We start from the raw sequence: 144,179 nt of genomic DNA, 5'->3' as shown, positions 1-144,179 counted from the left end.
CATTTTGAATCAGCTGAAGCTGTTTAATGGTCTTTTTTGGAAGTCCAGCTAAGAGACCATTACAGTAATATACACATATACATACAGACATATAATAATAATCAATGTTTTTCTACAATTATTAATTGATTTAAAGTAAATGTAGTAAATATTAATGCCACAGTATAAATGTAAATAGATGGAGATATTGATAATAACAATAATGATGATATTAATAAAGTAGTCTAGTTGAGTAGTTTGTGACAGAGAATGGTGATGGAGTCTCTTATCTCAGTGGGGTGTAGTTGGGTGGGTGCAGGTGAGGTTCCCTGAGCAGCCACAGCAGCGTAGGTCTTGGGCTGTGGTGTTGGATGATGGCTGAACACTGGCTGGGGCTGAGGATGCCAGTTGTTCTTAGGTTGAGGAGGTTGATGGAGTGGTGTGTGTTGTGGACTGAAGGCAGATGTGGTGAAGGCTCCTCTGGGTGTTCTGCTGTGGGATTCATGTGTCAGTCTCTGTCTGGTGTGGGCCGTAGGTCTTGTGTGTTGTAAAACAGTGTTCTTTAGGCTTTTTGCAAACTGTTTTACTCCTTTTGAGTTGAGATGGGGTCGGCCGTACAGGTGTGTGTGAAGAATTTCTCCGTGAAGCACTACTTGTGTGATGGGTATTTGGGTACAGGTCTGTGAATGTCTGAGTTGATGATGTTGATGGTGTGTTGGGGTGTGTCCAGTCTCGGTAATAAGGTGGAGATGGTGACTGTCGCTGTGGGGAATCTCTTGCTGGTATGCTGACATTGCTGTTTGTTTCAGTTCTTCCGGTATGTTTTCTCTTCTCTGCGTTAGATCGTTGGTTCCTGGGTGAATGATGATCTGTTGAACTCCTTCAAATTCCAGATTTGTGAATTGATCTATGGCTTTGAATATTGTTGGAGTCCAGACCTTTTGTTGAATTTTTCTTAGGGAAAAGGCGTTTCATGTCTAAATACTCCCCATTTGAGTCACACATGAAGATCACGTCTGCTGTCTTCTTCTGAGTGAGTGGCAGTGAGTGTGTGAGTGTGTGTTTATGTGTGCTGTGGGGGTCAGTTGTGGGTGTTTGTGTTTGAATGGTTTTTGATGGATGGTAGTTTTGGGAATTTTAGATGGAGCAAGTGTTTGATGGATGGGTGTAGATTCGGTAGTTTTGGGGACGGTAGGTGGAGGAGGTGTGGGGTGAATGGGTTGTGCAGTGAGTGAGGATGAGGGTGTGTTTGACAGAGAGGAAGTGACATCATCCCTGGTCTGGGCTTGTTCCTCTGGCGGTGCTGAGGGGTCTGAGATGCTGTGGTAGGCATTTTTGTAATTGCGGCCAGCTCCTCTGTCAGTCTCCGTAAAGCCATCCTTAGACACTGATTGTCCTCTTCTAGTTCTCTCACGGCCTGCTGTAGCTCCCGGATCTCATCTCTCTGCTGCAGTATTAAAGTGTGGAGCTCTCCTGCTGGTTGATTGGTGACACTTTTCTGATGGAGGGAGGACAACGTTCTTTTTTTTAAATCTGTAAACACCTGTTCTAGGATGGATTCTTTCAGTGTTCTGACGCTGCCCGCGAGTTTAGGTGTGTGTTCCAGTTGTGGTCGTGGAGTTGTAGAGCTCTGAAGAAAAGTTTTCTGTGGTGTTTTCTCTGAGAATGTAGCTATTCTTTTGGTTAAAGCAGATTTCTTCATCTTTGGAAAACAGTTCTGAGTGTTGTGTAGACTGTTTTCCAATCCCTGTATCACAACTGTTCTGTTGTGATATATGTTAATAGTTAGAATGGGAGATGTGCATTCTGCATCTTAATATGTGGTCAAATGTCTGCCTTTGATTACTCCATTTTTCTTAATGTAAGTAAATGTCTCACAGATCACTGAATGCCAGGCTGTAGGATGATGGGTGAAAAAAAGCAGGCTGCACATTACCTTGCAGTTGTCTTTTGTAGTGAACTCTGCCACTAATGTTTCTACATTTTCAGACAGGACGTTTCTTAGGGGAGAAATAAGCTAGCGAAGACAAGGCATGTTTGCCAATCTGAATATGTTAATGCTAGCAGAGACATAGTAGCTTGAGCTAGCGGAGACAAGGCAGGTTTGCCAGTCTGAATATGCTAACGCTAGCGGAGAAATCGTAGCTTGAGCTAGCAGAGACAAGGCACGTTTGCCAGTCTGAATATGCTAATGCTAATGGAGAAATCGTAGCTTGAGCTAGCAGAGACAAGGCACGTTTGCCAGTCTGAATATGCTAACGCTAATGGAGAAATAGTAGCTTGAGCTAACAAAACCTAGATACATTTAACAGGCTGAAAATGCTAACGCTAGCAGAGAAATAATAGTTTTTCTCCTTACTTCTTTCTCCTACCATATTAGTGTATTTCCCCACTGCTCTAAATCAGTGTGCAACATGTAAATAAAAACAACTCACAGTGATGTGCACATCATTTAAACCCTACATTTAATTTAAAATCAATTAAAAACTGAGAGAGAAAACAAACACAACACAGAGTCAAAGACATTTTAGTTTTTTTTACTTTTTAAACATTTTAATGAAAAAAATATTAGTGTTAGTGTGTGTCTGAAAATGTGATATTTTGTGTGTGTATGTGTGTAGGAGAGAGAGAGTGTGTCTATTCTGTCTCACACAGACGCACTGAGGAGCCATAATTCCAGGCCACAAACCCAGCGTAGAGGGGCTCAGTGAATGTGGAGGTGAGTGTGTGTAAGTGTGTGAGTGTGTGTGTGTGAGGTGAGATGGTGTAGAAGGACAGAGTGCCGGACCCCCAGTCCAGATACACTCCGACTCTGTTAGAGTGAGAGGGGGGGTGTATCTCAGTTTCCTGAATATTGTGTCTGACACAGTAACTGTTCTCAAAGCAGATCAGACTCCAGGAGAATTTATTGGATCCAAACACACTCTCAGCTCCTCCTCCTTTCCTCCTGATTCCTCTGTATGACACTGAGATATAAACCCTCCCCCTCCACTCCACCTCCCAGTAACAGCGTCCAGTTAAACCCTCCACACTCAGAACCTGAGGAACACCATCAAATCTCTTCGGATGATCTGGATACGACTGAGTCTCCTTCACACTCTCCACCTTCCGGTTTCTCTCAGACAGAGAGAGATAAGTGTGTCCTGTGTTTTGATCCAGAGTCAGATCAAAGTGATCTGTACACACACACACATACACAATTACAAACAATTCTATACAAGTGTTTTTACTATATATTTCTATGTTAGTGTTTGTGTGTGTGTTAGTGTATAGTGTGTGTGTGTGTGTTAGTGTATAGTGTGTGTACTTTGTGTGTGTGTGTTTGTACAGGGCGCGTGTGTGTGTACTGTGTATAGTGTGTGTACAACGTGTGTGTGTATGTACAGTGTGTGTGTGTGTGTGTGTGTGTGTACAGTGTGTGTGTATTGTGTGTGTGTGTGTGTGTGTGTGTGTGTATGTGTGTGTGTATCTTACACTTCTTCAGTCCTGATCTCATTCTGCTGATTCCTCCGTGTTGGACTCTAAACATCAAACACACACATTTATAAACTCATTATACTCCACATCAACCTGAAACTAGGGCTGTGACCATAAGAGCATTCCCCCAACACCGGGGGCATCACATGAGCGGGGTTCAGCTCCTCCCCCTCATCACCGCAGTGGGGGGCTGCACTTCTGTGGTTTTACAGCTCAAATTAAAAGGAGTGTGTTCACCCGTCAGCCATAACATTATGAACACCTCCTTGTCCTCTCTCTCAGCTCCACCGTCCACACGCCGGTCGCTTTGTAGTTCTACAGTTACACACCGTGTCCACTCACTGTCCACTCTCTCAGCTCCACTGTCCACACGCCGGTCACTCTGTAGTTCTACAGTTAAACACCGTGTCCACTCACTGTCTGCTTTCTCAGCTCCACCGTCCACACGCCGGTCACTGTATTTTTACAGTCACACACCGTGTCCACTCACTGTGCTCTCTCTCAACTCCACCGTCCACACGCCGGTCACTCTGTAGTTCTACAGTTAAAAACCGTGTCCACTCATTGTCCACACTCTCAGCTCCACCGTCCACACACCTGTCACACTGTAGTTCTACAGTTACACACCATGTCCACTCACTGTCCTCTCTCTCAGCTCCACCATCCACACGCCGGTCACTCTGTAATTCTACAGTTACACACCGTGTCCACTCACTGTCCTCTCTCTCAGCTCCACCGTCCACACACCTGTCACACTGTAGTTCTACAGTTACACACCATGTCCACTCACTGTCCTCTCTCTCAGCTCCACCATCCACACGCCGGTCACTCTGTAATTCTACAGTTACACACCGTGTCCACTCACTGTTCACTCTCTCAGCTCCACCGTCTACACGCCGGTTACTCTGTAGTTCTACAGTTACACACCATGTCCACTCACTGTCCTCTCTCTCAGCTCCACCGTCCACACACCTGTCACACTGTAGTTCTACAGTTACACACCATGTCCACTCACTGTCCTCTCTCTCAGCTCCACCGTCCACACACCTGTCACACTGTAGTTCTACAGTTACACACCGTGTCCACTCACTGTTCACTCTCTCAGCTCCACTGTCCACACACTGGTCACTTTGTAGTTCTACACTTACTTCTGTAATCTAATTCTATATCTCTGCAATACTAACTGTTATTTCTTTCTGTCTTCTGTTGTGCACTATGTACAGTACTGTGACACTACAATTTTCTTCAGGATCAATGAAGTGTTATCTTTTTATCTTAAGAACAGTCATTATAATAAACACATGATTAATCTTGTGTAATTATGTAAGTGGTGTCAGGCTCTGTGTGTGTGTGTGTTTGTAAGAGAGAGTGTGAGAGAGACAGACAGACACTCACTGTAGTTTCTCCAGAGCACAGTGTGGATCCTGCAGTAGATCAGAGAGCAGCTTCACTCCGGACTCTCCTGGGTGATTGTAGCTCAGATCCAGTTCTCTCAGGTGGGAGGGGTTTGATTTCAGAGCTGAAGCCAGAGACGAACAGCCTTCATCTGTGACCATACACCCAGACAATCTGCAGAAAGAAGAGATGGAGCTTACATGAAGAAACAACAGCTTTAGTACAGTACACACACAGACACACACACATCACTAAACTCTGGTTAAAATTCATCAATGTTGTTACAAAACACACACCACCACTAACATGACATAGCATTTTTTGTACTTTTAAGTACTACATGTTTAAATATGTTTTATTCTGAGCAGCAGGAGATAGTTATAAAACATTTAGAATGGACCCAAGACAAAGTAGAAGTCATTCTCATCTGGACAGTGAGTCTGAGTGAAGATATTGTTAAATGAGACATACATGATATTACATAGGCACTATTACACCAATCAGTTACATAAAGTATTATACTAGGGGGTGAAATTTCAAGAACTTTCATGAATTTGTCTTGTCATGTATTGCTAGTATTGTTGCAGGGTAAAAACACACAAACAGATGAGTGCGAGACATGATGAGTCTTGGTGTGACAGGGTTCGACCATTTGAAATCTCATGGCCATAGCTTCAAAAGTGACCGACTTAAGCAGGTTGAAATTTTGGCCAATGCATTCCTATGGGAAAAATTACCACTTTAGAAACTCGTATTTTGAAATTCGTAAGTTGGGTCACTCCAAAAAGCACAAGCACCCCGAGTTGGCATAGGATCTATGACCATGTGAAATGGCTGTAGCATGAAACCCTAGGAGGAGTAGAATTTTACATTTTGTGAATAGAGTAATAATAAGAAAAAGAAAGAAAAGATTTCGATGAAGAGTAATTTGGCTTTGACAAGGTAAATTAATAAGCTGAATCAGAAACACTTCTAAATCATTATGAGTTTAACTTTAATAAAATGAACAACTCCATACCAAACAATACTTTATTTTAAACCCAGCTTTTGAAAGTTTTACCTGAGAGTCTCCAGTTTACAGAGTGAACTCTTCAGTCCAGCAGAGAGCAGCTCCACTCCTGAATCCTGCAGGTCATTGTTACTGAGCTCCAGCTCTTTCAGGGAGGAGTTTACTGACTGTAGAGATGATCCCAGAGTTTCACAGGACTCCTTGGTGAGATTACAGACAGCAAGTCTGTAAAAACCGAGTAAACACAGCATGTGGTGTGATGATGTAGAGTGATGATACTGTTCATATGCTTCTTTTTCATTTAGAATAGGTTCACTGAATTGATATATTGTTTGTAACTTGAGTTAAAGTTTATAATCTACTTTTCATTCAGGATTGACTCTACAGAAAAATTTACCTGAGAGTCTCCAGTTTACAGAGTGAACTCTTCAGTCCAGCAGAGAGCAGCTCCACTCCTGAATCCTGCAGGTCATTGTTACTGAGGTCCAGCTCTTTCAGGGAGGAGTTTACTGACTGTAGAGCTGATCCCAGAGTTTCACTGGAGTCCTTGGTGAGATTACACCCAGCAAGTCTGTAAAAACAGAGTAAACACATACATTATGTGGTGTGATGATATGTCGGTTGATAAGGTCCCTTCTTTTTGAAACTAGAAAATGTTCACTGGATTGTTGTAGCCTGATATTTCCTCCTCACAGTGTTTAAACTCCTGACTGCTAGAGTGCGCTGTTGTACTGTCTTCAGTCATTAGACTCTTCCACCCCATTGTAAACAAGTAACTTCAGAACGTACTGCTAACGTTAGCATTAGTAAACCTATTTGATGGCATTGGCCAAGTATGGCATAAGCTCCAGCAAATTTCAAGAGAACCTCCTGAGCATCAGGTCCGGAGATGTCCCAGAGAAGTACTTTAACACATGGAGCGCACTGAGGGAGATTTTCTGCATCAGGCGTGTTATCACAATGGGAGACGAAGCGTGGAGCAGCACTTGTGTAGGAGAATCTTTTCTCGCTCTGTTCTCACATGTGCTGATTCTGACTTTACCAGTCCGGCTAATGTCCACGATGAATGCTGCGTTTGTTTCTGTGTGAAAGCTAGAGCGGCTCCCATAGATTACAGAGCTGAGGTGTGGGCTTATTGTGGATTTTCAGATTCCACAACAAAGGCAATACATACTACATACATGTTCACTTGTATATGTATTTTTTGTTGTTTTGTTTATTTTTAGGAATCTTGCAATCTCTTTCAATTCTAAAATTTCTGATGACATTTTATTATATATATTGAATATATTGAATTGTAACTCCTGTATCGTGATATGTATGGTATCACCACATTCTCACACAGCTCTACTGGAATATGTTTTATCATTAAAATTAACTTATACTAACAAAGCTAGTGTTGGTAATTAATAAATTGGTGTTTGCATACGTGTGTGTAGTGCACAGTGTGAGCATGGCTGTAACTAGCTACAAGGACACAGAGGTCTGGACATCGGTTGTGTTTTGATGTTTTCCCCATCTCCCATATATCTAGGACATGGGTAATCGACAGACTTTGGTCTGAATATTTTTGCTGGATCTAGCAACCCTACTCTCAGTTTGTTGGTAGAATTGCCAACCTGCTCTCACAAGACCTTTCAATTACTAACCATCTTTAAGTGCTTGTTGAGAGGTATGTTATGCACATATTACAGACTAACATACGACACTGCTGCTATGAAATGAACGTGAGGACTTTGTGAGGACAAATCGAAGGTTTAGTCAGAAATATGTGTGTAGCACCTCTATTCAAAACCTCTTCTCTAATTGCAGCACCATTAGCTGAGTAGACTAATACCTGTCAGGTTATGCTACTTTGTCAGATCGTGCTACCCAGTGTGTATTTACAGGTTTAACTAAGAAATTACAAATGTACGACATCTTAACACAGGATAAAAACGGAGTAATACAACATGCTTTCAACAGTTCGAAGTTTTATAGTAATGTTATATTTATCTTAAATGACTTTATAAAACAAATCCAAAACAATTAAAACTGTAAGTTACACATTTCTGTATCATAATCACTTGCTTCCAGCTTTAAACAGTTATTATTAAAAGTAATGTGATATGATGTAATCTATGCAGTACATTAGTACATTATAAGAACATGAAATGTTTATTACTAATATTATTACAAATATAATGCATGGTGTTTGTGATTATAATAGTATTTTATGTTTTTTTTAGTAATCAGTAAGGAGAAGTGAGAGGAGGATGAACACACAGTGAGAGACAGAAAGAGAGGTAAACGTAAAACAAAATACACAGTCTAATTCGGGTCAAAGCAGTTTATGGGAGTATTGATATTCTTCTAATTTAGAAGTCAGCATTAGAAGTTGTAAACATTTGGCATTGTGAAGTCAAGTGAGTTTTCATTCCCGCAGTATGGACCTCTTTAATACTTTAATTCTTGTTACAGCCCTGAGTGTGAGTGTGTGCACTTGTGGTGTTTTAAGTAGAGCCTGTTTACCCTTTAACACTATTCAATAACATGGATATTGACTACAATTTCATTTGAATTACTAACTATTTTGATGTTGTTTTTTATAAACCCACTGTAACATGGAGGAGGAGGAAGAAGCAGGTGATTTCATGTTACTGTTAACTGTTAATGTTTGAGATGTGAATGTTTAATATCAAAAATAGCAGGTGAAAAACAAAGTTACAGTTGGAAACAAACAGGTCAAAATGTCAGTAAACAGAAAACCAGGCTGACAACATGGTGTCAGGATCTATTCGTTCTGTGCTTTGGTCTTGTGTCTATTTTCACTTGTGTTACCTTTAGTCTCGCCCCACACCTGTGAGTGGGGTCACATTATCCCAGTTATATTCACTATTTAAAGCCTGTCTTGGTGTCTATGTTTTGCAGTTCATTGTCATTGTTAGTCTTAGTGTTCATGGTTTACGTCTTTCAAAGAGTTCAAAGTAAAAAAATAAACATTGCTTGTTTTTACATGATATGGATTTGGAGAATGAAATGAAAGTCAAATAACCACCACTTTTTAATTTTTAACATCTGTTTTTCTAATAAAAAATCACCAAGGTTCATGGACCCACAAAGCTTTTTTAACTTTAATTTTGTACTTGCTGAACACCTGCTGAAGTGAAAGATTAAACTGAAAATTAAGTATTTCACTTTTAATTGTATTAATGAATCTAAACATTTCATTTTGAATTTTATCATGATATTTGTGATACAAGTTTGGAAAAATAAATAGTAAAACGTATTTGTAATTTCATTTTGTTGTCTTCACTTCAGTTTTAATGTTGTCAGGATTTCCCTCCCATATCGGGTGGAGGACAGATGTCCACATTCATGTGATCACCCGTGGAGACATGGGAGTTGTAATGAGGGACATGAGAAAGAGGATGGTGAGAAAGACAAATCAAACAGTGAAAGGATTTCAGACAATGAGAGAAAATTCAACAGTAAATCTAAAAGTATAATAAACATTTATTAATGATGAACTCACACAGCTTTTCTGGACGCTTTGATCACTGGCAGCAGTCTCAGAACACCTTCTTCTGATGGATTATATTTCCTCAGGTCAAACTCATCTAGTTCTTCTTCTGAATTCAGCAACACAAATGCCACAGCTGACCACTGATCAGGAGAGAACCTGACTCCACTGAGAGAACCTCCTCTGTTCAGGTATTCCTGGACTTCCTGCACTAGAGAGTGATCGTTCAGTTCATTCAGACAGTGGAACAGATTGATGGTTTTCTCTGGAGAGGGATTCTCCCTGATCCTTTCCTTGATGTACTGGACTGTTTCCTCTCTGCTGTGAGATCTGATTCCTGTCTGAGTTAGTATTCCTCGTAAGAGAGTCTGATTGCACTCTGTAAGGCCTTGTCCACTGCACACTTCAGGAACTCTGACATTCTGGACTTTGTGAAAAAACTAAGAAATCCAGTGTCTCCCTGTACAAAGACATTCCTGTTTCTAGAGACAATGGGGTGTAATGAGTAAAAAGCAGCCAGAAACTCCTGGACACTCAGGTGGACAAAGCTGAACACCTTCCCCAGGTGGAGCCCAAACTCCTCTCTGAAGATCTGGGTACAGACTCCTGAGTACACTGACACTTCTCTGACATCAATGCCACACTCTCTCAGCTCGTCCTGGTAGAAGATCAGATTGCCTTTCTCCAGCTGTTGGAACGCCAGTTTTCCCAGAGCCAGGACACTCTTTCTAGTTTTCTGAGGATCAACCTCCTGTTTTCCCTGGTACTTTTGTTCCTTGTGTTTGATCTGAAAGATCAGGAAGTGTGTGAACATTTGAGTCAGAGTCTTGGGGGTCTCTCCACCCTCTGGTCCACCCAAAACTCCCTCTAGAACTGTGGCTGAGATCCAGCAGAAGACCGGGATGTGGCACATGATGTAGAGGCTTCTGGAGGACTTGATGTGGGAGATGATTTGATTGGCCAGGCTCTGGTCACTGATCCTCTTCCTGAAGTACTCCTCTTTCTGAGGGTCACTGAAACCTCGTACCTCTGTTACCTGGGCGACATACTCAGGAGGGATCTGATTGGCTGCCGCTGGTCGAGAGGTGATCCAGAGGAGAACAGAGGGAAGCAGATTCCCCTTAATGAGGTTTGTCAGCAGCACATCCACTGAGGCTGACTATGTTATATCCCACAATCCCTCATTGTTCTGGAAATCTAGAGGAAGTCGACACTCGTCCAGACCGTCAAAGATGAACAGGACTCTGTAGAGATCATAGCTTGATGGTTTTAATTCTTTTGTGTCTCTGAAAAACCGACGAAGAAGCTCCATCAGACTGAGCATTTTCTCCTTCATCATGTTCAGCTCTCTGAAGGAAGTGGAAATATGAAGAAGACCTCCTGGTTTTCTTTTCCTTCGGCCCAGTCCAGAATGAACTTCTGCACAGAGACTGTTTTTCCAATTCCAGCCACTCCTTTAGTCAGCACAGTTCTGATGGCTTTATCTTTAAAGAGCTGGCTGCATTTGATGGGTTTCTCCTGTGCTGCTGGTCTCCTGGACACTGTCTCAATCTGTCTGACCTCATGTTCAGTATTGACCTCTCCACTCCCTCCCTCTGTGGTGTACAGATCTGTGTAGATCTCATTCAGAAGAGCTGAGCTTCCAGGATTAGAGACTCCTTCATTAATTTTATGGAACTTTTCCTTCAGGGTTGATTTCAGCTTTCGATGAGAAGAAGGAGCCAGTCCTAATTAAAAAAAATAGGTAACAATCACAGTAACAAAACATGATAAATATTTTAATGTAGTTTTAGACAAACTATAAAGACCATATGAAATATTATGTAGTGATCATGAAGAGTCTTTGATTAAATTAAACCTAAAAGTTCTTCAGCTGTAGTTTATTTATATTTGAGAATATATTTTCACAGAACAAATATTCACACAATGAAAATATATTTGTGATTAATTTTATTAATATTCCATCATGATGATCCTTAGATCTGTTTCTATTAAAGTGTCTAAAGAGTAAAGACAGGACCCTAAAGTCTTACTGCTCTGCAGTGTGTGAGCGAGGTGTGTGTGGTTCATGTTCCTCAGGACGTTCAGTGTGATCTTCATCACTCCGTCTCTAACACCATCCTCCTCCTCCTCTCTCTCAGAGCATGCTGGGTAATCCTCACTCAGCAGCTTCATAAACCTCTTCAGATGATTCTTCACCACAGAGATCACTCTCTGCTCCAGCTCCTGATTAAAATAGAAATATTAACACAGAGTCTGTCAGACAGTGCAGTGTGAGCTGAGAGGTGGAAGTGATAATGATTAATATTTTATTATTCTAAGAAAATCCAGAATCACTGTCCATCACCAAACTCTACATCACTCTCCATCATAACACTGCTACAGTGAATAAACAGTAGCCTTTATTACTGTCCTATAATAACAACACTGGAACACACACACACCTCCAGTGTTTTACACACACACCTTGAACATTGACTCCATATTCTTCCTGGTCCTGTCAGGAGTCTTCCTCTGGACTCTGTGGAGAATCAGAACACAGACTGAATAATGTGGAGAACCTGATCAATACATTACATCATCAGATATTACTAATTATTCAGACTGTTCTGGATCCATATTCAGTAGGAAATCCTAGATATATAATGAATGTTCCACTGCCGTTATAACACACAGAGTTCAGCTGCACAGATCAGCAGGGTCTAATCTTCTCCACAAAGAGGCGCTTTTACTGCAGCTTTTTAAACACAGACTGACCATCTACAAAGCTCTGGACTGTCTTTCTCCACTATGTCCTCTCACGCTCTTAGAGCAAGAGGAGTTCTAACCTTCTTTATCTGTTCATTCATCACTCATCAGTGTTTCACTGAAGGACAGTAACTCACTCTGGATCAGAGGGGACAGCTCCACTGCTGAAACCAATAGGAGGATGATCCATGGACCGATCACTCTTCATAGACACACAGCTGGGTTCTTTTCCTTCTTTACTGAATCCAGAAGGTTCCTCCATGGACCGGTCACTCTTCATAGACACACAGCTGGGTTCTCCTCCCCCAGTGCTGACTTTAGGAGGGTCCTCCATGATCTGGTCACTCTTTACAGACACACAGCTGGACACTGGAGAATCTGCTCTCTGGGTTTCAGTCCTGTGGATATTAAACAGATTGAACAGGACAGTAGACTGAGTAAGAGAACACAGGAAGGGATACTGTAAGTATTCAGACCCAGTGGTGTGTACAGACTCTGGTAGGAGTTCAGAGAGAGAGGGGGATTCTCCTTATTCTCTTTACTGTGTTACACCTGTGTAAAATAGACTGACCATTACTGAGAGCTGTAGGTGTGAGAGAACTGTAGGAATCCCATGGTTACGATGTGTTCTCAGGGAGCACTGAAAGGAGATAAAACCTCCATCTCTGGAGTTAATATCTGACTGGTTTATACAACACACACACACACAAATGAAAGGAATCCTTAACCCAGAGTGAGGTGTGTGTCCACCATGATCTTCCAGAACATCTCCAGTTCTCCTGGGGGTGGAACCCCGTTCTTCCTAAAGACGTTCCCTCCGCTGGGGCCAGCTTTTGAAAAGTTTTAATCCTGATCCAAATTTCACAGAGAATCATGTCTCCTTTTCCCTGTCCAGACTCAAAATGATCTCACAGATTTGTTCAAGTTTTTAAAACATGTTCAGAATGAATAAAGTTAATCCAGATTTCTCAGGATACGTATTTCTAGATCTGGGTTTTCTGTGTCATTAACTCAATGCACATGTGCAAAATCACTACTCAAAATGGTTCAGGAGACAGTGCTGCACAAATTAACTCCTCTGATTGGTCAGAAGGGTTAATCTCCGAACAGTGCCCCTCCCAGTTCTACAGATAGAGATTAGTTCTGCACCACGCTCCCTCTGATATATTTGGTGCAAATGTGAGAGCGCGCAGAAGTAGTCACGTGTGAGCGAAGAAGACAGAATTTGAGACTCGTAGCCGCAGATTGGAGCAGGTGCAGTCACTGACTTGTCTTATGGACCAACTCTAAAAACCACACAGGCCTCCTAAGGACAGCTCCTACATTAGTTTAAAAGGTTTTTTCTTATGGGGAACTGATTATTTGTCCCCATACCGCAAGAGGTCCCCATGACGTGACTGTGTAAACAGTTTTTAGTCCCCACACAGTGGGGTTTACCAGAACACACACACACACACCCCTTACTTAGATCCTTGTTTTATAACATAGTGTATTTCCCCACTGCTCTAAATCAGGGTGAAATATGTAAATGAAAACAATTCACAATGATGTGCAAATAATTTAAACCCTATTTAAAATCAATTAAAAACTGAGAGAGAAAACAGACACAGCACAGAGTAACAGAGACATTTTAGTTTTTTTTACAGTTAGTTATTTTAATAAAAAATTATTAGTGTTTTTTTCTATTTATTTAAATATTTTGAATCTGATGCCAGAAACACTTTGACTAATGCCAGAAAAGCAGTGACAGTGTGGAGTTTCCCTCTGTGTTCCTCCGCTCCTCTTTAACAGCACTGTGTGAGCATTTGGGAACTGAGGAGACCAGTCGTGGTCAGTCTGAAAGTGAACTGTTTTCACCAGTAAAATCTACACAAGAAAAGTTAGAATTACAGATGTACAACATTTTTATCCTAAACATTTCAGACTTTCATTAAAATCATAATCTGAGACACAGTAATCACCTCACAGAGGTCTACCACAGTGTCTGTATGAGGAAGAGGGTGAGACACAGGGGTTGTATGAGGAGAAGGAAGAGGAAGGGACACAGGGGCTGTATGAGGAGGAGGAGTGGACACTGTGTTATTATTATTATTGTGTGTGTGTGTGTGTAGGAGAGAGAGTGTGTCTATTCTGTCTCACACAGATGCACTGAGGTGCCATAACCCCAGACCCAGAACCCAGCATAGAGGGGCTCAGTGATTGTGGAGGTAAATGTGTGTAAGTGTGTGTGAGTGTATGAGTGTGTGTGTGTGTGTGTGTTATTGCGGCCAATAGCATCGGCACACTGCACTGAGAAACATCACACCCGTCGTAACTGCTGTCGAAAACACAGCTGCAGAGTCTTGATGGTAGATTTAAGATTATTTGTTGCAATGTGCCTGATAGCCGCATTAAAGCATGCCTTTAAAGCGGCTTTAAAAAGAGGATACAGAGACGACAGCGGCCTGTCCATGAGTTAAGTTGTTTACATCTGAAACCTGGCGAATCCGAACATGCTCAAATATACTTTACAAACTATGTGCGGACACTTTCTAACCAGGAATAGGAGTGTTTTCAGTCCCTGCAGAGAGAATTTATGTAGCCAGTGCCACTAGTATGTTCACGGAGAAAATAGGTAGCTGTGCCTTTAAGAAACTCGCGGGAAAGGTGGGTAGTCGAGTCTCGTGATATTAGCTGAAGTATCGTTTGGTTCTTAATCAGAAGCATTTGTTAACCAGCTTCGACAGTGTGCGACTGATTCTTTTCCGTTTAGTGGATTGGTGGATGCTCTCCATTTTTAAACATTTTCTTGTAACTAAAGCCAGGGTTACTAAGGTGAGATTTTTGCAGTGTACTGCAGTGATCCCGGTATGCACAGTGGAGGTTGAGTTACAGGTAAATCAAATCAAATCAAATCAAATTTATTTATATAGCGCTTTTCACAACTGATGTTGTCACAAAGCAGCTTCACAGAATTCCAGTAAGACAAGATTTGACATGAAATGTAAAGACAAATGTAAAACCCTCAAGTGAGCAAGCCAGGGGCGACAGTGGCAAGGAAAAACTCCCCCAGCTGAGGAAGAAACCTTGGGAGGAACCAAGGCTCACAAGGGGTGACCCATCCTCCTCTGGTCAATCTACTGGTGATGATAGTTAGTGGTCCATGAGAACTTCAGTGTAGGGACAGCTTCAAGGCACTTGGTGGTTGCTGGAGCGTGGGCAGCTGGTCTGAAGCGTGGAGGAGGATCTCGACAGTCATCCATCAGTGTCCAGACAGACAGGTGGGCAGTCGTTTACTCGGAAAGATGTAAAGGGATGGAATTAGTTTTGAACTGTTTTGTGTTTGTAAAGTAGAAAATATGAAAATTTCCAGAGTGTGGCTAATGACTCCGGCAGATCTGACTATGACAGCATTAACTAAAAGGAGAGAACTAAAGGACACACAGACACGGGAGCATCCTGAAACACTGGCATCCCTCCGCTCCACCGTCAACAAACCTGAGTGATCGCGAGAAGCGGCGGGACGACAGCACCAGCGTCTCAGTATACTATAATTCCCTGTGTCCATGGACCCCCCGGATCTGCCGCCTTTATCTATGGGGGAGCATTAGCTACCAAATGATAAACTAAACAAATGAGTTTTTAGCCTACATTTGAAGATTGCGACTGTGTCTGAGTCCCGAACATTTTTTGGAAGATCATTCCAGAGTTGGGGGGCTTTATAAGAAAAGGCTCTTCCCCCAGCTGAGGCCTTCTGAATTCTTGGAACATTTAAAAATCCAGTATTCTGTGATCTGAGTGAACGTGGAGGCTCATAATAGGAAATTGTATCTTGAAGATATTCAGGAGCAAGCCCATGTAGAGCTTTATATGTTAATAACAAAATTTTGTAGTCAATGCGGAATTTAACAGGCAGCCAATGAAGTGATGATAAAACTGGGCTGATATGTTCAAATTTTCTAGTTTTAGTGAGGACCCTAGCTGCAGCATTTTGAACTAGTTGAAGTTTTCTTAAATTGCTGCTGGTGCATCCTGACAGTAGTGCGTTACAGTAGTCAAGCCTTGAAGTAATAAAGGCATGTACTAATGTTTCTGCGTCCTGGAGGGATAAGGCATTTCTAATCTTAGCAATATTGCGAAGATGTAAAAAAGCTGTCCTAGTGATACTACCTATGTGTTGATCAAATGATAAATCCGGGTCAATTATGACACCAAGATTTTTTGCTGCTGAACCAGGTTTAACTGGAAAGTCAGCTAGATCTAAAATTAAATCTGATAATTTATTTCTTGTCACTTTTGGACCCAAAAGCAGGACCTCTGTTTTGTTGCTGTTTAGAAGGAGGAAGTTACGCAACATCCAGCCTTTCACGTCTTTTACACAGTCCTCTATTTTCTTTAATCTGTGTTTGTCATCGGGCTTGGCTGAAATATACAATTGTGTGTCGTCTGCGTAACAGTGAAAGTTAATGTCATGGTTTCTTATAACTGTGCCTAGCGGTAACATGTATAATGTAAATAATAATGGTCCTAAAATAGAGCCTTGTGGAATTCCAAATCTTACTTTAGAATAATTTGAATTTAGATTGTTTACTTTTACGAATTGATAACGTTCCGTTAAGTAAGATTTGAACCATAATAGGGCTGTCCCTGTGATTCCAACCATGTTTTCTAACCTTTCTATGAGAATATTGTGGTCTATTGTATCGAAGGCTGCGCTTAGGTCAAGAAGCACCAACAGGGATACGTGGCCTTGATCAGAGGCAAGAAGAAGATCATTTGTTATCTTGACTAGAGCTGTCTCTGTACTATGATGTTGCCTGAATCCAGATTGGAATTTTTCATATATATGATTCTTATGTAGATATGAACTAAGTTGTTGGGCCACAGCTCTTTCTAAGATCTTAGACAGAAATGGCAAATTAGAAATAGGCCTGTAATTAGACAGTGTACTAGCATCAAGATTTGGTTTCTTGATCATAGGTTTAATAACTGCTAGTTTAAAAGCTTTGGGTACATGGCCCAGACTAAGCGATGAGTTTACTATAGTTAAAAGAGGATCAATAATAGCTGGTAGTACTTCTTTGAGCAACTTTGTGGGAATTGCGTCAAGTGTGCAAGTTGTACAGTTTGCGGAGGTGATAATCTTCTCTAGTTCTAATTGTGGGAGTGGGTAAAAGGTTTCAAGTCTTTCTTTTACAGTTATATTATGTTTTATTTCATTCACATCAGGTGGCAGCCAGGATGGACTTGATCCTGTGGCTAGAGTTTGTTGTCTAATATTCTCAATTTTATTATTAAAAAAGTCCATAAAATCTTTACTGGTGAGAGTTGCTGGAATTAGTTGTTCAGAACCTGCTTGATTTTTTGTAATTCTAGAAAACACACTAAACAGTGCTCTCGGATTATTTTTATTATTGGAGATCAGCGAGGCCAGATATGCTGAGCGAGCTTTAGTGAGGGCATTTCTATACTCTATAAGGCTGTCCTTCCAGGCAGAATGAAACACTTCAAGCTTGGTTGATCGCCATTTCCGCTCTAGTTTTCGTAATGTTTGTTTTAAAGTACGGGTCTTATCGTTATACCATGGTGCGAGCTTTTTCTGTCTTATACTTTTATGTTTAAGTGGTGCTACCTTTTCTAAAGTAGATCGACAGGTATTTTCTAGGTAGTCAGTTAGTACATCTAGGTCCATTGGGTCTGATGGAGTTGGAACTGGGGTCGATAGTTCTGGTAGGTTTTCTATAAATTGTAGGGCGGTAGATGGTTTTATTATACGCCTTGTAGAATAGCGAGGGTTCTTACATATATTATGGATAAAACGTAGCTCATATGAAATTAAGTAATGATCGGAGATTGCGGTAAGATATTAATTTTGTCAATGTTAAGACCTAGTGTCAGAACTAAGTCTAAAGTGTGGCTGCAGTAGTGTGTAGGCCCTGTTACATTTTGAGTAATACCAATAGAGTCTAAGATTGAGGTAAATGCCTTTTTTAGTGGGTCACTTTCCTTCTCGAAATGGATATTGAAATCTCCTACAATTATAACTTTATGATTGCACACCGCTAGGTTTGTAGCAAAATCGCTGAATTCTTTCAGAAATTCTAAGTAAGGCCCTGGTGGTCTGTAAATGTTGCATAATAAAAATGCGTCCTTTTTTGTGACCGGATTTGTAATAATAGTGGAGAGAACCTCAAAAGAAGAAAAGGTGTCACATTGTTTAAGACTAATTTCTAGGGTATTTTGGTAAATTACACATACTCCACCTCCTTTGCCTGATATTCTTGGGCTATGTGCATAATTATAGCCTAGGGGGGTGGCTTCATTTAGTGCTAAATATTCATTTGGTTTAACCCACGTTTCCGTGAGACAGAAAACATTGAATTTATGATCACTTATAATATCATTTACGATGAGTGCTTTTGAGTTTAGCGATCTTATGTTGAGTAACCCAAATTTTAGTTCTGAGGTGTTGCTGCTAGGTGTTGTGTATGATTTAATATTGATTAGGTTGCTGAAACAGGCTGATTTTGTTTTTCTACTTTTACATTTAGTTCGGGGGAAAGACACAGTCTCAATACAGTTGAACCTGGGTGACGTCTCAAGACAGTTCGCAGACGGTCGGTTTAGCCTGTCTGTCTGCGGCCTGGTCCCGGCTCTGGATTGTCAGCAGCTATCTACACTACTCTGCTGACTAACTAAAAGACTATGTGCTATACTGCAAGAAAGTAAGGCAGCACCCTCCCGCGTGGGGTGGATACCATCCCTACCTATAAGACCAGGCTTGCCCTCAAAACGTAACCAATTTTCTATAAAGCCCACTTGATTTTCGGAACACCACTTGGACATCCAGCAGTTTAACGCCCAAAGTCTGCTGTAAGCTTCGTCGCCACGCCGCATTGGTATGGGACCAGAGCAGATTACGGCATCGGACATCGTCTGGGCCAGTTTAATCACCTCTGTAATATTACCCTTAGTTACCTCAGACTGCCGCAGACGAATATCATTGGCCCCTACATGAATGACTACCCTCGAATATCTCCTATTAGCTAACAGTCTAAGGTTGCCACTAATATCCGGCGCTCTGGCTCCCGATAAACAGCTAACTGTTACTGCCGGCGCCCCTAAAGGAGTAGCTAGTTTCACGTGCCGAACAATAGAGTCTCCTATAACCAGAGCACTCTTAACAGGCTCCTCAGCGGGTGCTTCGCTGAGCGGGGCAAACCTGTTTGACACGCGAATCGGAGGAGCGTGGTGTCCCGGTGGGCTAGCTTTGGCCTCAGCGTTAGCATCAGCCTTAGCTTTCCGGCTATGACGCCGAGACGTCACCCATTCACCCCGCTGTGAGGGCTCTAACGCCGGAGTCGTGGGGGTGCTAACTCTCCCTAAGGCACCCGGAGTTGCTAACACTGAATCTCGCTGTTTATCCCTCAACAATAATAAGCTTTGGATGCGCACTTCTAGCTGGTCCACTTTATCCACCAGAGAGCTAACTAGCTGACACTTACTACAAATACAACCACTATATTTATCGCTAGAGGTGGGAAAGGGCGTTAAACTAAACATGCCACACTCTGAACAGGCAAAACAGCCAGTAGTAGCCATGGAATTGCAGGTACTTACCGCTTTTAGTGAATTTTAGTAACTTACACCAAGAACGTTACTCCAGGGTCCGGTGGCAGTTTTAGTGCCTCTGTAATGAATATTCCTGCGGAGACAATCTAAAAGATAGATCTATGGATGGTTAGTAGGTTATAAAAACAGATATAAATATAGAAATAACAATGCAAACGATTAAACAGGAAAACCCGAGCGATCAAAACAGCTTCCAAACGGGTACAGAAACAGCCAAACGGGTTGCCAGATCTCCACTCTCCACTCTCCCTGTAAAGCCTGTAATGTTTAATAGGTGGGAGTGAATAGGAGGGGGGTCTCTTTGAATATATGGCTAAACGTAGGCTTTTTCATGTTAATTCGCACTGGGCTGTTGAATATACTTACTCTCACCTGTAGAATGGAGACTTCATTCAGCATCTAGCAGTGGCTTCTGTGTTGAGGACTAACATGATTGACGCTCTAGAGCTGTATTGCTGTGTTATACGGTAAATGGACACAGATATGTAGAGTTCTTTGAGCTTTGTGTTCTTTTAAAGGTGCTTTGTATAAATAGTAAAACGTATCTTTTATTTTTACGAGAAGTGTTTGATGAAAAGTGATAATTGTGTACTGTTCTTTCTTTCCCTGGGTTAGGTTTAATTAAAAGATCGAAAGGGACCTTTTAAACGGGCTCGTTCGGGGAGGATAAAGTGCCAAATACCAATACGGTGGGATTTCTGTGAACTGACCAGAGGGTTAGGTTGGATTAGGGGCAGTAATAAATAATTTTGAGAATGCACAGTGGATTGAAGAGGGATAAGGACTTCTCAAGAGTTTTTAGTTTTTTTGTTTTTTTGTTTCACGAAGTGTATTTTGTTTGGTGTATTTTACTGTATGAGTTGTGTTTAATAGGTGTGTAGTGTCTTTTCTTTTGGAACTGGGTTTTTCTTGTATTTTTTTGTGAAGTATATGTGAGCTAAGGGGTCAGCCCATCTGTCCCTATTTCAGCCTGTGTTGGGTTCTAAGTGATATGCTGCCCTTTAGTATTAGGGAATTTGAATTTTAAGCTTAACTCCGGGAATGTTTTATGAGCATTTGCTCCTAACTGAAGCATATGCTTACCCAGCCACCTTGACGTTGAGTTCACTAGAACGCTTGAGCAGGCAAGATATACAGAGGGCTCAGGAAACAGATCCTGTCATTGGTGCCGTGAGGCGTGAGATGATAAATGGTAATGTTTGTGATTCTCCACAAAGTGATAATTCAGATGTTGCACGGTTATGCAGAGAAAGTGCCAAACTGACAATGAAAGATGGCATAGTATACAGAGTAGTGAATAAAACAAGCGGCAGAGATGTTTTGTAGCTTGTCTTGCCAGAGACTTATCGAACCAGTGTTTCAAAGTCATTGCATGATGAGGGTGGACACTTGGGGATTGATCGTATAATTGAACTTGTGAAAGACATATTTTATTGGCCCCGAATGTACCTGAAGATTGAGCAATACATTAAGACATGTGGACGATGTGCAGCTGAAAAAACACTCCCACAAAGAGCTTCTCCATTAAACCGGATCACGAGCACTGGTCCTCTTGACTTAGTTTGCATTGAATTTCTCACTATTGAGCCAGATTCCAAAGGAATCACAAATGTTTTCATAGTGACAGATCATTTCACTCGCTATTCGCAAGTGTTCTGTACAAAGGATCAAAGAGCAGTAACTGTGGCCAAAGTTTTATCTGAGAAGTATTTTGTGCACTATGGATTGCCTGCCAGAATTCACTCGGATCAGGGACGTGACTTTGAGAGTAAGCTCATTAAGGAAGTTCTGACCATGTTGGGGATAAGAAAGTCATGAACATCTCCATATCATCCTCAGGGAGATCCTCAGCCTGAGCGATTTAATCGCACTCTTCTTTCCATGCTCAGAACACTTGATCCTGCAAGGAAACAGCAGTGGAGCCAACAAATAAGTCAGCTTGTCCATGCATATAACTGCATGAAAAACGATGCCACTGGTTATTCACCATATTTTCTAATGTTTGGTAGAGAAGCGCGTTTGCCAGTGGACATTTGCTTTGGCACATCTCCAGATGGAGAAGATGAAGTCCACTATCAGCAGTATATTGCCAAGATGAGACAATCACTAGAACAAGCATATCAGTTGGCATCTACAGCATCTTTAAAAAGCCATCAAAAGAACAAGGCCCATTATGACCAAAGAGTAAGAAGCCAACCCCTAGAAGAAGATGACAGAGTGCTTCTTCGGAATTTTGGTTTAACTGGGAAACATAAACTACAAGATAAATGGAAGTCTTTGCCTCATGTAGTGATTGGAAAAATGCCAAATTTACTGTACTGTACCGGTTAAGAATTTACATAGAGACCATCTTTTCCCCTCTGGATATTTGGTAAGAATGCCAGAATCTTCAGATGTGGAAATTGTGCCACAGAGATCTGTAACAAGAGCACAGAGACAAAGTAAAAGAACAAAGGCTAGAGTTGGTGGAAAGCAGTGAAGAAACCTCAGAGCCTGAGAGTGAAGAAGTGCATCAACCTCCTCAGATAGACCTTGTAAATGTGCGAAGGCACCTAGGAGAGATGTTGGAACCTTCTGAACGAACTGATGATGTTGAAGATGATAGACAAGCAGTGAATAATGGTGAGATGGATCAAAGCCCAGAGGTTGTTGAAATGGCACCAAGGACCTTTCTGGAGAATGCTGAAATGGAGGAAACCACATACTGATACTGTGGTGGACACAGATTTAGAAGTGGGAGAAGTCCCTGATTCTAATACTTCAGTGGAGGATGTTGGACCTATTTGTCCCCGTTCATCCAGGAGAGAAAGGAGACCTGCCATTCGGCTAAGTTATGATGAACTTGGAAAGCCTACAGATTGCCCTGTAACCATCATTCACAAAGGAATGGTTATACAGTTCAGTGAGCACCATGAGGGTTGCCGAGTCCCAAGACTTAGTTCTCAGAAAAATCCTGTAGCAATTTGCTCTATGCTCTATGACTCTAGGCTTAGTCAAAGTAAGTTCAGTGTCAAATAAGACACATGTTAACAAGAAAAAAACAAAAGTTAAAAAAAAGGAAAAAATAATAAATAAATAACAGCAGGCATAATGAGGACATTAGCCATTTAGAAGGGGGAGGGTGTAGCCTTGGTTAAAATTATAGCTCTCTTACTACAATAAAACAAATAAGTAATTTCATTTGGACCAAATCCAAGATAAAAATTTAATAATCTGTATATATAGTTCCAAGATATATATTACATTTTATTGGTTTGTTTGGTAGCTTAAAATATCAAGGGATGTACGCAATGAGTGAAAAAAGTGGAAGGGGAGGGGCTAAGAGAGAGAGGGAGAGAGACAAGAGGTCGGAGATGGCGCGGGAGTAAAACAACGGTAGAAGCAAAGTTAAGAAAAAAACTTAACACCACTATCTTTTGTCAGTTATTACATCAATTGCCCACTCGGTAATTATAGTTAATACTGAAGACTGCTTGTGCCACGTTTGTGAAGAGTTCCAAATGGGAATCTATTGGTTTATAACTTAGCTAGCCTTGCTGAGGAGCTACGGGTGGTTAGCCTGCTGTGCTGTTTTTTTTTGTAGTCGTTATTTGCTCTCTCTCCATTGCTCATAAAGACTGTGGTGTTCGAAAAACGAGCATTGTTACACTCTTTTCGTTGCGCTGGACACAGAAACTCAGTAATTCTGCCCCACATAGCGCTCTGAGTCCCCTCGTGGCTCAGAGTTCCTCTGGCTTCGAGGGAACACGCTCAGCCTCTCCATTACTGCCTGAAGGGGGTGGTCTACTCCTGTCAACCACGACATTGGCGCCGGGATATGGTGCTCTCATTCTCTCCTACCTAGTGAAACCAAGGTACACCGTTCTAATATTTCTTTTTGCTCTGTTGAGTGAAGCGACCACTTAAGTTTTGGGTCTCCACGTTCCCGAGCATCGGCTCAGGCCTGCAACATTTTTATGTTTTCATAATTTTAAGTTTTGAGTATTTAAGACCGTGGGCCCACAAGAGTTAAGATATCGTTTAAAGTTACTTTTCATTTCTGTCATTCAGTGCTCTTTTCAATATGTACTATATCATATAGTGTAACATACACTTAAACAAATGGTTGTGATTATGTAAAACTTGAATTTGTTATTGGTCTGTAAAGTGAAATTATGCACTTATGTTAGGTGGGTTTATTCAACAGCATATTGTGTAAAAATAAGCTGTAAATTTGGTATCTGATAATTTGTGTAATGTAAATTTTCTATCAAAAGATTAGAAAATTCATAACAAGAGCTACACATATAAGCTCAATAATACATTGTTGAAACATTAAGTAAAAGTCTAATTTTTTATACATGCGTATTTGATTATCTCTTTAGTGTGGGTGAGGTGTTTTTAATTTACATTGAGGAAGAGGGGAATTGGAATTCAGGCCCCTTATTCTAGCCATAATTAATGGGGTAGGGGTTACATATACAGTGCCAGGTGTAGGGAGTGGCTGCCATTTTGTTTTGGGAACAAGGGTTTTTTATTCTGTGTTCAGATGTCAGGGAGTTAGGGAAGCATATTTGTCTTTTGCTTTGGTTCACTGCTAGGTAAGGTATTTATTTGTTCAGCTGGGTTTTTGTTTGTTGTTATGGCCTGGGTCACTCTTGAAGTTGTATCAATGTTTGTCTTCACTTGGATTGTCAAACAATTTGAGTATCTTATTCTTTTCATTTCTTCTCATCATACATTTACTGTCAGTAAATCACCACATACACTGCCATGGCCCCTTTCCCCTAGACAAGGTCATAACAAACATGATAACTGAACAAAGAATCATATTAGTATGAAAGTGTAATTAAGCTGGTTAAAGTAAGTGATTTTAGTCGAATCAAATCAAATTTATTTATATAGTGCCTTTTACAACTGATGTCACAAAGCAGCTTCACAGAATTCCAGTAAAGACAAAGTTTTAACATGAAATATAAAAATGTAAAGAATGTAAAAATCCCCAGGAGAGTGAGGCCAAGGGCGACATTCGCAAGGAAACACTCCCTCAACTGAGGAGGAAAATTTGGGAGGAACCAAGGCTCACAAGGGGGACGTATCCTCTCGTCAATCTACTGGTAATAACAGTTAGGAATCTGTGAAAACTTCAGTGTAGGGGGCGGGCAGCTCCAAGGCAAGTGGTGGTGGCTGGAGCATGGGCAGCTGGTCTTAAAATTATTAAAATCTTAAAATTATTTTTAATCTGTTTAGGTGTATGTAAAGCAGAAAACTACCAAAGGCTAAACTAAACAAATGAGATTTTTGCCTAGATTTGAAGATTGTGACTGTGTCTGAGTCCCGAACATTTTCTGGAAGATCATCCCAGAGTTGGGGGGCTTTATAAGAAAAAGCTCTTCCCCCAGCTGAGGCCTTCTGAATTCTGAGAACTATTATAAATCCAGTACTCTGATCTGAGTAATCGTGGAGGATCATAATAGGAAATAGTATCTTGAAGGTATTCAGGAGTGAGCCCATGTAGAGCTTTATAAGTTAATAACAGAATTTTGTAATCGATGCAGAATTTAACAGGCAGCCAGCGAAGTGATGATAGAACTGGACTGATATGTTCAAATTCTCTAGTTTTAGTGAGGACTCTGGCTGCAGCATTTTGATCTAGTTGAAGTTTTCTTAAATTTGTGCTGGTGCATACTGACAGTAGTGCGTTACAGTAGTCAAGCCTTGAAGTAACAAAGGCATGTACTAATGTTTCTGCGTCCTGCAGGGATAAGTCATTTCTAATCTTGGTGATGTTGTGAAGATGTAAAAAAGCTGTCCTAGTGATTACTGCCTATGTACTGATCAAATGATAAATCTGGGTCAATTATGACACCAAGATTTTTTGCTGCTGAACCAGGTTTAACTGGAAAGTCAGCAATATTTAAAGTAAAATCTGATAATTTATTTCTTGCCACCTTTGGACCCAAAAGCAGGACCTCTGTTTTGTTGCTGTTTAGAAGGAGGAAGTTACGCAACATCCAGCCTTTCACGTCTTTTACACAGTCCTCTATTTCCTTTAATCTGTGTTTGTCATTGGGCTTGGCTGAAATATACAGTTGTGTGTCGTCTGCGTAACAGTGAAAGTTAATGTCATGGTTTCTTATAACTTTGCCTAGTGGTAACATACATAATGTAAATAATAATGGTCCTAAAATAAAGCCTTGTGGAGTTCCAAATCTTACTTCAGAAAAATTGAAAGATAGATTGTTTACTTTTACAAACTGATAATGTTCCGTTAAGTAAGATTTGAACCATTGTCATCTAGGTATATATTGAGTAGGTTTTGTGCAATTAAATCATTGTTTTATATCTTTTAAATATGTTTACTCTTACTCACGATTGAGTCTGAGGTGAGTTAAGGTGTCATTTAAGGTAGAATGTAAATTGTGAAGTGAGATTACAGGTACTGATTGTTCGTAGAACATATATTATATGTGTCACACGCCCTCGTCCTGTCAGGTTTGTTGTCCCTGCCATGTGCTTTATCTGCACATGGCTTTGTCTATTATTGTCCTTGTCTCCGCCCTTGTATTTAAGTCCCCTTCCCTCACTTCCTGGTGTCGTTCATTTGTATTGTTTTCGTACTCGTTCTCACTCATTCTTCCCTGCTTCGGTCCCTGTTACCTCTGTTATGTTCTCAAGTCGTTCTGTCTCCGCTGTTTATCGGTCATTGTTTTTCACGTCTTTGTTTCGTTTCGTTTCTAAGTCTAGTCTGTCCCTGCTGTCCCTCATTTGGTTTCCTCAGTCGTTATTTGTTTTTCAGTTATCGTTTTCCTTTCTTTAAGTCTGTTTTGTATGGTTCTGTTTTGTTTAATTAAAGATTCAGTGTTTTAGCGCGTGCGTCCGCCTCAGTCAGTCCGCACCCTGTGATTCGTGACAATATTATATATTTTTTCGAATATAATTATCTTGTTCACATTGTTTAACCATCTTTTGTGCACTTTGTGTAGACAAGGAAAATAAATGGTCCACCTTACTGTGATGAGTGGTGTCTTCAATAAAATGTCAGAGCAAATCTTGAACAACACAACACGCAACTAAAGCTCACTCCCTGTTGTTTTTGTGTATTTACAGAGTAAACCAGGAAAACAGCTGTCTGCATAATCCATCCATTCTCTGTTGTTTCCCTGTATTAATGGTGTAAGAAAGAGAGAACAATAATTACTTTGTGGTTTCTTTATAATTATTGAAAAAATAAAATGTGTATAAAGCTTTGCATGTCTTATTATTGTGTTATATACATATATCATGGCTAAGACATACCTCGTATGAAATTAGGTAATGGTCAGAGATTGCTGAGGTTTGTGTATAATATTAAGTTTGTCTATGTTAAGACCTAGTGTCAAAACTAAGTCTAAAGTGTGACTACAATAGTGTGTAGGCACTGTAACTTTTTGAGTAATGCCAACAGAGTCTAGGATTGAAATAAAAGGCTTTTCAGTGGGTCATCTTCCTTCTCAAAATGGATATTGAAATCTCCTACAATTATAACTTTGTGATTGCACACAGCTATGTTTGCAGCGAAATCACTGAATTCTTTTAGAAATTCTGAGTAGAGCCCTAGAGGTCTGTAAATGTTACATAATAAAAATGTCTTCCTTTTTGTGAGCGGATTTGTCATAATGGTGGAGAGAAACTCAAAAGAAGTGAAGGTGTCACATAGTTTATGACGGATATCTAGAGTATTTTGGTAAATTACACATACTTCACCTCCTTTGCCTGATAATCTTGGGCTATGCTCATGATTACAGTCTAGAGGGGTGGTTCAGTTTAGTGCTGAATATTCATCTGATCTAAATCTAATCTGAGGTGTTGCTGCTATCATCTGAATATAATTTAATATCGATTAGATTGTTGAAACATTAAATTTTCATTTAATTCGGGGCAAATGCATAGTTTCAATCCAGATGAAACTAGGTGACGCCTCAAGGCAGTTTGCAGACGGTCGGTTTAGCCTGTCTGTCTGCGGCCTGGTCCCGGCTCTGGATTGTCAGCAGATGTTTATACTGACTCTGCTGACGTAGCATCAAGCTACTTCTTGAGGAACTAATTAAAATAATTGCTTGTTGAAAGCAATAGCGTGGTGTTTAATACTATAAATGTATATATTCATCATACTACATTTATCTTAAAAATCACATCTAAACTGTTCAGACTAAAGTAAATTATCCTACAGATTATAAAGAGATAAAGCAGCAGGTTAATAAAACACTTATGTTAACTTTGCAACATTATTCAATATGTAAGTAAATACCACCATCTACAGGCAAAATGTTGCAACTTTAGTGAAAAGGTCAAGATGTTGTAGAATAATGTCTGTACAGGTAAATAAAATAAAGTAAACAAACAAAGAACCCAAAATCAAGCAAACAAAAATATAAAACTCTGTAGACCTAAAAATATGCCGTCTGTACATGAAAAAACAACCTCTTTAGATGTAAAAACATGCTGTACACTCAAAACAATAGTTCTGTAGACATAAAAGAAACACCTCTCAATACAACAACAAGCACATACTTTTCGTCTGTACACGTCATATTTTTAGGTGTACAGGCGTTAGGTTTAAGACGATTTTGGCCCCAAATGCATGCCATACACGTTATTTTTCGGCCCACTGTATGGAATAACCACATGACTGAAAACAACCTATTGGAATGATGCTCTGGACTGAGGGCGCCGTCTCTGTGGGGACTGTCCAATAGGAGAGCAGCTGTTATGAATTTCCAGCCAATCGTGTGAGAGGGGGCGGGCGTTGTGGTGTGTGTGTGTGTGTGTGTGTGAGAGAGAGCGAGAGAGAGAGAGAGAGAGAGAAGAAGAAGGAGGAGAGCTGTGTGTTGGAGAGAAGTCAAGTCCTGTTGTTTTCACTTAAGGTAAAGATGTGTTTATACCGTGATTTACTGAAGATTAACGAGTTAAAGATATTTACACCCCGTTTATACCGTGTTTTACTGAAGATAAACGAGTTTAAGATATTTACACCCCGTTTATACCGTGTTTTACTGAAGATAAACGAGTTTAAGATATTTACACCCCGTTTATACCGTGTTTTACTGAATATAAACGCGTTTAAGATATTTACACCCCGTTTATACCGTGTTTTACTGAATATAAACGCGTTTAAGATATTTACACCCCGTTTATACCGTGTTTTACTGAAGATAAACGCGTTTAAGATATTTACACCCCGTTTATACCGTGTTTTACTGAATATAAACGCGTTTAAGATATTTACACCCCGTTTATACCGTGTTTTACTGAAGATAAACGAGTTTAAGATATTTACACCTCGTTTATACCGTGTTTTACTGAAGATAAACGAGTTTAAGATATTTACACCCCGTTTATACCGTGTTTTACTGAAGATAAACGCGTTTAAGATATTTACACCCCGTTTATACCGTGTTTTACTGAATATAAACGCGTTTAAGATATTTACACCCCGTTTATACCGTGTTTTACTGAAGATAAACGAGTTTAAGATATTTACACCTCGTTTATACCGTGTTTTACTGAAGATAAACGAGTTTAAGATATTTACACCCCGTTTATACCGTGTTTTACTGAAGATAAACGAGTTTAAGATATTTACACCCCGTTTATACCGTGTTTTACTGAAGATAAACGCGTTTAAGATATTTAAACCCCGTTTATACCGTGTTTTACTGAAGATAAACGAGTTTAAGATATTTACACCTCGTTTATACCGTGTTTTACTGAAGATAAACGCGTTTAAGATATTTACACCTCGTTTATACCGTGTTTTACTGAAGATAAACGAGTTTAAGATATTTACACCCCGTTTATACCGTGTTTTACTGAAGATAAACGAGTTTAAGATATTTACACCTCGTTTATACCGTGTTTTACTGAAGATAAACGCGTTTAAGATATTTACACCTCGTTTATACCGTGTTTTACTGAAGATAAACGAGTTTAAGATATTTACACCCCGTTTATACAGTGTTTTACTGAATATAAACGCGTTTAAGATATTTACACCCCGTTTATACCGTGTTTTACTGAAGATAAACGCGTTTAAGATATTTACACCCCGTTTATACCGTGTTTTACTGAAGATAACCGAGTTTAAGGTATTTACACCCCGTTTATACCGTGTTTTACTGAAGATAAACGAGTTTAAGATATTTACACCTCGTTTATACCGTGTTTTACTGAAGATAAACGCGTTCAAGATATTTACACACCGTTTATACCGTGTTTTACTGAAGATAAACGAGTTTAAGGTATGTACACACCGTGTAAGAATGATTAAGAAAAGGGGTGGGGTTAGACACTTTTAAGGGGGGGGGGGCGACCTCTGAGAGGGGACTTCCGGGTCGCGATTGCGTTTTGAGAGGCTTCCAGGTTGAGACAGGAGAGAGGAGGAGGTCGGGGCCTGGTGTGTGTGCGCGTCGGACTGGGGACCTGTTGCGGCCGTTGTTGATTGTGGGGAGCGGAGGTGAAAGGGTGAACGGCCCTGGACTGTGATATTTTCCGGTGGGCAGAGGAGCGTCGGGCGTGGAGGAGTTCATCGGGCGCTGCTCGAAGTGGAACCTACGCAGGCTTTGTCTGGGCACCTTCCAGATTGAGCCGGGTCAGTCCGGTCCTGGTCAGACTATTTTTATTGAGTCCATGCTGATGATGATAAACTGTGTGTTGCCCGTTTTGTGGTGTATTTAGGGGACTAATTATTCATACTGACTCTCAGATTTTCACAACTTCTTACGTACTTTTAATTATTACATAAGAGTGTAGTTTTATAGTGTTCTTTAATGTTTGGCGTGGGATTTCCCTTTTTATAACCTGAATACTCGTTATTCCTTATATAACTAGTAGTTTTGGTCCACTTTTGATGACTTCCTGGAGTAGCTGTAGAGGAGGATTAGGTCAAATACAGGGAGGTATTTCATGGTGTTGTGCAAAATAAAAGATTGTTTCATATTAATCGGACCTCGTCTGTTTGTGCGTTATTTTTGGGGTTATAATCGAATTTTGTGTCCAGACCTTCCTGGCTGCGGCTACTCCTAATAAAGAGAGTCCCTACAACCGTTTATACCGTGTTTTACAGAAGATAAACGCATTTAAGGTGTTTACACCACGTTTATACCGTGTATTACGGAAGATAAATGTGTTTAACATATTTACACCCCGTTTATTCTGTGTTTTATTGAAGATAAACGCGTTTAAGATATTTACACCCCATATATAAACCGTGTTTTACTGAAGATACCTGGGCTAACTTGTCTATATCAATTATATTGATTATTTTTATTCTGTTATGTCCCAACTGTGTGTTCATGTACTCCCTCCACACTACCAAGCTGTAGTCACGTGATTCTGCCCCTATCTGCCATATGGACCATATCGGCCAGCTAGTGTCTGGTTTTGGACGTGCTGTGTTTTGAGTATAATTAAGACGACACTGAACATAAGTTAAATGTAAACAATCTCTCAGTGACATAAGAAAAAACTCCCATATTTAATACTGGAGCAAATTTGAGCACTAAACTATGAGGGTCAAAAATACAAAAACAAAGTAATTGTTCATTAATCGTAATCGTGGTAAAATGTACAATTAATCGTGATATTGATTTGCACTTATATTGCCCAGCCCTAGATGTTGCTCTATTCCTGCACCATGAGTTGTCAACACTGACTTATTTTTTGCTGTTTCAGTAGCAGTACTTCAGGTGGAACTGACTATAAATTCAGGAGAATATTGGTCACCAACAGGGAGAGAGAGTTTAATTAATTTATCTTTGTTTCTTTATTGTCTTCCAGGACAGAAGACCATCTCTTTGGATACATTCTCTGGCTCCTGTTGTTCAAGAAAGTTCCACAGGTGCATCAAGAAACATTTCCAAGTGGAATATAACACAATGTTGAGATCAGGAGGGATTAAATGTGAGGATAAGGAGGACAGAAGCTCCAGTTCTCAGGAAGCATCCTTGGGTACTCCCCACACTCGTACATCCAACAGGAAATCTCAGACAAGTGAAAACAAACGGAAAACTTATGACTGTGCAGAGTGTGGGAAGAGTTTTACTCAGCTGGGTAGTCTCAAAACACACCAGCGCATTCACACAGGAGAGAAACCGTATCACTGTTCAGAGTGTGGGAGGAGTTTTACTGTACAGGGTCATCTCAAAACACACCAGCGCATTCACACAGGAGAGAAACCGTATCACTGTTCAGAGTGTGGGAGGAGTTTTACTGAACAGGGTAGTCTCAAAAAACACCAGCGCATTCACACAGGAGAGAAACCGTATCACTGTTCAGAGTGTGGGATGAGTTTTACTGAACAGGGTAGTCTCAAAAAACACCAGCGCATTCACACAGGAGAGAAACCGTATCACTGTTCAGAGTGTGGGAAGAGTTTTACTGAACAGGGTCATCTCCAAAGACACCAGCGCATTCACACAGGAGAGAAACCGTATCACTGTTCAGAGTGTGGGAGGAGTTTTACTGTACAGGGTCATCTCAAAACACACCAGCGCATTCACACAGGAGAGAAACCGTATCACTGTTCAGAGTGTGGGAGGAGTTTTACTCACCAGATCAGTCTCCAAACACACCAACACATTCACACAGGACAGAAACCGTATCACTGTTCAGAGTGTGGGAAGAGTTTTACTGTACAGGGTAGTCTCCAAAGACACCAGCGCATTCACACAGGAGAGAAACCGTATCACTGTTCAGAGTGTGGGAGGAGTTTTACTGTACAGGGTCATCTCAAAACACACCAGCGCATTCACACAGGAGAGAAACCGTATCACTGTTCAGAGTGTGGGAGGAGTTTTACTCAACAAATCAGTCTCAAAATACACCAGCGCGTTCACACAGGAGAGAAACCGTATCACTGTTCAGAGTGTGGGAAGAGTTTTGCTGAACAGAGTAGTCTCCAAAGACACCAGCGCATTCACACAGGAGAGAAACCATATCACTGTTCAGAGTGTGGGAAGAGTTTTAGTCGTCAGAGTTCTGTCCGGAAACATCACTGCGTTCACCCAGAACCAGAAAGGTTAGCACTGAGTGAGGGATTACCTTCAGAGATTGGGATTTAATTATTGTATTGGGTCAAATTCAATGTAAAAAATATCCTTAAAGTTGAATTGTGTAGTGCTTGGGAATTTGGAGACGTCTGATTGAACTGTGTGATATCAGATGCCACAGACTGTTTATGTAACTTTTATTTTTATTTTCAAGATGTGACCTCAGAATGAACTATTACAGCTCCTATTTACCCTCTCATTCACACTGTCATTGTTGTGTTTCACTGTGCTCCAAATAGAGACAATACAACTCCGTACTGAGCTTCTACTGCCCATCTGACCCCCATCACAATTCCTCCCTATTTCTGGGGCTGGACTGTATACCCTTGGAAGGGGAAAGATCAGTGTTGATGGAGCTATTAGTCTCACGGAGCACAGGAGTCATGGGGCTGTGCTACCAGGACCTCAGCACACATCCAGACAGACTGTTTTCCTCTTTCTGATCGCCATGAAGGGCATGCCTGCTTATCACTGCAGCAAGACAAGTGTGCCGTGGAAAAGCATTTATTATAACTAAGTTCAAAACCAGTTGAATTATAATGATTTGGTCTATTTCCATATTGTATCTATGTCTATAGTAGAGTCACTCAGGTGATATTACGGTGTCCTGAGTACAAACATTATAATGTGTATCTAGCTCTGAAGATTACCATCCTATGATCATCTGATGTAGTATGATGTGATGAATGTGTATTAATTCCTAATAAGAAATTGTGACTTTTTGAGAGTTTTAATTTTAAGTACCCAAACTTTAGCTCGTTTCAGAGACATCTCCACACTAGCAGATGTAAGGTGAGATAAACCTCCAGAGCAGGCTCGTAAAACCACCTCCAATGACCCTTTTTTATGACTTAAGGACCCCCAGGGTCAAGAAAAGAATGCAGAGAGACACAGAGACTCAATCTTGATTGAAACACAATGCCCTCTTACATCTTTTTAAAGACTGCTAACTCTAAAAGACTCAAACATCCCAAAGTTCTTTCATGGAAAACAAGTTGTACATGTGCACAACGGTCTGAAATTAATCCCGTTTTGACAATCAAAATGGGTGGAATTAATTTACATGTGTTTAAAGTCATTTTTGTTTATATGAATTTATGTAGAACCAAGGTAGCCACATACTGTGTGTTTAGTTGGTTAATAATTATATAGAACATGGTTGTTTTTTTCTTAATGATATTACTTTGTGTAACATATAATCTTTTATATTGCAAAGTATGATTCAGAATCCTGGGATATTCACTCACCAGGGATGGTCAAGTCTTTGTCTTGTCAAGTGTCATAAATTCTATGTGATGCCACTATCAAGGTACAGGAAACAGCCAATCAGGAGCAAGAAAAGCTCCAATTCTCCCTCATTGAGGATGAGTCTGCCCCCCCCCCCCCCTCATAGGGGAAAGATCAGTGTTGGTGGAGCTATTAGTCTCACAGAGCACAGGAGTCACGGGGCTGTGCTACCAGGACCTCAGCACACATCCAGACAGACTGTTTTCCTCATTCTGATCGCCATGAAGGGCATGCCTGCTTATCACTTATCAAGTTCAAAACCAGTCAAATTATAATGATTTGGTCTATTTCCATATTGTATCTATGTCTATAGTAGAGTCACTCAGGTGATATTACAGTGTCCTGAGTACAAACATTATAAAAATGTGTATCTTGCTCAAAAGATTCCCATCCTATGATCATCTGATGACTCTCTGGACTCTCACTGAAAATGAACAAGAAGGATGGTATTCCCAGAATCCTCAGCAGTATCACATGACCACCTCCACTTATCTGAGATCATTTCACTGTTCCAAATCTCCTGAATATCAATCACCCCTGTTTCTCCTTCATGCTCATTAGACAGAGTATTTAAATACAGTGTTGGTTAAGATTGTTTAAGAGTATTTCCTTATCTGTGCATTCAGTGCTTTATCTATTGTTTCTATTTTTTTCTCTTTGGATTTGCTCCTTGGATCTGTTTGATTGATTGTTCGTATTTTTGGCTTGACTTCAGACTTTTATGTTTATGCTTTTGGTTTGCCCTCTGTAGGATATTAAACTGTTTTTAATCCACAAGCTTCACTCGAGTTATTTTTTGATATCATGACAAATTAATCTTTTTAAAATTAACTTTTTAAAGGTCGTAAGGACACAAAGATGAACAGGACTCTGTAGAGATCATAGTCTCTTGGTTTTAATTCTTTTGTGTCTCTAAAAAACTGATGAAGCTCCATCAGACTGAGCCTTTTCTCCTTCATCAGGTTCAGCTCTCTGAAAGGAAGTGGAAATATGAAGAGGACGTCCTGGTTTTCTTTTCCTTCGGCCAGGTCCAGAATGAACTTCTGCACAGAGACTGTTTTTCCAATTCCAGCCACTCCTTTAGTCAGCACAGTTCTGATGGCTTTATCTTTAAAGAGCTGGCTGCATTTGATGGGTTTCTCCTGTGCTGCTGGTCTCCTGGACACTGTCTCAATCTGTCTGACCTCATGTTCAGTATTGACCTCTCCACTCCCTCCCTCTGTGATGTACAGATCTGTGTAGATCTCATTCAGAAGAGCTGAGCTTCCAGGATTAGAGACTCCTTCATTAATTTTCGGGAACTTTTCCTTCAGGGTTGATTTCAGCTTTCGATGAGAAGGAGCCAGTTCTAATAAAAACAGGAAACAATCACATGTTAAATACTTTAATTTAGGTTTAGTTTAGCCATAAATATAAAATACATAACTATTGTTAGAATAAATAAAATAGGTGTTCATATGGTTTTTCATCAAATTAATGCTTTTAATTAATGCAAATTAGTCTTTCAGTTGTAACACATGTAGTTTGTAATAATGATAAAATCAGTTTAGCTTCAGTTTATTTAGCACTGTTGAAAACATTCATTCATTCACTGTAACTGCAGTTGAAAACACACTGTGACAAATTTCAGACACATCACAGAAGATCATTCACCAAATCTTAACAATAAATATTTACACTCCTCAAAAGAAATAACACTCTGAGCTGAGAGAGAGTTGAATCACAGAATTATGTTCAGTGGCGTCTCCATGGAAAAATAAACAATGCAGCATCATTAGCAGAGGACCAGGACTGTACTAAAGAAACACACGTCCTGCGGTGGGCAGCAGGGGGAATGTCATCAGCTGTTTCTGAGGGTGAGACACTGGAGGGGACTGTGGGAGCACTTTAGGGACTTTGGAGAAACTCCCTCGTCCTGCACTGATGTTAACGGTGCACAGACTCTGGGCGTCCATCACTGAGGAGATGTGGTCAATGCTTAATTCCAGCAGCCTTCCCCCTGAGACCCTCATCCACTTCCAGCAGGGCTTTAGAGCCTTACAGTGCTGAGAAAATAGCTCTAGAGGGGAGGGGTGTAACTTCTCACTCACTCTGACTGCTTCTGTGGCAGACCTGGTGTCTGTCCTAATCCTAGTTAGCTGTCTAACTAGAGAGGATTTTAAATCACAGTGAACGTGCTCCTGACACGTGGGCACTCTCAGTTCTTAGACACCTCACTATGCTCTCTACTGAGATATGTAACTCTGGCCAAATTTTAAGGCAGAACACTTCCTCAGCCGCAAAGTCAGTCCCAGGATGCAACGCCAGAACAACTCCCATCTCTTCTCCCAGACCAAAAGTAACTACAATCAGGATAAAAACAGGAAGATTAGACTTCACTGAAACGCTGAGGCGACGCTAGCCGCTGAGGAAAGTAAACACCGGTTTTGTGTGGTGGGCGGGAACAAGCCGTGACTCCATTACTCTCTAACTACAGCGTCTCAATAATCTGCCTCATGAGGATAGTGTATGTAGTAAGTGCCTATCTAGGGTGCTCACTAGGCTTTGGAACAGAACCCTGGTGTCACATGAGTGGATGTGGATGGGAAAACTCCTTGGGGGTTGTCTGAGAATGGCCAAGGGCACTAAGCATTCATTCTGCACTATTAGTTACAGACTGCAGCAGAAAACCAGTGAGAAACCCAGACTGTAGCATGAGTTTCGAAGGGTTTAAAGAATGAACCAGAACAAATACACCTCCCAGCACTAATTCAACTTTATAACTATGAAGAGCATATGAAACTAGAGGTCTGCATTCCAGGAGGACACGCGAGATGTTGCGCCGCTGAAACCCCTGTCCCCCAATCCGCGTCTTTCCCGCTTAAAGCAAGGTCGGTGTTGACTGCTAAGCTGTTGGTAGTGGGATGTTAAGAGAGCACTCTTCCACAGCAGTTTGCATTGGACTCTATGGAGCTCCGTAGGCCGTGAATGGAAAACGAAACATTTTGAATTCCACCTTTAAAAACAATTCCACCTTAAGAAACCCAGAATTGTATTGAGATGTCCACATTGCAGGCCAAAAGAGTCTTAAAAGCAAAAAAAGATGGCCAATACATTTTAAATACCACCTTAAGAAAAATTCCACCTTAAGAAACCCACAATTGTATTGAAACGTCCACCTTTAAAAATGACCACGTGAAATAAAGCTTAAAATGTTGAAAAGACAAAAAGACAGAAAGAGTATATTGTGAATGAGATATTCTTAAAAAATTCCACCTTAAGAAACCCTGGATAATTAAGACGTCCCCCTTAAAAATTACCTTTAAAGTGTTAGAGACTGCCTATGTCCTTCACACCTCTCCCCCTCAGTTTTTGCCTCTGCATGCTGACCCGCTCTTAAAATACATTGAGCTCTATGGGAGTAAAACCCTTCCAAGTGTCAAACAAAAATTCATAACTCAAGAACTTCATAATTCTGAAACTTACAAGTTTGAGAAAGGGAAACTTTCTCTACCATTTAAAATTTAAATGAAGTCTGTAAGTGAAAGTATAAGGAAGTTATGGTGAAATGTTCAGCAGAAAATTGAAAAAGAAAAAAAATGATTTCAATGCGTTCCTATGGGAGCTTACCCACCCTCCGAACAAATGCTTATAGCTCAGAAACATTTCCCCACATCACTTAACCGTATATACCATTGCGACAAGGAGAGTCTGGGGATCAATATGGTATAAACAATATGCAGATTAAGTGAGAATTGAACGTTATGACGAGTTAAAAACAGGAGAAAAATTTAGAAACCGCACTCTGAGCCGCTCTAAAAATACATTGAACTCTATGGGAGCCGAAACCGTCCCTAGTGCCGAACAAAAATTCATAACTCAAAAAACGTATTTTCAATAATCTTCAAATTTACAGATGCTAGAAAGGACAAGTTTCTCTACCATTTAAAATTAAATGAAGTTTCTAGGTGAAAGTATGAGGACGTTATGGCGAATTGTTCGGCTGAAAAGTGAATAAACGGTTTTCGGTCAGAGAACCTACAGTGTATGACATCACCCCACTCTAAGAGCCTCCCATTGAAATGAATGGAGGGATTTTGAAAGAGGAATAGAAAGAGAAGGATAAGTGCAAGAGGTCCGAAAACTGAGGTGATGGGACCCGGTACGCCCGGGTCCGACTGTCTGAAATTCCGTGTCTGTAGCTTGAAAAATGACAGAGTAAGAGCGCTTTGAAAATTAATTCCATAGAAATGACTGGGGAAAAACGGAGCGAAAAACGAGTGTAGCGGACGAACGAGTGTGGGTATTGGAAAGCTGTATACAAGCCCACATCGTCACTATAGGACGCACGATTTCCAGGTGGAACGGAGTCAATAGCTCGAAAACTGCGAGACTAGTTAAGCGGACAAGGAAACGCGGAATAATAATAAAAAAAAAACAAACCGGATAAAAATAACGGGTCAGTTATCATTCTTTCACTTTATCGTTTGGTTGTGAGGTGACTCTTCTTCATTATAGAGTGGAGATTCAGGGGTTGTGTTTGTAACTCTCACTCATATCTGGGCGTGAGAAAACGCTGTGGAAGACTAACGTTACCCACAGTCAGCTCTCTCTTTCCTGTTGGACCTACCAGTGAATTACCTTTCAGTTAGTTCCACTGTAGTTACATCACTGTTTATATTAAAGTACATTTAAACCATTCTACACTTTAATTTACAGAGATATCATCAGAATCCTAAAGGTAGTCATCATTATCTTTAACAAGTCATTTTTACTCCACTGTAAACACGGTGTGTTTCAGAGTAACTTCATGTTTGAGCAGCAAAAGTCTTAAAGGACCAATATGTAATAGATAGATAGATAGATAGATAGATAATTCTTTGTTGTCAGATCCAAGATCTGAAATTTGTCTTGCATAGAAACAGTAGCTCTATTGAGACACAGTACATTAACTTTACAATAATAATAATAACAATAATAATAATAATTCATTCATTCATTATCTGTAACCCTTATCCATTTCAGGTTCACGGTGGGTCCAGAGCCTACCTGGAATCATTGGGCGCAAGGCGGGAATACACCCTGGAGGGGGCGCCAGTCCTTCACAGGGCAACACAGACACACACATTCACTCACACACTCACACATACGGACACTTTTGAGTCGCCAATCCACCTACCAACGTGTGTTTTTGGACTGTGGGAGGAAACCGGAGCACCCGGAGGAAACCCACGCAGACACAGGGAGAACACACCAACTCCTCACAGACAGTCACCCGGAGCGGGAATCGAACCCACAACCTCCAGGCCCCTGGAGCTGTGTGACTGCGACACTACCTGCTGCACCACCGTGCCGCCCTAATAATAATAATAATAATTTCTCGTATTAAAACAGCTTTCATAGATGTGAATTAAGCTCTTTGTTCAGTTTAAGAATTGACTGATGTACAGAAGAATGTTTCAGTCTAAACTTATTAAAGAGTGGAACACTGTATCATCGTCCAGATGGAAGAAGGACATATTCACTGTTCAAAACATGATTAGTGTCAGAAACTATGTTTTTTTTTGCCAGCCGCATTGTGTTGTTATAATAAGCGGCTTCATCCAGGCTTTCTAGGGACTGACCCACAATCTTTGAACAGATTTTGATCAAGTGTTTCAATCCAGACCTTACAGATGTAGATAAACAGCTGTACCACACAGCATTATCATACTGCAGAACACTCAGAATGTCACATCCTGGCCCAGTCCTGTCTGTTTTCCCCACTCTGTGCTCATGTAGCACATGGCCCTGTTTGTTGTTGTTCCTGTCTCCGCCCTTGTTCCGCCCTAGCCCCACCTTAGTCCTGCCTCTCTCTCATTATTGTCTCCAGGTGTTCCTCCTTTGTCTTGTCCTTATATACCCATGTGGTTTGAGTGCTCCTTCGTCTGGTGTTGTGTGCGTAGATGTGTGTTAACTCTGTTTTTGTGTGTCTCACATGTCTACCCCGGTTCATGGCTGTCTCTCGTCTGTCTTTGGTTAATTCATAGTTTAGTCTTGTCTAGTTTCCATGTATCTACCCGTGTATGTTTTGATTCTGTCTGTGTTAATAAAATTCCTTGCGTTTACGTCCGTCTCCTCATCCTCACTGCGCAGCCGTGACACAGAATAACAGCAGTGTAAAACAGTAGGAGTATCTGCTGAGTAGCTCCAAAAGAGCGGAGACGACAAAGAAAATAAACCTCTTTTTCATTTTTTTACAGATGTAGTCAATATGATGTCTCCATAATAGAGTGGCATTAATCATTACACCAAGATATTTATAAGACTGCACCTGTTTAGTCATTTCATCACTGATAATGGTGGGATTTGTGAGTATTGATTTTGGGCCAAACAGAATGTCTTTAATTTCTTTGTGTTGATGTCTAGAGCATTATTTTTGCTCCACGTGACCACCTTATTAACCCCCTGTTGGTGCAGCTCAGGGCTGTCCGTGTCATTTAATAGTGTTAACAAGACAGTATCATCTGAGTATTTTAAAACATACTGATTATTTGTAGTTGAACGGCCATCTTCTGGTTATAAAGAAAAAAGCAAAGCAGAACTCACGCAGCCCTGAGGTGCACCAACACTGGTGAAAATGGCAGAAGAAAGAGTCCTGTTCACTTTAACCAGCTGGACTCTATTTGTAAGAAAAGAGTCGTACCAGTGAATCAAATAAGGGTTCACTCTCAGACGAGACATTTTAAAAAGTAGAATATTGGGTTGTAGTGTGTTAAAGGCTGATGAATAATCTAGAAAGAGTGCTCTCACAGACGTATGAGGTTTATCTAGATGTTTAGTAATAATATGAACTAATGTAGCAACAGCGTCTTCCGTGATACACTCTGTTTCATATGGAAACTGAAATGGATCTAATTTCTCATTAGTACAAGTAGTTTACAGATGTTTGAGCTAAAGTCTCTCTAGAGTCTTTATGATCACAGACGTTAAAGCTATGGGTCTAACATCTTTGTATTCTTTTGGACATTGAATCTTAGGCAGTGGTTTTATATGTGAAGTTTCCCATGCTGTTGGGACTGTGTGTATCAATTTAGAGTTGAAATACTGGTGGCCAAGCTGGTGTCAGCTCTGTTGTTTAGTTTTTTTAAATAAAAGGACTACACCTCTCTGGACCCCTCTGATTTTTTGGTGTTAGTGGCTTTAACTATTTTTCTAACTTCATCAACAGTGATCTTAATTCTGTCTGAAGGTTCTAGCTGGATGTTTGTAAGAACTTGATTACATTTCTCAGAGCTATCAGACGAATCAAATCTTGTAAAATAAGTGTTTAAATCATTAGCAAACTTAAAATCATTATCTGTTACAGTGGGTTTATTAGAGGACAGCGTACCTGTCACTGAGTTCACGTGTCCCACACCTCTTTAGAGTTATTAGTTTTAAATGTGTTTTCTAAACCTTGTCTGTGCTTCTCTTAATTTAATTCTTAGTTCTTTATCTGTCTGTCGAAGTATTACTGTGTCTTTATTATTAAAGGCCAGGCTCCTTTTGTTTATAGTTCCTTTAATATCCTTGGTTACGTATCATTTATTATTTGGATAGATTTTAATTTCTTTTGTAGGAACTAACAGCTGTACACAGAAGTTAATATAATCATTAGTGACAGTTATCCTTTCATTTAAAGAGCCGTCTTGAAACGCGCTCCAATCAGTCATCAATCAAAACATGCTCCAAGCTGTTCCTTATTCTCATCTGTCCAACTTCTTATGACTTTCTTTTCAGGTTTACTTCTCTTAAATCTTGTCTTATACACTGGAACAATATGAATCACATTATGATCTGAACTGGGTGTAGGAGGTCTGCATTTTGAAATGTAAGCATTCTTAATATTTACAAAACACTTGTCCAGAATGTTGCTTTTCCTGGTTTGATTTTTTTACATATTGTTCAAAGCCAGACAACACACGGAGTCCAGGTGACACTGATTCATGTCTCCAACTACTATTGCTGGAGCATCGGGATGTTTAAGTTGTAGCTCATGAACAAAGTCAGCAATGGTGTTAGCGGCTTTAGCAGCTTTACCGCTGGGAGGAACACACACCACAAAGAGTTAAATACACCCACACTCTCTGGGTGAGTAAAACGGTCTTAAAGTCGTTCCCAGTATTTCCACGTGTGGATCACACTTCTTATATTTCACAGAGTACCGCCCGCACCAAAGATCGTTTGTGTAAACGCATATGCCTCCTCCTCGCGTCTTCCCCGAGTCTGCGTCACTGTTTGATCGTACGAGCGTAAACCCGGAGATTTCAAAACACGAATCAGACATCACCGGCTGTAACCAGCTTTCGGTAAAACGTCAAGACGCTTCGCGGAATTCATTACAGTTCGTGCTATAAGCTCTTATGGTGTCGACTGTGTTGCTCATAGAGCGCAAGATTGTGAGAACAACTGAGGGGAGTGGAACCGGACCTGGATTTAAACGGAAGCCGATGAGACTCGGGCTCGGCGTGGTGTAATCGGCCCGAAACAGCCCGAGTGTTTTTAGACTTCACTGATTTAGACTCACTGTAAACCTCACAGCTTTAATGTTCCCCTGTGTGTGTGTGTGTGTGTGTGTGTGTGTGTGTGTGTGTGTGTGTGTGTGTGTGTGTTGGGGGGGGTGTTAGATAAAGAAGAAAACAATGAAGTTACTCACCGTTAAATCTGCGTTCTTTATCTCTCTCTCTCTCTCTCTCTCTCTCTCTCTCTCTCTCTCTCTCTCTCTCCGTAAAACGGTGAAGGGGTAAATCTACTTTCGCTTTCTCCTCTCTACGTCACCGAGGGGGCGTGTCTCTGTGTGTGTGTGTGTGTGTGTGTGAAGTCTTTAAAGAGACAGGAGCCCATATAAACAGCGCTGATCCGGGGAGAATAACCCAGGCCCAGGTTTGCGGAGCTACGAGAGAGGACCATTCGAGAGCAGCTCTCCATTCACTCCCATTCATTTCGGGGCGTCTCTGAAGCAGTAATAAAGGACTCTCCGAGCCGTTTCCCACTACAACATGTTCTCTTCTACAGAGAATGGACTTTCTGTCTGTGATCCACAAGCTGAACTCTCTCTTCAGAGCTTCAACATTAACGTTTCTCCACAACAGCGCTAAAGAGGACGTGGTGAAGCGGAGAAGATACTGCGCTGTAGAGTTTGAAGAAGAAGCTCAGTATGATCCTAAAGCACGGAGCTGAACTGCCCAGCGCTGCTCATCACGGTCTGACAGACTTGTGTCCACCAACAGTAGCCTCTTGTTAATGGTGGAGGAAATCCACTAGCAGCACTAATAATAACACACGGAGAATGATCCTTTACCACGTCAAACTGGACGATATTGTCCCAGATATTAATGGAACAGGTGAGGAGCAGTGGATGAGGGGGGGCCCTAAAGAGAGTTTCTCAGGCTCCTTATGAGACACACACATAGTTCTCGTATTATTGAAGGGCCTGACTGGAAGAAATGGTTATCTTCCGTTCACAAGCTGAGTTCCCCCTGTGTACATTTTATATGTGGACTATGTTCTCTCTTCTTTATTTATTCTGGAAAAGTGTGTGTGTCATCAACAGATTGAAACGTGTGTGTTGGTGTGTGTTAGCGCTGTACACAGGAGTGTGTTCAGAATGATCTCAGCGGGCCTTGTGCATGGTGGTGTGTACCCTCAGTTTTATTCACAGAGGCTCTACAGCCAGATGTGTGTGTTCCCATCTCTGAACCAGTGGCAGCTGCTGAAAAATACTCTAGGTGGCGCTGTTTGTGCCTCAGTGTCAGTTTCAACACTAATCCCAATCCAACTGAACACACTGCAGGACTCCAGCGCTCTGTAGAATAATCAGTCTTTTGTAATTGATAGAAAACAAATCAGCAGACTAATAGTTATTAAAATGATCATAAAGTGCAGCTCTAATGAGCTCAGACACAAGGTCCGTTACATTATAGAAATCATTCGGTTACAGACCGGTCCAGAAACACACACAGATATTATCACACACATTAATGAGACAATATTAGGGATTAGTGCTGGGTTTATGAGTGATGTAGGAGAACGGTGGGGAACTCTTTACTGTAGGACACTGTTTAGAGGCTACATCACTCCTACATGAGCTCTTCATGACGACTGACTCAAACACACACACATATTTCTAAACATTTCTGGTGACGTTAGTGTGTGTGGGTGTGTGTGTGTGTGTGTGAGGTGGTTTTCTGGTGTGAATATCATTATGAAGAGCACATGGAGCTGAGAGGGAAGAGAGGCCTTCGTGGAGCAGCGCTGTCACAAACCCAGCAGCATCTTCACCTGCAGATCTACAGGGAAAAGACGAGTAGAGCAGAACATCTGTGGAAATATCACAGTACAATATTAGTTTAACAGTTACATAGTGCAGTTTCTGCAGTGCTGAGCCCAGAGGAGGAGCGACAGAGTCTCTATTCGCCCTGTTACAGCTCAGTGGAGCAGCACAGTGATGGTGAAGCTGTAATTTTAAGGTAAAAACACTACCTAGTGCTGCTTTAATAAAGTACATTGCCATAGTAGTCTCTGGGGGCTGTAGTGTAATATGCACCTGCTTTTGCAGCTCTTTTTTTGTAAATTAACAGATTAACCCCAAAATCCAGAGTCAAGGCGCAGGCAGAGATCAATCAGCAGGAAGACACAGTTCAGAGAAGGCTTAGGAAGCAGAAACTACTGGCAATGCTTCACAAAGAGTGTGTGAGTGAGGGGAAGTGGAAGTAGTGGAGCTGATGAGGTTATTGAGAACATTCATTCATTCATTCATTATCTGTAACCCTTATCCAGTTCAGGGTCGCGGTGGGTCCAGAGCCTACCTGGAATCATTGGCGGGAATACACCCAGGAGGGGGTGCCAGTCCTTCACAGGGCAACACACACACACACACCTATGGACACTTTTTGAGTCGCCAATCCACCTATCATCATGTGTTTTTGGACCGTGGGAGGAAACCCACGCGGACACAGAGAGAACACACCACACTCCTCACAGACAGTCACCCGGAGGAAACCCACGCAGACACAGAGAGAACACACCACACTCCTCACAGACAGTCACCCGGAGGAAACCCACGCAGACACAGAGAGAACACACCACACTCCCTTCAGTATACAATACTTCTTTTCAATTCATTTCACATAATTTACCATGTAAAGATATCAGTTCAGCACAATATCTACATGATTTTAGAATATGATTTATCAGCAGAGAGCACAGAGAGACCATTTAATAACACAGTGTCATTTATTTTCTTCTCAGTGGTGCAATGAAGATGAATGAAGAATATTTTCTGCAGACATGTCTTGAGTTGTAAATTCATTTTTATTTCACCAAAGAACAGCATCTTACAAGGTCCTACTGAGACTGGAGAGAGACTCTGAAAATCCTCCTCCCTCTCTCTCAGCTCTATTCTCTGTACTTTACATAAGGTTCATTTTCATCCAAATAAGGTAAGGCATATGGCTCTTAATTACATTATATCAGGCTCTGGGACTTAGAGGGAAAGAGAGAGAGTGGAAGACCCATTTCCTGTGAGTTCTTGACCATTGGACCAGGGGCCCACTCACTTAATTATTTCATGAAGACAGAAATCATATGTAAATTCATATAGAATCCTCAGAAATTAAAATCAAAACAATGTCGGCACATGTCTCAACCTGACACCCATATCCCTCAGACAGAGAAAAAAGAAATAACATCTGAGGTCTCCATATACTTACTCAAAAATAGAACACATCTATGTTGACTGGCTCACCTGAGGCTGAGCCTTGTTCGGCTGTGGTTGTGGTACTGGCTGAGTTAGCAGCTCACTCTGTACAACCAGCGCTAGTTTTTTCTTGTTATCCACTAGTTGTATGTGATTCAGTTTCCTGAGGATCTCTTGGTCATGTGCTTTCTGATCATATTCCTTTTTCCTATATAGCTCCACTTGATGGGTTACAGTATATGATCTGTATAAACACTCTTAGCCATGCTGCCAAGACCCACTGCTTCTGACAGTTTACTCCTCACTGGTAAGGGCAGCCCCTTTCTGTATTGGCTCGCAAAATTGACTGCTCCATTTGATTTAAATCTGTTACATTTAATTCCTGTTACATTTCTCCATTCCTGATGGGCTCCTGACACATAAGCTCTCTGGTTTTCTTCCACTCCTAAAGGCTCAGAACAGTTGTTGGAAGTGTATCTTTCAATGCTCTCCATGTTTGACTTCTATTTGCAGAACAGCTCTGGATCATTAACAGCTGTTCCTACATATCGATTTAGACCTGCTTTCTGTAGAATCTTTTCCACGGCTGCAACCCCCAGGATATGTGCTAAAAGTCTCTTTAGATCTCCTACAGCAGGCCGAGTTCCCACCAGGAGCTCTTCCAACTTTGAAATCCAAGGATATGCTCCATCTTGCAGAATAGGCAACTTCAAGGATATCTGACAGATCTGTATTCTGCCAAGGCTTGTACTCCAGACTCTGTCCTCAGACAACCACTGGACACATCTCCTCTGGTGTCTTCCCTTTTCTTGAGTGCAGTGGTTATGCCTGTTCTGATTTTTGAGAACATTCAATTTTCAATTCTGCATTTTCTGCAACTCCTTTAATAGTTTCTTGAATGCTTTTTGGCTTTCTGAGCTAACAGCATTATCCAAGTACAACAGGCATTGGTCTTGTTTCTACTTCTCTTAAAGCTCTCCATCTGTCATCTTGTGTTTTTGTACTGGATGTTGAAGGGACTCTTGAAGCGAAGGGACCCTTATTCTCAGAAACGACATTGCTGTCTTCATTCTCAGTTTCACCACTTCCTCAGTCTTCTTTCCTCCTGGTTACATCTCCTCTTTTTTCAGCTTTAGCCAGTATCTGTCTGACTGCAGGGTTGTATCCACCCATAATCTCCTCAGACTCACTCAGATCATCATCATCTCTGACTGTCCCCCTGCTCATTCTCAGTTCACATTTAGTCTGCAGACATAGTGTTCTTCTCTTGCTTTTGGAACTCTGATACAGCTTTGTCGTTGTCTCTGCTTGTCCTGACTCTATTATGGTGTCATCCTCATCTCTAATGTGATAGCTACACTCTTGAATGATCACTGGGAGCTGAGGATAGATTTCATTAAACTTCACCTGCTTCTCATAAAGGTGGGGGTCACTTAACTGAGTCCACGTGTGAAAAAGGCACTTTAATTGCTGCCATCTGTTTTTCTATTTCTTTTTCACATTTCCCAATTGCTTCTGCACCTTTTTCACTTTTATCTATTGCAGCTTTTGTCCCTCTTGTTCAATAAATGAAGAACGCCAAGCTCCACTTCCTTTCTACTGATTTTCTTTGTACGTAGACACAAGCACATCTATTGTTTTAATCACATCCGGGTTAAGAGTCTCCTCCACTGGTCATGGTTGGTCAGGCCAACACTTACAACATTTTTCAGGTATTTTTGGAATATCTTTAATTAAAGGATTAGTTTTCTTAACAATAACAGGAGTAATTCCTTTTGAAACGTTAAGAGCCCATTTTTGGCTCAGTCTGTTCCCTTATCATAACGTTATACTCATTACTAAACTTAAGATTGCAAAAACTATTTAGAATACTTCTTCCTCTTTTTCCTTTTGTTTATAGGCTACTGTTTTACCACAGTCAATAGAAATAAATAAAAAATGAATTGGCCAACTTCAGCTGAATTGAAACTTAATCTGCAATATCAATCCACAACACAAAGTCCTCCTTTTCTAATAACTACAGACAAATAATCTTATTTAAATTTAAGATAGATTTCCATAAATACCCTGCAAAATAAAGAAAATCCAATCCCATCTAAGGCACAAAAGCATGCACTCCCACAAGGAGTGTCAACATTAAACCCCTAACACAGCTTAAATCAGAACAGACCGTGCCAAGACGATAACTCACATTTATAAAAATCACATTTATAACTCTTAATGGAAAGATGAACGAAGGAAGCATTTTATCTTAATAAATGAGGCCATTAGTCAACCTGTGGCCAAGCTTTTCTTTTAAAAGAAAATGTCATGTATCTTATACATAGAATTCAATTTAAGGAACCCTAATCTGAGAAATATTCTTATGCTAGCCTATAAGTGAACCCAGACCATTACATCTCAATAATGATAACTATAAATTATTATACATACATGTATTGAAATGCAGGTTTTCATGAAAGAGTGTGGATAAACACACTGGCTTGGTTAGCCTGAATTTAGCTGTACACGCTTCTCGTCAGCCACTCAGTCCACCACATCATAGCCTTCACACACCACAGGAGAAGGAAAACAGACAGGACTTTAGGATCTAATGAACCCCAAAAGGTCTTTATAACACACAATAAGCTATTTCATATGATTTGCACACTTTATCTACCAACAGTTTTTGATCATTCATAACATATCCTTTCAACATTGAAGAATTATTATTTATAAAAAAGGCAAGATTCAGCAAGTAGTTTATTGGCTTGAGGCCAGAAAAACTCCCCCTTTTCTATAGAAACAAAAAGTGATATAGGAACCATATATGTTATAGGAAGAAAATAAGGGCGGGAAACTGAGAGGTAGAGAAAGGGGGAACAACCATGAACAAGCAGTACATTTTTATGGGTATTTCCTGAATACTAACAATTTTATTCAATTTACTTACACACAGAGACCCTTTCACCAGCAGAGAGCACCATATAACAGCAACTCTTTCATGCAGACTCAAAAACCATCCTTTTGGGGCTCATATAATTTAACTACAGCGCGTCCTCGAAAGAGGCTCATAGATTTTTATCAAAGGCTCATAAGGTTTACTAACTTTTATAAAGTTTTCAAAGGCTTATGTTTTAACAGAATCTAAACGTTCCTCTCAAAAGAGGCTCATAAGTGATTAACAAATACAAACATACAGGGGTTAGACAATGAAAGTGAAACACCTGTCATTGTAGTGTGGAAGGTTTCATGGCTAAACTGGAGCAGTCTGGTGGACAATCTTCATTAACTCCACACTGCACCAGTAAGACCATGTGCATCCAATGGTTCAAACACTGTGTCCTGAAGGCGGTGCCGTGTATCAGGACGACAATGCACCAATACACACAGCGAGACTGGTGAAAGACTGGTTTGATGAACATGAAAGTGAAGTTGAACATCTCCCATGGCCTGCACAGTCACCAGATCTAAATATTATTGAGACACTTTGGGGTGTTGTGGAGGAGCGTGTCAGAAAACGTTTTCCTCCACCAGCATCACGTAGTGACCTAGCCACTATCCTGCAAGAAGAATGGCTTCAAATCCCTCTGACCACTGTGCAGGACTTGTGTATGTCATTCCCAAGACCAACTGACGCTGTATTGGTCACAAAAGGAGGCCCTACACCAGACTAATAAATTATTGTGGTCTAAAACCAGGTGTTTCAGTTTTATTGTCCAACCCCTGTACATTGACATATCCCCTATTCAACTCATGCTGCAGCCTTTCTCTCTCACACACACACACACACACACACAAACTAATTCCTCGGCTAGCACAGACACACACAGACCAACTCTGTACAGACAAAGAGGGACACGTAATTCCTCTTGGTTTCCTCTTATTTCCTCTCATCTTCTCCTTTAACCTAACCACTTTTTGCTAAATGTATGCTACCATATGAATTGTACAGGTTCAAAGAAACTCTGCTTCAAACACTGTTCATCAACAAGCGTTTTGAGCGAGAGCCCCTTTCATTCTACACCTGCAGTTAACTTTTAAACTTATATTCACTATTTCCTTTACTTCCTCTTCATTTTTGTCCTTTCTCTTTGTCCTCTTCCAATGTCCCTGAGCCCAGGGCTGTATTAGTTTTTCACTTTTAATCCAATCTCACTATTTACCAAAGCTTATTTTCACACAGTGACTAATGTACACACATCTCACCGTTAAGAAGATATGGGTCCCGTCTTCATTACACTTCCATGATGTCATTTAGCTCGCCTTATCATTACTCATTAAGCTATTCTACACTCATACTTCAACTTTCCCTTTTCTCTTTTTCCTATTTCTCTTTATCCTTATAGTACTCCATTTTACCCCAATTTACAACGGAGAATCTTCCCCAACACCAACAACACGACACTGCAGTCACAAATGAGTCTAATACCGTGCAACTGCAGCAGCGCAAACAGCTCAAAGAAGCAAACCCAACTTTTAATGTGAGAAAATGCTCACCGTTTTATTTGTCGGCTTGAAGTCCTTGCTGGAGCTGTCCGATGCTGAAACCACAAAAGGAGGTCCCATCTGGGGTATCCATTTTTAGGGGTCCAAGCACTGCAAGTGCTGGAGCCCTATTGTTTTTGTTCCATTTTTTTACCATGTGGTGTAGAGACAAAATTCTTTTTTTCCCTGATTCCTCAGGTCAGACCCTACAAAAAAAGCCTCAAGAACCCATAAGCTGTGCATGGAGCTTACTTAGAAATCTACTTAGATTTTGAGCTAATTTGCATAATATGCAATTATTAAAAAAAAGTTGGAATTTCATCTCTGCTCGGCTTCCAGACTCCGCCCAAATACAGGGGTTGAGCTTGCGTTCCAAAAATCACACAAATACAGCTATAACTCACAAACACTTTCTCCGAATGTTACAATACTTCACATGCTTGATCACTATAAGGGTTGGAAGACATGAGTACTTGGTTGTGCAACTGCAAGCCTATGGGTCACTATAACAACAATAAACTTGCTACGCTTCATAGGATTGTCCGATTGACATGCATGTAGTGGGTGATATCCTGAATGAGATTCTATGACGATGATGTCATATTCCAAAAAACATGGCCGCCATTGGCTAATCAAATTTCAGCAGCTGTTTAATGATCTTAACAAGGTCCTATCATCATGAGACTTGCATGGTATGTTCATTGCAGCACTTCCTAAGCCCATAAGTTTCATAACCATAGCCACTAGGGGGCGAATTTAAAATTTTCAACATGAAAATATGGAATATTCATTCATTCATTATCTGTAACTGCTTATCCTATTCAGGGTTGCAGTGGGTCCAGAGCCTACCTGGAATCATTGGGCGCAAGGCGGGAATACACAGGGCAACGCAGACACACACACATTCACTCACACCTACAAACACTTTGGAGTCACCATGTGAAAATGGAGCTTTTCGAACTACTCCCTGGAAATTTGTCTTATGAATTAACAACTGGTATTTTTGAAATCTGTTTAGACTGTAGGTAAATAATTATGTTAAAAAGTTAGAACTTTTGACACGCTGGTGCGGCAGTTATTCAACAAATATGCATGGGCGGGGCTCCATGCACTCTTTGAGCTATGACTCAAGCAATCTTTGCCCAAATCAAACAGAACTTGGTACACATATGTATGTCATTACTCTGAAGTAGTGTGCCAAATGTGACCACATTGCACAGAAAGGGGGCGCTACAATTAGACTGCAACTGGTTGCATAATTTATTAATTAATTACACCGCCATCTAGAGTTGCAGTACCAGCAAGATGAGATAGATATATTCTGAAGACCATGGGAAAGGAGCTTGAGCATTTTCATAACTTATGGCTAAAGCATTTTTTAGTTACAGCTGTTTGTTATGCAATGTTTCGAAGGCAAGCTGCACATCTCTATTTAAGCAGAGACTGCAATCTCACAGTAATAAAAGTTCCACAATTTTTTGATAATTATTAAAATTCAGGTTCTTACGATTCACATGATACCACATATGTCCAGATTGGATGTTTAGCCAGAGACTAGACCATGCTCAAATCTGTCAATTACATCTCATCTATGCATGCAGACTTCTCTCTGTTATGCAGAATCCCCCCTCAGTCTCAGACATTCAGAAACATATGCAAATATGGACAATACAATACACTTCAACAGAAAACCCAGATCTTCACACACACATCATCAGGTCATTAAGTTAAAGTACAGAATTTAAACTGTGTGTTTTCTCTGGTTATGATTTTCACGCACACACACCACTGCTGCACATTCACTTTCTCTTTTGCACTGTATTACACCTGCACAGCAGGAAGAGCTGCAGGTTGTTTACAGGTAAAGGGGGCGGAGTCATGTGTTACTGGACCAATCAATGTGGTTGTGTAACTGGAGATGTGTTCAGAATGAACCAATCACATTCAGACTCATGTTCAATAGCAGTCAGTTCACACCTGCCGTCAGTTAAAGTGACTCTGTTTAACCCCAGGTTTAGTTCAGCTGTTACAGGAGGACTGATATTTACATAGTTACATCTTACAGCAAAAGACATGATCCACAAGGAGCTCACAAAGCATCAAAGTAACCTACACTGTAGAAAAGTGATGAGACACACTCTTCTTCAGTCCACACTCAGCTAGGAACCACTGACCTTTCATTTCTTTACACAGAGAGAGTGAGAAAGAGAAAGAGAGACAGAGAGAGAGAGAGAGACAGAGAGAGAGAGAGAGAGACAGAAAGAGAGAGAGAGGGAGAGAGAGAGAGAGAGAGAGAGAGAGACAGGTCGGGGCACATTCCAGTCACTCAGTGCTGCAGCGGGGGGGTGGTGTGATATAGTACACTGTAGAGAGAGCGAGGAGCTGTGTGTGTACAGTGTAGTTTGTGACTGATGTAGTTCACTGTAGAGGGAGCGAGGAGCTGTGTGTGTGTACAGTGTAGTTTGTGACTGATGTAGTTCACTGTAGAGGGAGCGAGGAGCTGTGTGTGCACAGTGTAGTTTGTGACTGATGTAGTTCACTGTAGAGGGAGTGAGGATCTGTGTGAGTTTCAGACAGAGACAGACGCTGTTTGACATCAGCGTTTCAGAAAAGATCAGTTTTCCTCGTCCACACAAGAACAGAGACAGCGGCGTCTTCACAAACCTTCACCTTGGAGAGCGTTTAGAAAACCTCTGTTTTCAGTTAGTGACGTACAACGCTGTGTTCCTGTGATGGGAGGAAAACACAGACACAAACCTTTGTTTAAAAATAAACAGATCTGTGTGGACGGGCCTGAGGTTTATAGAATATGATTGATGTTAAAATTCTAGGTGAACACATACAATATTGTGCCTCACACAGAAACCTTGTTTATTTGCTGAGGTTGTATTTCCTCTGGCAGTGGAAAGTGTAGAGACACACACAGAGGTTCACACACACCTCTGTGTAAATAGAAGAACAACAGCTGACACGGCATCTACTGCTGAATCACAAACACTGGATCCTGGCTCCCTCAGCGTCCACAGAGGAGGATGAGAAGGGGACACACTGTACCATTCTGCTGATGGACGTAGGACAGTGGTCCAGAACAAGTCTGAGTGAAGGATCAATGTGATCCTCTGGAACAAGACGCAGTCTGCTGGATGCTCTCAGTCTCAGTGTTTTTACTGATTTATTTTATTAACCCCGTGGAGGAGCTCTACTCTGGAGGTGGAAGGTTTCTGATCACAGACACACACTCAGACCACCTGCTGACTGCTGTGGACGCAGCGTGTGAGGACGTCAGCGCAGACGCCTGCAGAGCCTGGTGAAGACGTTCCCACAGAGTCTTTCCTTCAAGGGGTGTGTCTCCGTTCTGATGTGGGTGAGAATGTGGGGCCAGACAGACAGGACCATCAGGAGGAGTAGAAAGACTGAGCTGGATTTCTCCAGACTGCACTGTGTGGATACTTTTCTCTAAGGCCTGCTTTCTATCGGACTGTAATCTGTCTTTGTACATTTCTGATTCCTCATTATTTCCTTGTAGAGAAACAGTCTTGTCTTTCTCTTCTGTGTCACAGTGACACGCTCCACCAACAAACCACAGCACACACAGTAAAAGCAGGACTGTGAATCCTGTTCAGTCTCTCCATCACTCTCCTATGTACAGTAGTGTGTTATTGATACTGTTCACACTGAGGATCCACACTAAACACACTGTACACACACAGCACTGATGTATCCAGCACATTTCTAAGTGTTCTGACCGTCTTCCTAACCAGTGACTTTCTGCTGCCACTGACCTCTTCACCGACATGAACTCTTAATCTGGGACATGAGCGAAGGGTTTAGAGGAAGTTACAGCCATCGTCTGCTGCTGTTTGTACTCACTGTTCTCCAAAAGTCACTCGCTGTAGTGGAGATGTTAAAGATGATTCTAGAGAGGGGGTTGGATCTCTGCGTGACGACTGGCGAGCGGAAGTGGCGAGTTGAATGGCGACAGAGCTCGCCAGTTCCTCGCCAGTTTTATTAGTGGCATACAATTCGCCAGCGGTTCTTCGCCAGTTTTATCAGTGGTCTCAACTGCATCAGCGGCTCTCGCTGGTTTTATTAGTGATCTCTCGCCAGCTTTATTGGTGATTTCAACTGAACCAGCGGTTCTCCGCCAGTTCCTCGCCAGTTTTATCAGCGTTCTCTCGCCAGTTTTATTAGAGATCTCAACTGCATCAGCGGCTCTCCGCCAGTTCCTCGAAAGTTTTATCAGTGTTCTCTCACCAGTTTTATCAGATGTTCTCTCGCCAGTTTTATCAGTGTTCTCTCGCCAGTTTTATCAATGCTCTCTCGCCAGTTTTATCAGTGTTCTCTCACCAGTTTTATCAATGCTCTCTCGCCAGTTTTATCAGTTTTCTCTCGCCATTTTTATCAGTGACATTGTTTTTAGCATATCAGCTACGTTGCTGACTCAGTTAATCAAGGTAAATACAAGAATAAAAACAACAGATAAAAACTCTACAATGTTGCCAATTCAATGAATATAAAATAAAATGACTGGCTATGATGTACTGGTCTGTTGCCGCTCAGAGGGCATTGACAGATTCCCCCCTAACCATAACCTTCCACTCACTGGTATCCACCTATTTACTGTTCTCCGGCCTGTATGTCCTTCCCACTTGGCGGTTAAACCATCCAATCAGAAATTACCTTTGTAATTTGATGAGGCACTTTGTAATGGCTGTAAGTGTGTAGCGAGTGCGCAGGTCAAAGACATCGCGCGCGCAGAAACCTTCTTGCTCCCTCAAAAATATCCGCGCACGTGCAGAATTGTGGCCATAGTCACATTGCTGAACAATAATAAGAAAGCAATTTTAATGTTTCTAAATTATACAGAACTGGCAATTTCAATATAATGGTATTTTAACAGCGGAGAGCCGCTGCTTCAGTTGAGATCACCAATAAAACTGGCGAGAGATCACTGATAAAACTGGCGAGAGAACACTAATAAAACTGGCGAGAGATCACCAATCAAACTGGCGAGAGAACACTAATAAAACTGGCGAGAGATCACCAATAAAACTGGCGAGAGAACACTAATAAAACTGGCGAGACATCACCAATAAAACTGGCAAGAGATCACTAATAAAACTGGCGAGAGATCACTAATAAAACTGGCGAGAGAACACTAATAAAACTGGCGAGAGACCACTGATAAAACTGGCGAGGAACTGGCGGAGAGCTGCTGGCGAATTGTACGCCACTAATAAAACTGGCGAGGAACTGGCGAGCTCTGTCGCCACTCAACTCGCCACTTCCGCTCGCCAGTCGCCACGCAGAGATCCAACTCCTACTGTGATTCTAGAAATGCTCCAAAGACGGAGATAAACTGGAGCTGCTGTGAACGATGGTGGAGTGAGACTCTTAACCTGGAATGAACCGTCCTCTGAAGTGCACACTGCTGTTGTGTACGTCATCACTGAGGTGTCCCCCAGGGTCTTAAAGGGTGAGGGTTTCCTCACAACAGTGGAGAGAACTGAAGATGTGGAGCTCACACTGGAACATGAGCGTCTCAGTCTCAGTCCAAAACGTCCTGTGATCGAGGGCCAAATGGTAGCTGTGAGATTGACCTGAAATGGAAGTGTTACCTTCACAAACAGCTGCGCAGGTGTTGGGGAAAAAGCAGTTTATTATTGTGTGTTTGGGTTTATTTTGTGGTGGAGCTTGTGTGATTTTGGGTGTTTAAATTATTGAGTGTTATTGTGTTAATGTGTGAATGTTATTGGTGGTGGGCTGTATATTTGTTTTTTATTGTTCTTGGTTCTTTTTCATACATTGCTTGCCTCCTGCTGTTACCTCCAATTGCAGACTTGACCAATAGGGAACGACTCCTCGCTCGGTTAAATGAACTGACTTTGGGAGGAGGAGACTTTTGTTTTTAAGCAGTTGGAGTAAACCGTAAGAAAGAGCGGAAAGGAGCGAGGGAAGGCAGGAGAGAACGGAGAGGCAATAACGACGGAACCTTACACAGCGTGAGGAGCTAGTGCTTAGCTGTAGGAAACGGAGGAAAGGGGCTGGACTTGGCGTAGCGGCGGAGTGAGCTGGGGAATTGAACCATTGTGAGCGATGTGAACAACGGAGCAGCTGCCTGACCGAGTGAGAGTGGAACTGCTGACGCTTGGAGACGCGAGGCGGGGAGCGCCCAGACGCCCACATCCAAGGCGAGACGCTGCAGACTGCGGGGCTGGTTATGATCAGCCTCGGAACGGTCCCAGAGAGCAAAAGTATGTTGAATCAACGTTTATTTTTTCATCGTCTTAATGGTTGAATCAGCACTGATCTCCGAGGTCAGAATTAATGTATTTGTGCACATTGATTTTATGTTGATTTCATATTGGTTCCACGTTATGATGAATTTACAACACAAAACCAACATAAAATCAACCATTCCTTATGATTGATTTATGGTTGCTTTTGGTTTAATGAACATTGAATCAGTGCCAAGTGGCTTACATTAATTCAACCATAGGCTGTGGTTATCATCAAGAACTGTGAATTTAATAAGATGCAGTTTTAATGTAATAACATACTTAAAAACATCAGAAACTGTGATTACACTCCCCATAAAAGAGAATGCTACAAACTGTCAGTTTTGTGTGTGATAATGTGCATATATAAGACAAATAAGAACCTCAAAGTGTAAAAAAATAAATACAATTCAGGTAGTGTAAAAAACCTGGACATTTAATTCTTCAGCACACTTAGGCATAAACAATACTTCAAAGTAACGAAAAAGTCCCATATTCACAAATTCATTGTCTGAATTATTGGGTGCAAGGCAGAAACACACCCTGGAGGGGCGTCAATCCTTCACAGCACGACACACATTCACACCTACGGACACTTGAGTCTCCAATCCACCTTCCAACGTGTGTTTTTGGACCGTGGGAGGAAACCGGAGCACCCGGAGAAAAAAGTCCCACATGTAAAAGTAAAATATCTTTTCTGACTCTCCCAAGAAATGTGACGGACTCTCCTTCTCATATGTGTGTTATGTAAATATATGCATAAAAGTATTTATAAACAAATATTTCAATAAAATATTATTTAAAATATCATTAAATATATTATGTATTGCAGTGGCGGATGCTGGTCTTTCAAGGAGGGGAAGCTCAATTTTGGCCTACATCATAAAATGTGTTGGTTTATTTATACGTAAATTCTACCCTCCGTTCCTTTTTAAGAAAATGATCTGTGCCCCTGTCGTACCAACAAGGCGTCTTTTCCAGGGACTTGACTAGTGTCCTCTCAATGTCCAGCAGAGCTAGGCTGCTGAAACGGCCTTGGCCCATGTGAAGTGTGTCCGCCTGTGAGTGCTTTGTGACGGTGGAGGGGCTCAGCAGCACCCGCTGGTCAGAAACTGTGATAGAAGTCAGAAAGAGTGATAGAAGTCAGTCCCCAAACACAAGCAGCTACAAAAAACCACCAGAAATAGAAGCTCGATTTGTCACTAGTCGTTTTTAACAAAGAAAATACCGCTAAGAGGATTAAGAAAGTCTCCGGTTCAACTCAGAACAGAATGAAAATGTAATGCTCCCTCGGATCTCTACACCAAAGGATCGCTGATTCGCTCATTTCGCTGTGAATCAAAAAGGGATTCAGCCTCAGACAGATCATCCAATCATCATGCAGAAGCTGAGCGTCCGGGCCAGCCGAGGCCAGCCCACTGCCCCATAGACCTCCAGAGAGCGTCCGATGGGCGGGACAAAGCCCAGCATTTATCCAATGACTCGTCTCGTTTCGCTGCTTCGCTATTGAACTCACTGTTTAAATCACTGCGGGAATGATTGAGAGGAAAGTCTGTCGTTACCAGTGATGAGAAGCTGATTCTGAACAAAAGTTGAGTTCATATTTATTCAATTACATGTACACACAATAGTATATATTTGATCACTTATTTTTTGACATTTTAGGGGAAGCTGAGCTTCCCTTGCAGTCTTAGAGCAATCGCCTCTGATGTAGTGAACGAAATAAATATATTTGTCACACCCTCGTCCTGTCATGTCTGTTTTCCCCGCCATGTGCTCTCTCAGCACATGGCTCTGTTTGTTGTTGTCCATGTCTCCGCCTCCTTGTCCGCCGTCCTCGTTATCTGTTTCAGGTGTGTCTCGTCTGTTCATGTATTTAAGTTCCCTTGTGTCACTTCCTTTCATCGGTCATTTGTTTTGTGTTGTTCCTATTACAAGTCGTGTTGTTCCATTTCCTAGTCGTGTTCTAAAGTCCTAGTCAGTTGTTCCTTGTTTTGTTTCCTCGTTTCATGTTGTTGTTTCTAGTCCTTTCATTTATCAGTCGTCGTGTTTACCCTCGAGTCAGTTTGTGTTTGTTTTGTTCTTTTCTTGTAAATAAACGTCTGTGTTTTAGCAAGTGCGTCCACCTCCGTCAGTCCGCCCTGCGATCCTGACAGAATGACTTATCAATATAAGGACGCAGCAAACACAGACAGTCCTTTCGTGAGGTATGCTATTCGCCAGAGGCCATTCCGTACAGGCCCCAGAGATCCTGTGGGGTATGTTTTAGAGACAGCTGCGGAATAGAGTAGCCGGCTTCAGCACATTCACGCCACTGTCGCTCAGCGCCTTCAGGAGGAGTCGACTCGTGACCCTGCGAGCAGCACAAGCTCATGCTTCCGAGGACGTTGCTGCAGGATCCCCTGTTCCTGAGGACGTCATTGTAGGACTGCTTACCGCTGCTGCTCCAGTGTGCGCAGCACCTCCAACCGCTCCTGTCCCTGTGAAGGCGGCGAACCTCGCCGCTCCTGTCTCTGTGAAAGCAGTGAACCCAGCCGCTCCTGTCCCCGAGAAGGCGGCTTCCACAGTCGCTCCTGTCCCTGAGAAGGCGGCTTCCACACCTGCTCCTGTCTCAGCAAAGGCGGCGTCCCCCGCCTTCACTGAGACAGTTCCCCGCTTTCACCTCACTGGTGAATTTACTGTGCAATCACAGACCACACTTTCATTATTATTATTATTGAAAATGTTGTGCTCCAACACCCACACTCATTTGTCAGGAGTGTAGAAAAAGCATTTTTCATGCATTTATTTTTGAATATATTGAATAAAATCAATCAGCGTGTGTACTTGGTTTCTTACAGGTCTCTACACTCTGGCACATTGTAAAACTTTTTACAGCAAAGCATCAGCAGACAGAACAGTAGGCATACATATGGAAGTATTTCAGATAGGCAAATTACTTAAAACATCTATTTAATTTCAAATAGCACAAAAATTACATTCTAAAGTTTGAAATGGATAAAGTTTGTTCTTTGAAAAATATTAGGTCATTTTGAATTTGATGCCAACATCAAGTTACAAAATGTTAGGACGGGTTTATCAGTGTGTTGCCTCATCTCTTATTTTAATCACACGCTGTAAGCCTCTGGGAACTGAGGAGACTAGTTGTGGTAGTTCTGAAAGGGAACTGTTTTCTGATTATTGCATGTTATAGGATTTCAGCTGCATATTTTTTCATTTCATAATGCGCCAGTTGTTTTCAGTGGGTATTGGATTTGTTTAGCAGTCATGCTGTTGTAATGCATGCAGAATGTGGATTGGCCTTGTCTTACAAACAAGGCTTTTCCCAGAAATCAATGCCTGAATGGCAGCATGCTGTTTCAAAACTTGTAATTCAGCATTAACGTGTCTTCAGAGAAGTCACCCATGCCATGTGTACTAATGCATCCTCATACCATCATAAGACACTGCCATTTGAACTGTGTTTATAACAAGCCACCCCTCATCTGCCACTCTGAGCTGACCTGTTACCAGTTAACATTTAAATACCACTTGCACCCTCGCAGCCCTCGTTTTGTGTGTGCCCACCTAAATGTGCCTAAAGGTGTCCAAATTCTTTTATTATCCTCAACAAGGGTGTTCGTGAGTGCCCCCTATGTGCAGTTGAGGCGCCTCTCCTGTAAAGTAATCGTTCATTAATTGCAATAGTGGTAAAATGTACAATTAATCGTGATATTGATTTGCACTTATATTGCCCAGCCCTAGATGTTGCTCTATTCCTGCACCATGAGTTGTCAACACTGACTTATTTTTTGCTGTTTCAGTAGCAGTACTTTAGGTGGAACTGACTATAAATTCAGGAGAATATTGGTCACCAACAGGGAGAGAGAGTTTAATTAATTTATCTTTATTTCTTTATTGTCTTCCAGGACAGAAGACCATCTCTTTGGATACATTCTCTGGCTCCTGTTGTTCAAGAAAGTTCCAGAGTTTTTCCACAGGTGCATCAAGAAATATTTCCAAGTGGAATATAACACAATGTTGAGATCAGGAGGGATTGAATGTGAGGATATGGAAGACAGAAACTCCAGTTCTCAGGAAGCATCCTTGGGTACTCCCCACACTCACACATCCCACAGGAAATCTCAGACAAGTGAAAACAAGCGGAAAACTTATGAATGTGCAGAGTGTGGGAACACTTTTACTGAACAAAGTAGTCTCAAAACACACCAGCGCATTCACACAGGAGAGAAACCGTATCACTGTTCAGAGTGTGGGATGAGTTTTACTCAACAGGGTAGTCTCAAAACACACCAGCGCATTCACACAGGAGAGAAACCGTATCAGTGTTCAGAGTGTGGGAAGAGTTTTACACAACAGGGTAGTCTCCAAAAACACCAACGCATTCACACAGGAGAGAAACCGTATCACTGTTCAGAGTGTGGGAAGAGTTTTACTGTACAGAGTAATCTCAAAACACACCAGCGCATTCACACAGGAGAGAAACCATATCACTGTTCAGAGTGTGGGAAGAGTTTTACTGAACAGGGTACTCTCCAAAGGCACCAGCGCATTCACACAGGAGAGAAACCGTATCACTGTTCAGAGTGTGGGAAGAGTTTTAGTCATCAGAAGTCTGTCCGGAAACATCACTGCGTTCACCCTTCGCCTTCCTTCGCCTCTCTATTAATGAGCTTGGACACAGAGCTCTGTGAACAGCCAGCCTCTTTACACAATGATCTTTTGTGTCTTGACCTGTTTGTGTAAGGTGTCAGTGGTCGTCTTTAGGGCAACTATCAAGTCAGCAGTATTCCCCATGATTGTGTACCCTACGGAACTAGACTGAGAAACCATTTAAAGGCCTTTGCAGATGTTTTGAGTTAATTAGCTGATTAGAGTGTGGCACCAGGTGTCTTCAATATTGAAACTTTTCACAATTTTCTAATTTTCTGAGATACTGAATTTGGGGTTTTCATTAGTTGTCAGTTGTAATCATCAAATTAAAAGAAATAAACACTTGAAATATATCAGTCTGTGTGTGAGTATAATATACAAGTTTCACTTTTTGAATGGAATTACTGTAATGAATACACTTTTTCATGATATTCTAATTTTAAGAGTAGCACCTGTATAGCAATGACAGAGGCTCTATTACCGGTCAGTGAAGCTTCACAATAATAAACCTCAGGTGTTTTGTATGTAGTTATGTGCTTTTCCATTGCAGGGGTCTGGCTCTACACGCCTCGCTCGCTTAAAATTTGTTGCTTTTCCACTGGCACAGCTCCCTAGGAAAACGGAGCCAGTGAGGACACAAAACCCCATCTCTAACAATTATGGAAGAACTGACAGCTTTCACTGCTGAGTTTCATGAATTTTTGAGTATAAATGACTGGATGGCATGGATTGATTCATGTTTTGGCAAATGGGGAGCGTTGGTGTTGAAATTAACTATCATGGTAATAATTTCATTATTAGTGCTGGCAGTAATCAGACGCTGCATTATTCCCTGTGTTAGAAGTCTGATCACCAAAACTATTGAGTGTTCTGTCACCTTCACTATGGTTAGTGAAGAAGTGGACATGTAATCCTCTGGACGAGTTGCTCCTTGAAATGCCTCAGCCAATTTATGCCTCCTTGGACCATGATTCTACTGAGGAGGATAAGTAAATCATTTAATCATTTTATACATTTCATCAATATTTCTTTAACACTCACTCATTTAATCACTAAATTGGTTTACCATTTTATTTTACTTTTGCTCATATTATGCTCATTTTTCAATGCATGATACCTAGCTAGTCTGAGGATGATGTTATTGTTTGCATTTTTATTACTTTACGTTGGTTTATGATTACGTTCTTCCATATTACATGTTTAATTAATCACAAAAAGGGAGGAATGTGATGGGAAAATGCAATATAATAATATAATGCAATATACTTGACTCTGTGTCTTTATTCCTCTGATTTCTCCTTGGGCCTGAGAATCGGTCTTCCTTCCTGGTTCCACTTAGACTATTGTTATTGTGTATTTATACAGTTTTTTTTCTGCTTTCTTAAATTATAAACAAATGTAAACTTGCAGCAATTTTCTGTAATTAAACATTGCGTTAGTTATTTAAAGCTTAACGTTCATAACTTTTTTCTTTGTAATTTTACAGAAAATCTTATTAATTTTATATTCATGTGTACTTTTACATTAAAACTTTGCAATATTGGTTACAAATTTGTCAAACTTGTTTTAAGAATACACAGTCTTTTTTCTTTTAAAAGAGTACAAGACAACACCTCTCATGTTGTGTCTCTGCCAGCAATCAATCAGTGATGTCAGTGAGAAAAATCATATCAATAAATCTGTAAAAAGTAAAAGTAATACAGGCAAAGGCAGGAAAACAATTCATTCATTCATTGTCTGTATCCACTTTTCTAATTCAGGGGTGTGTCCGTGGCCTACCTTGAATTACCGGTCGCAAGGCAGGATAACACCCTGGAGGGGGCGCCAATTCTTTACAGGGCAACACACACACTCGCACATACACTTACATACTCACACCTATGGACAATTCTGAGTCGCCAATTCACCTACAAATGTATGTTTTTGGGAGGAAATCCACCCAGACACAGCAAGAACACACACAACTCCTCAGACAGTCACCCGTAGTGGGGCTCGAACCGACAACCCCGGGAGCTGGAGCTGTGTGACAGCGACACTACTTACTGCGTCACTGTGCGGCCCTGGAAAACCATGCATTGCAATAATCTAATGCAGGAAATAGTATAAGTGACATAAATTGTGTATTACGTCCACTAGGGGTTGGACATAATAAAAGTTTATAAATTATTTAAAAAAATGGCCTCAGACCAAAGTAACTCTTAAATAAGGTCACCAAAAGAAAGAAACAGATACTGAAGGTAATAATTTATTGTTTTTAGCATTCAATATTGCCTCATGACAGCTTTAAAAGCTTCTTAGAAAACAGGATAAAGCTTCAGGGGGACCACAGGCCAAAATAACAAACAATGACTATCAATAAACCAACTCCACTAACTAAACTTACAGAAAAGAAAATACAAATAGCTGCCCTGTCTACTCTCACCAAAAAACAGGGCCCAAAAGCATAAACAAAATGGCAGGTCTCCCTTACAAATTCTGCTTAAAATACAACAACCACAGAATACAACATCAAAAGAACTTTGGTCTGACACTGTTGGGCAGCCAGCTGAAGCAAAGCATCGGCTTGGATAGAAGAAGAGGAGCAGCTCCCCAACTCCAGGACAAGGGTCCTTTTTAAATCTCCCGCCATCAGAGCCAGCCAATCAGAAGTGAAGCATGTGGGTGGAGCAACAGGCAGCAAATCAGCCCCAAGAGCATTCACCTAAAATCTCCAACAAAGAGAAAGAAAAACAAACACTCCAAAATAACACGGGACGTAACACCCCCACCACCAAAATTTAACATACCATGTTATTTTAAAATTTTAAACACGAGAAAGAGCATCAGCTAATACATTCTCTGACCCTTTTTAGAACAAATCTCCAGATTGAATTCCTGAACCATAAGTGCCCACCTCATAATTCGTTGATTTGAGTTTTTCATTCGAGAGAGAAAAATCAACGGATTATGATCAGTGTACACAACAAGTGGCCATGAATTAGATCCAACACAGACCTCAAAATTTTGTAATGCCAACAACAATGCCAATGCCTCCTTTTCTATAGTGCTGTAGTTAAGCTGATGTTTTAAAAACTTTTTGGAATAATAGCACACTGGATGGTTGATACCACTTAAATCCTCTTGCAGAAGGACAGCACCAGTTGCACTAGCATCCACATCCAGCTTGAATGGCCGAGTAAAATCTGGAGCAGAGAGCACAGGAGCATTACAGAGCAATGTTTTCACAGATTCAAAAGCATGTTGGCAGTCATTAGACCAAACAAATTCACAAGAGGCATGTAGTAAATTAGTTAGAGGTAAAACAACATCAGAAAAGTTCCTGCAGAACCCACGGTAATATCCTGCCATACCAACAAAAAAGTCTTGACTCCCGTTTTGTACACGGTGCAGGAAAATCAATAATTACCTGCACTTTTGCAGCAACAGGATGAACTTGGCCTTGACCAACCTGCTTCCCTAGGTAAGTAACTGTAGCCTTACCAAACTCACACTTAGCCAGATTTAAAGTCAACGAAGCTTGGTGCAGTCTATCAAACACAGCATAAAGAGTCTTCAAATGATCACTCCACGTAGATGAATGGACAACAATATCATCTAGATAGACCTCACAGTCAAAAATCCCCATCAAAACATGTTTCATAAGCCGCTAAAAAGTACTTGGTGCATTCCGGAGGCCAAAGGCCATAACTGTATATTGCAGAAAATTATCTGGTGTGACAAAGGCAGAAACGTCAGCTGCACGAGGAGTCAGAGGTACCTGCCAATAGCCCTTGAGCAAATCTAGTTTTGAAACATGCAGCAGAACCCACTTTGTCAACACAATCCTCCAAGCGTGGCAAAGGATAGGAATCAGGTTTTGTTATGGCATTGATTTCCTATAATCAGTGCAAAAACGCACTGTGCCGTCTGGCTTTGGCACTAGGAGACAGGGAGAACTCCATGCACTGAAACTTAGAACAGCCAACCCATTTTCAAAAAGGTAGTCAACCTCCTTCTGCATAGACTGGCGTTTACTTGGGTTAACCCGATAAGCTTGTTGTTTTATAGGAGCATGTTCTCTAACATCAGTGTCATGAAACAAACCATTTGTGCGTGAAGGAAGGCCAGAAAATAATGCAGGATACGATTGGATCAATGCAACAACATCTCTCTGAAAATCTTCAGGTAGATGAGACAAAAGTGAACCCAGATTTGTTAAAATCTCTGAATTCTGTAATCGAGCACCAGACACAGGAATGTTACGGATTCCTAAACCATACAGATCAAAATCAGAACCAATTCCATATGGCAGCACAGAAACAGAAGCAGCAGGGGGAGTGGCCGATGTCACCTCAGGGGTGTCTTCATCCCTGCAAACATAGGGCTCCAACATGTTAATATGGCAAACCCTAGATTTACGCTTTCTGTCAGGAGAACAAATAACCATCAGTCTCACTTAATTTAGACTGAACTTCATAAGGGCCAGAAAAACGAGCTTGTAAAGCCGAACCAGGAACAGGTAATAAACAACACTTTATCACCTTGCTGAAAACAACGAGAAACAGCGTTTTTTATCAAAAAGCGTTTTCATTTTCGTCTGAGCAGATGACAAAGAAGCACGAGCTAGATCGCATACATGAAGCAAACGCTCACGAAATGAACTGATATAATCCAGTACATTACCATTTGAAGTGGCACCAACTCCTTCAGCCATCCACTTTTCTTTTAACAGCTTTAAGGGCCCTGGTGCTGTGTGCGCAAACACCAAATCTGCAGCACTAAACTCCAAAGACTCTTGAGGAGTCTCACGAACAGCGAACCAAAGCAATGGAAGTCCCTCATCCCAGTCTTTATTTGACTCCAAGCAGTAAGTACGCAACATTGACTTCAATGTTTGATGAAATCTCTCCAGCGCACCTTGACTCTCGGGGTGATAAGCACTAGAAGTCAGATGTTTTATTTCTAATTGGGACAACACCTGCTTGAACAACCGTGACATAAAGTTTGACCCTTGATCAGTTTGTACTATATGTGGAAGCCCAAAAGTAGAGAAAAACTTTCTAAGAGCCTTTACTATAGGTTTTGCCTTCAAAGAACGTAATGGCACTGCCTCTGGGAAGCGGGTTGCTGCACACATAGTTGTTGACAGAGAAAGAAAAACAAACACTCCAAAATAACACGGGACGTAACATGTGGCATTGTTTATTAAAGGTACTTAATTTTATGCCTACACTGTCATAAGAAAAAAACAAACCCAACACCCTGCTTTACTCACTAGTTTAAATGAAGAGGCTAAAATCTTGTTGCTCACCAAGCTGTGCAGCTCAGTTCTGCGCAGAGAGGAAGCTTTAAAAAGCTGCCAAAAAAGGTTGGTTATTGAGTGAGTTTTCAGCATATGTGCTGTTACTCCAAAAACTAACACGGGACACAGAAGGTTTGGAACTGAATGATGATTTATTGCTTGACTGATGACCCTTTAAGGGGACACAATGTTCTTTATTTTTTTCTTTTCAACAGTAAATAAAAATAAGCTGCACTCCAAGTTCCTCTTCAAAACAACTTTTAGTAAAAAGACAAACAACAAAGGGCATAAAAAACAAAAAAAGCCCATAATCTACACACTTAAAAATGATATTGTTTCAAATGTTCTTTAGTAAAGGAAATGGTTCTATATAGAACCCTAAACACTCAAAGAACCTTCTGCATGATTAGAAGAGTTCTCTGCATCATGAAGGGGTTCCATATTGCACCTTTCAGAAAAGGGTTCTATGCGACACCAACAAACGGTTCCTGTATCCTCTAACAAGCTTGACATTGTAACAAGAGTAGAAGCCTTTTTTGGTGGAATATAGAACCCTTTTCTGAAAGGTGCTAAATAGAACCATCTATAGCACATTCTTTAACAATCTGAAGAATCCCTTCATGATGCAGAGAACCCTTTAATTATGCAGAATGTTCTTTGTGTGCACAGGGTTCTACATAGAACCATTTCCTTTTTAGCACTATGCCATCTCTCTGAATTTCTGTCTGAGTACAGATACCCAAATCTTAAGGATCATTATTCACTGACTGTATGGAAAATATTCACAATAGTGGTGTTTTCTTCAATAGAACACTTAAAATGACATGTACATGTGTTTGTTTGATCATAAGAATGATTCCATATGCCTCCATCTTAGCGCTGAACATCAAAAACACTAGGAAATACTCACTGTGTTTTTGTCTTGAAACAGTATTTTACACTTCAATGCAATCATCAGGCGTCCATTTTGTGGCTCAGACATCTGTATCTGTGTGTGAACATTTACCAGAAAAAAACTGTGTGTTTGACATTATTTATTTTGTAGTTATTCAAGTCTGAATCCAGTGTTGCCCCGGTGTCCTTCTGAACATCTCCAAGTGTCCTTTTGGCCTTCAATCTGTAAAAACAGCTTCTACAATGAATCACTACAAATATACAGTGCTTGGTTTGTTTGTTGGGCGTGACTTAGCTCTATTAGTCTCTGACAGGCCACGCTGGACTCACTGCTCGTCCTAAATGTGTTTTCTTTTGGTGTCATTGGGGTCATAGACCTCTCCAAAGTGCTAAAATACACCACTGGGACACGTGTCTGTTCAAATGCAATGTGAAAGAAAGTCAAGAAGCATGTTCTAGGGTTAGGGTTAGTTATAAACCTTATAAACCCAACTATGTAAAAGAATCAAGCTCAAATAATAAATAAATACAAATAAATAAAATATGAAGCAGACCTCGTCTCCGTAACAAAAGAAGAGGCAGAGCTTGACACCTCGGGCTGAGATGTTGATGGGTGTCAGTGGTTGAGGTGATAGTGCTTTTGGAACCAGAGAGAGAGAGGCCCTTAGTCTCTGAGTTTCTGTGATAGGCTTCCATTCCTCATCACTGCTTGCTTTTGAGTCCAGTTCAGTGTCATTACAAAGATAAGTTAAGTCCAATGAAAGCTTAGGCATTACAGGTTGTTTTATGATCATGTAATGTCCCTTGGCCATTGCGAAGATAATCAGTAAAACAAGCAAAAACCTAGTGAAATTCTAGTATTCAGGTGCATTCCTCCGTCAAACTGCGCTCCTCTGTGCGCTCCCGGCGCTCTCTCTGTAGCTGCGCAGCGGGATTTTCTCGGCTCCTGATTTGTCCGCAGAGTCTCGCGAGGTGTCCAATGAAAGCTTAGGCATTATAGGTTGTTTTATGATCATGTGATGTCCCTTGGCTGGAGGATTTTTTCAAAGTAAGAGCACCCTTTCTGGGGTTCTTATTTTCCCATAGATTACTGTAGGGAAATAGTGGATTATTGTTGATAGGAAGGTCATAGACAGACAAATGAGGGCTTGTTAGTTTCAGGAGAATCTCAGGAATTCAGAGATGCTAAGCTTATACATATAGGTTGTATTACTACGTTTTTATTAAAGTAAAAGTCATGAAAACAGTGATAATGAAATATAATTGTGTCCTGTAATAAAAACAAATCTAAACAATTGACAGAAAAATGGTTTATCATTTCATAATTCTCAGCCCCTGCCCTTTCATTGGATAACAGATGTATGCCTATTGATTGAAATATATTGCTATAAAAATATAAATATATACAGCCCCCTTCAGATCTCTGCATTTTATCTTTTGGACACATGATTTTTCTGAAACAGGTGACTCATTAGCCACCACAAACTTTACTGCTCCATTGGAAAAGCACAGGTCCAGTTTACATTTAAAACCTTCAAATGTCTATATCTTATGAATATTAAAGTTATGAATTGGAGAAAATAAAATGTATAAATATAAAACCACCGGTGGTTTGGAGGTGTATTTTAGCTGGTTGAAGCTTACATTATATACATTTTACTCTGTCCACTCAAAATGGGCAATTTTGGAGATGAGGCTCAGCATCCTCGGGTTGACAGCGCACTTGCGTCCCTTTTCTTTTCATGTGACTTTAGTCCCTTGATCTGGGTTTATTTTGAAGATGCATCTGTTGGGAAAAAAAGTCCAAAGTGCAAGACTTTCAGGGTCATGGATAAAGTCTAATTCTAGACAACAAAACATTCAGCAGAAAATATTCAATCGAAAGGGAAATATAGTCCAGAATTGCTACATCCGTGACTGGAACACCCTCAGAGTGTTAATTAATCCTAGCATTAACAAGTCAGAGAAAGCAAGTGGTGTCTCTCTTTCAGGGCAATCCAAATAAAACTAAATCAAATCAAAGTACAAAAACAAACCAGACACTGCAGTAAAATCACTGATCAGGTCTGTCCTCTAATGAAATTAATATTAATATTAAGTGAATTCTCAGTCATTTCTCACAGCACACTCAGGCAAGTGGAAACTTTCTCCCTGTAAGATTTTACTGTTACATTTAAAATGACTTCCTGCCACACTTTTTAACTAAATACTTCAAACTGAAATTCAGAAGGCTTCAGATTCTTGGGTCAGCTTTAATATTTCAAACCAGTGATTGGATGGCTGAGATACTCGTTACATTTTGAATGAGCAACAAGAAGCTTTAGTATGAGCATTAAAATAAAATAAATCAGGAATTAGGAAATACCTTTGTAAAAGTAAAGAACAAAACACTGTTTAAAACCCCCAAAATAAATTGTATTCAGCTCATGGCCTTCCCTTTGATGATAAGTAAAGAAACAAAACAATGTTTAAATTATATAAATGAAACAATTAACATTGATATCCTTAGACTTTTCTTCACATACCTCTGCAAGAACTCCAGTGTAGCTGCAAACACGCTGTGCCGACAATATGAGCAGAACATCATATGGAAAGCTTTGGTGAAGCTAGGAAGCTGCTCATTTACTACAACCTGGTCCACTGCAATCATGAACATCTTGGCAGAGAGTGGGCTGTCACCTGTGAACAATGCAAAATGAGTCCAATGAGGGCAAGTAATCAAGAATCTGTGTTCTTCACACATTAGTTGACTATGTGTGGTGCACTTCCTGATCAATTACCTGTGCAGATATAATGCTAATAAAGCTAAAATTTCAACTAACATGATTACTTTAGGCACAACCTACCACAGGCCACAATGCAGGGTGTCCATGGTAGCTTTGTAGTGTCAACATCAATTGCAATGGCAGTGTCATCAACATGCAGGAACATCTTGTCTTGCTGCTTTTTGAAATGGGCCAAAAGCATCAGTACAGCTGCACAAGTTTCATCACCTCCTGAGAGGACCTGGCTCAGAATAGTGCCTTCTTTGCTGGATGGTGACTTATGAACAAACTGAAAGTAACACACAGGATTTTTCTGAACTTTGTGGCTGTGGACTCTTCAAAGCCATCATCAATCTGGACACCTGTTAGCTCCCTAAAATGGAGCCTCATTCCAGCTTCCTGGAAGAGATAAGGCCACTCTTTAAGGATCTCTTTTGTCTCCTTCAGTCCTGACAATATGTCTCTCCTCTCCACCATCAGTCTTTCTATTTTTTGCATCCTTTTCTTTGTTTTTGAAAATTGTAATTAGCTCTTCTTGTTTTTGCTTTTGCAAATGTCTTGTTTCACCAACTGGAAGCTCAGGCTCAGGGTTAATGCAGCCATATGCATCTTTATGAACTTTCTTTGTATTGTCTGGGCTGTAACTTTCAGAAAGCGTTTTTTGGGGACGGGCTACTCTGAAGCTACTTAAAACTAAATCTATGTAAAGCAGTCGTATCACTCTGTGGTTTGTTATCTTTTTAAGAATGACCAAAACAGTAGAAACACTTTCAGTCAATTTGCAGAGCTTGTCAAAGAAAGCTATGTGAAAGCTTTATCATGTTTCAGTCAGTATTAGATGAAAATTACTGCATCAAAGCTTTCCTTGCTTTCCTTCAACACCAGCTTCTGCTGGTGACAGGGTTCAGAAATGTAAGCTGGGCGTTGATGGTCAGTGGTTGAAAGGCTGCTAAGTAATAATTGTAGGCTATGTATTACTTAATGTTATGTTTTCCAAAATATATGATGAAGTGAAACTATGCGTTAATGTATATCATGTATACATATCACTTTCCAGTTAAAAACACGTATCTCCATTTTTGTGGATATTTAGTTTACTAAATTAATTTATTTATTATTATATATTTTTTTATTTCACAGCCTAGAGATCAGAGCAGCAGCAGCACAGCCCAGAGACCAGTGATGACCCAGAGACGGCGGTTAATGGCCTTCCACGATCCAACAGAGACGTATCAGAGACGTATTGCAGATGAGCACACGCTCTATTAAATACGCATTCCAGGCGACTTTTGATATGTCCAGCAGACGTCTCTAAGATGTGTTTGTGCTATCAGGGCTTTTAATAGAACTGAGACAAAACTTAATATGAGTAAACAAAACTAAATAACAGAGAAAAGGTTGATTTTACCATAACTGTTAGCACCCAAATTACTAATTATTGGCAGAGGCTTGGCAGTTGTTCAATCACCCAAACAGGGCGAGTATTATTTAGCATATTAGCTTTTGCTAACAGGGTACCACAGCTTCAGCTAGCGGAGAGATAGTAGCTTGAGCTAGCAGAGACAAGGCACATCTAACAAGCCTTACAGTTACATCCATCCATCCATCCATTATCCACCGCTTATCCGGGTCCGGGTCGCGGGGGAAGCAGTCGGAGCAAAAAAACCCAGACCTCCCTCTCCCCAGTCACCGACTCTAGCTCTTCCAGGGGTATACCGAGGCGTTCCCAGGCCAGTTGAGACATATAGTCTCTCCAGCGTGTTCTTGGTCTGCCCCGGGGCCTCCTCCCCGTTGGACATGCCCGGAACACCTCTCCAGGAAGGCGTCCAGGAGGCATCCGAACCAGATGCCCGAACCACCTCAACTGGCTCCTCTCGACGTGGAGGAGCAGCGGCTCCACTCCGAGTCTCTCCCGGATGTCCGAGCTCCTAACCCTGTCTCTAAGGGAGAGTCCAGACAACCTGCGAAGAAAACTCATTTCAGCCGCTTGTACCCGCGATCTTGTTCTTTCGGTCAGTACCCAAAGCTCGTGACCATAGGTGAGGGTTGGGACGTAGATTGAACGGTAAATCGAGAGCTTTGCTTTTTTGCTCAGCTCTCTCTTCACCACAACGGACCGGTACAGAGCCCGCATTACTGCTGACGCTGCACCGATCCGCCTGTCAATCTCACGCTCCATCTTTCCCTCACTCGTGAACAAGACCCCGAGGTATTTAAACTCCTCCACTTGAGGCAGGATCTCACTTCCAACCTGGAGAGAGCACTCCACCCTTTTCCGGCTGAGTACCATGGACTCGGACTTGGAGGTGCTGATCCTCATCCCTACCGCTTCACACTCGGCTGCAAACTGGTCCAGCAAGAGGTCCCGGCTCGATGAAGCCAACAAGACCACATCATCTGCAAAAAGCAGACATGGAATCCTGAGACCACCAAACCGGACACCCTCCGCCACTTGGCTACGGCGAGAAATTCTGTCCATAAAAATTGTGAACAGAACCAGTGACAACGGGCAGCCCTGACGGAGTCCAACTCTGACTGGAAACCAGTCGGACTTACTGCCAGCCATACGAAACAGACTCCTGCTCTGTTTGTACAGGGACTGGATAGCTCATAACAAAGAGCCCAGTACCCCATACTCCCTGAGTACCCCCCACAGAATACCCCGAGGGACACGGTCGAATGCCTTCTCCAGATCCACAAAACACATGTAGACTGGTTGAGCAAACTCCCATGCACCCTCCAGGATCCTAGCGAGGGTAAAGAGCTGGTCCTGTGTTCCACGACCGGGGCGGAATCCGCATTGTTCCTCCTGGATCCGAGGTTCAACTATCAGTCGAACTCTCTTCTCCAGTACCCCCGCATAGACCTTACCGGGAAGCCTAAAGAGTGTGATCCCCCTATAGTTGGAACACACCCTCCGATCCCCCTTTTTGAAAAGGGGAACCACCACCCCAGTCTGCCAGTCCAGAGGCACTGCGCCCGATGTCCACGTGATGTTGCAAAGACGTGTCAACCAGGACAGCCCCACAACATCCAGAGCCTTGAGGAACCCGGGGTGAACCTCATCCACCCCCGGGGCCCTACCGCCAAGGAGTTTCCCTACCACCTTGGCCACTTCAGCCCCAGTGATAGACGAGGCCCCCCCCCCGGGGTCCCCAAGCTCTGCTTCCTCTGCGGAAGACATGCTGGTGGGATTGAGAAGATCCTCGAAGTATTCCTTCCACCGTCTGGTGACGTCCCCAGTCGAGGTCAACAGTTCCCCACCCCCACCATATACAGTGTTGGTGGAAAACTGCTTTCCCCTCCTGAGTCGCCTGACGGTTTGCCAGAAACTTCTCGGAGCCGACCGAAAGTCGTTGTCCATGTTCTCACCGAGCTCCTCCCACACCCGAGTTTTTGCCTCAGCGACTGCCGAGGCCTCGGTACCTGTCGGCTGCCTCCGGAGTCCCCTGAGCCAACCAGGCTTGATAGGACTCTTTCTTCAGCTTGACAGCCCCCCTCACCCAGGGTGTCCACCACCGAGTGCGGGGATTCCCACCCCGACAGGCACCGACAACCTCGCAGCCACAGCTCCGTTCAGCCGCCTCAACAATGGAGGTCCGGAACATGGCCCACTCGGACTCAATTTCACCAGCCTCCCCCGGGATGCAGTCGAAGCTCTGCCAGATGTGGGAGTTGAAGATCTTTCTGACAGGTTCCTCTGCCAAACGTTCCCAGCAAACCCTCAGCACACGTTTGGGCCTGCCAGGTCTGTCCGGCATCCTCCCCCGCCATCTGATCCAACTCACCACAAGGTGGTGATCAGTTGACAGCTCAGCGCCTCTCTTCACCCGAGTGTCCAGAACATATGGCCGCAGGTCAGATGATACGACTATAAAGTCGATCATCGAAATGCGGCCTAGGGTGTCCTGATGCCAGGTGTACTTGTGGACACCCTTATGTTCGAACATGGTGTTCATAATGGACAAACTGTGACGAGCACAGAAATCCAATAACTGAACACCACTCGGGTTCAGATTAGCGGGGCCGTTCCTCCCAATCACCCCCAGGTCTCACTGTCATTACCCGCGTTGAAGTCCCCCAGCAGAACAATGGGGTGTTCTCCAGCACTCCCTCTAGGATCCCCAAGAAGGCATGGTACTCTGAACTGCTGTTCGGTGCATAAGCACAAACAACAGTCAGAGCCCTTTCCCCAACCCGAAGGCGCAGGGAAATTATCCTCTCGTCCACTGGGGTAAACCCCAACGTACAGGTGCTAAGCCGGGGGGCTATGAGTAAGCCCACACCTGCCTTACGCCTCTCACCCTGGGCAACTCCAGAGTGAAAGAGCATCCAGCCCCTCTCAAGGAGATTGGTTCCAGAGCCCATACTGTGTGTCGAGGTGAGCCCAACTATATCTAGCCGGTACCTCTCAACCTCGCACACCAGCTCAGGCTCTTTTCCCACCAGAGAGATTACGTTCCATGTTCCAAAAGCCAGTTTCAGTAACCGAAGATCAGAACGCCAGGGCCCCCGACCCCGACCGCCACCCAATCCACAATGCACCAGACCCGGATTACTACCTCTCCCACAGGTGGTGGGCCCATGGGAGAGTGGACCCATGTATCTCCTTCGGGCTAAGCCCGGCCGGACCCCATAGGTGAAAGTCCGGCCACCAGGCGCTCGCCAAGGAGCCCCTCCCCCAGGCCTGGCTCCAGGGTGAGGCCCCGGTAACCCTGCTCTGGGCAAGGGAGGCTGTGTCCACGTTTTTCTCTTTTTCATCCGTGTCTTTATGGATCACTCTTTGTCTGGCCCATCACCTAGGACCAATTTGCCTTGGGAGACCCTACCAGGGGCTATTGCCCCCGACAACATAGCTCCTAGGCTCACGCAGGCACGCAAACCCCTCAACCACGTTAAGGTGGTGATTCAAGGAGGAGCTTACAGTTACATAAAATATTAAACTAGAGGGTGAAAGTTGGCTTGTGACATATTACTAGCATCGTTGCAGGGTAAAAACACACAAAGCTGTAGAATGAAAACCCTAGGAAGAGTAGCAGTTTACATTTTGCGAATAAAATAATAAGAAAAAGAAAGAAAAGATAGGATTTCGAAGAACAGTAATTTGGCTTTGACAAGCCAAATTAATAATCTGAATCAGAAACACTTCTAAATCAATATGAGTTTAACTTGAATAAAATAAACAACTCTATAACAAATTCTGAAAACAATACTTTATTTTAAACCTATCTTTTGAAGGTTTTACCTGAGAGTCTCAGTTTACAGAGTGAACACTTCAGTCCAGCAGAGAACAGCTCCACTCCTGAAACCTGCAGGTCATTGTTACTGAGGTCCAGCTCTTTCAGGGAGGGGTTTACGGACTGTAGAGCTGATCCCAGAGTTTCACAAGAGTCCTTTGTGAGATTACACACAGCAAGTCTGTAAAAACAGCATAAATACGTATTTTTTGTTGTTTTGTTTATTTTTAGGAATCTTGCAATCCCTTTCATTTCTAAGATAAAAATTTCTTATTACATTTTATATATACTGAATCGTAACCCGGTGTGTTCTCCCCGTGTCCGCGTGGGTTTCCTCCGGGTGCTCCGGTTTCCTCCCACAGTCCAAAAACACACGTTGCAGGTGGATTGGCGACTCAAAAGTGTCCGTAGGTGTGTGTGTGAGTGAATGTGTGTGTGTCTGTGTTGCCCTGTGAAGGACTGGCGCCCCCTCCAGGGTGTATTCCCGCCTTGCGCCCAATGATTCCAGGTAGGCTCTGGACCCCCCGCGACCCTAAATTGGATAAGTGGTTACAGATAATGGGTTGGATGGTGATGCTGACATTTATCAGTCAAACTGATTCGCGGGGAAGAAGTGAATGGAGTTTGGGGTGGTCATTTCAAACCATGTTTTGTCCATTTTGTGGGAGTCATTTTAGCCGGTTGGCACGCTTTTGTTTTTCATGTGGGAAGTCTTTAGACTTTTTAAAAGAGCAAAATGAAGGAGATGCACAGGCGAGGTCTAAACCACCTGTAAATGTTACCGAAAGTAAGAGGACTCTAAACACTAGCTAACTTATCTTAGGTAGAGATGTTAATTGTTTTTCGAAATTTAATGCACAAGTTAATTGTTTGTTTACCATTGGAAAAAGGCTGCTAACTTTTGAGGCCAGCTTCGCAGAACAATGGGGAGGGGGTAATGTTTAATCTCTACGGGAAACATGCTAGCTTTGAGGGAGTTGTGCCGAGTTTGGCGCCCCTGCCAAGAGAACACCCTCTTGGAAGCGTGCTTACAACGTCTATAGGAACGTCCAATGATCACTTTCATTTTAGTCATCAGTGAAGGAAATCGTGCTTATCAGTAGCTCACTGCGGTTAAGCCAGCCGCCATTTGAGAAAACACGGTTAAACTAGCCACACGTTAGATTTATGTGCGCACATACTAGTGACTGAACTGTAATACTCAATGTGCGTGAAGACCTGAAAGCAAACCCTTCATCAAAGTAACCCATTTAAAAACATGGTAGCACACAATATTAAATGGTTGTTTGATTTATGTGACTTACTTTTAAAGGATGTTAGAATATTACAACTGAAGGTCAACACCAGACATAACACTGAAAACTGATATATTGTTTTAAACTTTGAAAACAAACACAATATATCTCATTGTGGATTTTAGATCCTTTTAGATCCACTACATTATCTATGTTCTTTGTGTGGTTTGACCAGCTTACCATTAAAAGGAGAAGACAAATACAATGATTGTTGATAGTTGATCAGAATATTTTTTTAGATGTTGTACAGACACGATGTGACATCTGTAAACAGTGGAATGCCTCCACACTTAAAAATAATGGTTCTACAAGGGTTCTTTATTTAAAGGATATTACTACTAATGTATTTTTGTCTAAGGATTTAAGGAGTACCCACCTTTTTTTTATTTTAATGCACTTGGACATTGAATTATACTACTGAATAAAATCTGTACTTACCCACTGTATTTTGTCTTCTCCTTTTGGTAAGAGCATAGATAACGTAGTGGATGTAGAAGAGTACAAGGAGATATATTAAGTTTTCGAAGTTTAAAACAACACATCAATTTTCAGTGTTATGGCTGATGTTGACCTTTCAGTTGTAATATTCTAACATCCTTTAAAAGTAAGAGTTACATAAATCAAAGAACCATTAAATGATGTGTGCTATCATGTTTTTACAATGCTGAAGACAAACAAACAAATGTTACTTTAATTTTTATATTATATATTTTATAATCGCACCTGCTGAATGTAGAAGAACTGCTCTGTCCTACTTTAATGTTATCCGGGAGGGCAGTGAATTGTTTGATGATGTCTGAATCAATTTGATATTAACAAATTATATAGCTATACTCTTCTGGAAAAAAAAAATTATTGATTTTATGCTCTTCTTTAAAATGTCTTCTATCATTTACAAAAGTGAGAATGGTGATGCTCGTGAATATCCACACAATAAATAAAGAAATAAAGTAACAAACAAGCAAGATGTGTCCTTGCGACCTTTAAAAAGTAAATCTAAAAAATATATTTTTTTTTCGATCAAAATATGACTCAAGTGACGCTTGTGGATTAAAAACAGTTTAATATCCTACAGAGGGCAAACCAAAAGCATAAACATGAAAGTCTGAAGTCAAGCCAAAAATACAAACAAACAATCAAACACATCCAAAGGGCAAATCCAAAAAGAAAAATAGAAACAATAGAAAAGCTCTGAATGCACAGATAAGGCAATACTCTTAAACAATCTTAACCAACACTGTATTTAAATACTCTGTCTAATGAGCATGAAGGAGAAACAGGGGTGATTGATATTCAGGAGATTTGGAACAGTGAAAAGATCTCAGATAAGTGGAGGTGGTCATGTGATACTGCTGAGGATTCTGGGAATACCATCCTTCATGTTCATTTTTAGTGAGAGTCCAGAGAGTCATCAGATGATCATAGGATGGGAATCATTAGAGCTAGATACACATTATTATAATGTTTGTACTCAGGACACTGTAATATCACCTGAGTGACTCTACTATAGACATAGATACAATATGGAAATAGACCAAATCATTATAATTCAACGGTTTTGAACTTAGTTATAATAAATGCTTTTCCACGGCACACTTGTCTTGCTGCAGTGATAAGCAGGCATGCCCTTCATGGCGATCAGAATGAGGAAAACAGTCTGTCTGGATGTGTGCTGAGGCCCTGGTAGCACAGCCCCGTGACTCCTGTGCTCCGTGAGACTAATAGCTTCATCAACACTGATCTTTCCCCTTCCAAGGGTATACAGTCCAGCCCCAGAAATAGGGAGGAATGGTGATGTTCAATAGGGTGTTGTATAGCTCAATAGGGTGTTGTATTGTCTCTATTTGGAGCACAGTGAAACACAACAATGACAGTGTGAACGAGAGGGTAAATAGGACCTGTAATAATTAATTCTGGGGTCACATCTTGAAAATAAAAATAAAAGTTCCATAAACAGTCCATGGAATCTGGTATCACACAGTTCAATCAGACATCTCCAAATTCCCAGGCACTACACATTTCAGCTTTAAGGATATTTTTACATTAAATGTGACCCAATACAGTAATTAAATCCAAATCTCTGAAGGTAGTTCCTCACTCAGTGCTACCGCTTCTATTCTGGGTGAATGCAGTGATGTTTCTGGACAGAACTCTGACGACTAAAACTCATCCCACACTCTGAACAGTGATACGGTTTCTCTCCTGTGTGAATGCGCTGGTGTTTTTGGAGATTACCCTGTTCAGTAAAACTCTTCCCACACTCTCCACAGTCATAAGTTTTCCGTTTGTTTTCACTTGTCTGAGATTTCCTGTTGGATGTGTGAGTGTGGGGAGTATCCAAGGATGTTTTCTGAGAACTGGAGCTTCTGTCCTCCATATCCTCACATTTAATCCCTCCTGATCTCAACATTGTGTTATATTCCACTTGGAAATGTTTCTTGATGCACCTGTGGAAAAACTCTGGAACTTTCTTGAACAACAGGAGCCAGAGAATGTATCCAAAGAGATGGTCTTCTGTCCTGGAAGACAATAAACAAAGATAAATTAGTTAAACTCTCTCTCCCTGTTGGTGACCAATATTCTCCTGAATTTATAGTCAGTTCCACCTGAAGTACTGCTACTGAAACAGCAAAAAATAAGTCAGTGTTGACAACTCATGGTGCAGGAATAGAGCAACATCTAGGGCTGGGCAATATAAGTGCAAATCAATATCACGATTAATTGTACATTTTACCACGATTGCAATTAATGAACGATTACTTTACAGGAGAAGCGCCTCAACTGCACACAGGGGGCACTCACGAACACCCTTGTTGAGGATAATAAAAGAATTTGGACACCTTTAGGCACATTTAGGTGGGCACGCACAAAACGAGGGCTGCGAGGGTGCAAGTGGTATTTAAATGTTAACTGGTAACAGGTCAGCTCAGAGTGGCAGATGAGGAGTGGCTTGTTATAAACACAGTTCAAATGGCAGTGTCTTATGATGGTATGAGGATGCATTAGTGCACATGGCATGGGTGACTTGCACATCTCTGAAGACACGTTAATGCTGAATTACAAGTTTTGAAACAGCATGCTGCCATTCAGGCATTGATTTCTGGGAAAAGCCTTGTTTATAAGACAAGGACAATCCACATTCTGCATGCATTACAACAGCATGACTGCTAAACAAATCCAATACCCACTGAAAACAACTGGCGCATTATGAAATGAAAAAATATGCAGCTGAAATCCTATAACATGCAAGAATCGGAAAACAGTTCCCTTTCAGAACTACCACAACTAGTCTCCTCAGTTCCCAGAGGCTTACAGCGTGTGATTAAAATAAGAGATGAGGCAACACACTAATAAACCCGTCCTAACATTTTGTAACTTGATGTTGGCATCAAATTCAAAATGACCTAATATTTTTCAAAGAACAAACTTTATCCATTTCAAACTTTAGAATGTAATTTTTGTGCTATTTGAAATTAAATAGATGTTTTAAGTAATTTGCCTATCTGAAATACTTCCATATGTATGCCTACTGTTCTGTCTGCTGATGCTTTGCTGTAAAAAGTTTTACAATGTGCCAGAGTGTAGAGACCTGTAAGAAACAAAGTACACACGCTGATTGATTTTATTCAATATATTCAAAATAAATGCATGAAAAATGCTTTTTCTACACTCCTGACAAATGAGTGTGGGTGTTGGAGCACAACATTTTCAATAATAATAATAATAATAATAATGAAAGTGTGGTCTGTGATTGCACAGTAAATTCACCAGTGAGGTGAAAGCGGGGAACTGTCTCAGCGAAGGCGGGGGACGCCGCCTTTGCTGAGACAGGAGCAGGTGTGGAAGCCGCCTTCCCAGGGACAGGAGCGACTGTGGAAGCCGCCTTCACGGGGACAGGAGCGGCCGTGGAAGCCGCTTTCTCGGGGACAGGAGCGGCTGGGTTCACCGCTTTCACAGAGACAGGAGCGGCAAGGTTCGCCGCCTTCACAGGGGCAGGAGCGGTTGGAGGTGCTGCGCACACTGGAGCAGCAGCGGTAAGCAGTCCTGCAATGACGTCCTCAGGGACAGGGGATCCTGCAGCAACGTCCTCGGAAGTATGAGCTTGTGCTGCTCGCAGGGTCACGAGTCGACTCCTCCTGAAGGCGCTGAGCGACAGTGGCGTGAATGTGCTGAAGCCGGCTACTCTATTCCGCAGCTGCCTCTAAAACATACCGCACAGGATCTCTGGGGCCTGTATGGAATGGCCTCCGGCGAATAGCATACCTCACGAAAGGACTGTCTGTGTTTGCTGCGTCCTTATATTGATAAGTCATTCTGTCAGGATCGCGGGGCGGACTGACGGAGGTGGACGCACTTGCTAAAACACAGACGTTTATTTACAAGAAAAGAACAAATCAAACACAAACTGACTTGAGGGTAAACATGACGACTGATAAATGAAAGGACTAGAAACAACAACATGAAACGAGGAAACAAAACAAGGAACAACTGACTAGGACTTTAGAACACGACTAGGAAATGGAACAACACGACTTGTAATAGGAACAACACAAAACAAATGACCGATGAAAGGAAGTGACACAAGGGAACTTAAATACATGAACAGACGAGACACACCTGAAACAGATAACGAGGACAGCGGACAAGGAGGCGGAACAAAGGCAGAGACATGGACAACAACAAACAGAGCCATGTGCTGAGAGAGCACATGGCGGGGAAAACAGACATGACAGGACGAGGGTGTGACAAATATATTTATTTTGTTCACTACATCAGAGGTGATTGCTCTAAGACTGCAAGGGAAGCTCAGCTTCCCCTAAAATGTAAAAAAATAAGTGATCAAATATATACTATTATGTGTACATGTAATTGAATAAATATGAACTCAACTTTAGTTCAGAATCAGCTTCTTATCACTGGTAACGACAGACTTTCCTCTCAATCATTCCCGCAGTGATTTAAACAGTGAGTTCAATAGCAAAGCAGCGAACCGAGACGAGTCATTGAATAAATGCTGGGCTTTGTCCCGCCCATCGGACGCTCAGCGTCTCTGGAGGTCTATGGGGCAGTGGGCTGGCCTCGGCTGGCCCGGACGCTCAGCTTCTGCATGATGATTGGATGATCTGTCTGAGGCTGAATCCCTTTTTGATTCACAGCGAAATGAGCGAATCAGCGATCCTTTGGTGTAGAGATCCGAGGGAGCATTACATTTTCATTCTGTTCTGAGTTGAACCGGAGACTTTCTTAAACCTCTTAGCGGTATTTCTTTGTTAAAAACGACTAGTGACAAATTGAGCTTCTATTTCTGGTGGGGGTTTTTTTTGTAGCTGCTTGTGTTTGGGGACTGACTTCTATCACTCTTTCTGACTTCTATCGCAGTTTCTGACCAGCGGGTGCTGAGCCCCTCCACCGTCACAAAGCACTCACAGGCGGACACACTTCACATGGGCCAAGGCCGTTTAAGCAGCCTAGCTCTGCTGGCCATTGAGAGGACACTAGTCAAGTCCCTGGAAAGACGCCTTGTTGGTACGACAGGGGTACAGATCATTTTCTTAAAAAGGAACGGAGGGTAGAATTTACGTATAAATAAACCGACACATTTTATGATGTAGGCCAAAATTGAGCTTCCCCTCCTTGAAAGACCAGCATCCGCCACTGCAATACATAATATATTTAATGATATTTTAAATAATATTTTATTGAAATATTTGTTTATAAATACTTTTATGCATATATTTACATAACACACATATGAGAAGGAGAGTCCGTCACATTTCTTGGGAGAGTCAGAAAAGATATTTTACTTTTACATGTGGGACTTTTTTCTCCGGGTGCTCCGGTTTCCTCCCACGGTCCAAAAACACACGTTGGAAGGTGGATTGGAGACTCAAGTGTCCGTAGGTGTGAATGTGTGTCGTGCTGTGAAGGATTGACGCCCCTCCAGGGTGTGTTTCTGCCTTGCACCCAATAATTCAGACAATGAATTTGTGAATATGGGACTTTTTCGTTACTTTGAAGTATTGTTTATGCCTAAGTGTGCTGAAGAATTAAATGTCCAGGTTTTTTACACTACCTGAATTGTATTTATTTTTTTACACTTTGAGGTTCTTATTTGTCTTATATATGCACATTATCACACACAAAACTGACAGTTTGTAGCATTCTCTTTTATGGGGAGTGTAATCACAGTTTCTGATGTTTTTAAGTATGTTATTACATTAAAACTGCATCTTATTAAATTCACAGTTCTTGATGATAACCACAGCCTATGGTTGAATTAATGTAAGCCACTTGGCACTGATTCAATGTTCATTAAACCAAAAGCAACCATAAATCAATCATAAGGAATGGTTGATTTTATGTTGGTTTTGTGTTGTAAATTCATCATAACGTGGAACCAATATGAAATCAACATAAAATCAATGTGCACAAATACATTAATTCTGACCTCGGAGATCAGTGCTGATTCAACCATTAAGACGATGAAAAAATAAACGTTGATTCAACATACTTTTGCTCTCTGGGACCGTTCCGAGGCTGATCATAACCAGCCCCGCAGTCTGCAGCGTCTCGCCTTGGATGTGGGCGTCTGGGCGCTCCCCGCCTCGCGTCTCCAAGCGTCAGCAGTTCCACTCTCACTCGGTCAGGCAGCTGCTCCGTTGTTCACATCGCTCACAATGGTTCAATTCCCCAGCTCACTCCGCCGCTACGCCAAGTCCAGCCCCTTTCCTCCGTTTCCTACAGCTAAGCACTAGCTCCTCACGCTCTGTAAGGTTCCGTCGTTATTGCCTCTCCGTTCTCTCCTGCCTTCCCTCGCTCCTTTCCGCTCTTTCTTACGGTTTACTCCAACTGCTTAAAAACAAAAGTCTCCTCCTCCCAAAGTCAGTTCATTTAACCGAGCGAGGAGTCGTTCCCTATTGGTCAAGTCTGCAATTGGAGGTAACAGCAGGAGGCAAGCAATGTATGAAAAAGAACCAAGAACAATAAAAAATAAATATACAGCCCACCACCAATAACATTCACACATTAACACAATAACACTCAATAATTTAAACACCCAAAACCACACAAGCTCCACCACAAAATAAACCCAAACACACAATAATAAACTGCTTTTTCCCCAACACCTGCGCAGCTGTTTGTGAAGGTAACACTTCCATTTCAGGTCAATCTCACAGCTACCATTTGGCCCTCGATCACAGGACGTTTTGGACTGAGACTGAGACGCTCATGTTCCAGTGTGAGCTCCACATCTTCAGTTCTCTCCACTGTTGTGAGGAAACCCTCACCCTTTAAGACCCTGGGGGACACCTCAGTGATGACGTACACAACAGCAGTGTGCACTTCAGAGGACGGTTCATTCCAGGTTTGGAGTCTCACTCCACCATCGTTCACAGCAGCTCCAGTTTATCTCCGTCTTTGGAGCATTTCTAGAATCACAGTAGGAGTTGGATCTCTGCGTGGCGACTGGCGAGCGGAAGTGGCGAGTTGAGTGGCGACAGAGCTCGCCAGTTCTTCACCAGTTTTATCAGTGGTCTCTCACCAGTTTTATTGGTGATCTCAACTGAAGCAGCGGCTCTCCGCTGTTTAAATACCATTATATTGAAATTGCCAGTTCTGTAAAATTTAGAAACATTAAAAATTGCTTTCTTATTATTGTTCAGCAATGTGACTATGGCCACAATTCTGCACGCGCGCGGATATTTTTGAGGGAGCAAGAAGGTTTCTGCACGCGTGATGTCTTTGACCAGCGCGCTCGCTACACACTTACAGCCATTACAAAGTGCCTCATCAAATTACAAAGGTAATTTCTGATTGGATGGTTTGACCGCCAAGTGGGAAGGACATACAGGCCGGAGAACAGTAAATAGGTGGATACCAGTGAGTGGAAGGTTATGGTTAGGGGGAAATCTGTCAATGCCCTCTGAACGGCAACAGACCAGTACATCATAGCCAGTCATTTTATTTTATAATCATTGAATTGGCAACATTGTAGAGTTTTTATCTGTTTTTATTCTTGTATTTACCTTGATTAACTGAGTCAGCAACGTAGCTGATATGCCAAAAACAATGTCACTGATAAAAATGGCGAGAGAAAACTGATAAAACTGGCGAGAGAACATCTGATAAAACTGGTGAGAGATCACTGATAAAACTGGTGAGAGAACACTGATAAAACTAGCGAGAGAACATCTGATAAAACTAGCGAGAGAACACTGATAAAACTGGCGAGAGAACATCTGATAAAACTAGCGAGAGATCACTGATAAAACTGGCGAGAGAACACTGATAAAACTAGCGAGAGAACACTGATAAAACTTTCGAGGAACTGGCGGAGAGCCGCTGATGCAGTTGAGATCTCTAATAAAACTGGCGAGAAATCACTAATAAAACTGGCGAGGAACTGGCGGAGAACCACTGGTTCAGTTGAAATCACCAATAAAGCTGGCGAGAGATCACTAATAAAACCGGCGAGAGTCGCTGATGCAGTTGAGACCACTGATAAAACTGGCTAAGAACCGCTGGCGAATTGTACGCCACTAATAAAACTGGCGAGGAACTGGCGAGCTCTGTCGCCATTCAACTCGCCACTTCCGCTCGCCAGTCGTCACGCAGAGATCCAACCCCCTCTCTAGAATCATCTTTAACATCTCCACTACAGCGAGTGACTTTTGGAGAACAGTGAGTACAAACAGCAGCAGACGATGGCCGTAACTTCCTCTAAACCCTTCGCTCATGTCCCAGATTAAGAGTTCATGTCGGTGAAGAGGTCAGTGGCAGCAGAAAGTCACTGGTTAGGAAGACGGTCAGAACACTTAGAAATGTGCTGGATACATCAGTGCTGTGTGTGTGCAGTGTGTTTAGTGTGGACCCTCAGTGTGAACAGTATCAATAACACACTACTGTATGTAGGAGTGTGAACAGGATTCACAGTCCTGCTTTTACTGTGTGTGCTGTGGTTTGTTGGTGGAGCGTGTCACTGTGACACAGAAGAGAAAGACAAGACTGTTTCTCTACAAGGAAATAATGAGGAATCAGAAATGTACAAAGACAGATTACAGTCCGATAGAAAGCAGGCCTTAGAGAAAAGTATCCACACAGTGCAGTCTGGAGAATTCCAGCTCAGTCTTTCTACTCCTCCTGATGTTCCTGTCTGTCTGGCCCCACATTCTCACCCACATCAGAACGGAGACACTCCCCTTGAAGGAAAGACTCTGTGGGAACGTCTTCACCAGGCTCTGCAGGCGTCTGCGCTGACGTCCTCACACGCTGCGTCCACAGCAGTCAGCAGGTGGTCTGAGTGTGTGTCTGTGATCAGAAACCTTCCACCCCCAGAGTAGAGCTCCTCCACAGTATTAATAAAATAAATCAGTAAAAACACTGAGACTGAGAGCATCCAGCAGACTGCGTCTTGTTCCAGAGGATCACATTGATCCTTCACTCAGACTTGTTCTGGACCACTGTCCTACGTCCATCAGCAGAATGGTACAGTGTGTCCCCTTCTCGTCCTCCTCTGTGGATGCTGAGGGAGCCAGGATTCAGTGTTTGTGATTCAGCAGTAGATGCCGTGTCAGCTGTTGTTCTTCTATTTACACAGAGGTGTGTGTGAACCTCTGTGTGTGTCTCTACACTTTCCACTGCCAGAGGAAATACAACCTCAGCAAATAAACAAGGTTTCTGTGTGAGAGGCACAATATTGTATGTGTTCACCTAGAATTTTAACATCAATCATATTCTATAAACCTCAGGCCCGTCCACACAGATCTGTTTATTTTTAAACAAAGGTTTGTGTCTGTGTTTTCCTCCCATCACAGGAACACAGCGTTGTACGTCACTAACTGAAAACAGAGGTTTTCTAAACGCTCTCCAAGGTGAAGGTTTGTGAAGACGCTGCTGTCTCTGTTCTTGTGTGGACGAGGAAAACTCATCTTTTCTGAAACGCTGATGTCAAACAGCGTCTGTCTTTGTCTGAAACTCACACAGATCCTCACTCCCTCTACAGTGAACTACATCAGTCACAAACTACACTATACACACACAGCTCCTCGCTCCCTCTACAGTGAACTACATCAGTCACAAACTACACTGTGCACACACAGCTCCTCGCTCCCTCTACAGTGAACTACATCAGTCACAAAATACACTGTACACACACAGCTCCTCTCTCCCTCTACAGTGAACTACATCAGTCACAAACTACACTGTACACACACAGCTCCTCGCTCCCTCTACAGTGAACTACATCAGTCACAAACTACACTGTACACACACAGCTCCTCGCTCCCTCTACAGTGAACTACATCAGTCACAAACTACACTGTACACACACAGCTCCTCGCTCCCTCTACAGTGAACTACATCAGTCACAAACTACACTGTACACACACAGCTCCTCGCTCCCTCTACAGTGAACTACATCAGTCACAAACTACACTGTACACACACAGCTCCTCGCTCCCTCTACAGTGAACTACATCAGTCACAAACTACACTGTACACACACAGCTCCTCGCTCCCTCTACAGTGAACTACATCAGTCACAAACTACACTGTACACACACAGCTCCTCTCTCTCTGTACAGTGTACTACATCACACCACCCCCCGCTGCAGCACTGAGTGACTGGAATGTGCCCCGACCTGTCTCTCTCTCTCTCTCTCTCTGTCTCTCTTTCTCTTTCTCACTCTCTCTGTGTAAAGAAATGAAAGGTCAGTGGTTCCTAGCTGAGTGTGGACTGAAGAAGAGTGTGTTGGTTCAGTGATGATGTCTCATCACTTTTCTACAGTGTAGGTTACTTTGATGCTTTGTGAGCTCCTTGTGGATCATGTCTTTTGCTGTAAGATGTAACTATGTAAATATCAGTCCTCCTGTAACAGCTGAACTAAACCTGGGGTTAAACAGAGTCACTTTAACTGACGGCAGGTGTGAACTGACTGCTATTGAACATGAGTCTGAATGTGATTGGTTCATTCTGAACACATCTCCAGTTACACAACCACATTGATTGGTCCAGTAACACGTGACTCCGCCCCCTTTACCTGTAAACAACCTGCAGCTCTTCCTGCTGTGCAGGTGTAATACAGTCCAAACCAGATTTTAAAGAGAATGTGAATGTGCAGCAGTGGTGTGTGTGTGTGAAAATCATAACCAGAGAAAACACACAGTTTAAATTCTGTACTTTAACTTAATGACCTGATGATGTGTGTGTGAAGATCTGGGTTTTCTGTTGAAGTGTATTGTATTGTCCATATTTGCATATGTTTCTGAATGTCTGAGACTGAGGGGGGATTCTGCAAAACAGAGAGAAGTCTGCATGCATAGATGAGATGTAATTGACAGATTTGAGCATGATCTAGTCTCTGGCTAAACATCCAATCTGGACATATGTGGTATCATGTGAATCGTAAGAACCTGAAGTTTAACAATTATCAAAAAATTGTGGAACTTTTATTACTGTGTGATTGCAGCCTCTGCTTAAATAGAGATGTGCAGCTTGCCTTCGAAACATTGCATAACAAACAGCTGTAACTAAAAAATGCTTTAGCCATAAGTTATGAAAATGCTCAAGCTCCTTTCCCATGGTCTTCAGAATATATCTATCTCATCTTGCTGGTACTGCAACTCTAGATGGCGGTGTAATTAATTAATAAATTATGCAACCAGTTGCAGTCTAATTGTAGCGCCCGCTTTCTGTGCAATGTGGTCACATTTGGCACACTACTTCAGAGTAATGACATACATATGTGTACCAAGTTCTGTTTGATTTGGGCAAAGATTGTTTGAGTCATAGCTCAAAGAGGTAATTTATAGTTATCATTATTGAGATGTAATGGTCTGGGTTCACTTATAGGCTGCATAAGAATATTTCTCAGATTAGGGTTCCTTTAATTGAATTCTATGTATAAGATACATTACATTTTTCTTTTAAAAGAAAAGCTTGGCCACAGGTTGACTAATGGCCTCATTTATTAAGATAAAATACTTCCTTCGTTCATCTTTCCATGAAGAATTATAAATGTGATTTTTATAAATGTGAGTTATCGTCTTGGCACGGTCTGTTCTGATTTAAGCTGTATTAGGGGTGTGTTCTCTCTGTGGCTGCATGGGTTTCCTCCGGGTGACTGTCTGTGAGGAGTGTGGTGTGTTCTCCCTGTGTCTGAGTGGGTTTCCTCTGGGTGACTGTCTGTGAGGAGTGTGGTGTGTTCTCCCTGTGTCTGAGTGGGTTTCCTCCAGGTGCCCCGGTTTCCTCCCACGGTCCAAAAACACATGGTGATAGGTGATGGATTGGCGACTCAAAAAGTGTCCATAGGTGTGTGTGTGTATGTGTTGCCCTGTGAAGGACTGGCGCCCCCTCCAGGGTGTATTCCCGCCTTGTGACCAATGATTCCAGGTAGGCTCTGGACCCACCGCGACCCTGAACTGGATAAGGGTTACAGATAATGAATGAATGAATGAATGTTCTCATTAGCCTCATCAGCTCCACTACTTCCACTTCCCCTCACTCACACACTCTTTGTGAAGCATTGCCAGTAGTTTCTGCTTCCTAAGCCTTCTCTGAACTGTGTCTTCCTGCTGATTGATCTCTGCCTGCGCCTTGACTCTGGATTTTGGGGTTAATCTGTTAATTTACAAAAAAAGAGCTGCAAAAGCAGGTGCATATTACACTACAGCCCCCAGAGACTACGATGGCAATGTACTTTATTAAAGCAGCACTAGGTAGTGTTTTTAACTTAAAATTACAGCTTCGCCATCACTGTGCTGCTCCACTGAGCTGTAACAGGGAGAATAGAGACTCTGTCGCTGCTCCTCTGGGCTCAGCACTGCAGAAACTGCACTATGTAACTGTTAAACTAATATTGTACTGTGATATTTCCACAGATGTTCTGCTCTACTCGTCTTTTCCCTGTAGATCTGCAGGTGAAGATGCTGCTGGGTTTGTGACAGCGCTGCTCCACGAAGGCCTCTCTTCCCTCTCAGCTCCATGTGCTCTTCATAACGATATTCACACCAGAAAACCTCCTCACACACACACACACACACACACACACACACACACACACACACTAACGTCACCAGAAATGTTTAGAAATGTGTGTGTGTGTGAGTCAGTCGTCATGAAGAGCTCATGTAGGAGTGATGTAGCCTCTAAACAGTGTCCTACAGTAAAGAGTTCCCCACCGTTCTCCTACATCACTCATAAACCCAACACTAATCCCTAATATTGTCTCATTAATGTGTGTGATAATATCTGTGTGTGTTTCTGGACCGGTCTGTAACCGAATGATTTCTATAATGTAACGGACCTTGTGTCTGAGCTCATTAGAGCTGCACTTTATGATCATTTTAATAACTATTAGTCTGCTGATTTGTTTTCTATCAATTACAAAAGACTGATTATTCTACAGAGCGCTGGAGTCCTGCAGTGTGTTCAGTTGGATTGGGATTAGTGTTGAAACTGACACTGAGGCACAAACAGCGCCACCTAGAGTATTTTTCAGCAGCTGCCACTGGTTCAGATGAAGGTGAAAGTAATAGAAATCCTTCTGTAAATATAGTTTCTACCAAACACTGTCTGGAATCAGAAAAATAATCCTAAATCCATGTGTAGAAGGATGTTGTAGATATTCTCTCTGACGCTGTAGAAGTTGCTCACTCTGAGAGTCTTCTGCTTGAATGTAGAGTCTGATCTCACTGGGATCAGCTTTGGGAGATGGGAACACACACATCTGGCTGTAGAGCCTCTGTGAATAAAACTGAGGGTCCACACCACCATGCACAAGGCCCACTGAGATCATTCTGAACACACTCCTGTGTACAGCGCTAACACACACCAACACACACGTTCCAATCTGTTGATGACACACACACTTTTCCAGAATAAATAAAGAAGAGAGAACATAGTCCATATATAAAATGTACACAGGGGGAACTCAGCTTGTGAACGGAAGATAACCATTTCTTCCAGTCAGGCCCTTCAATAATACGAGAACTATGTGTGTGTCTCATAAGGAGCCTGAGAAACTCTCTTTAGGGCCCCCCCTCATCCACTGCTCCTCACCTGTTCCATTAATATCTGGGACAATATCGTCCAGTTTGACGTGGTAAAGGATCATTCTCCGTGTGTTATTATTAGTGCTGCTAGTGGATTTCCTCCACCATTAACAAGAGGCTACTGTTGGTGGACACAAGTCTGTCAGACCGTGATGAGCAGCGCTGGGCAGTTCAGCTCCGTGCTTTAGGATCATACTGAGCTTCTTCTTCAAACTCTACAGCGCAGTATCTTCTCCGCTTCACCACGTCCTCTTTAGCGCTGTTGTGGAGAAACGTTAATGTTGAAGCTCTGAAGAGAGAGTTCAGCTTGTGGATCACAGACAGAAAGTCCATTCTCTGTAGAAGAGAACATGTTGTAGTGGGAAACGGCTCGGAGAGTCCTTTATTACTGCTTCAGAGACGCCCCGAAATGAATGGGAGTGAATGGAGAGCTGCTCTCGAATGGTCCTCTCTCGTAGCTCCGCAAACCTGGGCCTGGGTTATTCTCCCCGGATCAGCGCTGTTTATATGGGCTCCTGTCTCTTTAAAGACTTCACTCACACACACACACACACACACACACACACAGAGACACGCCCCCTCGGTGACGTAGAGAGGAGAAAGCGAAAGTAGATTTACCCCTTCACCGTTTTACGGAGAGAGAGAGAGAGAGAGAGAGAGAGAGAGAGAGATAAAGAATGCAGATTTAACGGTGAGTAACTTCATTGTTTTCTTCTTTATCTAACACCCCCCCCCAACACACACACACACACACACACACACACACACACACAGGGGAACATTAAAGCTGTGAGGTTTACAGTGAGTCTAAATCAGTGAAGTCTAAAAACACTCGGGCTGTTTCGGGCCGATTACACCACGCCGAGCCCGAGTCTCATCGGCTTCCGTTTAAATCCAGGTCCGGTTCCACTCCCCTCAGTTGTTCTCACAATCTTGCGCTCTATGAGCAACACAGTCGACACCATAAGAGCTTATAGCACGAACTGTAATGAATTCCGCGAAGCGTCTTGACGTTTTACCGAAAGCTGGTTACAGCCGGTGATGTCTGATTCGTGTTTTGAAATCTCCGGGTTTACGCTCGTACGATCAAACAGTGACGCAGACTCGGGGAAGACGCGAGGAGGAGGCATATGCGTTTACACAAACGATCTTTGGTGCGGGCGGTACTCTGTGAAATATAAGAAGTGTGATCCACACGTGGAAATACTGGGAACGACTTTAAGACCGTTTTACTCACCCAGAGAGTGTGGGTGTATTTAACTCTTTGTGGTGTGTGTTCCTCCCAGCGGTAAAGCTGCTAAAGCCGCTAACACCATTGCTGACTTTGTTCATGAGCTACAACTTAAACATCCCGATGCTCCAGCAATAGTAGTTGGAGACATGAATCAGTGTCACCTGGACTCCGTGTGTTGTCTGGCTTTGAACGATATGTAAAAAATCAAACCAGGAAAAACAACATTCTGGACAAGTGTTTTGTAAATATTAAGAATGCTTACATTTCAAAAAGCAGACCTCCTACACCCAGTTCAGATCATAATGTGATTCATATTATTCCAGTGTATAAGACAAGATTTAAGAGAAGTAAACCTGAAAAGAAAGTCATAAGAAGTTGGACAGATGAGAATAAGGAACAGCTTGGAGCATGTTTTGATTGATGACTGATTGGAGCGCGTTTCAAGACGGCTCTTTAAATGAAAGGATAACTGTCACTAATGATTATATTAACTTCTGTGTACAGCTGTTAGTTCCTACAAAAGAAATTAAAATCTGTCCAAATAATAAATGATACGTAACCAAGGATATTAAAGGAACTATAAACAAAAGGAGCCTGGCCTTTAATAATAAAGACATAGTAATACTTCGACAGACAGATAAAGAACTAAGAATTAAATTAAGAGAAGCACAGACAAGGTTTAGAAAACACATTTAAAACTAATAACTCTAAAGAGGTGTGGGACACGTGAACTCAGTGACAGGTACGCTGTCCTCTAATAAACCCACTGTAACAGATAATGATTTTAAGTTTGCTAATGATTTAAACACTTATTTTACAAGATTCGATTTGTCTGATAGCTCTGAGAAATGTAATCAAGTTCTTACAAACATTCAGCTAGAACCTTCAGACAGAAGTAAGATCACTGTTGATGAAGTTAGAAAAATAGTTAAAGCCACTAACACCAAAAAATCAGAGGGGTCCAGAGAGGTGTAGTCCTTTTATTAAACAAAAACTAAACAACAGAGCTGACACCAGCTTGGCCACCAGTATTTAAACTCTCAACTGATACACACACAGTCCCAACAGCATGGGAAACTTCACATATAAAACCACTGCCTAAGATTCAATGTCCAAAAGAATACAAAGATGTTAGACCCATAGCTTTAACGTCTGTGATCATAAAGACTCTAGAGAGACTTTAGCTCAAACATCTGTAAACTACTTGTACTAATGAGAAATTAGATCCATTTCAGTTTCCATATGAAACAGAGTGTATCACGGAAGACGCTGTTGCTACATTAGTTCATATTATTACCAAACATCTAGATAAACCTCATACGTCTGTGAGAGCACTCTTTCTGGATTATTCATCAGCCTTTAACACACTACAACCCAATATTCTACTTTTTAAAATGTCTCGTCTGAGAGTGAACCCTTATTTGATTCACTGGTACGACTCTTTTCTTACAAATAGAGTCCAGCTGGTTAAAGTGAACAGGACTCTTTCTTCTGCCATTTTCACCAGTGCTGGTGCACCTCAGGGCTGCGTGAGTTCTGCTTTGCTTTTTTCTTTATACACAGATGATGGCCGTTCAACTACAAATAATCAGTATGTTTTAAAATACTCAGATGATACTGTCTTGTTAACACTATTAAATGACACGGACAGCCCTGACCTGCACCAACAGGGGGTTAATAAGGTGGTCACGTGGAGCAAAACTAATGATCTAGACATCAACACAAAGAAAATAAAAGACATTCTGTTTGGCCCAAAATCAATACTCGCAAATCCCACCATTATCAGTGATGAAATGACTAAACAGGTGCAGTCTTATAAATATCTTGGTGTAATGATTAATGCCACTCTATTATGGAGACATCATATTGACTACATCTGTAAAAAAATGAAAAAGAGGTTTATTTTCTTTGTCGTCTCCGCTCTTTTGGAGCTGCTCAGCAGATACTCCTACTGTTTTACACTGCTGTTATTCTGTGTCACGGCTGCGCAGGGAGGATGAGGAGACGGACGTAAACGCAAGGAATTTTATTAACACAGACAGAATCAAAACAAACATGGGTAGATACATGGAAACTAGACAAGACTAAACTATGAATTAACCAAAGACAGACGAGAGACAGCCATGAACCGGGGTAGACATGTGAGACACACAAAAACAGAGTTAACACACATCTACGCACACAACATCAGACGAAAGAGCACTCAAACCACATGGGTATATAAGGACAAGACAAAGGAGGAACACCTGGAGACAATAATGAGAGAGAGGCAGGACTAAGGTGGGGCTAGGGCGGAACAAGGGCGGAGACAGGAACAACAACAAACACGGCCATGTGCTACATGAGCACAGGGTGGGGAAAACAGACAGGACTGGGCCAGGATGTGACATTCTGAGTGTTCTGCAGTATTGTAACGCTGTGTGGTACAGCTGTTTATCTACATCTGTAAGGTCTGGATTGAAACACTTGATCAAAATCTGTTCAAAGATTGTGGGTCAGTCCCTAGAAAGCCTGGATGAAGCCGCTTATTATAACAACACAATGCGGCTGGCAAAAAAAAACATAGTTTCTGACACTAATCATGTTTTGAACAGTGAATATGTCCTTCTTCCATCTGGACGATGATACAGTGTTCCACTCTTTAATAAGTTTAGACTGAAACATTCTTCTGTACATCAGTCAATTCTTAAACTGAACAAAGAGCTTAATTCACATCTATGAAAGCTGTTTTAATACGAGAAATTATTATTATTATTATTATTATTATTATTATTATTATTATTATTATTATTAGGGCGGCACGGTGGTGCAGCAGGTAGTGTCGCAGTCACACAGCTCCAGGGGCCTGGAGGTTGTGGGTTCGATTCCCGCTCCGGGTGACTGTCTGTGAGGAGTTGGTGTGTTCTCCCTGTGTCTGCGTGGGTTTCCTCCCACAGTCCAAAAACACACGTTGGTAGGTGGATTGGCGACTCAAAAGTGTCCGTATGTGTGAATGTGTGTGTCTGTGTTGCCCTGTGAAGGACTGGCGCCCCCTCCAGGGTGTATTCCCGCCTTGCGCCCAATGATTCCAGGTAGGCTCTGGACCCACCGTGAACCTGAAATGGATAAGGGTTACAGATAATGAATGAATGAATTATTATTATTATTATTGTTATTATAATTATTGTAAGGTTAATGTACTGTGTCTCAATAGAGCTACTGTTTCTATGCAAGAAAAATTTCAGATCTTGGATCTGACAACAAAGAATTATCTATCTATCTATTACATATTGGTCCTTTAAGACTTTTGCTGCTCAAACATGAAGTTACTCTGAAACACACCGTGTTTACAGTGGAGTAAAAATGACTTGTTAAAGATAATGATGACTACCTTTAGGATTCTGATGATATCTCTGTAAATTAAAGTGTAGAATGGTTTAAATGTACTTTAATATAAACAGTGATGTAACTACAGTGGAACTAACTGAAAGGTAATTCACTGGTAGGTCCAACAGGAAAGAGAGAGCTGACTGTGGGTAACGTTAGTCTTCCACAGCGTTTTCTCACGCCCAGATATGAGTGAGAGTTACAAACACAATCCCTGAATCTCCACTCTATAATGAAGAAGAGTCACCTCACAACCAAACGATAAAATGAAAGACTGATAACTGACCCGTTATTTTTATCCGGTTTGTTTTTTTTTTATTATTATTCCGCGTTTCCTTGTCCGCTTAACTAGTCTCGCAGTTTTCGAGCTATTGACTCCGTTCCACCTGGAAATCGTGCGTCCTATAGCGACGATGTGGGCTTGTATACAGCTTTCCAATACCCACACTCGTTCGTCCGCTACACTCGTTTTTCGCTCCGTTTTTCCCCAGTCATTTCTATGGAATTAATTTTCAAAGCGCTCTTACTCTGTCATTTTTCAAGCTACAGACACGGAATTTCAGACAGTCGGACCCGGGCGTACCGGGTCCCATCACCTCAGTTTTCGGACCTCTTGCACTTATCCTTCTCTTTCTATTCCTCTTTCAAAATCCCTCCATTCATTTCAATGGGAGGCTCTTAGAGTGGGGTGATGTCATACACTGTAGGTTCTCTGACCGAAAACCGTTTATTCACTTTTCAGCCGAACAATTCGCCATAACGTCCTCATACTTTCACCTAGAAACTTCATTTAATTTTAAATGGTAGAGAAACTTGTCCTTTCTAGCATCTGTAAATTTGAAGATTATTGAAAATACGTTTTTTGAGTTATGAATTTTTGTTCGGCACTAGGGACGGTTTCGGCTCCCATAGAGTTCAATGTATTTTTAGAGCGGCTCAGAGTGCGGTTTCTAAATTTTTCTCCTGTTTTTAACTCGTCATAACGTTCAATTCTCCTTTAATCTGCATATTGTTTATACCATATTGATCCCCAGACTCTCCTTGTCGCAATGGTATATACGGTTAAGTGATGTGGGGAAATGTTTCTGAGCTATAAGCATTTGTTCGGAGGGTGGGTAAGCTCCCATAGGAACGCATTGAAATCATTTTTTTTCTTTTTCAATTTTCTGCTGAACATTTCACCATAACTTCCTTATACTTTCACCTACAGACTTCATTTAAATTTTAAATGGTAGAGAAAGTTTCCCTTTCTCAAACTTGTAAGTTTCAGAGTTATGAAGTTCTTGAGTTATGAATTTTTGTTTGACACTTGGAAGGGTTTTACTCCCATAGAGCTCAATGTATTTTAAGAGCGGGTCAGCATGCAGAGGCAAAAACTGAGGGGGAGAGGTGTGAAGGACATAGGCAGTCTCTAACACTTTAAAGGTAATTTTTAAGGGGGACGTCTTAATTATCCAGGGTTTCTTAAGGTGGAATTTTTTAAGAATATCTCATTCACAATATACTCTTTCTGTCTTTTTGTCTTTTCAACATTTTAAGCTTTATTTCACGTGGTCATTTTTAAAGGTGGACGTTTCAATACAATTGTGGGTTTCTTAAGGTGGAATTTTTCTTAAGGTGGTATTTAAAATGTATTGGCCATCTTTTTTTGCTTTTAAGACTCTTTTGGCCTGCGATGTGGACATCTCAATACAATTCTGGGTTTCTTAAGGTGGAATTGTTTTTAAAGGTGGAATTCAAAATGTTTCGTTTTCCATTCACGGCCTACGGAGCTCCATAGAGTCCAATGCAAACTGCTGTGGAAGAGTGCTCTCTTAACATCCCACTACCAACAGCTTAGCAGTCAACACCGACCTTGCTTTAAGCGGGAAAGACGCGGATTCGGGGACAGGGGTTTCAGCGGCGCAACATCTTGCGTTTCCTCCTGGAAATGCAGACCTCTAGTTTCATATGCTCTTCATAGTTATAAAGTTAAATTAGTGCTGGGAGGTGTATTTGTTCTGGTTCATTCTTTAAACCCTTCGAAACTCATGCTACAGTCTGGGTTTCCCACTGGTTTTCTGCTGCAGTCTGTAACTAATAGTGCAGAATGAATGCTTAGTGCCCTTGGCCATTCTCAGACAACTCCCAAGGTGTTTTCCCATCCACATCCACTCATGTGACACCAGGGTTCTGTTCCAAAGCCTAGTGAGCTCCCTAGATAGGCTGACTACATACACTATCCTCATGAGGCAGATTATTGAGACGCTGTAGTTAGAGAGTGATGGAGTCACAGCTTGTTCCCGCCCACCACACAAAACCGGTGTTTACTTTCCTCAGCGGCTAGCGTCGCCTCAGCGTTTCAGTGAAGTCTAATCTTCCTGTTTTTATCCTGATTGTAGTTACTTTTGGTCTGGGAGAAGAGATGGGAGTTGTTCTGGCGTTGCATCCTGGGACTGACTTTGCGGCTGAGGAAGTGTTCTGCCTTAAAATTTGGCCAGTGTTAGATATCTCAGTAGAGAGCACAGTGAGGTGTCTAAGAACTGAGAGTGCCCACGTGTCAGGAGCACGTTCACTGTGATTTAAAATCCTCTCTAGTTAGACAGCTAACTAGGATTAGGACAGACCCCAGGTCTGCCACAGAAGCAGTCAGAGTGAGTGAGAAGTTACACCCCTCCCCTCTAGAGCTATTTTCTCAGCACTGTAAGGCTCTAAAGCCCTGCTGGAAGTGGATGAGGGTCTCAGGGGGACGGCTGCTGGAATTAAGCATTGACCACACCTTCTCAGTGATGGACGCCCAGAGTCTGTGCACCGTTAACATCAGTGCAGGACGAGGGAGTTTCTCCAAAGTCCCTAAAGTGCTCCCACACTCCCTTCCAGTGTCTCACTGGTATTCTCACACTCAGAAACAGCTGATGACACTCCCCCTGCTGCCCACCGCAGGACGTGGGTTTCTTCAGTACAGTCCTGGTCCTCTGCTAATGATGCTGCATTGTTTATTTTTCCATGGAGACGCCACTGAACATAATTCTGTGATTCAACTCTCTCTCAGCTCAGTGTTATTTCTTTTGAGGAGTGTAAATATTTATTGTTAAGATTTGGTGAATGATCTGTGATGTGTCTGAAATTTGTCACAGTGTGTTTTCAACTGCAGTTACAGTGAATGAATGAATGTTTTCAACAGTGCTAAATAAACTGAAGCTAAACTATGACTTTATCATTATTACAAACTACATGTGTTACAACTGAAAGACTAATTTGCATTAATTAAAAGCATTTATTTGATGAAAAACCATATGAACACCTATTTTATTTATTCTAACAATAGTTATGTATTTTATATTTATGGCTAAACTAAACCTAAATTAAAGTATTTAACATGTAATTGTTTCCTGTTTTTATTAGAACTGGCTCCTTCTTCTCATCGAAAGCTGAAATCAACCCTGAAGGAAAAGTTCCAGAAAATTAATGAAGGAGTGTCTAATCCTGGAAGCTCAGCTCTTCTGAATGAGATCTACACAGATCTGTACATCACAGAGGGAGGGAGTGGAGAGGTCAATACTGAACATGAGGTCAGACAGATTGAGACAGTGTCCAGGAGACCAGCAGCACAGGAGAAACCCATCAAATGCAGCCAGCTCGTTAAAGATAAAGCCATCAGAGCTGTGCTGACTAAAGGAGTGGCTGGAATTGGAAAAACAGTCTCTGTGCAGAAGTTCATTCTGGACTGGGCCGAAGGAAAAGAAAACCAGGACGTCCTCTTCATATTTCCACTTCCTTTCAGAGAGCTGAACCTGATGAAGGAGAAAAGGCTCAGTCTGATGGAGCTTCATCAGTTTTTTAGAGACACAAAAGAATTAAAACCAAGAGACTATGATCTCTACAGAGTCCTGTTCATATTTGTGTCCTTACGACCTTTAAAAAGTACATTTTAAAAAGATTAATTTGTCATGATATCAAAAAATAACTCGAGTGACGCTTGTGGATTAAAAACAGTTTAATATCCTACAGAGGGCAAACCAAAAGCATAAACATAAAAGTCTGAAGTCAAGCCAAAAATACAAACAATCAATCAAACAGATCCAAGGAGCAAATCCAAAGAGAAAAAATAGAAACAATAGAAAAGCTCTGAATGCACAGATAAGGAAATACTCTTAAACAATCTTAACCAACACTGTATTTAAATACTCTGTCTAATGAGCATGAAGGAGAAACAGGGGTGATTGATATTCAGGAGATTTGGAACAGTGAAAAGATCTCAGATAAGTGGAGGTGGTCATGTGATACTGCTGAGGATTCTGGGAATACCATCCTTCATGTTCATTTTCAGTGAGAGTCCAGAGAGTCATCAGATGATCATAGGATGGGAATCTTTTGAGCAAGATACACATTATTGTTTGTACTCAGGACACTGTAATATCACCTGAGTGACTCTACTATAGACATAGATACAATATGAAAATAGACCAAATCATTATAATTCGACTGGTTTTGAACTTGATAAGTGATAAGCAGGCATGCACTTCATGGCGATCAGAATGAGGAAAACAGTCTGTCTGGATGTGTGCTGAGGTCCTGGTAGCACAGCCCCGTGACTCCTGTGCTCTGTGAGACTAATAGCTCTACCAACACTCCCCTAAGGGGGGGGGGGGGGCAGACTCGTCCTCAATGAGGGACAATTGGAGCTTTTCTTGCTCCTGATTGGCTGTTTCCTGTACCTTGATAGTGGCATCACATAGAATTTATGACACTTGACAAGACAAAGACTTGACCATCCCTGGTGAGTGAATATCCCAGGATTCTGAATCATACTTTGCAATATAAAAGATTATATGTTACACAAAGTAATATCATTAAGAAAAAAACAACCATGTTCTATATAATTATTAACCAACTAAACACATAGTATGTGGCTACCTTGGTTCTACATAAATTCATAAACAAAAATGACTTTAAACACATGTAAATTAATTCCACCCATTTTGATTGTCAAAACGGGATTAATTTCAGACTGTTGTGCACATGTACAACTTGTTTTCCATGAAAGAACTTTGGGATGTTTGAGTCTTTTAGAGTTAGCAGTCTTTAAAAAGGTGTAAGAGGGCATTGTGTTTCAATCAAGATTGAGTCTCTGTGTCTCTTTGCATTCTTTTCTTGACCCTGGGGGTCCTTAAGTCATAAAAAAGGGTCATTGGAGGTGGTTTTACGAGCCTGCTCTGGAGGTTTATCTCACCTTACATCTGCTAGTGTGGAGATGTCTCTGAAACGAGCTAAAGTTTGGGTACTTAAAATTAAAACTCTCAAAAAGTCACAATTTCTTATTAGGAATTAATACACATTCATCATATCATACTACATCAGATGATCATAGGATGGTAATCTTTAGAGCTAGATACACATTATAATGTTTGTACTCAGGACACTGTAATATCACCTGAGTGACTCTACTATAGACATAGATACAATATGGAAATGGACCAAATCATTATAATTCAACTGGTTTTGAACTTAGTTATAATAAATACTTTTCCACGGCACACTTGTCTTGCTGCAGTGATAAGCAGGCATGCCCTTCATGGCGATCAGAATGAGGAAAACAGTCTGTCTGGATGTGTGCTGAGGTCCTGGTAGCACAGCCCCGTAACTCCTGTGCTTCGTGAGACTAATAGCTCCACCAACACTGATCTTTCCCCTTCCAAGGGTATACAGTCCAGCCCCAGAAATAGGGAGGAATGGTGATGATGGAGGGCAGAGGGGCAGTAGAAGCTCTATACGGAGTTGTATTGTCTCTATTTGGAGCACAGCGAAACACAACAATGTCAGTGTGAATGAGAGGGTAAATAGGAGCTGTAATAGTTCATTCTGAGGTCACATCTTGAAAATAAAAATAAAAGTTCCATAAACAGTCCATGGCATCTGGTATCACACAGTTCAATCAGACGTCTCCAAATTCCCAGGCACTACACATTTCAGCTTTAAGGATATTTTTTACATTGAATTTGACCCAATACAATAATTAAATCCCAATCTCTGAAGGTAATCCCTCACTCAGTGCTAACCTTTCTGGTTCTGGGTGAACGCAGAGATGTTTCTGGACAGAACTCTGATGACTAAAACTCCTCCCACACTCTGAACAGTGATACGGTTTCTCTCCTGTGTGAATGCGCTGGTGTTTTTTAAGACTACCCTGTTCAGTAAAACTCTTCCCACACTCTGAACAGTGATACGGTTTCTCTCCTGTGTGAATGCGCTGGTGTGTTTTGAGACTATCCTGTACAGTAAAACTCTTCCCACACTCTGAACAGTGATACGGTTTCTCTCCTGTGTGAATGCGCTGGTGTTTTTTAAGACTACCCTGTTCAGTAAAACTCTTCCCACACTCTGAACAGTGATACGGTTTCTCTCCTGTGTGAATGCGCTGGTGTCTTTGGAGATTAATCTGTACAGTAAAACTCATCCCACACTCTGAACAGTGATACGGTTTCTGTCCTGTGTGAATGCGCTGGTGTGTTTGGAGACTCCACTGTACAGTAAAACTCATCCCACACTCTGAACAGTGATACGGTTTCTCTCCTGTGTGAATGCGCTGGTGTTTTTTGAGACTACCCTGTACAGTAAAACTCTTCCCACAGTCTGAACAGTGATACGGTTTCTCTCCTGTGTGAATGCGCTGATGTTTTTTGAGACTACCCTGTACAGTAAAACTCTTCCCACACTCTGAACAGTGATACGGTTTCTCTCCTGTGTGAATGCGCTGGTGTGTTTTGAGACTACTCCGTTCAGTAAAACTCATCCCACACTCTGAACAGTGATACGGTTTCTCTCCTGTGTGAATGCGCTGGTGTTTTTGGAGACTCCACTGTACAGTAAAACTCATCCCACACTCTGAACAGTGATACGGTTTCTCTCCTGTGTGAATGCGCTGGTGTTTTTTTAGACTACCCTGTTCAGTAAAACTCTTCCCACAGTCTGAACAGTGATACGGTTTCTCTCCTGTGTGAATGCGCTGGTGTGTTTTGAGATTACCCTGTACAGTAAAACTCATCCCACACTCTGAACAGTGATACGGTTTCTCTCCTGTGTGAATGCGCTGGTGTCTTTGGAGACTACCCTGTTCAGTAAAACTCATCCCACACTCTGAACAGTGATACGGTTTCTCTCCTGTGTGAATGCGCTGGTGTATTTGGAGACTACTCTGTACAGTAAAACTCTTCCCACACTCTGAACAGTGATACGGTTTTTCTCCTGTGTGAATGCGCTGGTGTCTTTGGAGACTACCCTGTTCAGTAAAACTCATCCCACACTCTGAACATTCATACGGTTTCTCTCCTGTGTGAATGCGCTGGTGTCTTTGGAGATGACCCTGTACAGTAAAACTCTTCCCACACTCTGAACAGTGATACGGTTTCTCTCCTGTGTGAATGCGCTGGTGTCTTTGGAGATGACCCTGTACAGTAAAACTCTTCCCACACTCTGAACAGTGATACGGTTTCTCTCCTGTGTGAATGCGCTGGTGTCTTTGGAGACTACCCTGTTCAGTAAAACTCATCCCACACTCTGAACATTGATACGGTTTCTCTCCTGTGTGAATGCGCTGGTGTCTTTGGAGACTACCCTGTTCAGTAAATCTCATCCCACACTCTGAACATTGATACGGTTTCTCTCCTGTGTGAATGCGCTGGTGTCTTTGGAGATGACCCTGTACAGTAAAACTCTTCCCACACTCTGAACAGTGATACGGTTTCTCTCCTGTGTGAATGTGCTGGTGTCTTTGGAGACTACTCCGTTTAGTAAAACTCCTCCCACACTCTCCACAATCATAAGTTTTCCATTTGTTTTCACTTGTCTGAGATTTCCTGTTGGATGTGTGAGTGTGGGGAGTATCCAAGGATGTTTCCTGAGAACTGGAGCTTCTGTCTTCCATATCCTCACATTTAATCCCTCCTGATCTCAACATTGTGTTATATTCCACTTGGAAATGTTTCTTGATGCACCTGTGGAAAAACTTGAACAACAGGAGCCAGAGAATGTATCCAAAGAGATGGTCTTCTGTCCTGGAAGACAATAAAGAAACAAAGATAAATTAGTTAAATTTTCTCTCCCCTGGCTCTCTGTTGGTGACCAATATTCTCCTGAATGTATTAAAACTTATAAAAATAAGTCAGTGTTGACAACTCATGGTGCAGGAATAGAGCAACATCTAGGGCTGGGCAACATAAGTGCAAATCAATATCACAATTAATTGTACATTTTACCACGATTACGATTAATGAACAATTACTTTGTTTTTGTATTTTTGACCTTCATAGTTTAGTGCTCAAATTTGCTCCAGTATTAAATATGGGAGTTTTTCTTATGTCACTGAGAGATTGTTTACATTTAACTTATGTTCAGTGTCGTCTTAATTATACTCAAAACACAGCACGTCCAAAACCAGACACTAGCTGGCCGAGTCACTTGGTCTGATTTGGCATTTAGGTTGGGTCCATATGGCAGATAGGGGCAGAATCACGTGACTACAGCTGGGTAGTGTGGAGGGAGTACATGAACACACAGTTGGGACATAACAGAATAAAAATAATCAATATAATTGATATAGACAAGTTAGCCCAGGTATCTTCAGTAAAACACGGTTTATATATGGGGTGTAAATATCTTAAACGCGTTTATCTTCAATAAAACACAGAATAAACGGGGTGTAAATATGTTAAACACATTTATCTTCCGTAATACACGGTACAAACGTGGTGTAAACACCTTAAATGCGTTTATCTTCTGTAAAACACGGTATAAACGGTTGTAGGGACTCTCTTTATTAGGAGTAGCCGCAGCCAGGAAGGTCTGGACACAAAATTCGATTATAACCCCAAAAATAACGCACAAACAGACGAGGTCCGATTAATATGAAACAATCTTTTATTTTGCACAACACCATGAAATACCTCCCTGTATTTGACCTAATCCTCCTCTACAGCTACTCCAGGAAGTCATCAAAAGTGGACCAAAACTACTAGTTATATAAGGAATAACGAGTATTCAGGTTATAAAAAGGGAAATCCCACGCCAAACATTAAAGAACACTATAAAACTACACTCTTATGTAATAATTAAAAGTACGTAAGAAGTTGTGAAAATCTGAGAGTCAGTATGAATAATTAGTCCCCTAAATACACCACAAGACGGGCAACACACAGTTTATCATCATCAGCATGGACTCAATAAAAATAGTCTGACCAGGACCGGACTGACCCGGCTCAATCTGGAAGGTCCCCAGACAAAGCCTGCGTAGGTTCCACTTCGAGCAGCGCCCGATGAACTCCTCCACGCCCGACGCTCCTCTGCCCACCGGAAAATATCACAGTCCAGGGCCGTTCACCCTTTCACCTCCGCTCCCCACAATCAACAACGGCCGCAACAGGTCCCCAGTCCGACGCGCACACACACCAGGCCCCGACCTCCTCCTCTCTCCTGTCTCAACCTGGAAGCCTCTCAAAACGCAATCGCGACCCGGAAGTCCCCTCTCAGAGGTCGCCCCCCCCCCCTTAAAAGTGTCTAACCCCACCCCTTTTCTTAATCATTCTTACACGGTGTGTACATACCTTAAACTCGTTTATCTTCAGTAAAACACGGTATAAACGGTGTGTAAATATCTTAAACGCGTTTATCTTCAGTAAAACACGGTATAAACGAGGTGTAAATATCTTGAACGCGTTTATCTTCAGTAAAACACGGTATAAACGAGGTGTAAATATCTTAAACTCGTTTATCTTCAGTAAAACACGGTATAAACGGTGTGTAAATATCTTGAACGCGTTTATCTTCAGTAAAACACGGTATAAACGAGGTGTAAATATCTTAAACTCGTTTATCTTCAGTAAAACACGGTATAAACGAGGTGTAAATATCTTAAACTCGTTTATCTTCAGTAAAACACGGTATAAACGAGGTGTAAATATCTTAAACGCGTTTATCTTCAGTAAAACACGGTATAAACGAGGTGTAAATATCTTAAACGCGTTTATCTTCAGTAAAACACGGTATAAACGAGGTGTAAATATCTTGAACGCGTTTATCTTCAGTAAAACACGGTATAAACGGGATGTAAATATCTTAAACACATCTTTATCTTCAGTAAAACACGGTATAAACGGGGTGTAAATATCTTAAACACGTTTATCTTCAGTAAAACACGGTATAAACGAGGTGTAAATATCTTAAACACATCTTTATCTTCAGTAAAACACGGTATAAACGGGGTGTAAATATCTTAAACGCGTTTATCTTCAGTAAAACACGGTATAAACGGGATGTAAATATCTTAAACACATCTTTATCTTCAGTAAAACACTGTATAAACGGGGTGTAAATATCTTAAACACGTTTATCTTCAGTAAAACACGGTATAAACGAGGTGTAAACATCTTAAACACGTTTATCTTCAGTAAAACACGGTATAAACGAGGTGTAAATATCTTAAACACGTTTATCTTCAGTAAAACACGGTATAAACGAGGTGTAAATATCTTAAACTCGTTTATCTTCAGTAAAACACGGTATAAACGAGGTGTAAACGTCTTAAACTCGTTTATCTTCAGTAAAACACGGTATAAACGGGGTGTAAACGTCTTAAACTCGTTTATCTTCAGTAAAACACGGTATAAACGAGGTGTAAATATCTTAAACACGTTTATCTTCAGTAAAACACGGTATAAACGAGGTGTAAACATCTTAAACACGTTTATCTTCAGTAAAACACGGTATAAACGAGGTGTAAATATCTTAAACACGTTTATCTTCAGTAAAACACGGTATAAACGAGGTGTAAATATCTTAAACACGTTTATCTTCAGTAAAACACGGTATAAACGAGGTGTAAATATCTTAAACACGTTTATCTTCAGTAAAACACGGTATAAACGAGGTGTAAATATCTTAAACTCGTTTATCTTCAGTAAAACACGGTATAAACGGGGTGTAAACGTCTTAAACTCGTTTATCTTCAGTAAAACACGGTATAAACGGGGTGTAAACGTCTTAAACTCGTTTATCTTCAGTAAAATACGGTATAAACGAGGTGTAAATATCTTAAACTCGTTTATCTTCAGTAAAACACGGTATAAACGAGGTGTAAATATCTTAAACTCGTTTATCTTCAGTAAAACACGGTATAAACGAGGTGTAAATATCTTAAACTCGTTTATCTTCAGTAAAACACGGTATAAACGGGGTGTAAACGTCTTAAACTCGTTTATCTTCAGTAAAACACGGTATAAACGGGGTGTAAACGTCTTAAACTCGTTTATCTTCAGTAAAATACGGTATAAACGAGGTGTAAATATCTTAAACTCGTTTATCTTCAGTAAAACACGGTATAAACGGGGTGTAAACGTCTTAAACTCGTTTATCTTCAGTAAAATACGGTATAAACGAGGTGTAAATATCTTAAACACGTTTATCTTCAGTAAAACACGGTATAAACGAGGTGTAAATATCTTAAACACGTTTATCTTCAGTAAAACACGGTATAAACGAGGTGTAAATATCTTAAACTCGTTTATCTTCAGTAAAACACGGTATAAACGGGGTGTAAACGTCTTAAACTCGTTTATCTTCAGTAAAACACGGTATAAACGGGGTGTAAACGTCTTAAACTCGTTTATCTTCAGTAAAATACGGTATAAACGAGGTGTAAATATCTTAAACTCGTTTATCTTCAGTAAAACACGGTATAAACGAGGTGTAAATATCTTAAACTCGTTTATCTTCAGTAAAACACGGTATAAACGGGGTGTAAACGTCTTAAACTCGTTTATCTTCAGTAAAATACGGTATAAACGAGGTGTAAATATCTTAAACTCGTTTATCTTCAGTAAAACACGGTATAAACGAGGTGTAAATATCTTAAACTCGTTTATCTTCAGTAAAATACGGTATAAACGAGGTGTAAATATCGTAAACTCGTTTATCTTCAGTAAAACACGGTATAAACGGGGTGTAAATATCTTAAACTCGTTTATCTTCAGTAAAACACGGTATAAACGAGGTGTAAATATCTTAAACTCGTTTATCTTCAGTAAAACACGGTATAAACGGGGTGTAAATATCTTAAACACGTTTATCTTCAGTAAAACACGGTATAAACGAGGTGTAAACATCTTAAACACGTTTATCTTCAGTAAAACACGGTATAAACGGGGTGTAAACATCTTAAACACGTTTATCGTCAATAAAACACGGTATAAACGGGGTGTAAATATCTTAAACACGTTAATCTTCAGTAAAACACGGTATAAACGAGGTGTAAATATCTTAAACTCGTTTATCTTCAGTAAAACACGGTATAAACGGGGTGTAAATATCTTAAACACGTTTATCTTCAGTAAAACACGGTATAAACGAGGTGTAAATATCTTAAACACGTTTATCTTCAGTAAAACACGGTATAAACGGGGTGTAAATATCTTAAACACGTTTATCTTCAGTAAAACACGGTATAAACGAGGTGTAAATATCTTAAACTCGTTTATCTTCAGTAAAACACGGTATAAACGGGGTGTAAATATCTTAAACACGTTTATCTTCAGTAAAACACGGTATAAACGGGGTGTAAATATCTTAAACACGTTTATCTTCAGTAAAACACGGTATAAACGGGGTGTAAATATCTTAAACACGTTTATCTTCAGTAAAACACGGTATAAACGGGGTGTAAATATCTTAAACACGTTTATCTTCAGTAAAACACGGTATAAACGAGGTGTAAATATCTTAAACACGTTTATCTTCAGTAAAACACGGTATAAACGGGGTGTAAATATCTTAAACACGTTTATCTTCAGTAAAACACGGTATAAACGGGGTGTAAATATCTTAAACACGTTTATCTTCAGTAAAACACGGTATAAACGAGGTGTAAATATCTTAAACTCGTTTATCTTCAGTAAAACACGGTATAAACGGGGTGTAAATATCTTAAACACGTTTATCTTCAGTAAAACACGGTATAAACGAGGTGTAAACATCTTAAACACGTTTATCTTCAGTAAAACACGGTATAAACGGGGTGTAAACATCTTAAACACGTTTATCTTCAGTAAAACACGGTATAAACGAGGTGTAAATATCTTAAACACGTTTATCTTCAGTAAAACACGGTATAAACGAGGTGTAAATATCTTGAACGCGTTTATCTTCAGTAAAACACGGTATAAACGGGGTGTAACACATCTTTACCTTCAGTAAAAACAGGACTTGATTTCTCTCCAACACACAGCTCTCCTCCTGCTTCTCTCTCTCTCTCTCGCTCGTTCTCTCTCACACACACACACACACACCACAACGCCCGCCCCCTCTCACACGATTGGCTGGAAAAATCATAACAGCTGCTCTCCTATTGGACAGTCCCCAGAGAGACAGTCCTCAGTCCAGAGCATCATTCCAATAGGTTGTTTTCAGTCACGTGGTTATTCCATACAGTGGGCCGGAAAATAACGTGCATGGCATGCATTTGGGGCCAAAATCGTCTTAGACCTAACGCCTGTACACCTAAAAATATGACGCGTACAGACGAAAAGTATGTGCGTGTTGTTGTATTGAGAGGTGTTTCTTTTATGTCTACAGAATGTTTTTACATCTAAAGAGGTTGTTTTCTCATGTACAGACAGCATATTTTTAGGTCTACGGAGTTTTATTTTTTTGTTTGCTTGATTTGGGGTTCTTTCCCAGACAGCACATGTATGTCCATGAGACGTCGAATTTATATCAGTATATCGCCAAAACATCGCGTTCCAATTTCGAACGTCGTGTGTGTATCACCTGTACATCGGTGGTGTGATATAAAACAGGAGCGTGATATTCATCGCCGTTGCATCGCGGCGACGCCAGAAAAGCAACAGTGAGCTCTGAATATGACCACCAAACCCAGCGCTCAATACCAAGTCCATACTGACACGAGCGATAAAGATAGGAGAAAATCCGAAGTGTTCAAACAAAGGATTTTCACCTTGACAAGTTTCGACTCTACATACAGTAGTTTTTAAAGTGGAGTGGTGGACATTCCAGTGTTTCAAGAGGGACAAATTACTTTCTATATATTTGGAAAACCTGCATTACAGAGATTAATAAAATGAACCTGGACAGATGAATAACATCAAGCAACTTTTTTTTAAAGGTATATTTGTGTTATTATTTGCTCCATCCACAGCTTGTCAGTTTATAAACTCAGAAAAACTGTCACTAGGGGTACCCTCAAGGATTTCTTTAGGGAACATAATTGTGCTTTATTCTATTATAATGGTAGATTTTAAAATTGTGTTGAATATTCATATTATATATTTTATTATATAATCCCTACACCCCATTTTATCTCCAGGACATTTTCTTTACACGGGTTTATATTTAAATATTGTAATGAAAGAATTTAATGTACCTTTGGTGAACAATACTGGACTTTAAATCCATTGCTGTAACGTTTAAAGGCACATTTACACTGTACCTTTAGTGACAATAATGTACCTCTACCATTTTTATTATTTTTACTGTGTGTAATTTGTGAGCAGGATGGAACTATTCTATTAAACATACCAAATTGCTGCTACTAAATATCTATGAATCAGCTCTTGGCTAAGAGCAGAAATAGTTATGAGTCACCAGCACAATTTCTCATGTTTTGGTACTTAACCACACATCACTTACAATTTTTGACCAGGTCTCATGAACATATTCTTCTTCTACAAGGTGTATACACATGTTTGAAGGTCTATACTGTGTTGGCCACTTTTCATCCTGTTCTTAAATGATTAGGACACCTACAGAGCAGATATAATTTTATACTCCAGCAGCACAGCTGCATCTTATCAACTTATACCACACTAACACACCACCATATCAGTGTCACAACAATGCTGAGAACGATGCACACCCAAATCATACCTGCTCTGTGGGGGTGCTGTGAAGGTATGAAGGTATACAAACAATATAGTCATTAAATACAGTACTTGTGTACAATGAGTTTGAGGTGTGGTAGAATCAAGGATGCAAGGCAAGATTAGTCATTAATCACAACCAAAATAGTCAAAGCCAAAATACTTCTTTGAAATATGTCTTCATTTGCTTGATTTGTATATTTCCTGTTATGAGGCAATGGTACATATGAACACATGAACAAATTCCATAAGAATGAATTATTATTTTTTTAATCATGGAGATACTAGTCATGAAAAATAACTATTCCCAATTATTAAAATAAAGTTCATTGTTCCTCCTTTTTAGTTTCGTGCACACAGAAAATACTGCTGGTATGAGGCAACCGACTATTGTCTTGTTAGACAGCAAATCTTATATTGTTCGATGTGAAGTTTCATATTTGTTTGGAGGTTCACTTCACTCGAAATGTCCAAGCATAAAAGGAGTCTTCAAATGGTTCTACAAAGAAGAAAGAAAGAGATTGATTTTTTTAACTTTAACTTTTCTAAATAACATTTGAATACTTGACTAAACTGACCTTAAGAATAGACAAAGTTGTGGGACTCTTTGTAAAAGCCAGCGATAAAAAGCTTGATAAATATCAATAAAAAATAAGGAGCTGGCTGCCATAAGTGAAGAATTAATGTAAATATAAGTGTCTTCATTCTATCTAATGCTTACAGGCAGTGATGAAATCCACTAAACAAAAAGGAAATATAATATATATATATATATAAAAACAAAATGTTAAAACTTTTATAATTACCAAATGTAAATACAAGTGTATGGACTAGGGTCAATAGTGCAGCAGAATCTGTCAACACCAAGTGGCAAATAGGACTGTCACAATCATGAAAATTTAGATGATGGTTATAGAAATAATTGTGAATAACTTTTCTTGCCGTGTGGTCCATGTTCATGAAGTTCATCAGAGTAGGAGTGTTGACTTAAGATCAGATCCATCTCTTATTTACTTTGACTTGCATCAAGAAATCCTGAAACTCACTTATATTAAGAAGCTTGACGAATACTGACCAATGTTGCCAGCATTAAAATACCAGCCCAGTTTGGCTCACTATTATCATCATCATCATTAAGTTATACTGTTAAAAAAATTAATAAATAAAATGTGTGTGTGTGTATATATATATATATATATCCATCCATTATCTGTAACCGCTTATCCAATTTAGGGTCGCGGGGGGTCCAGAGCCTACCTGGAATCATTGGGCGCAAGGCGGGAATACACCCTGGAGGGGGCGCCAGTCCTTCACAGGGCAACACAGACACACACACATTCACTCACACACTCACACCTATGGACACTTTTGAGTCGCCAATCCACCTACCAACGTGTGTTTTTGGACTGTGGGAGGAAACCGGAGCACCCGGAGGAAACCTACGTGGACACGGGGAGAACACACCAACTCCTCACAGACAGTCACCCGGAGCGGGAATCGAACCCACAACCTCCAGGTCCCCGGAGCTGTGTGCACTCTTAATTTGGGGCAATTGGTTCCACCTGGGCTACTCCTACTTAAGGGAAGCCAACACACACCTCAGTGCTCAGTCTTGGGTTTCTCTTTTCAGAGTGCTGTGCAAGTCTGGCTGGTATTTTGGTAAAGGCTCCTGAGTTTTCTCCTGGGTCACTCTATCTTCTTCTTCTCCACCAGAGCTTTCCCTCTGGTTTTTCTCTTGGGAAAAACCTGTAAAAATTTTTTTTAAAAGTTAAAAAGTTATCAGAGGAACAGTGTCAGGATCACGAATTACTGTTTCTGCATGAAAATTGCAACGGGTGGAGCTGGGGAATTAATGGAAAATTAAATCAATTTCCACATTCAGAATCTAATTAATGTAAATCTTGCAAATATTTATTATTTTGATGTTTCTTTTAATTCTGGTCATTCTATTTTAATTTTGTTAATGTCCTGGTGTGTGTGGGTGTAGTGTCCCTTTTTAAACTAACGATACTGAGCTGTAGTCATGTGATTCTGACCCATCCAATCTGCCACATGGAGGCAACAGAACCTAAACACCGAGAAAACTGCTGCGTCAAAAATATAGCACGTCCTGTGTCTGTCAGTTAGTTCACAATTCCAATGTAAACACTGACAAAAACAGTTTAACACAGACGTATTTCATTAAACACTCAATTCACCTGAGATGAATGTAGACTAAACACACACAAATGTTAGTGGAGTGCTACAGTGACTTGAGTGCAGCATGATTTGGTGGAATTATTGGTCATTGTACGTGTTACGAAATGTGCCTTCCACATTTAACTCATCCGTGACAGTGAACAGAAACACACGCACACACTAGGGTCAATGAACACACCTGGAGCAGTTATGTGCCTTGCTCATGGGCACTGCACATGTGGATGGTGATGTAGGAGGGCAGTGCGGTTCCTACACTCTCCCCATCCGCAATTTTCCTATTGGTCATGGGAATTGAACCAGCAACCTTCTAGTCCCAAGTCTGCTGCTTTTTCTGTAAACACAACCATTCACAGTAGAAAAAATCTTCTCTGGTTACTGTTCTACTGACTGTGTCTAGCAAAACTAAAATGGGTAAAAAGTGGCTATGATCATGGAACCATAGTTTGAACAGCATCCTGACATCAAATATAACCACAGAGGGCTGCATGGTTTTCATTCCAAGCAGGGGCACAGGCGATTCCAGTTCTTTTAATAAACTGGTCTCCAACAACTGATTAGGTGATGCTTCTACCTTAACATAATAAAAACCTGCAAGACCTTTGCAATAAGGACTAAACACCTCTGATCTATAATATGCTGAGAGTAAAAAATATAACTTAACTGTCTTTCTTTAACACATTTGACCTGTAAAATCAGTACATTCACCACGACATTCTAGAATGTTGACTGAGCCAATGGACTGAGAGTAGACTATAAGAAAGGACCAATAAGCATCCAACAGAAGTATTATAAGACCTGGATGAGTAACTGAAGGATTTAGTGATGGGAATTTCGGCTCTTATTGGGGAGCCGGCTCTTTTGGCTCCTAAATGGCTCTTTGTTTTACTTTTTGTTTTCCACTGGTACAGAACAATATTACCTACATTGTACATGACTATATGGACAAAATATTATTATTCAATATTAAAAATAATGTGTTGCAATGGCCAATAGTTTTAATGGCTGTCTTGTAATAACTCACTGATTGCACTCACACATTCAATTGTATAAATGACTGGATTTTTGTTTAAACACCTTAATAAAAAATCACTTGTAAACTCTGAAATATAGCCAATGGAACCCAAAAGGTCTGTATTACAAAATAGCTTATTAAATTAAATAATCATCCATTTCTGATTAATAAAATAAACAAATACAGTGGAACCTCTACTAACGAACGCCTATACTAACGAACTTTCCAAGATACGAACCAGGAATTTGAATATTTTTTGCCTCCACCAACGAACCATGAAACAAACCCGAGCCTCTGCCGAGCCGGAGGCTGGAAATGGCCACTGACCCCAATCGGCGAGTCTCCCAGCGCGCCCAGACTTGAGTGAGCTTTTAAGATTAGCAAATTGTAGCTTTAGAAATTTAGCATTAGTGTAAATAGCAGACATCGAAATTCGTGCTAAGTTAAGCCGTATCTGCGCTTCGTCTCCCCACATTCACCGCCTGCTCTCCCTTATTCCACCCACCTCCCGTCATACAGCCAGTTACTCCTCCAGACAGTCGTTTATTATTGTTTCCACTGTATTTCTTTTTTATTTTTAGTAATGCTACATGTATTTTTTTTTTTTACTAATTTGAGAGTTTTGTTAACATATATCAGTGCAAAAACGGTGACTTTCGGGGTGGGGGCTGGAACGCATTAATTGCTTTTCCATTATTTTAAATGGGGAAAAATGACTCGAGAAACGAACTTTTCCACTTACGAACCGGGTCACGGAACGGATCAAGTTCGTAAGTAGAGGTTCCAATGTACTCTGCAAAGTGCAAAACATTTAACTGATTTAACATTTTCTTCAACTATCTTTTGGAAGGCAGTTTGGCATTCAGGAAAACCACGTGTCTTGTTGTTCTCTGATTGGTTGAATGACAAGCCTTAGAAAAAATGGCTCGGTCGTAGACGGGAACCGGCTCTCATCGTTCACTTACAAGAGCCGGCTCTTTGAACCGGCTCGTTCGCGACCGACACATCACTAGAAGGATTTCTTCAGAGGAATGCATGTAAGTAGCAGCACAGCGGTAAAAATAAATAAATAAATAAATTAACAGGCTGTTAGATAATCAGAACTCCTGGTAACCTGCAATTTATACCAACCCCAAAGCGCCCCCCACCCCACCCCGGTTTTCATTTCAACAGCGAAACTGAACAGTTTATTACCATTAACAATCAATATATTCTTTAACAAATTTTTATTTAACAATTTTACTGAGTACTCGATTGCGTTAGGTATAATTTTCTAATTGTCATTTTACTGTAACTGGAAAAAGTGCCGTTAAACGGCTCTGACAGGACACTCGCGCGAGACCACAGCGCGAATACTGCTGGCCCGTTAGCTTCTTGGCTAACATTAGAATTTTCCGTTCCACCTTAAATGGAGCAGTAGTTCCTATTTGCCGTTTAAGGTGGAACAGAAAATTCACCTTAAGAAATTTTCCAAGTTCACTTCCGAAGTGCTTGTTTCACAGTACAACCACATCTGTGCCATATATGGCTAAAATAAGCCAATAGATGGCAATATAACAACACAACCTCCATACAGTGGAAAAACTACACGTTTAGCTTCATTCCGCGAAAATTATCTCTTTATTTTCAAAGTGTCTCAAAAATATGGAAGGCTCACTGAAGACAGACTATTAATATCCTGAATATGATGAAGTTTTACTGTGGAATATTTATATAGCCAACTTCAGCATCGTATGTTGCACTCGATGAATTTCCCGTTCAAATTCACATTCATTTCAGAAAAGTCTGATTTTTTTAAACAATTTTTATTATTTCTAAAATAATACATTCAATAGTATCATTTCACACTTATCTCTGTCGTGAAATATAGATCCTATATAGATCTGTTTCTCAGGCCAATTACAACCAAGAGAAATGCACCTTACATTAAATATTAATCATAATAATCAAAGATCTTCTAGCATTTGTTAATAAGCATGAAGGTCAATAAAGACAATATTTATAGACAGTTAAAAAGCCCTGTCCAAATCTGTTCCTCCATAATCGGACACAATAAATGTGGATAAAAGTTCTAGCTAGGAATACAAATACTACATTGTAATTATAATTTAGGCACTACGGGGGATCAGTGTTTAAGTTCGAGGAATATTTATAGACTTGGTTCCTTAAAGCATCAAGTAGGAAAAGATTTCAACTATACAGCGCTTTTAACCCAAGTGGTGCACCTGTGTTACTAGCATACTTTGTGGCAACTTACCAAAATTTGTGAGTTTATTACCTCAAGTAACATTTATATCTGCAATAGGGGAGGCAACTAAGGCCTCACTTTATTTTGCACTTGTTTGGTGGTCCGCTCCCACCCTAGCAGTGACAGTTTGTGTAAAAAAAAAAAACTCCAGCAACACTGATGTGTCTGAGACACTCATAATAGCACCACCCACAATACACTGAGTGTCACCTCTGAGCTGAGAATGATCCACCACCCAGACATCTGGACAACAGCAATCCTGTGGTCAGAAACTGAACAATGGTCAATGTGACAGAGGGTACAGTGGCAGAGAAAGCCCAAAAAGCACTGCAAAAATACAAGCTTCAAAACACATCCATCAAAACAACAACACCTGGGCTTCATTTCACAAAAATGATCCATATTCAGAAAACAAATGCAAGTTCTTAAACATGATCCAGGTTCAGAAAAGCTGCAAATCCAGTTACAACACAACCAAAGTTTTCTGGAGGACCCTGAAAGGTGTTGCACCTACAAAGATATGTGATGTGTGTACACAAAACAACAAAGCCCCAACAGAATCTGACTCACACACACGTCACCAAGCAGCACTGGCACAAGAGTTTGCACTCTACATTCTTGTTGTTTCTGTATGAAAGGTACTATACAAATAAATATATTACATTCAATTGTATTTAATTGGTTAGTAGCATAATTTTTGTATTGTATAAAATCTAGTGTTAAAACAAAAAGCAAAAGGTTTCCCTTTAACCAACATTCAATGGTCATTTCAGCCAACATTCCTAGATGTTTCAGGTGCTGTTCTAGTGTTTGATGTAAAGGAAAAACAAGGCTTATACTTGTTTTAAACAGAAATGGGAATCGTGAGTGTAATCTGTTGTGCCCGTGCTGATTTGTGACACGCGTGCACACAAATGGAGTTGGATTCTGGTCTTTGGTTTGCAGCACCTTTCTGGGTCCTCCAGAAAACTTCAGTTGTGTTGTGACTGGATTTGCAGCTTTTCTGAAATTGCATTGCACTTCTTAACATTGTTTTAAAGGATGTGTTTTTATGCTTTTTTGCATTTTTTCCTGCAGTCTATAAAAATCTATACAAAATCTACAAATTATTTCCATACCCTCTACCCCATTAATCACTGGACAGTATATACACTAAACAATTACTGCATTAGGAACACCTACTTTGCACTCACTGCCCTGAGAATGATCCACCACTCAAATCATACTTGCTCTGTGAGGATTCTGACCATTAAAGAACAGAGTGAAATGATGATAAAGAATGCAGAGAAACAGGTAGATGACAGTCTGTAATTGTAGAACTACAAATTGCTTCTATGTGGTCAGTGGAGCTGATAAAATGGGCAGTGAGTGTAGAAACAAGGTAAGGGTTCCTAATCGTGACCGTTCTGTGTATGTTCTGTTGGTCTATATTGTGTTTGCTAAAATAAGTCTGCTGATAATATTTTGTCCCCCCACCCCCACCCCCCCAGGTTGCAACTGAAAGTATGTATGGTGGAAAGGGTTTTTTTTTTTTTTATACCGTTGACTGAAACAATTGTTTGTGTTAATTTTTTTTTGTTCGTGTATCTGTCTTTCTCTCTCTGAACAGTATGGCCAACTCAGAATATATGCCATCATACTGGACATTAAGGCGAAAAAGTAAAGCCAAATTTAAAAGACAATTGGAGTTAATACAGAAAGAGGATACGAGAGTCTGTTCAAATGACTGTGTTACTCTAAAGGATGTAGCTGAAGACTCTGATGATGACTTTATGGACTGTCAGTCAACAATAGATGAATCAAACACAGATGACATATTTGTTGATTCATATATGGGATTTGATTCAGAGACTGATTCTGATTCTTCAGAGCATGAGTGTGCTACATTACAAAACAGTCTAGCCATCTGGGCAGCAGAGCACAACATTTCTCATGCTGCTTTAAATGATCTAATTAAGCTACTGTCCAACCATCACACATCTCTTCCAAAGGATGCTCGGACATTGCTGGGCACAGCTCGATCTGTTCATGTACAAGAAAAGGCTGGTGGCCAGTACTACCATTTCGGCGTTTTAAATTCAATCTCTGAAATTTTGGAGGAAAACAGAGGTTTGCTTTTAGACAATACCCATATTGACCTGCAAATAAATATTGATGGCTTACCTCTTTTCAAAAGTTCAGGGACTCAGCTGTGGCCAATTCTTGCTATTGTCCAAAATTTTCCCCACAGTGAGCCTGTTGTTGTTGGATTGTTCTGTGGAACAAAAAAACCAAACTCACTAGATGGATTTCTTGAAGAATTTGTTGCTGAAATTGTGAATCTAGAAAGTGGGTTTGAGTATAAAGGCATTCAACTTATGCTGAAACTTTCATCAATAGTATGCAATGCACCAGCTTGTGCATTTCTTAAAAACATCAAAGGACATAACGGATATTATGGATGTGGAAAATGTACACAGGAGGGGATATATAAAGACAACAGGGTTGTATTTCCAGAAACAAATGCTCCTAGAAGAACAAATGAAAGCTTTAAAATAATGAGTGATGAAGATCATCACCTTGGTCCATCCCCACTGCAAAAAACCTCATTAGGAATGGTGTCAGGATTTCCACTTGACTATATGCATCTAGTTTGTCTTGGAGTGATGCGACGTCTCTTGATGCTTTGGCTAAGAGGTCCACTTACTTGTAGGCTATCCAACTTTAATGTTAGCAGGCTCTCCCAAAGGCTTATGGAGGTCAGACAATTTGTGCCCAATGAATTTTCTCGAAAGCCTAGAAGCCTTCAGGAGCTTGACAGATGGAAGGCTACTGAGATGAGACAGTTTCTGTTGTACACTGGACCAACTGTCTTGAAAAACATTGTGAGCACAGCAGTTTATCACAACTTCTTATTGCTTTTTGTGGCAATTTTCATTTTGTCAAACAGAAGACTCCTTGTTGATTATCTACAGTATTCAAATGAATTACTCATTTTATTTGTCCAGAATTTTGGAGACCTGTATGGGGAGCAGTATTTATCCTACAATGTACACAATCTTGTCCACCTTGCAGACGACGTAAGAAATTACGGAACTCTTGACAATTTCAGTGCTTTCAAATATGAGAACTTCATGCGCAAACTTAAGAAACTCGTGAGAAAGCCTGAGTTTCCACTGAGTCAAATTGTGAAAAGACTTTCTGAAAGGCCCAGATGTAGACAGAAAAAGGAAAGACTCCAGCTCAGACAAAAGCATACGTCTGGTCCTCTACCTACATCACTTTCAAATTCACAAGCAGAACAGTTCAAGGAGATTACAACAAACCATTTCACACTGAAATTAGATATGGCAAATAGTTTTGTTTGCATTGGAGGTTCTGTGGCCCAGGTTAAAAATATCATAGCTTCTGGCACTGAAACATACATTGTATACAGTGAATTTGCACACCAAGAGTCATTTTTTGACTATCCACTGGCATCAAACACATTCGGAATAAATGTAGTTGACAAGTTGTCCAAATCAATCAAAGTCTGCAAACTTGGCTTTATAGACAAGAAAATGTACTTAATACCACATGAGAGCAAATTCGTTGCCATGCCCCTTCTACACTGTGACTGAAGCAGTTGGCCTTTTTTTCTTTTTTCTGTCTGTATGTTTTGGGTGGGATGGGGTTTATAGCATCATGTATCTACTGGTGGAATTTACTGAAGAGGGAACAACAAGTCCATTACCCAAAGACTGGGTCATTAATGACCTTGCATGGTGGCCCCCATACAAGGACCAGTCGACATTCCTAAGAAGTATAAAAAATAGAGAAATTCCTAAACCAGACAAGGGATGGACACAACACCAGGTCCGGGTCCTGTACGAGTCAGGTAAATTGAAAATGCAAAACACAATCGATTTTTTCACATGTCATACTTAAAGATTTGTGAAAGGGGTAAACATTTAAATGCAGCTTACATTATGCTAATAACTTACTTAATATTTTATTTAATTTTTAAGATACACTAGACAATGTTACAAGAAAATGGAAGGCTTCATGTAACACATCAGATCTTAATTCTGACGAAGAAACCAGAAAAAAATCACGGTACATAAATTTCTCACCTTGGTAATCTGAATATAATACATCAGTATATACTGTTATGTATATGATTACATCTCTAACTTACCTGCAGGTCAAGAAAGAGACCATGTTGGTGGTCCGATGAAGATGACGAGGACTCATCCATCACAAAGAGGCCCAAAAATAAATTTCCTCAGCCACCACAACCTCCAAATGTTCCAAGTAAGAACCAACACACCTAAATACTGTCATTAGTAATTATATATGGCATTGTTTCCTACACTTGCTCCTAGGAACCCATAACACTGTGAATTTTAGAGGTCTATATAAGAATATGAATGCAAGACCATGGAAATATACAGTACTTTGGGGTCCTAGGAGCAGGATTCAGAAACCCTGACATACAGTATGTTCTTGTCCAATATGTCTAACTCCTAATATGTCTATATACTTTCATAATTTAAAAGCATTGTGCCTCACCTGTTCTTAGCTCCAATACCAAAACCACAGCTTACGGTGAAGGGGAAACCAGTAGCATCTTCATACACTTGTAGTTTCATAAGAACATACCTGCATTAAAATAAAAATAAAAAAACAATTAACTAAAATTTAAATTTATAGACATAAGACTCTTATGTTTTCACAGCTCCAAGTATACACAGAGTGAGACAGCAGCCTAAGGAGGCCAATATCAGGACACTGCCTTCCTTTCAAAGTAAGAACTTTCTGAAACAGTAAACGATGGCAAAAACAGTTGCTGCTGAATGTTAATATCAAATAAATTCACTCAGAAATACACATCAATGTGTGCTTGACACTGCACTGAAAAAAAAAGTAAACCTTGCACACTTCCACATTCATTCATTCATTATCTGTAACCGCTTATCCAATTCAGGGTCGAGGGGGTCCAGAGCCTACCTGGAATCATTGGGCGCAAGGCAGGAATACACCCTGGACACCCCGGAGGAAACCCACGCGGACACGGGGAGAACACACCAACTCCTCACAGACAGTCACCCAGAGCGGGAATCGAACCCACAACCTCCAGGTCCCTGGAGCTGTGTGACTGCGACACTACCTGCTGCGCCACCGTGCCGCCCCTACACTTCCACATGTTTCTATTAAATTATAACAATACAATATTTCAACCATGGGGGCGGCACAGTGGCGCAGCAGGCAGTGTCGCAGTCGCACAGCTTCAGGGATCCGGAGGTTGTGGGTTTGTTTCCCGCTCGGGGTGACTGTCTGTGAGGAGTGTGGTGTGTTCTCCCTGTGTCCATGTGGGTTTCCTCTGGGTGCTCCGATTTCCTCCCACAGTCCAAAAACGTGTGTGAGTATCGCCCTGTGAAGGACTGGCGCCCCCTCCAGGGTGTGTTCCTGCCAGGGTGAATCACCCAGTGATTCCAGGTAGGCTCCGGACACACCGCGACCGTGAACTGGATAAGGGTTACAGACAATGCATGAATGACTGAATTAATATTTCAACCCAGTTAAGTATACTTAATCTAATTATGCAGAAAAACAGCTTCACGTAAACATTACACTTTCCAAGAGTTGCAGGTCAAGATATGATATGATATCTGTTTTTTTTTCTTCTTTTTTGGGTTTGTTTACTTCTTAAAAAGCCCCAGTTCCTACTGTAAATCAGCAGCAGAGGAAAAATAATCCTAGAGCCCTGTCAACTGTTCAAAGTAAGGCCACATCAAATGTGTGAAACGGTGATGTACATTAATATTTGCTCTTTCAAACAAACAGTGCACAAGTCATATAAAAACTTAATTTAATATTCAGTCCAAACTGACATGTTTGCTTGTAATTTTCTTCTTTTTTTGTGCATTTCCTTTACTAACAAAGGACTTCGTGCTTATTGTTTTGAAAGAATATGCAGCTATCAAGAAGTTACATTTTACCTCAACCCTTGAATATTTTCAGATATGAAGCAAGAGTGGAGTTAGATTTTCTCCTGTCCCAAAAATGAGATTATTATGTGCAAGTTTTTGTTTTTTCACTTCTGCTTTTTTGACTTTTTGATTTTTCTAGATAGTTTTGAGGATGTCAGATATATAAGATAATCCACTTGTATGATCATTTTAGAAGAAAAAAGTCAAAGGAATATAATTTGCTTCTTTGACTGTAAAATTTATGAAAGTTGGTCTCTGACTTACACAGTAATGTATGCTTCTTAACTGGTTACAATTCTCCTTTCCAGCACAATATACACCAAGCGAAAGAATGACACCACTCAGTGGTCAAATTTCAGTGGACACTTTTCAAAGTAAGAAAGCACTACTAACCTTAAAAACTACCATTATGAAAAAGCAACATTCAAACTTAAACTGCTTAATTAACTTTGATTAAATCTGTTAATGTGTTCATGTTTTTTTCCAGTGTCAAGCCCACCAATAGATGGAGAGCAGGGGGATCTTAGGACACTGTCCTCTTGTCGATGTAAGGTTATAGAGTACAGTAAAATAGAAAGTTTGTAAACATAGCTTGTTGCATAAAATGTAGACAAGATTTACAGTGCACTTCATAAGGACTCTAAATTACAAATACTTATGACATTACTTACCTTACACTCTCTCTCTCTCTCTCTCTCTCTCTATATATATATATATATATATATATATATATATATATATATATATATATATATATATATATATGTGTGTGTGTTCTCTTCATAGTGTCCGAGCCAGGATATGATTCCATCCCGAGTGATTGCACGTCTCCACGTCACGGTAGATCACGGGACATCAAGTCATGGGACAGCAGTTTTTAAATTATGAAGTGGCGTTACCTCTATAAACTGTAAGGTGTTTTCTCGTGAGTGAGGTTGAACATGGGTTAGTGTGCTCATGGCAAGGAGACGTGTGTTATCAGCATTTGAAAGAGGAATGATATTGCATGTCAGACGGATGGGACAGTCCATTTCCAAAATTGTGCGGTCAGTTAACTTGCCTCAATAAAGTGTCACCTGTACGGGGAACATGTCATAGAAGGCATTACCACCCTCAGTGGACAGTGCAGTGGCTTCCCACGGCTGTTTGATTATCGTGACTGGTGGCATCTGGCTAGAATTGCAAACATGCAAACAGACATGTAACTCTGGCAGAAAAAACATCCAGCTTCAATGCAAGAGGCTCATACGCATATCCCACAGTTCATGGCAGTGTATCTTTTGCTCCTACATCCCAAGGAAACTAAAGAGTCTGCTTGCAATTCCAACTAGATGCCACCAGTCATGATCTTCAAACAAAGCCGTGGGTGGTAATGCATTCTATGACGTGCACATATGACACTTGAGGCAAATTAAATGTCTGCACAACTTTGGAAATCGTATGTCCCAACCATCTGACACCCCCTACCTTACCTCTTTCAAACACAGATAACATGTCTTCTTGCCATGAGCAGACTACCCAGTGTTCATCCTTTACTCACAAGAAAGGAGTAGATGTTCACAATCCATCTCCTGAGGTAACACCACTTCATAATTTGCAAAGTGCTCTATGACTTTTGGCATGTCAATTTATACCTAAAAGTAAAAAAAATAGTAACACTTTACATTATTATTTGCTAATTAATCATTAGTTATAGAATGAATAATTATGGTCACATCTGCTCATGAAACGAGCAAACACAAATTCATTGATAATTTTGTTGTCCATCAATTTAATCATTGGTGTATCTGTAAATTTGTGTTTGGTAGTTCTGAGCGTTTGAGTGTAAAACATTGCTTTAACTAATTAAAAGTATAATTATAATCATTAAAAATAACAAGAACCAATACACAAATGTTTAATAACACTACTAATTAGTGTGCATTGCAATTCAGTACATATCCACTCTGGTATAAAAAAAATGCTGCAACTACTCCATGTTCCATTTCAAGAAACATTACAAACAATACAGAACACAGTTAGTGACACACACTGTAACAATGCAACAGTTAATTCTGATATTTTAGGGAAATAACTTCACTATGCAACACTCAATGACATTTTGTTTATTTATGTTTTTTCATATTATCATTTTAATGCCATATGTGGTTTGGTCAGCAGGAGGATCACTGCACTCACAGCTTAGAGCATGCACATGATTTGTTAAAGTGCTCTTTCAAGCTTTATGCTCAAATCTCCACTTGTTTCCACATTGTACAAAAGTTTTATTTAGATGCAGAGTAATTCCTACCTTCATATCAAAGGTGATAAAATCCACCTTTTTTCTTTGATATGAAGGTAGGAACTACTCTGCATCTAATTCATAAAAATCTTGAAGAAACACCTTATTTAAAAATCATGTAAATGCTCTAAGCATGTCCAGCAGTGAATGAATGAATGAAATTTACACTTTTATAGCACCTTTCTAGATACTCAAGGACACTTTTACAGTTAACACTCTACACAACATACTTTACAGTCAACATTCAACCAACACACACCGGCGAGAAGAGACAGCCAATTTGCGTACAGTGTACTCTCTACCAGAAGCGACTGTCTACCCGGAGGACTGCATCGGGCCCTGCAGATTCACCCATGATTGAGTCCATATCTGGGCATACTCACATTCATTCAAATACATTCAATACAGACATTCATTCACACCAGGGTATCACACAATTTAGAGTAGCCAATTTACCTGACCTCCATGTTTTTGAATGTGGGAGGAAACCAGAGTCCCCGGAGGAAACCCACTCAGACACGAGGAGAACATGTAAACTCCACCCAGATCGAGTCTTAAACCCAAGACCCCAGTGCTGTAAGGCAATCTTGCTAACCACCAAGCAAGCTTGAAATTGTTAAAGATAATAATATGTTTTGTTAGTTAATGACAACGCTTTACACTCAAACACTCAGAACTACCAAACACGAGTTTAAAGATACACCAAAGATTAAATTGATGGACAACAAAATTATCAATGAATTTGTGCTTGCTCATTTCATGAGCAGATGTGTCCATATTCAACTTTGATGTAGTATAAACAAATATACTTAATAATAAACTAATTAGTAGTATATTTACTAAATATTAATGGTTCATTATAATAATTAGCAGCATTAATGCATAAGTAACAGTAAGTTATTATGTTAATTCTTTACATGAATTACTTAATAATTTATTAACAATGGAGTAAGTAGCAGTTAGTACACATAATGAGTAATTAAGATATAAACTAACCTATTAATTAGTTCACTTAATTACTAATGCCTAGTAAATGAATCAATCGCTAGGTAACAGTTAATGCTTAGTAACAGCTAGTGTAGTATTAACTACTGAGCAAATAATGGGAAATTGTTCATTATTCATTCTATAAATAATGATTAATTAGCGAATATTAATGTAAGGTGTTACCAAAAAATATGGTGCAATATAATACTTCCACTGGGTCTTCACATTACATGGATGTTGAGGGGCACAACCATTTAAGTCTTAAAGAGAAATATCTAAGTATTAATTTATACCCAGCTTGAGGATGCCAATATTACAACACTGCTTGCTAGTCAAAGTAACATCCAATTACAAGAAAATGATGTTGAAATGGCTGTGATATAGTACATCTAAATCATACCTAAGATCATTTACACAAATGCCATTGCCTTAACTTTGATTACTGCATATATGTTTTTCTAATTTAGCATCAAGAGTTTGCACTTCAGGACGTCTCATACCCTCCCAGTGTACATGTATGTCTTCAGCTTGTTCATTCTTTACTAATTAAATATATATATATATATATATATATGTGTATGTGTGTGTGTGTAAACTGATATGTTTATATGCAGACCTTTCTGTAAATATTTATTCCATGGATGTGAATATTCATATAAATGTCATATGTCATAGCTACCGAACGGTGCATCCTTGAGGCCATTGGGGAGGTGCAGCTGCAACTTCAGCATTTAACTGCTGTTGTGCAGTCAATGGCAGGGGATAGGTGCAGAGGACTTCTGCAACAAACACAACTGGAAGAGGATTCTGAAGAAAATCTACTTCCCCTCCAGTCTGCACAGGATTTTGAAGAGCTGGAAAATGGCCTATCCAACACCGCCACAAGAAAAAAAACGGTCAGTACGAAAATATACCATTTTAACAAGCTCATACAGTAAGTGAACTTTTTGTGAAGATTAGCAAAGAACATTAAGGAAAAAAGTAATTCTGTTTTCTTAGTTTTTTCTTACAGCAACCTCATACACATCTTAAAGTTTTTACAGTATAACTATCTAAAAACGTAATTTATAATGAGTTTCATAAAACAAAGTACGATAAAAAAACAAAATCCCCTCCCCCCACTGTTTTTTTACTCGAACATGACCCCCCACCCCAAAAATGTAGTTTCAGTTTTGTATGCCACTATTTCACTATCCACAGGCATTAAAAAAATCAAAGCTATAACAACGTTAATTCAAATGTCATCACATATTACAGGTAAGCTATGAAATATAATATCAATAGGCTAAAATGAAAACAGGAGCCATCAACCGACACAATTTCTGAAAAAAAAAAAAAAGAAAATATTGAAGTACTTATTTGTTTGTCTGAATGTTGCAATAAAAAACTATCCATGACTCTGATTCTGACTCTGAACAGACTCTGTTGTCTGTGCTTAAAATTTGTAATTTTAGTTTTCATTAAGTCAGTCCCAGGTCACCGTGACCCTGAACTAGATAAGCGGTTACAGATAATGAATGAATGAATAAATTAAGTCCCAGGTTACATTCCTCTCTCTGTCTCTCTGCAGGTGTCAAAACTGTCATTGGGTGGGGGGCAAACAATGAACAAAACAATATGGAGGATTTGTGAAAAGGTTTTTTCCCCCACCTGGCAGTCTCTTTGAACTGGTGTGGCAGAGGAGATAAAAGAGGAATTGGACTCACTCGAATCAAGGATGTCATAGTCTGTAAGTATCAAAATAAGTATACCAAACAGGACAAAGATGACACCACATCTTTACAACAACTGTGAACAATTTTATTCACAATGTCCCAGTGTGGTTTCATGTATTCATGCCATACTCCAGGAGCACACATTTTTCTTTAATCAGAAGAGTCTTCAACAAACGATCACGTGTGCTTCTGCAACCAAAGTGGTTCTCTGTGGCTAAGACTGGACACTACTGAGTAATTAACTCCAACTTTGTGAGGAAGGAAGACAGCTTATCTTGGAAATAATCTGCACCATTTATTACATGAAACAATTGTGTGTCACTTATATTTTTAGACGCACATACATTTAATCAGAAATGCCTGCCTTCTAAGCACAAGTTGCTGGTGTATATTTATGACTGTAGCTTAATATTATCCCCTGATAAGATGTTTTAGGCTCTTAAAATACCATACTCTGTATATAGAATGGTATGTTAATGTTGTATACATTATGTAAATATCCTTGTTTTAATGCTGGTAGCATTTCTGATACAGTGATTTAGGCTGAATCACAATTTCCTACCTTAGTATAAGTGCTGTTAGCAATCATTTCAATCTTAATCTTTCATTGGGGAAACTTTTTAATTCAGTGGTTCAATATAGCACAAAAAAGGGGTTTCCTATTGTACAGACATAATAGCTGGAATTTCTTTTTGGTGCTATATAGAATACAATTCTACACATTCTTGATCATCTGGAAAACTACTACACCATGCAAAAAACCCGAAATACTTCTATGTAAAATACATGGCTCTAAACAGCCTTCCCACTGAGCAATGTCAAATAAGTCTATTAATAAACATTTTAGGTATGCTATAAGCAAGAGCACAATAGTATAATCAATAGACTGTTTCACTGGGAAGTAATAAAAGCCTGGATCAAATAATCCACCGTTATAAAAATGTATCACCATTGTATACATGTGGTTTATTTCTACTTATAGCTGTCCACTCTTCTTCATAAGATGATCATGCTGTTTCAGTATTGATAAATCTGCAAAGCCAATGTGCAATATCGTTTGCACTGAATTTGTTTGCATTTCATATCAATGTGCGTTCATTACATTTTCCACTGCTACTGTTAAACATTTTCAGCAAACAAAGTGTACACGTGTATACGTATTAAGCAGACAACCATGTTGACTAGGCCCTTGTTATATTTGGACCATAATGTAACTATGCTACGTGTTCATCAAATCAGACTCACTGTGTGTTGTGTGTTAATAAATGTCCTTAAAGTCCTTATATCAGTGGAACCATACTGGTTCCTCATTGGTGGAAAAGCACTATGTGGTGTCTAACAAATCCAACAGCACTGCTGAGTCTGATCCACTCACACCAGAACATCAGTGTGACTGCAATACTGAGAATGATCCACCACCCAAATCACACCAGCTCTGTGGGGGTTCTGTGGCGGTCCTGACTGTTGAAGAACAGGGTAGAAGATTATGCAGATGGACTATAGTCTGTAATTGTAGGACTGCAAAGTGCATCTATATGGAGAGTGGAGCTGATAAAATGGAAATTGAATTTAGAAACATGGAGGAGGTCATAATCAGTTATGAAGCTGTACAATAATTAGCTGATGAGCATCTAATGCAGATTGTCAGGAAATATTTTTTAACCACTAGATTAAAGTTCATCTAAACCCAATTACCATCTACTGAGGTCAGTTTTTGTGTAAAGGTGGGTGTACACTATTAGATTTTTAAAATCTGAACAGATTTCTAAAACACATTATCACACCTCAGTCTGCCACAGAACGTTTATGTTGTGAGGCTATTAACTAAACAGAGTAAAACATATCTGGATATAGAAAATACCTAAAAATTCCAACTGGGGAATGTGAGATTGAGAATTCCTGATCTCACAGGGAACTGGATAAATATTAAATTCTTAAAAAAACAAAACAAAAAAAAACCATCAAGGTCCTTCAACTCCCTGAGAACTTGATGAACAGATTAAAGATAGACTTTGTTCTCTCACACTAGCAGATCATCTGAGCTTCTGACCTGGCAGATCTCTTCAGATCAGGAACATGTGTCTCATGGCAGAATTCAGGGTGAAAATTGGGCAAGACGTTGTGTAGCGTAGACTCAGACTGATTGTCAACCTACAAAATGAATATATTTTTGGGTAGTGTGTATTACCATACAGTAAGTTGTAATGATAGAATGAATAATTTTTACTGCCCTGCTAAAAATGTTTCTGTTGTCTTTCATAGGACGTGGAGTATTTGCAAAGGGTCCGATTCGCAAAGGAGATTTTGTTGCAGAATATAGGGGAGACCTAATAAATGATGAAGAATCCAGAAGAAGAAAACTTTACAACCCATCATGTGCTGCATTTATTTTTGCATTCAAGTGGAAAAGGAAAACATGGCGGTAAGATTTAGTTGGACCTAAAGTATGCTCCTCATACTATACTTTACTAAACTGCACTGTACTGCATTATACTATAGTACATAGGTGCTAAGTGAGGTTCTGATTTTTTGGTGATATCTGCATTCACCATTTCTATGTTTCTGTCTTTATAAGCATTGATGCCTCTGCAGAAGATGGATGACTTGGACGATTAGTCAATGATGATCACAGACATCCAAACTGCAGGATGAAGAACACTGATGTAAATGGGAATGCACACCTTTGTTTGTTTGATCTAAATGACACTGAAGAAGGAGAAGAAATCACTTACGACTATGGAGGTGAAGACTGCCCATGGTGGACAGAAGTATGTTGCACGGTTGTGATGGCCCACTAAGGCCCCACATGTAAGAATAAGGGATGCAGTGTGTTTAGGGAGTAAAGTATGAATTTAAATTTTGTTCAGCACAAGTTCAGAGTACATTGCAGTAATAGCCCTAGTTCTGATTTTAAGATTGCCCAGAATGTATACATTGGTTATATTTATTCATTTTAAAGTTAATATTTTTCATTAAAAAATCCTTTAAAGTGATTAGCTCATAAAAGGTTAAAATTCTGTTCAAATCCTATATTTCAGGTAAATGGTCAATAATTTAACATCTTTTAAACTTATCTTTTCTATACTAGTTGTGCACGCTAGTAAAGAAGAGTCAGACCATAAGATGGGACAGTTTTAACATTTTTATTGTTCTCACCATAACATTTCTGCTGACTTCTTTGTTTGATTCCCAGGAGCCATGTCTGCAGCGTGGGTCAGTGGGTGTTGGTTTAGAGGAAGTGCGGGCTTACTGAGCATGTCTTTATAGAAATGCCTGGAATTCTGGGTAATCTGGACTGTACTACTTGGAACCTTTCTAGGGGGTAAACCATGTTTGTACAAAGAGCTAGTGGGTATTTTACAACATTATTTCCATTGATATTTAATATTGAAATCTTGTGATGGTTAATCTAAAGTGTGAGATTGAATGTGAAGTAGTGATGTCCAGTTAAGTGGAGTTCTTCACATTCACTGTTACTGGGGTAACAATTCAATGTACCTTGAATGTTAAATGGTTTGATCCATGGTGTTAAAAGAGGACTGATTGTGCTGTCAATGATGCGTTTTTTCTATTCTCTCAAGCTCACAGGCTAGAAACTGAGCTTGTTGCATAAACTTTAAATTTGTAAGGGTCAATAAATGTCTAGACATGACTCCTCAATGTGCCTCTTAGCCTTGTTTTTGGTCACACCCTGACAACGGTACACAATGTACGATATGACTCATAGTGTTGTATTTAATGTATTTAAATACAGAATGTATTTACAAGATTAAGACTCTTAAAGAAAGAAAATTCCAATTGTATCAGAATAATCTTAATGGCTGATTATGGATTACAACTTTAAGTGACCCTAAGTTAAATAACAGTCTTCTAATACAGGAAACAAACATAGGGAAATCAAAGTTACTGATGTTTTCAGAAGCTATTGAAAGATTGGTTAGATCAGTGACATTAAGGACACTGTAAATTTAAAGGCGCTGTCTGATGAGTACAACACGAAAACTAACCAGCAGATTCATTTTGTTCAACCAGAAACCATTCATAATCAAGAAAACTTATTATCAGTTCTAATTTCAATGGGGAATTTGCAGTTAAGATCCCAATAAGACAAACGTTTGAAATTTGTCATTAATCTGTGTTCACAGTTGACCACCACTGCAGCTACTACTACGGCAGTGAATGTCTCCTGTCCCTCCCTCCATTCAGAGTCTCGGATGGATGATGATACTCGTACAAACAGCAGCACTTTGTGATGGGAAAATGCAGATTAACACTAATGAGTAATGATTAATAATAACTAATGACATAATATATTCAGGGAGTGTGTGAGTGAATGTGTTTGTGTGTCTGTGTTGCCCTGTGAAGGACTTATTGCATTGTGTGGTTACGGTGACCTGTGGGAGGAAGGCGCTGAGCAGATTAGAAGGAAGGCAGTCAACAACTGAAGGACATCACTCACCATTTCTCCCTGGCAGCTATAAAGTTGGAGATAATGAGGCACCAATAAGGGAATGTTTGGGTTGATGGAACGAGACATGATGTAATAATGGTGTACGTGACTGGGGGCCTATATATGACTTGATTTTGTTCAATACACTCGAGAGATAAGAGAGAATCTTTGACTGTGTGTCTTATTCCTCTCTTCTCCCCCAAATAATTATTTGAGCATTGATCTTTCAATCTTCCTTCCTGGTTACACATAGATTAATTAAAAATTTCCATAAGAATTTGGGGGCTCGTTGTCCGGGATATCTCGTGTGTCTGGTGTCTTCCGAGCGGGGAAAAAAGACGGATTGAATAGAGCAAATCCAGCCATCCACCAGAAGCCTCCAGAGAGAGGAGGTGGCTCTGTTCTGGGTCCACCGGCACCGCTGATATTGAACTTGGCACGGGTCGCCAGGAGGGAACACCGATTGACCCGTGGTAAGGTGTTGATGATTTTATGTTTCCAGAGCTGATGAGCTCCCAGGGCAGCACATTCTATTGAGTAAGGTGCCTTTAGAAAGAGTCCGCTAGAGAGGAACATACAGGTGACGTCAGGTTTGTTTCTATGGGAGAAACGAGCAGTTTCTATGAGAGAAACAGGGGAAAAAAAGAGTTTTATCAACCTGGGGTTGGTATAATAAAAATATATAATAATATATATATGGGTTTTTTCTTTGAATTTTGATTAATTAATTCAATTAACTTGGGATTTATTTTAAAATACAATTATGGGGTGTTGTAATAAAAAAAAACTTCCAGTGCCATTTGTAGCAGACCAGCAGGCACTACAAATGTGGAAGGGAGAGGCAGATAAAAGAATTCAGAAAAAGAACAGAAACGCAAAGAAGAGAGAAGTTAATGAAGATTTTAAATCAAATGTTTGTGCTGATTCACCAATATCTAACCATTGTGCAAATGTTTGTGCTGTTCTTCCATGTACTCCCGTGCCTGTTCTGGCCCCTCCACCCCCTCCTGAGTACAGCCTATATCCGAAGATCAACTGGGACCTGGACGTGAATCCATATCGCCCAGCGCAGGCCTCGGCACCTGCACTCCCTCCAGCTGCCGAGACACAACCAATCGCTCAACAACAGCTGCATATTCCGCCAAGGGACCCTCCCATCCAGGCAGCGCGAGAGATAAGGGTGAAAGAGGACGAGACTGAGGAGGAAGCAGAGCTACTGTTCCCAGGCTCTCCCCCTCCAGACACGCTTGAGAGCATCACAGAGCCAAGCGTAAAGCCCAAAGCCAGGAAAAGGGAGGTCGCGCCACTAAGCATGAAACTCCGCTCCAGAGACAACGACGAAGAGGACGAGAGTGCAAGGAGATCTCATGACTGGAGTGGACATTCAACCCAACAGGACAGAGTTGGGTCAAGCGTATCTCACCAAATTTGGTGCATTGTGTGGACTCATCAAATGGAGGTATCCGCTCCAGCATGACCCGCGTCAAGCAAACAACCAGGCGGATCCGCGTGGTCCTTCCTTTCCCGCCTCCTGGAAGTCACAAGGAAACATGGAGGTGGCAGACCACCAACGGAGGACTGGGAGACTGCGGACATAACAGCTTGGGAAAGCCAGCTGAAATATCACGTCGTGTGCGGATTACGCCCAGATCTACGTGCCTGTGTTGAAACCAACTGTTTAGATGTGGACGTGGGCCAAAGTGGTGGAAAAGTATGCAGCACATGCAGAAAACCTCCTGAATGCCAAGAAAGAAAAACAACGAGAAAAGGAGGAGCGCAAACTGGTTGATGCACAGCTGGTATTGTGGAAGCAGGCATCGGACCACAATCAAAGATGTGAGGGACGTCGCGGAGGCCGAGGCAGGGGACGAGGATGCGGAAGAGGCCATGGCAATGCTGGCAGAGGTGCAGGGTGTTTCGTCTTTGGAAGCCCTGATCACTTCATGAGAGACTGTCCCAACAGACATGGAGACCAGAGACAAGCCCCGCAAGCAATGGAGCCTTCCGACTGAGAGGAGGCCTTGGGGGTGGAGGAGCTGGACGGGGATGGAGTGCCTGGATGAACACCAGAATAGATAAGTGAACAATTTTTATTATTAACACAAACTGATTCTTATGTTGTCATGCTTCTAATAAAGATGGCAGTAGCAAGGACAGAATTTAGCTTTTAGTAGATTCATGAGCAACCACTTTTGAGCTTCATGTTTTTCAATTAGACCTCAGCATAAGGGGCGTCTGGCCAAAGTTACAGATGTAGTAACAGAGTCTTTAGGATGCTCCATGCAGACAGAAGAAAAAAAGGCATTTTTGTTTTCTAAAGTTTCGCTCAATTAATCTCCTGAGCAGGGATTTAATGTGTAAATTGAGTATTTAATATACACTGAGTCTATGTGGGCATCGAGGTGTGTGTGGAGGATACAGTGGTGTATGTCATGGTGAAGCAGGCACGTGACTTGCTGTTATACAAAGATTTACTGTCCAAGGTTCAGTCTAAATTTCTGCAGTCCACTGACCTCCTAACAGACTGGGTCGATGTCATGTCAGCAGAGGACCTTCATCGCACTGTGCACATGCATGAAGTGCCTGATGAAGATATTGATAAAGGAATTTAATGGGTTTTAAGTGAAAAGCTAAAGCTTGTGTATCTCTAGTGGGGAACATTGTAACTCCGTGGCTCAGTTCATCCTCTCACCCTCACAAAAGAAACTGTTTAAATTGTTTGTTCAAAAGAGAAGTATATTTTTGCATTCTGAGCCTCATATATCAACTTCTTGAGGATGGGTGGAGAGATCTGGGTCCATGGCAGTGCAAGTGCACCTCCTTGAATGATTGGCGGGATCATGGAGGAGGTGTGAGGAAAAAAAAGGGTGAAAAAATTCTGAAGTGTTGTGCGTCTAATACACAGCTTTGATTTCTGTTTTCTCAGTTGACATGAACACACACACAAACCAGAGCTGTGTATGGGTTTCAGTTCCCCCTGAGGATCGGGCTGCAGTCCCAGACGCTGATATGCAAAGTGCAAATAAAGTTGGGGATGATGATATGCGCCCAACCTCTAGTAGTTAATCCTAAAAGGGAATATCAACCGAAAAAGCCGCTCAAGCGCGTCACTGTTGAGGGCATCACATCAGTGTTCAATTCGCTCGTCACTGCTGGTGTGATTGTTCTCCGCCTTAATTCAGCGGTTCATACCCTAATTTACTTGGTGAAAAATAATAAACTCTAGTGTTTCAGGGGGAATCTGGAGAGTGGAGACTTGTGTAAGACCTGCAGTAAATTCTGAGATTAATCCTGAGATTCATCCACCCTCTCCAGAAGTTCCAAATCAGCACATAGTCTTACCCCAGGCACCTGTTAAACCTGTTAACAGCACTCTTTTTATGTGATTAATTTAGTGAATGTGTTCTTCAGCGTTCCGGTGCACCCAGAAATCCAGTACTGGTTGGTATTTTTATTTAAGGGTAAATTGTGGACATGGACCCGATTGCCTCAGGGTTATTCAGAATCACTGATCATTTTTAATGCAGCCCTTAAGGCTGATTTAATGATTTATTTTTCCAAGAGGCAGTGCACGTCTTCAGTACGTAGATTATTTGTTGGTGTGTTTGTCTGATGCTGAAGCATGTCATGAAGATAATGTTGCATTGTTGTGTTCTCATGGGGTTATTTATAATGAATATTAATGTGCACAGGTGCATATTTCTCCAGCAAAACTGGCGATCCTAGCTTCTAGAGATATCATGGTGTTAAAAAATGTTGATGTTGGTGGTTCATCATGAGGTGTTAATGATGTTTGTTAGAACAGGAAACATGTAATTTGTCAGCTGCACGCTGGTTACTTGTTGCCTTGTTGCTTTAACTGCTGAATGTTACTATTCAGTGTTACACAATTCCAGAGCCTGCTCCTTACACACAGGATGATGGAGACCCTCATGATTTTTGACAGCCATCTCTCAGGTCTGCTCCTGGAGAACTGTTTTAAAGGATATTCCAGTTCCTAACACTGATTTTAATTTGTTTGTTGATGGGTTAGCGTCCCATGACACTTGTGGAAAGAACCAAGTTGTCTGTTGTGTCTCTGCATGAGTGTTTGTGTTCTGGCAGGTTGCCAGGGTCATTCTCAGCTCAAGCAGCTGAATCACAGAGGCATGTGAACTGGCTGAGGGTAAGACATTGCACATCACACATTTTGCAGATGAAGCAAAGAAAAAATAAATGATCCAATGTTTTCTCTTTTTCAGGAATCCTGTGTTCCTGAGCTCCACCCTCTCACGCTCTCACACACAGAACTAACCTCGCAGGCCTCAGAGGCAGAGCGTTCTGCTTGGCCTGAAGCAGGCTGTATTTTCAAGGATGGAATGTGACAAGCTTTAGATGGTAGGCCTTGCCTACCCTCTGCTTATTGATCATGCATCCAAAGGGGCTATGGTATCTGCAGTACAGCAACTCTGGTACACAAAAGGGTTCACTATACTTGCACAAAGATTTTGTGAAAAATGTCTCATCACAATGCAGCTCAAGGCATTAAAATAACACCAGGGGCACATCCTCCACCCAATGAGCCATTTGAACATTTGCAGATGGATTTCATTGAACTCAACCAGTGCGAGGGGAAAAGGTATTGTCTGGTGGTAGTGGATATGTTTTCTAAATGGGTTGAGTGTTTCCCTATCAGCAAACAAGACGCTCAGGCTGTGGCCAAAGTTCTGATTCAGCACATTATTCCTCGTTGGGGTATTCCTCGACGCATTGGGAGTGACAATGGACCAGCTTTTATCAGCACAGCACTCACTCAGCTAGAAGAGAAACTGGGCATTGATGTGAAATTACACTGTGCCTATCATCCACAGAGTGCAGGAGCAGTCGAGAGAGAGAATGCAACAATCAAAAGCAAGCTTCAGAAATGTTGTGTAGAAAAAGGGCTCAATTGGGTGCAGGCGTTACCACTGGTTTTGATGTATATACGTATGCGAACCAGAACCAAAACTGGTTTAACACCTTATGAAATTTTGTTTGGATCCACCAGGCCACGTGGACGACATGGGACTCTTGGAAGACCACATGTTGTCCTATTGTAAGAAATGACTAACAATCATGCGTTCTGTTCACTCACAGGCCTTGCCTTAACCGTTGGAGGGGAAGTTACACTTGAAACAGGAGACTGGGTGGTGAACAGCAGTGGTTGCTCACTGCAGGGGAATAAAGGTAAAATGTGTAAGGATGAAGACATCCTAGATCAGTCAATAAAGGGGGGCTTTATGTGTCCTAGAGATTGTGCTCTAGCAGCTGGCTTCAAAACGTTCAACTAATCAGTTATACATCGTGAATGTCACATGTTTGGTGATCACTGCTGCACTTTCATTCCTAATCACACAGCAGCAAACGGGTCATTCACTAAGGCGATGTAGGAGTTAACTTTTACTGAGGAGTTGTATGGATTTTCAGGTGTAAACATTGACTGGATGGCATGGTTTGATTCCTATTTTGGTAAATGGGGAGCATTGGGGCTGAAGCTGGCTGTCCCGGTAATCATTTCTCTATTAGTACTAATAGGCACTAATCGGATGTTGTATTACTCCCTGTGTCAGAAGTCTGATCATCAAAATTATTGAGCGTTCTGTTACATTCGGTATGGTGAGTGCAGATGTGTACATGGAGCTTGAAACTGCAGCCTCTGGTCGCGAAAGAAATCCGCTGGATGAGATGCCTCTTGAAATGCCCCCGCCATTCTATGCCTCATTGGATGGGGAGTAAATCTTTACATTAAACTCACTTTTCATTTATTAATGCTGATTTCAGGTTGATTTTATGAGTTTAAATAATCATTTGATTTAATCATTTGACATGTGATCATTCAGTATGTTTTTTTTAAGTGCATTTTAAATCATAATCAAAGGGAGGAATGTGATGGAAAAATGCAGATTAACACTAATGAGTAATGGTTAATAATAACTAATGACATAATATATTCAGGGAGTAATGGTTTTGATTAACTCTTACTAAATGATGTAGGCCTTAGTGCTTGAAGGTGAAGGGACTTATTGCATTGTGTGGTTACGGTGACCTGTGGGAGGAAGGCGCTGAGCAGATTAGAAGGAAGGCAGTCAACAACTGAAGGACATCACTCACCATTTCTCCCTGGCAGCTATAAAGTTGGAGATAATGAGGCACCAATAATGGAATGTTTGGGTTGATGGAACGAGACATGATGTAATAATGGTGTACGTGACTGGGGGCCTATATATGACTTGGATTTGTTCAATACAATCGAGAGATAAAAGAGAATCTTTGACTGCGTGTCTTATTCCTCTCTTCTCCTCAAAGAATTCTTTGAGCATCGATCTTCCCTCCTGGTGATACTAAAAAGAGTGAGATTAATTTTAGATTTGCCATAACACAATGTTCTATGTTTACATGTACTTTTCTCCCTTTCTCAAGTTTTTTGCCAATATAGGGCTTATATTTGCAAAGAAATAGGAAACTGGGTGATTATTAATTTTTCCCCAGACTGAAAGTTAAAATTAATTCAGAATAATGTCTTTTTAAGATGAATGTACAAATTCTCTCTGACACAGTAGAGTTTTGCAAAGATTCAGCTTTGAATTCCCAAAATATTTTTTTTACAGCAGTATAAGTTATATATTATATATAATGCTCTCAATTGATATAAAAAAAGGTATGAATGACCTTCGGTATCTCTCCTTCCTACACTGTGGGTGTAACAGTCGTCTGCTAAAGGAGCTGCTCAAGGCCCCTACTGTCACATATAGGGGGTGAGAGGGGTTATCCACAATCGATGTCAGTTTTGCTAACATTCTCCTCTCCCCCACCTCCTCTATGGAGTCCAGAGGACAGTCTAAGACTGAGCCAGCCCTTCTGACCAGTTTATTTAGACTCTTCCTGTCCCTATCAGAGCTTCCACAGCCCCAACAGACCGCAGCGTAGAAAATCACTGAAGCCACCGCAGTGTCGTAAAAAGTCCTCAGCAGTGTCCTGCACACTCCAAATGACCTCAGCCTCCTCAGCAAGTGGAGACGACTTTGGCCCTTCTTGTACAAGACATCTGTGTTCATTGACCACTCCAGGAGTATTTATACTCCTTCACAATCTCAATGTCCACACCCTGGATGTTCAATGGTCCAAATTGGATAGGCTTCTATCCACATACACTTCAAAACACATCCAGTGTGTTTTCGAAGCCCCAGTGTATGCAAATGGGTAAATATATATATATATATATATATATATATATATATATATATATATATATATATATATAAATTTGTGAGAGCACTAACTGCATGAAAGTAAAGACAGATCAAAAGCCACATACAGTCATTTTTGTTGTTCTCAAGCACACCGCTCCAACTTAAAAGACGCAGAGCTTCTGAACATAAATAAACCAGAGAACAAGGTTTCCCCACAATTGTACACGTTTCCTTTAATGTGCACTGTACTGAATGTGAACAAAATCATAAAGCAAACAAACCAAAAACATGTAATTGATTTCAGGTTTAAATGTTCTTGCTGTACATATTAATACTGATAGCTTGGAATGGTTGTTTCATCATAGTGCATTTGTCTTCAGGTACAATGGCAGACATCAGGGACAGGTGGAGCAGTTTAGGGGAAGATGAGCAAAGGCAATATGTTCAGCAAGCTGCAGATCTGAAAGTGCAAGGGCAAGCAGGGCAGCTTAGCAGTGAAATGAGGGAGATTAGAAAACACCTAAAACAGCTTAAGACTGAGGTGTGGCAATTACTGTATGTTTTTTTAAAAAGAATATCTCATATAAAAGCAAGTTAAAGAACATGTCTACTGGTGTGGTGTCAGTCACATTTCTGTGTGTTAAGTATTAATGTCTGTTTTTGTTTCTCAGTGCATTTTAGTAACTTTCTTAAAAGTGCTTGATGATGTTTTTTCTTCTGCTTAAAAAGGTGTCACAGCTAGAAGAACTGGGTGTAGAAACAGCAGTCCTATTACATGACGGCTTCAGTCCACAAGCTTTTGTACAAGAGCTGTCCAGCAGGAAAGCCAGTGATTTTCTTAGATCAACTGGTACAGGAAACAAATTTGGGCTTTTTTTTTGCAGGTAATATTGCAAATTAAATCCAGTCATTTTATAAAGTGGTGTCATGTTATGCTTTTTCATTAATATGTCCTTGATATTAGCTGTGAATGCACTTATTCTGTTCCTCCAAATTAAATCTATGCAGTTCTTTCCCTACACTGCTTAATTTTAACTTTATACCATAATGTTGCTGTTATATTTCTGTGGATGGTTTGATATGTTTTTACTTGTGTTTTTGGGGACCTGGTTTTTGAAGACATTTGTCAGGTAGTTTCCAGGTAGTTCGAAAACTTGTCCCTCTAACTCAAAATTGGACTCGGTTAAGATTATGGTTCATAAGGTTCAGGATCTCTTCAATCAAAAGTACAGTGAGTATTATGTTGATATATTGTATATATAATATATATGTTGATATAACAATATATTGTTATCCGATTTGGTTTTTTAAAAATTATTCCGCGTTTCCTTTTCCGCTTAACTAGTCCCGCAGTTTTCGAGCTATCGACTCCGTTCCACCTGGAAATTGTGCGTCCTATAGCGACGATGTGGGCTTGTATACAGCTTTCCAATACCCGCACTCGTTCGTCTGCTACACTCGTTTTTCACTCGGTTTTTCCCCAGTCATTTCTATAGAATTAATTTTCAAAGTGCTCTAACTCGGTCGTTTTTCAAGCTACGGACACGGGATTTCAGACGGTTGGACCCGGGCGTACCGGGTCCCATCATGTCAGACCTCTTGCACTCATCCTTCTTTTTCTATCCCTCCTTCACAATCCCTTCATTCATTTCAATGGGAGGCTCTTAGAGTGGGGTGATGTCATACACTGAAGGATCTTTTTTTCACTTTTCAGCCGAACATTTCACCATAACTTCCTTAAACTTCATTTTCAATTTTAAATGGTAGAGAAATTTCCCCTTTCTCAAACTTGTGTCAGACCATTTCAGAATACCATTCTTGAGTTATGAATTTTTGTTTGACACTTGGGAGGGTTTTACTCCCATAGAGCTCAATGTATTTTAAGAGCGGGTCGGCACGCAGATTTTCAAAACTTTGCCTGTTTTAACTCGTCATTACACCATCAATTCTCGCTCAAAGTGCAAAAATTTTTACACCATCTCGAGCGCCAGACTCTCCTTGTCGTTACGGTATGTTTCGTTCATTTTTGGTTGGGAAAAGTTTTCGAGCTACGGGTGATTTTTTTGGAGGGTCCCCCGGTCGAAATTTATTGAATCGTGAGTCTGTCAGTTGTATTCTGTGAGCGTGAGTATGAGAGAGAGATGGGGGGGATGGGGATGGGGGGGGGGGCAGAGACTGAGGGGGAGAGGTGTAAAGGACAGAGGCTGTCTCTAACACTTTAAAGGTCATTTTTAATAAAGGGTTTCTTAAGGTGGAATTTTTAAGAATACCTCATTCACAATATACTGGCTGTCTTTTCAACATTTTAAGCTTTATTTCAAGTGGTCATTTTTAAAGGTGGATGTCTCAATACAATTGTGGGTTTCTTAAGGTGGACTTTTTCTTAAGGTGGTATTTAAAATGTATTGGCCAACTTTTTTTGCTTTTAAGACTCTTTTGGCCTGCGATGTGGACATCTCACTACAATTCTGGGTTTCTTAAGGTGGAATTGTTTTTAAAGGTGGAATTCAAAATGTTTCGTTTTCCATTCACGGCCTACGGAGCTCCATAGAGTCCAATGCAAACTGCTGTGGAAGAGTGCTTGCTTAACATCCCACTACCAACAGCTTCAACATAGCGTCGCCTAGTGACCCCTTGCAGGTTTTCCGTACCGACGACCTCGCTTTAAGCAGGAAAGACGCGGATCGGGGGACGGGTGTTTCAGCGGCGCAAAATCTTGCATTTCCTCCTGGAAATGCAGAGCTCTAGTTTGCTTTATTACTCTTTTTTCATGCTGAGAGGGCCATTTAAACACCCCCCCACCCTGCCCCCTCCAAACATAGTACAAGCTTAGGGAAGGTGATTGTGAGCTCTGAACGCTGCTAGAAATCTAAATGTCTTCCAGATATTTTATCAAATGGTAATGTGTATAAGAATAGTGTTTTCAGAAATTATTCAAATATTTTGAGTATTTTTAACCTTTTTTTTTGTTTACTAGAAGAAGCTGGAGGCACTGGAAGGCTACCCTACAAATCCTTAGCTGCAAATAAGATTATTATCAAAGTCACTGGCCTGCCTAATGACCTACTCTTCAGGAAACCCTGTCTTCATGGACGGCAGCAGTTGGCTGCAATTTTGCAGCATGGAAATTACATTTCATTTCAAATATGTAAGTTATTAAATGGATGAATGCCTTAAGTGAGATTAGTTGCTTTCCAAATTGTTTAACTTTTTGTTATGTACCTTGCTTTACTGGCCTCAAGGCTCTGATATGTCTGCTGCAGGGTGTGCCCCAGAAGTCCACTCCTTTTCTATGTTTCTATGTAGGACAAACACCTAAATTTGCATTCAACTCTGCAGAGGGTGGGCCAGTTACCAGTGCTGGCAGAGGTATTATCATCGCTTTCATTACAAACTAGATATTTTATCACTAAATATATTTATGAAACAACTTTTTGCAAAGTTTGGGAGCATTTTGACTTTCAAACAATTTAGGTGAACCAATTTAAGTGAGGCAATATTTGTGCCATAAAATTTGCTGTGAAATGGGGAAATGCAAATTTAAGAACTCATCTAGCTACCCATCATCCAGATGTCAAAGCCCAACTGCCTCCAGCAGCTCCAAGTCATGGAGCAGCCTCAAAATAAACAGTTAAGGCTGGTTCCAGGTGACAGAGAATGGCTCAAAACCGAAGGGCAAGCTCCCAGCAACATTATAAAAAAAAATTCCAGCTTTGATATTTGGGTATATTTATAGTACACACATTGTCAGTGACCTATGAGAGATTCATTCATTGTCTGAGTGCACTTATCCAGTTCAGGGTCGCGGTGGGTCCAGAGCCTACCCAGAATCACTGGGCGCAAAGCAGGAACACACACTGGAGGGGGTGCCATTAGTTCACAGGGCAACTATGAGACAAAAAATCTTAATCAAAATAATTCTCCATTAATCATAATTGAGGTAAAATTTTCAAATAATTATTTACATTAACAGCATTTAGCAGAAGCTCACAAAAGTGCTTAGCATTCAAACAGAATGTGTATCCTTGCTAGTACATATATGTTAGGGTCCAAACTCCCTCTGAGCTCATACGCTTGTCAGAACAAGGGCCAGTGCTGACGCCTAGAAAGAACAAAACATAGTAAGTGCAATACACAATACAATCTAATAAGTGCTCATACCTAGTAAGAAAGGAGTTAAGTGCACTATAAGTGCAAAAACAGTCTGTTATGATGAGCACTTAGATTAGTGCTCACCTAAGTGGGTCAGAAAGAAATGGGGCTTCAGTCTGCATTTGAAGACCATAAGAGAGTCTTCTGTTCAGAAAGTCAGTGGAAGTTCGTTCCACCGTCTTGATGCTAGTCCTCCATGTGTCTTTAGAGATGGTGGGTGAAGTCGAGTACAGCTCGACTTGACCTGCCATCCTTAAAGTCACACTGCCCAGCACTACTTTAAGGCCATTTCTGTGTGTAGATGGTATGTTTACATGTGTGTAGATGGTATGTTTGCAGTTAGTCAAAACTGTTTGTTTATATCATGTTCATTGGTCATGTTTGGCTCACATCGCACTATGAGTTTTGGGGTTGTTACCCCATTAACTCTGGTCTGGATCTGTGTCCCTCCACTGTCCGCTGCTCTGTTTAGTCCTCAGCCTGCTGTCTGCTGCCTGTACTCCCACTCACTGTTACTCCTCACAGAGCTCTGAAATGCCAGTCCTTAAACTCTGATAGCAGGCTCCGAAAAACCCTTTCCAAAGCTGACATTCTCTATAGAAGTCTGTAACAATTCTGACAGCACATGTGTTGAACAAAATGATGAGGCATTTCACAAGTTTCTTCTACTGTAGCCTGAAAGCAGAAAATATCCAGTATTGGCTTCGTAGTGCTGCTGACTTGTGTATATTTAAAAGCTCAGATACTCTATCACAGAAAAACAAGGAGGTTTCGAAAAAATAAAAGGGAAAGTAATAAAAAATAGCAGAGCTAAGCAGCGAAGAGTCTGAATGGCAAGGAAGCAGGAAGTAAAAGACACTACATATTACTTAATGGCTCCCAACAATGAAGCTTAGCAAAAATTAATTAAATAATTAATTGTTAATCAAATTATAATTATCACTGACTTCGCTACATAAATAACAAACATACATTATTTTTATTAGTCTTTTTGACTCTTTCAGTACTGCTGGAAACAGCTTTATTTTAAAAATCACTTTATTAATATTTAAGAGGTTTCAGTGAGTGTTTTTTGATCCATTAAGCAATATGCTTCAAATTAATTTTAAAAAGTGGTTCCTTACACTTCACAGCTGCATAACATTGCTTAATAAATGAATAAGTTTAATTAACATGACTTAGGATCTATGGGGTCTTTTTGTTATTTTCCAATGTTAATCCCTTAAGTGATACTTTATAAATCCATAAGAACTTTTAATTACTGTTACTTAGCCAGTATTAATTAGAAACAAGTACGTATATGTATATGGGCCATGCTCTCTCCAGATTCTGTGTGTGGTCTGTCTGTTACAGGGTCAAAAACCAGTGACTGTGATTAACAGGGAAGTGTGTGTACCCATGAGTGGCTGTTGACCGATGCCTAGAATCTTGAAAACCCCCTTTCTTCTCCACCAGGTGTTTGCAAGTGGTCCTCATCCGTACTGTTTAGATTATTGTTATCCAACTGAGAACATTCATTAACATTCACACCAAACCAATCAGATTACAGAAAAAAAAACATGTCACCAATTAACTTTGGTTAACATTATATACTTCTGCTGCCAGGTACTTCCTCATATATTCTCTCTAAACTATCATTTGATTTTAAAAATGTTACACTGAATGTCATGCACTGATATTTTGACATCACTAACACTAGGACGTACAGCATCTTCCCTACCTTTCACTTATGATGAAAGTGGCTCTCATCCAGCATCACAAACTCCCTGTGATTTCCA

General features: G+C 40.8%; 6 protein-coding genes and 1 pseudogene across 6 annotated transcripts in view; 3 read left to right on the top strand and 4 right to left on the bottom strand.

Annotated features, from left to right (window-relative positions):
- Positions 1 to 34,844, top strand: part of LOC136694219 (zinc finger protein 850-like) — a 517,486-nt gene extending 482,642 nt beyond the window's left edge. Inside the window, exons 6-7 of the mRNA XM_066667613.1 lie at positions 31,787 to 32,757; positions 33,028 to 34,844. Of these exons, the coding sequence (XP_066523710.1) occupies positions 31,787 to 32,757; positions 33,028 to 33,049 (993 nt within the window). The 3' untranslated portion in view covers positions 33,050 to 34,844. The remainder of the gene's footprint in view (positions 1 to 31,786; positions 32,758 to 33,027) is intronic.
- LOC136694220 (NLR family CARD domain-containing protein 3-like) lies at positions 4,848 to 12,484 on the bottom strand (annotated as a pseudogene).
- Positions 14,419 to 19,867, bottom strand: LOC136694255 (uncharacterized). The gene has a single exon (XM_066667667.1). The coding sequence runs from the start codon at positions 19,689 to 19,691 to the stop codon at positions 18,753 to 18,755; it is 939 nt and encodes a 312-aa protein (XP_066523764.1). The 5' UTR covers positions 19,692 to 19,867; the 3' UTR covers positions 14,419 to 18,752.
- Positions 34,845 to 56,004: 21,160 nt separating the features above from the next.
- Positions 56,005 to 62,682, top strand: LOC136694261 (zinc finger protein 239-like). The gene is made up of 2 exons (XM_066667676.1): positions 56,005 to 56,494; positions 60,427 to 62,682. The coding sequence occupies exon 2, from the start codon at positions 60,536 to 60,538 to the stop codon at positions 61,262 to 61,264; it is 729 nt and encodes a 242-aa protein (XP_066523773.1). The 5' UTR covers positions 56,005 to 56,494; positions 60,427 to 60,535; the 3' UTR covers positions 61,265 to 62,682.
- A 15,034-nt stretch (positions 62,683 to 77,716) lies between these two features.
- Positions 77,717 to 83,426, bottom strand: LOC136694265 (zinc finger protein 154-like). Its single transcript, XM_066667681.1, has 2 exons — positions 83,155 to 83,426; positions 77,717 to 79,162 (listed from the first exon to the last, which is right to left on the bottom strand). Exon 2 carries the CDS (start codon positions 79,051 to 79,053, stop codon positions 78,757 to 78,759), a length of 297 nt encoding a protein of 98 aa, XP_066523778.1. The 5' UTR covers positions 79,054 to 79,162; positions 83,155 to 83,426; the 3' UTR covers positions 77,717 to 78,756.
- A 15,258-nt stretch (positions 83,427 to 98,684) lies between these two features.
- LOC136694225 (zinc finger protein 850-like) lies at positions 98,685 to 103,789 on the bottom strand. Its single transcript, XM_066667618.1, has one exon. It carries the CDS (start codon positions 103,229 to 103,231, stop codon positions 101,291 to 101,293), a length of 1,941 nt encoding a protein of 646 aa, XP_066523715.1. The 5' UTR covers positions 103,232 to 103,789; the 3' UTR covers positions 98,685 to 101,290.
- Positions 103,790 to 114,422: 10,633 nt separating this feature from the next.
- LOC136694251 (uncharacterized) lies at positions 114,423 to 131,546 on the top strand. The gene is made up of 14 exons (XM_066667663.1): positions 114,423 to 114,446; positions 119,317 to 119,513; positions 119,644 to 119,731; positions 119,820 to 119,929; positions 120,354 to 120,422; positions 121,333 to 121,398; positions 121,917 to 121,982; positions 122,096 to 122,155; positions 122,395 to 122,448; positions 125,344 to 125,391; positions 125,552 to 125,772; positions 126,447 to 126,605; positions 128,854 to 129,013; positions 129,167 to 131,546. Exons 2-12 carry the CDS (start codon positions 119,321 to 119,323, stop codon positions 126,540 to 126,542), a joined length of 1,071 nt encoding a protein of 356 aa, XP_066523760.1. The 5' UTR covers positions 114,423 to 114,446; positions 119,317 to 119,320; the 3' UTR covers positions 126,543 to 126,605; positions 128,854 to 129,013; positions 129,167 to 131,546.
- The last annotated feature ends 12,633 nt before the right edge of the window (positions 131,547 to 144,179 follow it).

This window comes from Hoplias malabaricus, chromosome 4, assembly GCF_029633855.1.
Source record: "Hoplias malabaricus isolate fHopMal1 chromosome 4, fHopMal1.hap1, whole genome shotgun sequence".
Classification (NCBI taxonomy): Eukaryota; Metazoa; Chordata; class Actinopteri; order Characiformes; family Erythrinidae; genus Hoplias; species Hoplias malabaricus.
Note: the sequence above shows the minus strand (reverse complement) of the source record. Positions and strands in the feature narration are given on the sequence as shown.

What these genes read in the sequence shown, in the direction of transcription:
- LOC136694225 (XM_066667618.1), bottom strand. Translation starts at nt 103,231, where the DNA reads ATGTTGAGATCAGGAGGGATTAAATGTGAGGATATGGAAGACAGAAGC.
- LOC136694261 (XM_066667676.1), top strand. Translation starts at nt 60,536, where the DNA reads ATGTTGAGATCAGGAGGGATTGAATGTGAGGATATGGAAGACAGAAAC.
- LOC136694255 (XM_066667667.1), bottom strand. Translation starts at nt 19,691, where the DNA reads ATGGCTACTACTGGCTGTTTTGCCTGTTCAGAGTGTGGCATGTTTAGT.
- LOC136694265 (XM_066667681.1), bottom strand. Translation starts at nt 79,053, where the DNA reads ATGTTGAGATCAGGAGGGATTAAATGTGAGGATATGGAGGACAGAAGC.
- LOC136694251 (XM_066667663.1), top strand. Translation starts at nt 119,321, where the DNA reads ATGTATCTACTGGTGGAATTTACTGAAGAGGGAACAACAAGTCCATTA. An exon ending in ACAACCTCCAAATGTTCCAA is followed by an intron (nt 119,930 to 120,353) that starts GTAAGAACCAAC and finishes ATGTTTTCACAG; the next exon opens with CTCCAAGTATACACAGAGTG. An exon ending in CATACCCTCCCAGTGTACAT is followed by an intron (nt 125,392 to 125,551) that starts GTATGTCTTCAG and finishes CATATGTCATAG; the next exon opens with CTACCGAACGGTGCATCCTT.